General features: G+C 39.3%; 2 protein-coding genes across 3 annotated transcripts; one reads left to right on the forward strand and one right to left on the reverse strand.

Moving 5' to 3' along the window:
• Nucleotides 1-36,818: 36,818 nt before the first annotated feature.
• Nucleotides 36,819-97,471, forward strand: STX18 (syntaxin 18). Its single transcript, XM_034064756.1, has 11 exons — nt 36,819-37,270; nt 68,279-68,346; nt 76,488-76,603; nt 77,710-77,787; nt 77,891-77,957; nt 82,269-82,384; nt 87,359-87,447; nt 93,309-93,367; nt 94,122-94,191; nt 94,733-94,813; nt 96,078-97,471. Exons 1-11 carry the CDS (start codon nt 37,109-37,111, stop codon nt 96,171-96,173), a joined length of 1,002 nt encoding a protein of 333 aa, XP_033920647.1. The 5' UTR covers nt 36,819-37,108; the 3' UTR covers nt 96,174-97,471.
• Nucleotides 96,575-120,462, reverse strand: NSG1 (neuronal vesicle trafficking associated 1). Of its 2 annotated transcripts, none has more exons than XM_034064757.1 (5): nt 120,254-120,462; nt 119,582-119,732; nt 116,004-116,120; nt 104,512-104,622; nt 96,575-99,212 (listed from the first exon to the last, which is right to left on the reverse strand). In XM_034064757.1, exons 2-5 carry the CDS (start codon nt 119,708-119,710, stop codon nt 99,012-99,014), a joined length of 558 nt encoding a protein of 185 aa, XP_033920648.1. In that variant the 5' UTR covers nt 119,711-119,732; nt 120,254-120,462; the 3' UTR covers nt 96,575-99,011. The 2 variants fall into 2 exon arrangements, with proteins under 2 accessions (XP_033920648.1, XP_033920649.1); XM_034064758.1 differs by having other exon boundaries at nt 119,582-119,813.
• Between the last annotated feature and the right edge of the window lie 1,434 nt (nt 120,463-121,896).

A 121,896-nucleotide genomic window follows, 5' to 3' on the forward strand; every position in this document is an offset into this window, starting at 1 on the left:
TCTGAGTTCTTTTTGGTATATTAAAATCCAGGTATATCAGTTCCCTAATCTAAATCATTGGGTAGTTGTCTGTTGTTATAGTTGGCACAGGAAGAAATTTCAAGGTATGAGCAGGGACTAAGAAAGGATCAGTACATCCCCTTTGGTAGTTCATTCCTAAATCATGTTAAAGCAACCACAAGCCATGACACTACACCCAGACTACAGAGAATACTGGGGTTAGACCTAAAACACATAGAAAAAGGATAAAATACCATCTGTGTTGTAATTGTGTTACATCCTTTTACGCACATTACCTGTTATATGCTTTTAAGGTTCATATTCTATGCAGAAGTAATTACAACAGTTATTGTTCTAAGCTCATTTTGAGCATTTTCTCTTTCTATGCTGCCATAGTCATTATGTTGGACATATACAAATAATACCCACCATTCTGAAGATAATTTCTGGCTTTGATCTGTTGATTCAAATAAAATGCATCTCTAATTAGCTTCTGAAAGGAAGTATTATAAGTGTTGGGTAAGAAAGTCCCCCTTTTTTTTCTGTTCTGCTTCTAGAAGATGTGCATAAATCCAAAGTATAATATAAATAGTCACATTCTGTACATGGATTGTGGATTAGAGGCTGACAGTTCAATGATGTATTTTTGTAAGGTGTGTAACCAATTTTTACACCATGTATTTCTTCCTTCTTTCCATTAAACATGAGGCATATGTAAGTGATCCTGTTAGTGTAAAAGTTTTATTTCTCTTATTTCACACCTTCTCAGGACTTTTCTCCTATGTCATCTGTGATATTTCTTGCAACTTCAACTTTTCAGGGCTTGCAGCTAAAACACATCTTTAATTTTCAGCCAAACACCTGCTTTGCAAAATCTGTAAATTAAGTCCATCTACTGGATATGATGACCACCCTCAGGCATTTTAAAGGGTGATCCTTGTATGCTGTTCTTTTGATACTTCTTACCTTTTGGTTCCTGTGACCGCATGAATAGGTAGATGCCAGTACTGAAAACAACCTCATTTTTTAAAAATAAAAATAATGCTTTCAAAGGGTGAAGGTACTAAATACAGTGGCTCTCTCATTTTATAATTGTTCATAAAATGGAATAGGAAATCAGTAACCTGTGAACAAAAAACTACAGCATGGAAATGTCTTTGGGAAAAAATTAAGAAGATGAAATCCTGACTCTTTGAGTCAATTTCCCATTGATTCCTACCAGGCCCAGATTTTACCTCTAACATTTACGCTAATTACACTTACTATTAACTCTTCCATCCACCATGAGAGAGTAAACTGTCATTTTCTCTTTTCCTTCTTAAAAATATTTGGGGATGCACAGCATTTACTCCTATAGGTTTCAACAGCCTGCAAGCCAGGGATCAGGATCTTGTAAGCAATATGACCACATTTCATCACAATTTGCTCCTTGCATTCTCTATGGCAACTGGAGGGAGGGTTAAATAAGAGTCGATAGTTGGAGCTTAACTGCAGATTCTCTGTTGTACAAGCCCCAGAAAAGTACTTGATGCAATAAGCTAATTTTAGCTCCAAGCATCTGAGCTCCTTCCCATTTTTCACATATGAAACAATAATGTTGTGAAGCCTTTCATCTTTACAACCTTTCATGGTGTTCATTGCGAAACAGTTCTGAAGAAACCTGGAACTTGAAAGTGCTTAATGAGGTTGCCATGCTGCTATTAATTTAATGGAGAAGCGCAGAGAGGACTGTCCATAGTCACCACAGAAAGGATGCAAGTTAGTACCTGGCCTTTTTCATCTCCTGAGAGCACACCCTAAAATAGCTATAAAATATGAATAGTGTAGAAAAATTAGGAACAAGTGAAGTATCCATAAGTTTTGATCTGCAGTGCAATATAATACCCAGGTGTTTGATGTTGTATTTCTTAATTTTTAAATAGTTAACTAAGCTATTGTCAGCTGACTCTGCTGAATCCACAGAGTACAGACAAATATGTAAGTATGCATTTATTTTACAATGAAAACTACAGAACTGTATCTGTGTTTGTGAATCAAACACAGGCCCAGGCTGCAGAATATGAACTACCATGATGTTAAATTACTAACATAATCCCTGGGACAGTTTTGGCCTGTGCCAAAAAAAGCCAATCTCCCAAACTACTTCTGGGGCAATGACCATTGTCAACAGATAGTTTGGATTTGGCCTTCTGATTCCAAGAAAATTCAACCATAAGGATGTAAGTTGTGTCATACCACTTAACCATCAGGCCAAAAAACAATTTGTGGCCTGTCTTATTTACTGATACAGATACACTTTAAGTGTGTCAAAAAAGAGAATATATATTTTCCAGTGCGGCATAAGAAGCCAAAAATAGTCATGCTTTCATATTCTTATGAATGGCAGCTACAGTTACACACACAGAGACCCTGGCTCACAAACACACAGTCTTCCATAAAAATTGAGTTGTATAAAATACACTTTAATGTAATGTTTACAATTTTGTTTGGATTATTTTCTATGTTTCTGACTCAAATTAATTTTTTTCTTTTTTCAGTAAAAAAAAATATATTCTAGCAATTTATTTTTGTTTAAAAGCTAAATAGTATTATCTTCTAACTTGCATCATAAATATAGTCTTGCCCAGTCTTTTTCCATCACATTCCTCAAAAATGGAAATATGGAATTTGTAAATATGTTTGTGATTAGGAAAGCTGGACTTTAAAGCAGCTTCTATATCTGTATCCACCCATTTTTACACGCCTTCAATTCCAGATAAAAAGAACAGAACAGTCAAAGGAAGCAAGGTCTTTCTCTTGAGCAACATCAGCTGCCTACTTCAATGGACAAAAGTATCTGTAGAGTTCAGAAAGAGAACAAACCAGGGGCCTCTGGCAGTCACATCACCTATCATTAGGTATAGTGCAAAAGTTGCACATTATTCCAGTATTGAAGTAGAGAGGAAAAAAAAAAGCTATAAATCAGACGATTTTTAACATTAAAGAGAATTCAAAGCAATTACCAGATAACATGTGTTTTACATTAATTCAGGTGTGTTAAAACTGATGTAATTTGCTTTTGCAAATACAGAATAACATCCAAGCATATGTTTATTTCTCTTTCAGAAAGATAAGTGTTCCATCTGCCATTATCTACTGCCTATAAGGCTGTGTTTTTACCTTATTGTGTATTTTCCACATCTAGCAATCAACAGTGATGTTTCCCATGTGGAACTGCTCTGGCATTCTGACTTCATCTTATCTTTATTTAGCTACAACTGCACTTTAACATACAATTCATAAAAACCAAAGTTAGGTTGCCACTGTCTGGGTCTTAGCAATCAGGTTTGTGATGTCTGCTTTCCTGCACTAATGGTTTGTATAAATCAGTGTAATTTAATGCCAGTAATCACCTGTCCATTTCCCTCTTCCTACCCCTCGGCACTTATGATGGTGCAAATTACTACTGTCTTCTTCAGTACGGAAGGTGAGAAAAACCTGACAGCAAGTTTATGCTCCTATAATGTTGTTCAATCTTCAAACACTGATGTATGATATGCATATGTGATAAAATTTCTGAGAAGAAATACGATCAGACAAATCAGTACGCAGGCTGTGGTTTCACTTAACCTTTTTAGTCCGTGAACATATTTGATGTTTTCTTACAGCAAATTTAATAAATTCCAACATCCCTAGACTTCCTGGCCACCACTGTCCTTTACTGGTATGTAGATCATTGGAACTTGAATAGCTGGAGGTAACTTATACAGTCTGTTCATGCTACCTTTGCTACTTACACTCTAATCCAGTATAAAGCAAATAAACTTTCATCTTCTAGACACTTAAGCTAATTACATTTAGCCAGAATCTCAAGTACTGGAATCAGTTCTATATACAGCCATTACAAAGACAAGCATCATAAAATCCAGATGCAGAAAACATGGCAACTTAGCCTAACAAATTTTCTCTGGCGTGAAACATAAACAAAACCATATCAACCACTGTAGCACTTCAGATGTCAAACTGTTAATCAGTGGTTTAAAATAAAAACTGATTTTACTATGATGGTTATATACATGGACATTAGTATGAAAATGCACTTTGATTCAACTACTAGAAGTCGTTAGTCTAGCTAGTATATGGAATCTTTGAAAGTATTTTCCCAGAATAGTAATCATAACCCATAAAGTCAATTTTAGTTTCATATGATACTCTCTATTATTTTTTCCATTGAAGGGCTTTTCTGTATTTTCATTTTCATGCCACAAATATTGGGGTAATCACTGCTTTTTCAAAAACTACTAGTAGAGATCATAATTATAAAGAGTCTTTTTCAAATCAATCTAGTTTGTAACACTTGAGTTACTCCTACAAATATCTTTCCAAGTCGTCCTAAACAGATGATAAAATAAAACTAAAAGAAAAAGGACACAGAAAAGAATGGGACATAATCTAGCTGTCTCATTTTTGGCAAAATATTTCATATATGTGCCAAGCCTCCTGTCTCAGTGCATTAGCATGCTCATTTGGAACCACATTACTCCATTCTGCACAGTGAAAACTGCTTTTAATATTCCTTTGCTATATGTAATCCTGTAACAATAGAAATTAGTTTAAGGTCCAGAAAAGATCATTTTGGCTTTAGAAAGCTTTACAGTGCTTGATACTTCTCTTACATTGCTAGTGTAAAACTGTTCCAGCCTCAGAGTTCTAATTCCCAAACCCACTTTCTGGTTCGTAGTTCTGCTCACCACCTTAAGTTTGTAAGGGTATTTACATACAAGTAAGCCTTAATTATTGTATGGATTTGATAGGATCCACAGTACACCTCACTTTGGCAGTAAAAACACCATTTAAGACTGCCCTGCTTTCAGCTGGGATAAAGTTATTTTTCTTCATAGCAGCTAGTACAGTGCTGTGTTTTGGATTTAGTAAGAGAATAATGTTGATAACACAGGGATGTTTTAGTTACTACTGAGCAGTGCTTACACAGAGGTGAGGCCTTTTTTGCTCCTCACACCACCCCACCAGTGAGCAGGCTGGGGGTACACAAGATACTGGGAGGGGACACAGCCAAGACAGCTGACCCCAACAACCCTATCCCACACCCTATGGTGTCATGCTCGGCATATAAAACTGGAGAAGGAAATGAAAGAGAGATATTTGGCATGATGGCGTTTGTCTTCCCAAGTAACTGTTATTCGTGATGGAGACGTGCTTTGCTGAAGATGGCTGAACACCTGCCTGACCATGGGAAGTTGGAATTAATTCCTTGTTTTGCTTTGCTTGTGTGCATGGCTTTTGCTTTACCTGTTAAACTGTGTTTAACTCAACCCAAGAGTTTTCCCACTTTTACCCTCCAATTCTCTCCCCTATCCTGCCACAAGGGTAGAAGGTAAGTGGCTGAATGGGGCTTGATTCCTGGCTGGGGTTAAACCACAACATTTGGGAGCTTTATATCTTATTAATTTATTGTAACTTGTTTACTACTGGCTTCATTTAGGAAAAAGGTGCACCAAGAATGAGTGTGGAGTTTGTTATTAGAAAAGTAATTTGAAAAATGATCGTCTGGCAGCTCCTAGAGGCAGTCAGTGAGTTCATCTGCTCTTGAATCCTTAGCACCTGTGAAGCAAATGTGACACCTAGAGCTCAGCAGGGATTTCCTGTCATGTCATTCTCAATCAATGTCAGTCAAAATCAAAACTTCTCAGTGGGATATTTGCACGAGTTCTAATAAAGGAGGAGCTCTTGTTCAAAATGTAACCCACATTAGACTAAGCAGTATCTGGGATATGAGATAATAAGATTCAGGATTTAGATCTAGCATTTATTTATGTCTTTATTTATTTAAACAGATTTAAAGAGCTCCTATAAAAAAAGACTAAGAAGATCCACCTCAGAAGAAGCAGATGGTGGAGTCATTCACATGGGATTTTGAAGCCTGAGGCAGGACATGGGTATTGTGGCACAAACTGAAAATGCTCGTACTCATTTTTTGGCTGTGGACTGTTGCCCCAGAGCTCTGCTGGAGGAAAAATACATGTTCATGCTGGCTCAGGAAAATCCGGTTAAGGTAAATTAAGTTGTCAGTGTAGGTGTTTTGGTATTATCTGATACAGGCTAGAGAGTACTTCTGTAATTCTTCCTCCATCTTCCTGCTGGCAGAGAAGGGTGATTACATATAGTAGGTGTTGTTTGAGCTGGAGGACACTGTCTCCACTGATGTGGGTTTTCTCAAAACACAGGTTTAGATCTTAACTTCTCATTGTTTCTTCTTTTTCTTCTGTGAGATAGGAAATGTCTTTTCTTATCACTCTACATGGTGAGTATTATGCCACAAAAACTGGCAGTGAAAGCATTGAAGAGCAGAAAGATGAGCTATTCCAGGATTCAACTTTGCTGCTGCCACGCAAAATACTTGTTAGCCAAAATACGGCTACAAGCTGCCTAGGCAAAACTTGTATGGGGATTCCATGATTCCAGCAACAAACACCAAATTAAACAAGCCTAACAAGCAGTCCCCTAAGCTCAGTAAACTTCTGAAGTATACAAAATTAGCTTTCACTGTAACACATTTATTTAAACCTTAAAAAAGGAACCGACAACAATTTTTTGTTGCTGTTGTATTACTGATAGCATTCCCTGAAACATGTTTATTTCAAGGACAAAAAACAAAACAAGACCTAACCCATCTGTCCTGGACTCAGCAGTAGCAGTCATTTTTCTCCTTCTTAGTAGCTGGTGCAGTGCTGTGGTTTTGACTTTCAGCCTGGGAACAGCGCTGATAACACAGATGGTTTTAGTTACTGCTCAAATGTTTATGCTGACAGAGGACTTTCTGAGTCTCATGCTCTGCCAGGGAGGAGGGGAAGCTGGGAGGAAGCAGAGACAGGACACCTGACCCAAACTGACCAAAGAAGTATTCCATACCACAGTACATCATGCCCAATATATAAACTGGAGGCAGTTACCCGGAAGGGCTAGATCACTGCTTGGGTCTGGTTGCGTATCAGTCGGTGGGTAGTGAGTGGTTATATTCTTTTCCTTTGTTATTTCACTTATCGTTATTATTACTGTTGGTAGCAACAGTGGTTTGTGTTATACCTTAGTTACTGGACTGCTCTTATCTCAACCAGTGGGAGTTACATTCTTTCGATTTTCCTCTCCATCTCTCCAGGAGCTGGGGGGAGGAAGGCAGGAAGTGAGCAAGCGGCTGCGTGGTTCTGAGTTACTGACTGGACTTAAACCACGACACCATCAAAAGGAGAGTAATAATAAGAGCATTTTGAAAGGAGCCAATGCCACATAGGTAAAACAACTTCTTCATAAGGGATTGCCAAATCTCTTTTAGTGCTTAGGGGGATTTCTTCTTCCACCTAAGTAAGCAATAAACCAGCAACACAAAGTTTATAATAACAACTTGTGTTATTTCTTTCCCTATGAATGCTACAGGTTGTGAGGAATCTTCCTGTGATATTAAATTCAGATATTTTGCCTAGGGAAAAGCTAAATATGCTTTATTAGCACTCTGTCCTGTTAGCACATCTCACACACTAGTATATACTGAATCTAAATCTTTAAGTTTTGGCTCTCCTTATGCTCAAATTTGTGCTACAGGGCCTTAAGAGTAGTTGTACTCACAGGAATGCTGTCCATATTATCCACATCAGAGTAAGCATGACTTAGAAACTTTAGACATATCACCTACATGTATTTGAGGAAATATGAACATAAGTGAATTGAAGTATAATATATCTTACCTACATAAGAAATCTACTAAGTCAACAACAGTTAGATGACTAATTTCCACTGTCATCCATTCCTGTGCAATTTATTTTTCATAGTCATTATATTTCTAAATTAAACATCCATTTTAAAGCAAAATGAAAGTATTCTTCTTTCACATACTGCTCATAAATCTACAGCTTGGTTTCTTCCATGGAGAAAGGTTTTCTTCTGTAAGAAAATATAGGGTCTGTGACCACTGTGCAATCACTGTAGAATTAAGAGTCTGGTTTAATCTAAGTATCTGATTATACCCAAAGTATGATAAATCATGCAGTGCCTTTATATGAAATGATGCTGTGACAGTATTCAGACACCTAGGTGCTCTCTTCTAGCCATACATTTGATGTTTGTCTATGTTTGCCATAATGCTTCATTACAGTTAAAATTCAGAAGTCTTATTCTGTTCTGACATCAGGGTTCCCCAGTGTAGCAAAGTCACATCTTCCTTCTGGTTCACTGGGCAAGGTACCACAGGAACAGTGTGATACAGGGTATTCAAGGACATTTGTATTGGAAGTTCAGCCAGTAAGGGAGAATCAGGTTCGACTCACTCAAGCTACAATTCCTATGAGGCAGTGTGGCAGCTGAAAGATACACATGGCTGCAGGCCAAGGCTAGCCATTCAGGCATGTATGTGTGAAAATGTCTACGCTTTAATTTTCTTGGCATTAGTGACATTGCATTCCTAAGGAAGGCCTATTTCTTCAGATGTCTGCCCTAATAAATGAGGTATTTGAAAATATAATTTCTAATACAAAGACAAAGAGTGCAACCTTTAATGTACTATTGAGCCAGACATGTGCTTTGCTTCTTTAACCAGAATGACAGAAAAAGTATCTGTAAGCATTTTCTTTGACACTTACACATTCAGCTTTTCCAAATGACATGGCTATCTCATTGCAATATATGAACTGTGTTAAGAACAGCAGTTTCTTCTAAGAACAGGAGTTTCCTAACTGTTCTTTTTCTTTGTTGCTCCCCAAAAATGCATAGTTTTAGTGAGGGTCCAATGGTCCGTTAAGGACTGTCTTTATTTTGGCTTTCCTTTTGACTGAGCCTTTTATAAGAGATGATGTGTGGTTTCCCTTTAGAAGAAGAGGAGTTTTCTGAGTAGTTAAGGGCAAAAAATTGAATTTGTTAGTGGTGCATTCCACACTTTTATGACTAAGCCCATAGCACATGTCTATGTAACTGGTACATAACATGATACTAAATCAGCCTGCATAACTAAATTGCAACATACCATTGATTTAGTCACTAATAAAACACATACACGTGTTTCAAGTGGTTTTAATTATATGTTTATTATTAAAGTGTGTTTTCTCTGCTGTATTTCTATAAAGTTTTGATGTAAGAAAGAATTTGCTTCCAAATTTAACCTTAACTGTATTACTTGAGACATTTTTGGACCAGGCAAACAGTTACAAATGGCCATTTACCAAACTATTGTTCTTTAACCTTGACCTCTTAGAGGTGTTACAGAAATCATGCCTGAGAGCTGGTATTCAGGGAAAAATAATTAACAGTCTGACTGATTACATGTTAGGACTAAGTGGTTAGCTTCACAGAAATGAACCACTTCTTGAGCTGAGGCCAGAACAATCTGTAAGCCTGACTAGCAAACTCTCAGGAAACAGGATCTCTGCTTCACACTCTGTTCCCTTCCCTAGCTTATCTGATAATTCCTGCCTCTGTGATTCCCTGTCCTCTGCTCTTTATTTGGTTTTTACCCCTTCTCTGGCAGCAGAACTCTAACTCACTCCCGTTATACTCCTTTCCTCTTTCCCTGGTCCTGCACAGCACAGTATGACTTGTGGCCTACATGACTTTCTGCACAATAGATGTGTTTTCTTCTCCAGTTTTGCCATTTCCACACGTAACATTCTTCAGAGCAAATCTACTTAATCCTGGTAATTTTTTCCACATCTCTGACTCACGCTTTCAGCTTTCCACCCTCCTGTATTCACTTCTCTCTACTCAAATTGCATTTCACTGACATCTTTAGAAAGGAAATCAGCAAAGACTTCTGCTCCGTTTTGTTTTCTCCTCCCCAGCTTTCTCCTCTTTGCCGTTAAGGCAGAGATGCTACTGTGCCTCTTTCCTCTTAAAGCTCCACTTTTTTTGGCAGCCTCATCCCATTCCTTGATCATCCTCTTCCACTTCATACTTTACTTTTCCTACAGGCAGCATGAATTTCAGCTTTTATAGATGCAAATATACCTGTAAACTTACAGGAATGAAAACACCCCCTTCCATCCCACCCAGTATGACTGAGGATTAACAACACACCTAAAAATAACAGTTTTCCCAGATACACAAATTTGTAATTATAATTTTGTGGTAGATATTATTATCAGAGGGATGGAGCACCTATCCTATGCAAACAGACTGAGAGAGTTGGAATTGTTAAGCCTGGAGAAGAGAAGGCTTAGGGGAGACCTTACAGCAGCTTCCAGAGCCTAAAGGGGGCCTACAAGAAGTCTTGAAAGGGACTTCTTACAAGAGCATGTAGGGATAAGACAAAGGGGGATGGCTTCAAACTGAATCTGTTCCTTTGTCTTATCTTCAGATGATTTTTGAAGCAAGACTGTGGTTTTTATCCATTCTTCATAGAACTCTTCCCACAGTGGGGTCTCAGCCATGACTAAGCACCATTTCAGTAATAATAGCCGTACCTTAAAGGCTTAACTGAATTTCAAGTGTATCTAAATGTACATAATTGTTAATAAACCGGACTCTTATTTTTATTGGAATTGTTTAAATTTTAGGCCATTTTCAGTAATTTACTCTTCTTTGTAATTAACTATAGTGAGAAACATATGGTACTCCTTTTGATCTGAGCAACTAGCTATATTTTGAGATCTCATAGGCTATTCCCATTGGATGGAGAAATTGATGGGGTAAATTTTCTTTGATGTTTACCCCTGTTTTTTTCTGAGAAAGTTTATTTCCAAGAAAGAAATTCCTGCTTTCTTGAAACGTCCAGGATTCGAGCTAATAGAAGCAATATATCCTCTCATCAGTGCCCAACCAATAATTCAATATGCTCTGTAGACTTCTCCTAAGGCATATACTAGCATTGGTCCTTTTTATGTCTTTAAGCTGTTTCTGAGCTTTACTTCACTTCTCAATCTGAAGTCTCTTCTACACACACGTATCCATGAATGTGCAAGCTAAGAAATATGAATTCACCACTTTTATTTGGATTAGTGTTTTGAGTCTGAGGACTGGTGCTTGCCTACATGGAGGAGTTGAAAGATCTCTTACAACTATTACAAAGAGCAAGTTTATCCCTGTCCCAGTAATGTGTTTATTAAACTGAAATTTCTTTTAAGAACCGCATGCAAATGTATTTAGTATGAATTTTGTGACCTGATGTGATCACTGGAAATGCAAAATTTACATTGAGACATCTCAATTTTAAAGGTGTAAAAAAAATGTTACAAAATAGGGAAATTTTGCAAGAAGCCTTTACTAACACATACTCTGTTTCAGATCCTATTGGCTGGGGGAAACCCAGCCAGTACCTTTGCAGCTAGTTACTTGCAGGCTTTGCTGTATGTGTGCATTTGGAACACTTGGTTGTGGCTATATGGTTACTTCATGTGATTTTGTGGTGAAATGAACAAAAGGCACATCACAGACTTTATTATAATCTGCATATATCTGTATATCTACTAATATGCAGTACAGGCCTTGTTAAAGCAAATGAAAGAGCTGTGTTAGTTTTATCTACACATTCTATAGCTAGTATTTTGCTGACACTTCTTATTAGCACATTATAACTACCAGATATTGTTTAAGTATAATATATGATGATACGTTAAAGAATGCACAATGTATCTCCATCAGAAAAAGTACTTTTCACTTGCCTTCTTTTTTTTTTTTTTGCACTTCCAATTCTAAATTTTTAAACAGTGCTCCCTAAAGCAATTATGTAATCCTGGGTTGTTCATGAGTTGTACCTACGAAGCTCATAACTGTTTGTGCATAATCAAGGTTAAGATACTGCATTTTAAATACTACATTCTTCACTCGACAGTGTTCAGATCACTACTGCATTGTCTTCATTCAGCCTTAGATTAGGGCAGATACAGCAAGATGAGTGGAAGATACCTGCTACAGCTGTACAGATGCATCCTCCAATGATGTGTGCAAATTTCTGTAGCCCCATGAAAACAGAAGTTCTTTTTCAGTGCCATTTATAGTATAACAAAGTAGTTGTTATAAACTGTAACCTTTCAACGCTGATCCTGATGAATATGCAACAAAAAGATAAGGTTTTTGAGAAAAGCAATTGCAATGTTCTAACCATTATAATACCTAGCTCTTGTACAGTCCTTTTCATCAGCTGATCTCAGAGCACTTTAGAAAGGAGATCAGTATCATTACCTCCATTTTACTCATTGGCTTCATTTTCTTACAGTGCATTGTCTTGATTTGCAAAATGTATACAAAACTCTTTATATTCATCTTTCAGTTCCAATATGAAATGAGAGTTACACTTGCTCTTGCATGAGAGGGTGCTTTTTGCCTTTCACATCCTCCAACCCCTATACACACAGACCCTTCTATTTTTTCTGACTGAGTGGTTTTGCAGAGCAGAGATCAAAAGGAAATTTATCAGTATCTGTCTCCCTTCAGACCATTGAAGCCAGACTTCTGACAAGTGTGTAGCAGCCTTAAAGCTGAAAGAGGCATCAAGAACAGAGGAAGAAAAGAGAGAAAAAGAACAGTGTAGTCCCATGGCTACACTATCTGTCAGACTGTGGAGGAGGAAATTGCAGTGTGAGAGTACCCACAGATGCTTTGAAGGTAGAGTGGCTTGAGCTGGCTACTGTGGCCTCGTTTAATTGTTGGTTTGTCCAACCCAAAAGACTCCAGTGTCCCCAGTCCCTAAAGACCCTTGAACCCTGAAGTTGAAACAGCATCCTCATGTGTTACACAGCTGTGAATAAAGGTGACCTGAAGTGTTTCAAACACATATAGCTCTTTAAAATGTTGGATCACTACCAGAACATATATCTACAACCAGAAATTACAAATACTTCACTGCAAACACAATTTAAGGTGTGTCATTTAAACATATTCCTTCTATCATCTAACTACTAAAAATGGGGCAATAGAGTTCAGAATCTCCTCTATTAGCAAAGCTCTTCTGTAAAAATGCTGAAACGTGAAGCAAAAAGTTAAGAGTTACTGGTCTGAACTTTTCAAGACTCCAAGGGATTCAGGCTAGGGATTATCTGAAGTCCCTTGCTTAAATACCCAGCCAAGACTACCGAGGTGATATTAAAAAGCACAGACTGTTCAGCTAAACCAGAGGAAAAGAGTCAGGGGATGCTTTTGTCAGATGTGCTCAGTACTCCTTCAACAGAAACTTCTACCTACTGTATTGCAAGAGACCACTAAAAGTGCTGGGGAGAGCTCTGCTTCTGCATTGCTTTAAGTAATCATGTTAGTAATGTGATTCACTGATAAAAGAGGAGCAGATAAATCCCTGAGCTATGAACTTGGAAAGCAGAAAGAAATGATGGATGAACCTTTTGCACTGGCAATTCAATTGGGTTCAGATAATGAATCAAATGTTTAGCTGCTTATCTCGACCCTACCTGCCAAAAATTCTCCAAACAGTTATACCTGATAGTAGGACTTCATCAAGCTCCCCTTGAAATCAATTAACAGACTCTCACTGACTTCAGCAGGGAAGACATCAGGCCCTAGGGCTCAAATAGGTTTGCTCTTGTGTGACTTGCAAATTTCTTTTGCATTTTGGCTGAGATGGGGACAAGGCTGACACAACACTTGTCTTATGATAAATATCCAGCCAGGGAAAATTGGGACAAGTGAAAATGCCAAGGAATTTAAAACTCCTCTAAGAAAACCTCTGGTGGCATACCATTATTTTGTATTTATTTTCTTAAGAAATAGTTTGGGCTTTCTAGAAAAAAAAATCAGATTTATTCTTATTGTGACCATAGTGGCTCACCTGCATCAGCACAATGCATTACATTTCATTGTCAAGAGATAATCATTTTGAATTTGATGTCTGAAAGAATGTTTTTGAAAAACATTCGGATCTACCTTTGAGGTATACATAGAAAATTCTCCACCCATGGTCAGGGAAGATTTTAGGGGTTCCATATGGCAGCTGGCACCAAAGAACAGGAAGCTGGTCAAAGAATTTAACTATTTGGGACACATACTCTCAAAGTTTTGCACCATGTCATTACTACCCAGAGATATTCAACAGGATGTGGTTACATCTCGTCTTCTTGGCATTTCAGAAATGTATGGGACTGCATTGCTGAGCCCTTTCAGATTTAAGAGCTGTCAGTCCCAATACTTCTGTGTGACAGCATAAATAATAAAAGGATATATATTTATAGGAAGGCTATCAGCATAGCTTCATGTATTTACGGGGGGAAGGAGGGTGTGGGGGTGGTGGAAAAGGGGAGATCTACATTTCTACCTAGAAAGATTTTATTTTTCAGGGAACATTAGGTGTTGGTATTTTTCTATACAGAAAATTTAAAACATTTATAACTGAAATGTGAAAAATTGGTTTTATGTTGGACTTAGGTATATTTTTATCCTATTTTTCTAGTAAAAAACTTTCAATCAACTGTTTCCTCATGAAAATGAGACCAGACATACTCTGGTCAACTAAATTACACTTTCTGATAGGAAGAAACTGTGGTAAGAAAAGGAGCCAGTTCTATTAATAAGTCCTTGGTTCTTCATAACTACTTGGGAGATATTTATGGACTTCATGTTTTTCTTTCCAAATTAACCTTGTTAATGTGAAGGGGAGAAAAGAACACAGATGTTTCTGTCTCTGAGCAGTAGTTGAGGCACAGTTGCAGACCCTTTTTATCAACCTATTGGTCTCTAGTCACCCAAAAAAGAGTAAAAAAGCTTTGAAGAGATGAAACCACAGCTCTTAGTGGGGTGGCTCCACTTTAGTCAGTCTCTGTCAGAGCACTGAGCTCATCAGGCACATCAGACAAGAGCAGCTATAAGGATAACCATCTACCTAGTGTGGCCAGGCACTTCTCCAGGAGCACGAATCACTCAGTATAAAAAGACTACACAGAACTGTGACAAACAAGACCATACACACCCGAAGTGCATATTTCTGGTCCTTAGTCTGCAGTATGAAAATTGTTTCATGGATTTCTGTGGGGTGATTGATATCTCTAAAGATTCTGGGGAAGGTACAATTTAGTACACGTCTGTACAAGGAGGCATAAATGCCTGACAGAGTTGGGTCCAAAACATTTTTTAACCCAATTTTCTTATTATTACCTTCATCTTGAGTAAAGTGCAAATGGAAAACAGAGTAGTCCATGTTTCTTGTTTTTATAGCTGTTTTCTGGCTAGGTTCATAGTCTGGTTCTCAGGCACTCCTAGAGCATTAACTGGACTCACAACATTGAAAGGGAATGTTTAAATGCAAAACATTTCCCCTTATAATGAGCACAGATCATGGCAATATTTCCATTCCTACTGTCTTTTCAAAAACCAGCTTCGTGAAACCTAATTTGAGGCCCTAAAACACACGGCACAGCCCTTGTAATGGTAAAAATCCCATCTGAAACAAAATGTTCTTTTACCTACTTAGTTACTATTTCTGAAAGGTGTTACATATTTTTAATTTCCAACCAGTTGAGGGTGGTTGGGGTGAAAGTTGTTTTCTTGAGGAAAAAGGCAGACCTTGTATTGGTTCTACTGACAAATAATGCTTTAACTTCACTGTATCTTATGTGACAAAAAAAAAGATTGGGATTTGAAGTACGTTTCCTTCTGGGGATCTTCTTTTGTCTCCTCTGAAAGTAATCTAATATTGCTCTTATCAGTAGCAGGTTACCTCTCATGTCTGGATCTGTTACTTGTGGTACAATGTACACAGTGCTTGAGAAGACAAAGCATGCCTGACATGCCACATCAAAACCACAGGAATGTCATCAGACATTTTCCTTAGTCTACATATATCTGTGAAGGAATTGGCCATAAATCCCTGTGCCTTGAGTGTGCCTATCCAAATGTGATCCCTGCACGTTGCGGTTTGGCAGATTCTGCATCATACTGGTGTCCATCACATTGCTTGTTCTGGAAACATCTCCCAAAAGTGGGCATAAAGATTAGATGGTTTCTTCAGAGAGCTTAATAATGGAGAACAGGTAAAGGAAACATAATCCACAGGAATGGCTAATGGGGTTGTTTGCACTCTGACTACAAGACATTAGAACTTGAGGCACAGGAGATAACCAACAGTTATAACCACAGAAGATAAACAACAGTTTATTATGAACATCCAAATTCTACAAAAATCACCAAAACAATCCCCATTCTCTAATGGTGTTTGTCACAACATAATGGATCGCTCTTTCAGACTGTTCTGGACAACAGATGCTTGCAGAAAACCATTTTGTGTGTAGGTAACATCACAAGAGAATGTATTCTTCCATTTAATTTAGAATGTATTGGAAAAAGCAGCTTTGGATTCACATCAGCATACTGGAGAACAGATATAGCTCATGGATGGAAAATCTTATACGTTTGTGCAGGTATTTTGGGAAGACTGTGCTGATGTTGCAGTTTCAAGCCTGATGTCACCATTTATCAAAGACATGAACTCTTTTTTGTCTAATATGTTCATATGAACCAATGCCAGTGCAGTTTTGCAGAAGTTAGTGCTTCTGAACTGCTCTCACATGTATGTCAGAAGAAATCAAAATCCGGCACAGAAATGTATGTTATTTACAGTCATTAATTAGTTTAAAAAAAATAATGTTTTTTCAATAGTGTAGCTACAACCACTGGGGCATTTCTCTGGCCTGAAATGTCTCAGATGATATAATTCTTAATAGTCAGGTCAAATGACACACTGAAAGTCCCTGGAAAGGCATCCTAGAGCACAACTGTGACTGAATAGTGATTAAATTAAAAACTGGAAAACCAAAACCATCATACTGGATAGTAGAATGGCAAAATTATATATCAGGCCCCTTATTTTGTTGTCTTTGGCAGGCCATATGCTTAAGTCCTTATTCAATTCTTACTACCCTTTCTAAGCAAAAGCATCATTCAAGTTAAAAAGTAATAGTTGCATGATAAGTCAACATAGGAAGTGGATTTGAGGATGGGGAGATATTGTGCTGAGGTTGGTGTTTTCAGTATTGTATGCATGAAAAAAAGCCACATTTTGTAAGTACCTAACAAAGCAACCCAATTTCAAGGGAAATAGAATCCACTCAGCGAATGTTCTTCTCTTGCTTGGAAAATTCCCTTTTTTGCTTATTTTCTCCAGAACTCACTCCCCCTTTCTTCTTTAGCCTTCTTTACTTGTGGCTTTACCCATCACAATTATACTGCATTTGGAGAAAGAGAATGTGTTGATAAACCACCTCACTTTATTATGGACCCAAAACACAATTACAGCAATTGCATATAATAGTGGCAATATATTTTTTAAAGCTTCCCTGAGACAGCTCTTTTGAAACAATAATGGGCATCCATGGTTTAAATCACTTATGACTGAGATTAGCTCTTTTGCCTTATTTATGTTCCCCTATTTCTGAGAAATGTTTCTGGAAAATATTTAAGGCATAGACTTACCATTGAAGTTTTGTGGTAACACATGCAAGAAGCAGACTTGAAAACAGAGATTACAGTCACTTACTGAATTGCTCTAATTGCTTAATTACTTATTCCCACATGTGGAATTGAGGTCCTTAGGAATTGTTTTAGGAAGGCATGAAGTCTTTTTGTACCAAAAGAAGTGGTTGGTCTTCAAAGAGTTGAGCACTGCTTGACAGAAGAAAATCCCTCCCCATAAGCTCTACCCTGGGATCCACTGTATCCCAAGCAATTTTGAAATGTAAATCTCACCTACCTGTCTAGGTGGGTGCTGAGCTTTTCCAAAACTCTGATCTTCTGACATTGCAGTGATAAATGATCTAGAAAAATGTAAGTTACAAATGTCTGTTTCTTGTGTTTTAGACTGCAAAATACTGCCAGGACTAATTCTAGGTTTATCCACTAAAAATACATTTGCTGTTAACTTGAGCTAAAGAACTATTTACCAACTCATTATAAATGTCTATCAATCAAGGCTGTTCTTGTCTTCTTCATTCTACATCAATTGATGAATACTTTTATCAGGCATACTTTTCTGCAGAGAGGAAGCATACAATCAGCACATAGCCACAGAGTCTCTGTTCTTTCTCTGGCCCCACAACATATGACTCACTATCATTTTAGATATCATCATCTCATATTTTTAGACATTTTATAATTAGTACTTTACAATGACTGGAGACTTACGGAAAACTTGGATGGTATCACAATCACGATCCTTCGAACTTTGACCATCCTTTATTTTGCACAACCAGATGTCCTTGCAGTAGGCATGTGCATTAGATATGTATTTATTTGTGCATGTTTACAATGAGTGTTGTATATGCTGGTGGTGTTGGTTTTCCATAAATAAGGACTTATACTGCTCAAGTGGTACTTAGGTAGGACTAGAGACTCTGTCTCAATCATTCCCAACCTGTAATCATCAGTTAATAAACTACATCTTTCTTCCCCTGTCATTGCATTTGTTCTGTTAAACCCCATTCTAAGTAATTTAACTTTTGAATTGTATGGGAATCTTCACAGCATTCAGTTCTTCATTTCAAAGGGCAGATGACAAAATACTAGCTATAGCACTATTTAGTATATAACTACAGGTCTTCTGAGATACAGCTCCTGAAGTATTGTAAAGGAAGCCCTCAGAAGCAGAGCAGGTGAAGAAAGACATAATAAACCAGTAAAATTGGATAGTAATGTTTAAATAGCAAAATTTTAGCCATGAAAAGTACATTAACATGCAACAAATTATTTATATTCCCATGCAACTCAAATGCGTTTGGAGATCATGAGGAGAGCATTTGAGGTCAGTTGGGAAGCATTAGGTATCCTGCAAGATTAGACCCATATGAGATTGTCCTTAGAACTGCCTCTTTTGCTCATCACTAATCACTTCAACCTATTTTATTTCTGAGTCACTTTATTTATTTCAAGGGGTCTGATAGGGCCCTTAAGGCAGTCCCATAATGATACTAATTAATTAATAATTGTTAGCAATTTGGGTGTGTGGAAGAGCTGACCTCAGATAATTCATGCATTGTGACATGATGTACTTGACAGTGCCAGAAGCAGAAACAGCAGGAGAGCCATCCTCCAGCTGCCAGAACTAATTATAAGTAGTTTGTCTTTTCCCTCAATGGCGGATTCTGTTTGTTTCACAACAGCCAATTTAAAAGTCACTTTTAATATCATCATCAACAAAAGAATACCTGGAAAAAATGCGCTCACTTTTGACAGACAAACTGCAGAATGAGTTGGATTTTCATGGTTGCTTTTGTTAATTCAAACAGTGAACAGAAGGCAAAAAGCAGATGGAAAGTCTCTCACAGGAAAATGTAAAAATTGCTATTGCTTCTGCACAACTGATGTGGTGCTGATAATTTAGTTAACACAGCAACTTCAAACATAAAGTCCCTTCTTTATAGATCATATATTACATGATCAAGCTTATGACAAAGGACAGCAGGCTACATTCTTTATGAAAACTAATTCTGTGTAAGTCTTAGCAGCGACAAGGTGCAGAGAAAATCATGTAATCTTATAGAATGATCCCAGTATTTGTTGAAGTAAAAGGTAACTCGCTGTTATTAATTCCCATCTCTCCTATTGCTCAGTACACTCACAGCATTAAAATCCCTTCTTAAAATTTCATCCTTCCTCTATAGTAAGGTGAAAAGGTTAATTCCCAAGGGACTAATCCTGTGAGGTGCTGGGCTCTCTCAGCTCCCACTGACTTCAAAGCTAAATATTTGGTTCACATGAAAGCCTCTTTAATTCCCCATTACTGTAAGGTATACTTGTATACAACAGTGGGAGCAGTTGTCATTATAAATCAGACAGTTTATCAGGGGAGCTATTCTCCAGGGCAGAGCAGATTCTAACACACCACGACATACTTTATTTGTTAGCCTCAATTCCACAGGAATTTTATTCAGGCAGACACCTCAAGGCATGCATCTTTTCAAAGTGTTTAGGCAGGAAGCGAAATTCAAATTAGATACACTTACGATGCAAATGCATTATTATTTAGCTCAAAACGACTGAGGCTCGGGGGTCGTAAATCCTGCCATAAAGAGATCTTTCAATTACCTTCTGTTCATTGAATCAGAGAAGAGGAACCCTTTCCCTGGCTTTTTCATGCAGAACAAATTTGACTCCCAAACAAATATCAATCACCATAATACTCTATATTTTGGCCTCCATATAGATCTAACTCCAAGTTGGTTTATATGGGGCTTTCTTTTAAGATGGTGTCAAACCAAAACCTTGCATCTTTAATGTGGCTGAATCTGAACCCAGTCTTGAATGACTCCTCCCTTTGTGAGCTGAGCCAAAACTCCAGAGTAGAGGAGTGTGAAACCTGGAGCCAGATCTAGATCTAGGAATTTTTTACTTTGAAGTTTTATTTCTTCCTCAACTTATCCCTGTCCTTCATTCCAAACACCAAAACTACAGCTAAAATGTATTACCACTTTCTCCCTAATGTTTCCACAGCATGGCTCACATTTCCCTCCACTTCTTTGCCTGATTTTTAGCTCTTCTACCATTAAGTTGTTTCTCCTTCTCCTCCTTCCCTGTCCCCAGCTCTGCCTGTCTGTTGTACATTCAAACTGCCCATTCAAAACACTGCTGTTATGGTCACTATCCACCATATTGACCATGGTATCCATCACAGGCACTTTGAATCCTTTCATTAGTCAGTCTCATTTCACTGCATCACATTCACACCCTATTCTTCTCAGGATGCCCTGAACTTCTCCTTTCCCTCACCTCTATATTTTTGTGTTATATTAATCAGTTGCACCAATCTGCTCCCCAGCAGTCAAATTATCATCCTTGAGTTTTGTTGCACAAAACATTGGGAAATTTTTATGTCTGCTTCTGCTTTGATCTTCTGAACAGGTATAAGAGTGGACAAGCACAACATCTCTTTTCATAGTTCTTTAAAATGCATGTGAACACCTGAGTCCATGGACAGTGCCTTGGCTGAGACAGTCACAGGAATGGTGAAGTGTTTGCAGTCAGCATAAAGCTTCCATCAATCCAGTTCCTAGCATGTGTGTCCACTATTCAGATTGTAGGAAATTTCAGTTTTCTCATTGCACAGTGATGATTGCCTGATTGGTGGTTTAATGCTTCTGTATGACACAAACTAAAGGAAAGAAATTTTACCTCAGATACACAAAGCCATCCCAACAAAAATTCACAAAAAGTTTATTGCTCTGACATGGAGAAACTGTAGGCTCAAGTTCTAAGTTCCTTATGTTTTAAATATCCTTAGGTGCGTATTTAAATATCATTTGTGGCCATATTTATAACAGTGCACACATTCCATCACATTTTATGCAAGTATATATTGTGTATATGTCCAACAGCAACACATTTAAATATAACTTCTCAGCAAAACTTGTTAGTAAAGTTCACATTCCTCAAATTAAATATTTGGTTCGTTCATCAAATTGTATATTTAGTTGCATTGTAATTGTACACACAGATTTTCTCACAGAATAAATGAATTGCTAAAGTCTTCAGTGCATTTTAAATGGGAGTGTGCTTTTCAAAAAGACTGGGGTGGCTGCAGTGCTCGTGAAATGTGCCAAATAAATACCTTCAGAGACTGCAATTTTCTATGGATTTCATCTAGAGACTATTACTTTACATCAACCGTTATAGAAGTATAGGTCCTGTGGTTAGGGAGCAGAGAGTGTATGAAGCTGTCAGGTTTTGATTCCCCACCCTCCTGGACCTGCTGCTTCACTTCAGGCCAGTCACCTGGTTGCTTTGTAACTCAGCTTGCCCATCCATGTGGAGAGTTTAATCTCTCCTACCTACTCTGCAGGGAAGCTGTGAGGCTTATTCTGCTAATGTTTATAAAGTGATTTGAAATATTTGCATTGGAAGCAAAGCATGTCCTTTATGGTGGTGCTTTTATCTGTAGAACAGATACTACATTTATAGTTACAGTATCAGATCTCCAACACCACTAATAAAATCAAGTCCTAGTGAAGAGTGACTCCCACATTGCAACTTTTCTGTTTCCTCTTTTCCTGTCAATTTGGGTAAATAATTTTTTTCTGCTTTGCCATTTCCAGAATAAACCCTTAAAGGTTCAAAAGCAAATAATACATTTTTCAGATTACTTCTCTCAATTTCAACCAAAAGAAGAAAAGGTTGGATTATGCACATTGAAAATTATTTGTAAATTAGCCTTTATTATTATGTATGGCAAGCAAATACAATGGAAGCAACCACAGTGCCATAGTTTAAAAGATAATATCAGTGGTTCTTGAGTTTGTGCAGGCCTGCTTAGGTCTTTATCTGTGATTCCACTATCTAAACAAAAGCTTATCTTTCTTTTGCTGTCCTTATCTTGTTCGTCAGTTGATTGTTTGCTAAGTATCTCAGTGAACAAGTCCTAAATGAAAATGACTGCTCATGTACAATTTGTTTGGATCAGATTAAATTGGAAAGAAGGTAAAAGTGAGAGACAGGGAAAGTAGAATGCTCCTTACAAATTAGTAGTGGAGGTTTTGTTTGGACTTCAGCTTCTTTTAGATAAATCAAATAGATTAGGGTTTTTAGCCTTTCACATAGATCTTTATAACTCTTTTCTGTGCAACTTTTACCTTGTCAGTGTTTTCATGTGGGAGAATGTGTATCCAAACTTGGTACAATATTCTGCTTCTGCAGCAGTTTCAGGAAGACCATATACAGTTGCAATATTTTCCTTGTGTTTGGTTAGTCCTCTGCTGAAATACCTAGACATCTTCCAGCCTTACCGTATTCAAATCATTATTTACCACGATGACTAAAAGTAGATAACCTGTACATGCCTCAGATGTCTATCCACACAGTCTTGCCAGTCTCTCACTGCCACAAGATACTGATATTGCTTGAAGATTCAATCACCCCTCCTCCCTCAAGTTACCTTCTGTCCCATGCCTAACCTCACAGCTCCTTATGTCATCCTAATTTTTCCCTTGTTTAAGCCTTTGCTGAACACCGCAAACTTCACAGATCATTTTCATCCCTCTTGTGAGTGTGTCCAACAAGATGTGGCTTGTGCTAGCAGTAGGGAAATTACATCAGCGACCACCCAAAATGAGGAGTCCCAGCCATCATTTCTATGTGTCCCCAAAGACTTTCTCTGTTATATGAAAGACATCAATTGGAAGTCAACAGAAGAGAAGAGGACAGGAAAACACATAGCAGTGTCCTCTCAAGAAGCCACCTAGTCTACACTTACACACCAAATATGTGTGCACTATTTAAAACTTGCAGGGCTGACAGGCTTCCCTCTCTTCGTCCATCTCATGAGGACATTCTCTTGTTTAGTCTGCTATGCACTTTGAGATGCTCAGTTCACAAGGAAGCTTAAAGCATTTCTTCCTCATTGACAGTTTATACGAAATTTAAAAAGAAACCCCCACACACCCAGGGTGATGAAATCACAAGTAATATTAAACAGCCTCAGTCCACAAAATGCCACCCTAAAGACTCTGACAGGACCTCCTCTGAAAATCCATGGTAGTTAGTAGCCTGACATTTCCAACAGCACACCCTGATCATCTCTTTCAGACTTTAGTACCTACCAGAAGGCTCATTTCAGTAATAAGACTCCTTCTTTGTGATCTTTAAAAGTCAGTAACTCTCTCCTTAGCACCTTATGAGTATATCCTTTTCCAAAACAGTACAGTTCACACTGGAACAGGAATTTGACTTTTCCTTCCTTTTTTTTTTTTTACTGTGACTTTCATGCAGAAGAATTCAGAATGCTGTCAGGCTGGCTATTCCTACAGGGAATATTGCATCGTGGGAGAGTGTGTATGTGGAGAATAGCTTATCATGTTGCAGTGGAGGACCAGTAAGTGTGCTTCTGAAATACCTCAGTGTTGATCGACTTGTTCTGGCTGAAGGCTTGTGTCACTAAATAAAAAGGTATATTTATTACCGTGCTGGAAAAGGGAAGAGTTTGTTAGCAGGAGAACATTACACGTGAATAGCAGCCAGGATGGATCAAGTTTTGCCAATACATTTCTGGGTGCAGACCAGGCTGTAGGCCTTTGATGCAAGCAGCTCAGTCAGTTAATTTAACTCCTGGGCGCGCAGCCCCAGCACTGCAGAGCAGTGCCGAGAAGTGAGCATCACAGCAAAGCAGTGTAGAGCAGTGTAGTGCAGAGCAGAGGGGCAGCGGCCGGACAGGCCAGGGGAAGCTGTGGCACCAGCACCATAGAGCTGAACCGCAGGGCTTCCTCTGACCCTGAAACCGATCATTATTCACTTGAAAGCCAGACTTGCACAAACAAATATTTTGTGTAGCTGTTATGATTATTGTCAGTAACTGTCCCCATTGTTCAGGCGCAGGAATTCCTTTGGTCTCATAAATACTAAACCAAGTCCTCCCCTCCCCCCTTTAACTGTCAGATAATTACACAGTTGGCTTTAGAGTTTAACTTGTCAAAGGAGTTTCATTACTTTGTTCCTTTTGGGCAGCTTCCACTATTGTGCTTTCTGAACACTAAACAGAACCTATATTAACTGTCAGTTAATTACACACCGTTTTTCTTCAGTATTTACCAGTCAAAGGGGCAGGTAGGCTGCAATCCTATCATCTCAATCACTGTCTCTGCTCACAAAAGAATCAATAAAGATGAGTCACTTAGTGTCACCCAGTGTCTGATACTCAAAGCCACCCATTCCTAATTGCCTTTAGAGATGGATGATAATACAAACTTTGAAGTGATAATCAGCCTAATGAGTGGCCTTGCTGAGAGGGTAGATCATGTGTCAGAACAGTTTGCAGATGCTTACAGGCAAACAAAGCCAGCTTTCCTTTTAGACCTGAGAGGACCATGGCAAGTCTGGTACCCAGAGCCCAGCACAATGGCAGAGACTGGAGCACAGCAGGACACTGTAGCCTGCTGATCACAACTGACTCCATCCATCTTGCTCTTTGCCTTTAATCAGCACAGTCAGAACAAGTCCTCCAGATCTCTGCATGTTTATGCTGAATGTTTAGGCAATAACTGTGTAAAAGATAAGTTCTCTGATTCTGAGTCATTGGATTTAAATAATAGCGATTGGACTTGATAGGTAATGGCCGGGGATCCCAGCTAAAACTACTGAGTAAATGTAATTAAATACAATCGGGTGCAGTCAGCCAGGCAAAGGCAGAGACCATAAAAGGCTCATTCAGACAGCAATGAAAACAAACAACGTCAGCAACAAAAACAACACCAGTGTTTGGTTTGCTAATAAGAGCATGATCTGAGGCCTGATCTGCATTCAATTTTTGCACCCAACAATTTGACCAAATCAATAATTTGAAAAAAAACCCCAGAACCCAGCAACAAACAAACAAAAAGACAAATTAAATTGTTATAATCCCTGAGTCTGGATCCACTTATATTATCATAAAGACATTTGCTTTCCAAAATAGTTAAGCTGTCATAAATCCAGTCAAGTGTGAACAAATAGACTGACCATGTTTGTGCTAATATGACTGTCTCAATATAAAAGGGTTGTTTTGATTTAACAATTCTTTACCAATTTAGCTACAGTTTGACAAGGCTGCGGACATGGATTCAAAATCATCTCACATGAAGACTGAGAACGTGTAATATTGCACCAGGTTGATTTCAAAGTATAAATATAATATATGAATGTGTATAAATGCTAACATGTTTAGCAACTTGGACATAACAATTTACAACTCTTTCAGGGACAAATGCTGAAATCTGTATTCACTTTCTTAGCGCTAGTTTTCAGTGATTCACTGTGAGTCAGGAAGAGAAAGGTAATGAAAAAGCTGAACAAGTGGTTTCAAGATTTGATACTGTTTTAATAAGAAGCTGACATTTTGTAATCAACTATTTTGCTTGTAAAACATAATAAGGAATTATCACAATAAACCAAATGAGAAACAGAAATTGTCATAAACAGAAAATAACATTTTGAAATGAAAAGCAAGAGTATTGCTGCCCTTAAAAAAACTATGGAATGACACCTTTCAGATAAATCAAATCACATTTACATATTTTTACCAGCTCTACATCTGCCTTGGTTCGTATCTTCAAGTCAGTAAGAAAGTGCAATCCTTAGGATATGAATGACAAAAAAAAAAAGAGAGCCTATTTGTAGTTTCTGTATTAATATAACAGAAGCGCCAGTGGAAAAGTTTCAGAGCTGTCTGATTGTACTGCAGTTTCTCTAACGAGTGATGCCTAGTAATATTTTCTGCATGTTCATACAGAAATGTATGTCCTCAAAATCTCTGCTATGATGAGTATCAGTAATTGGCCCAACCTAACACATCTGAAACTGAATTCACAATAAAGAAATTGGCTTAGTTCATTTGTTAAAAAAAAAAAAAAAAAGAGGGAAAAAATCCTTTATGGAATTCATAAGTGGGCTCCAGAGACACATGTTCAGCAGTGGTTATAGGCTGCCAGTGGTCACACAGATACCTAATGTCCATGATTTCACAAAGCTGAAAATACATATGACTGTCTACCAGCACTGTGTGCTCAATCTTGTGGTAGACTTCTCTATCAATGCTATCACATAACTTTGGGAAGTGGTTTTGAGCTGTGGAAACACTTCATCTTCCTTCTTACCTGGGAAATCAGTTGTGAAAGGTCACCCCTGCCATACTAATGTAATATTCTTCTCCAAGGCAAATTTTAACCCACAGTTACGTTTCTCCTACAGATAATACTCCTTTCAAATCTTCTTGACTTACACATTTATATCCCATATAATTCAAGTTAATTTTAAAGTAATAAAGTTACTAAACATTTTTTAAAATCACTGAATAACCCTATATATATATATATACTGGACTGTAAGCACATGATAGGTTCCTACTAATATAGTTAAACACAAATGTATTTACCAGCATGCAAGTCTAAAAGGGCCCTTTCAGGCACAAAATACTGCTATCATTACATATCTTATCACTCATAACCATATTCAAAATCTCCATCTGAGCTCTAAAGTGTTTTGGACAAAAGGAAAACTTACCTGTGGTCAGACCTATGGAACTGAAGTTGATAATTTGTGGTTAGTTAATGGAAATGTGTTGACATATGAATTATGACTGCAAGTTTAAGCATGTATGTTACAGGCAATTGTTGGTTGGATGAAAGAGGACAATGAATTGAATAAATGGTTTTGGTGGTGCCTGTTAACTGATACCCACTCAAGTAATCTTGATTCAGAATTTGGATTGCAGGTAGAGATGTTAAAATCCATATGATAGGATACACTGCAAGGAATTTATGAATATTTTCTTTTTCAAACAAACCAAACAAGACTTTTAATATATCTTTTAAATCCACACAGTTGATACAGACCTTAGTATATTGATTTACTGTTATTTTGATATCTCCTATTTGTATTGTTGCATCTCATAATCATAAAGAAGGGCATTTTGATGTTCAAATATGTAAAGCTGACAACCAAATACTCCACATCTGAAAGGTTTTCCTAGATATACAGCTATGAGAATTACAGCTGTGATTTTCAGAAATGGTTCTTTTTTTGGATGAACTCAATTTGAGCACCTTAAAGGGATCTGGTTATCAAAACATTTAAATTTCACACATTCTAAACCTATCTTAAATTAGATACCCCAGAATAGAGGCAGCCATAATCATTAGTGACCACCAAAATCACCATTGTTTCTTCATCAGTTTGCTTCACTCTTACATGGGGTCATTGCTGAAAAAGGGCATCCTAAGCTCCAGTTGCCTATGGTTATGCATTCGCACTACATTAAATATGCTGGCATTTGTGATCTTGAGCAAGCCAATCTGATGGAAATATAAGCCTGCAGAAAATGCAAAGTGATGTGGTTGACCGGACAGCCACACAAGTGGTAATGACAGCAATGGGCACAGGCTGCCAGGCCCAGCAACAGGCAAGACAGGTCTTTCAGCACCAGCCTGAACTTATATTACCTTAAGAGACAGGTAACTGCACCCTGGGTCTGCATGCATTTCCTTCTTGGACTATGTAAGCAATCTGGTGGTGCTTTGCCAATAAGCAGATGAAGAAATGCAAACAATACAATAAATACTAAACTTTAATTAAAAAATATTGTATGTCACTGTGGGAGAAGAGCAGAAAAGAAAGGCTGGAAAGTTTACAAAAGAATACTAAGTATGCCTTTGCTTTAGGCTTTTGGCTTACATATTGAGATTTACAGTGATTATGAGTTTAAACCAGTGTTTCCAAGCTCTTTTTCAAACAAGTAACTCTAAGTGTCTCACAAATACCTACAAAGTTCCATAAATCTTTCCATGAGGCAGCAAAATGTTCCAGGAACTAGTCACCTGCCGGTGGAAGGCAAGTACATCTTGGGGAAAACAGAGGAGGAGTAGTAAAACCTAGTAACACTATAAATAATGGAAACCACAGGAAGAAATTCAGGTGGTTAAAAATAGCTACTGGAGGTGAAATCAGGCAAAGACATGATGGTGTATAATAATTTTCACAATCTTATTAAAAGTGTCATGAAAGTGACAGCACCAAGCAGAAATGGGAATCTCTTTTTGTCTCATGTGAGACATATCTCCAGAGTAAGAAGTCTCCTTTTAAAAAGGATAGGCCTGTATTTATTCCCTCTGAGCCAGTGTAAATTTTACCAATGACTTTAACTGGATCGTATCCTCAGTGTGTTACTGAATGACCAAACCCACTTCCTACTTTTCTTGGAAATGTCTCCATTTCCTGTATTGATCTAGTCCAGCTCTTCCCTGCATTGCAACTCTGTTGAGTCTTACAAACTACTACTACTGCAACCGTGGAACTCTTCAGCATATTTTGAACATTTACTTCAACATATGCTGTAAAGCAGTATAATTTCAAGCAGATAAACTGTCAAAAGTCACACTCAGAAAATCAAATGTGGTTTTTGCCAAGTCCTTTCCTATACTAAACACAGTATATGATTGTCGTTATATTAAAATGCAGCCTAATCCAGCACAGGGCTGTATTGCCTTCCCTCCCATTGACTTAAAAATGAATAAGCTCAGCCTGGGTATTTGAGAATTCATTGCTGCTAAGACATATTCTGGCAGGTCAACACAAGCATTATTCATAGGCCTCAATTCAGTCTGTCATCTGAAATGAAAGAGAGCCTTTCTTTAAAAAGCTAAAATCCATCTTTAATTTGTTATCCCAGTAACTGTATCAAAAACTGTTCTAAAATAAATATGAAAAACGAAAAAAGCTGATCAGCAATTGAAACCCAGTAAAATAGATCTGGAAGTGACTGCAGGGCCACCATGACCATGCTCCAGCTATTGCAGGCAACCAGCTCATATAATCTTCTTCATAAATATATCAAGCTATGTCTTAAAAGCAGCTAGTTTTATTTCTTCAGTTACTGTTGTTGTATAGTTCTTTGTATTTTTTCCACTTTGAGTTACACATTCATAGATTATATGCCAGAGGGGACCTCTGTGATCATCAAGTTTGACCTCCTGTATAACTTAATCTGTAGGATTGCCCTGAATTCATTTAAGCAGCCAGTGATTTTGCAGCCATGAATTTACTGGGGAAAGGGCTCAGTGTTAGACAGATGGGATTAATCAGTTCATGTTAACACACTGATTATCATATAGTAAAGGGAAATGTTTCAAAAGAATACTCCAGTCTGAAATATAAAGTGAAATCATTTGGACTTCCAGAGAGTTCATGGTTGGAATATCACAAAACTCTCTTTACTCAAAGCAGATGCTTATTAAGATTAATTTAGTGTGAAAAGTGAACCAGAATGCATATAAAAGACAATGCCTCCTCAATTATGTAATAGGACACCTTCTCATTATATTGTGTTCACTGAAGATGATGGTATTTTCCTAGGGGACGTATAACTACAGTTTGCCAAAGTCCCTCTCCCTTGTTTTAGATTAAATATCAGACTGCAGAGCATGAAGCCAAGTGAACAGAAACAAGAGAACTCAAATAAACATCAATTTAAATGAAAAGGAAAAGGCCTGTTATGTATGTTTACTAAGTATACGTGTTTGAAATAGAAGGCTAAAATGATGCTAGGATACAAACACAAAGAAAAATTACTGGCATTTAACATAAGCAAAAATACATTTTTTTTCCTATATTTGTACATGAATTGAAATGAAAGTCAATTTGTAAGTGTAAATATTCATGTTAATTTTCACATAACTGCAACAACTTCTCTTTCCTGCCACCTTTTCTCTTTTTTCCTGTCTCTTTCTGTGAGCTCCCTCCAGTGTTCTCAAGGAAGTACTGAATCATTTCATTTTTGCATATTCCATTTTTATCACAGGAAGTACCATGATAAGATAGATTGCATTCATCTAACCTAAAATCATCTGCCTCAAAACTAACCTAAAAGCTTTCTAAGCTGAAAGTCTAAGCTAAATTGTGAAATATGCACTGCGAGTAGAAGATACATCCCACCCACCACAGATGTCCCTTCGAATGAATGGCAGACTTTGCTAAAAGGACTACTGGCTGTGGAGGTGGCTAGGGAATGAGTTGAGACTGTGTATCCACTTTGAGATTATGTAGAGTTAAGGAGTATCAATTCTTTCCCTCTTTTACCCGTAGGGACTAACAAGAAGAATTTCTGCTCTAAACTGGAGGTTCATCTGTTGGAAAAGACAGAGGACCAGGAAAGCCCAAACAGTGACTCTCAGTCATCAATATGAAAAGAGCAAGCTGGCTGTAAGACCCTAGCAGGTAAGGTACATTCTGTTTAGCAATAATAATGCCTTTGTACAAGTCTAAGCTGAAAGGCTAAGGGGATATGATTACACTCTGGCACAAAGCATTCAAGGCACTGAATCCACTAGCTGGGGACATGCTAGCCTGCTTGGAGCCAGCTCAGGGATCTCTATGCAGTGCTGCTATGCAGGCTGTAAACATGCCATAAGTGCTCTAACACCTGTTTACATGAAGTTTAACTCCTGCTTCTACGGTGATAAGTGAGAGCAGAGTCAGACACTATATTTTCTATGCATTTTCCCCTAGCTTGGTGGAGTTACTAAGTTGAGAAGATACAATTGACTATAAAATTATTCTCTGTAAGGCTAGTCTGCCTGGTTTATTTCTGCTAGTTTGTTTTTTTTTGGCCTGTCCACTGACAGAATAAATCAGTATAAGCTGATGCTGTTGTAATTCCTTTCTACCCTTTCTTCCCCAAGCTGTTTGTTCCCATCCCTTCCCTTGTACCCACACTAGTGCTTTATGCAACTGGCCCATGAAATGCTCAGGGAGCTTAGCTGTAATAAAAATAGGCAACTATCGTGAGAACATACATAAGGTTAAAGTCATAAGCAATATAACTAAAGATAATTTTGAGTATTGCAATGTCAATTAATTTGGTGTTTTACTGGTGTTTTGTTTATTGTGAAACCCACTATGACAAACCACTCTACTGCTAATCTGCATGATATTCAGCAGATAGTGAGCAATTGCCTAACCTCAGAAATGTCAGCATGGATCTATGGAATTACTCCAGTCCTTTGTGGGTTTGGCAAAGACTTTGTAGGATCTCTAGTGATGTATACTGGGCCTGATTCAAATCCCAAGAATGGGAATGCCTTTGATTTGGCTTATTGTTGTTTCTGACCCTATAAGTGTGGGGACCACTCAGGCATTAAGAAAGATATTGTTTCCCTGACATATCAGTTGGTCATTGCAGTTAACATCAAATAAACCAGAATGGAAATCCCAGTTTGATATTTCCTCTTATGCTATTACAGCACTCATAATAACATAAATTTAATGCCTGTTCAACCATCATGGTTTGTTATGTACACACCAGGTTTTGAGTTTCTTATGGGAAAATTGAACAAAAATGGCCCATATTTCACAATTCCCTTTCTTATACCACTGTCTGTAAATGGTTTAAGAGGAGCTCTTCGCTTTTCCTCTCCTCTTCGCCTTTAAAATAATTATCCAAACAGGTTCTATGTACATTTTAATTTTCCTACCCATTTTGCATTTTTGTTCCACCCATTCTTTTGTAAGGCCCACTTCACCATCACTTCTGCATGTTGTTAACATGGAATCAATAAAAGATCATATTTAAATACAGTTCTTCTTTAATACAAGACATTAGTGTGCTCTGTGCTGTGCTCTGTGACTAAAGGTCATCTTAGTATTTTCTAAGAGGATTTTCCTTCTCCATTTTTATTCAGTGCTTGGAATTTTAGAGAGTGGCTACATTGGTTTCACTCCTAAACCCATGAATTTTGAGAAATAAATTGGATTTGCAATATGCTAGAGGGAACTGCTGTGTCTGTGCTGCTTTTCAGCCTCCATAGTAGTATGGTTCCTGAAAAGAATTTCTTGTCAGCCTCTCTCCTACTCTTTCCACAGTGGGCATGTCAAGATTATTTTACTTGGCAAATGTCTAAAGGATCTCTTGCATATATACTCTTAGCTCTGCTCACTGCTAGTAACTCAGAGCCTGTGGGACAATGCAAGCATCCCACGTACATGGCATTTATTTCATATGTATTTTCAAGCCAAATCCTCTTGCATCCAACACAGTGGGGAGACGTGCAAAATCCAGGCCTGTCCAGTCTGTGCCTATTTTTATCTCATTTCTAAGGCCCTATAGGCTGGCATATATGGATAGTGATTTTAAGTACCTGTATTAAATTATACTTGCAAGAACTCTGCATTGAGATTTCTTTGTGTTGACTGCTGCTCAATTTATAAGGCTTTGTCTCCTGGTCTTATTTGTTCTAATTATGACAGTCAAAATGATGGTATTTAGGTGGCCGATCTCAGGGCAGAGTGAGCAACAGCTGCTTGCTCAGAGTTAGGGAGCTTGTTGCAAAACCACAGCCAGAAGAGCAGGATCTGGACAGTACAGCCTGTCCTACTGCCCCAGTGTGAGGGGAGCTGTGCAGCCAGGGCATTGGGCATCTCCTTCACATCAGTCCACATGGTGGTCATGAGTGTTTCCATTTATGAGAGGAAGAGTTAGCACTTCTGAGAAATATTCTTACCTGCCAGATCTTTAACATTCTTATAGATCAAGCTGAATTGCACTGAACACACACTTCTTTGATGATGTAAATTAGATTGCATATATCATGTTAGGATATACATTACAACTAAAGAATGGTTTTATATGTAACATCTCTAAGAATTAAATATGCTTTTTGAACAACTGGAAAACCAACATCACTTTTTTCCTTGAATTTCTATTGTTAGACATTGTATATACAGATATATTTTTAGGCAAAAATATATTTCACGTGATTTTTTTATATCTATGATATATAAAATAATATATTTACATCTATTTTTTAAATTATTTTTAGTTATGCATTACGGTTTCATGGTCTAGTTTCAAGGGGAACAACAGAACCATGATGTTACTGCAAATTAAACTGATTTCTAGCAGTGAATATTTGTTGACTCAGACAGTACAAACTGCTTGTAGCTCTGCGGTTCATATCCATTCTTTCCACAAAACTGTGTTTCAATGTACACAGTGACACTGCTTCCTTTGTACAGTGTGTACTGTCTTCTAATCCTACTTTAAACACCAAAGGAGATTCCTTTATACATCCATAAACTTGTTGTGTTTGCTTTGATTTTCAGCCAATGAGCATACATGCTATTAGCTTAAAAGTTTAAACAGTCATCAAATACAGCTTCTTCCCTTTTGATCTATGTTGATTACAGATGTGCTGTAAGTAAATTGCTTTCCTTTTGATAAATTTGTTCAGTTTGCAACACTGCCATTGCATAAAGAAAGCTACAGGGTTTGTGCCAGAAAAAAAAACCCCAAAATATATAAAATCGACCTCATGTAGTTTTCTATTGTCTATGCCAGATTAGGACCTTTGTAGCTGGAGTGCATTGGAAGGGAAGATGTTCAAGAGCTTTATCCTTTTTGTTTACCTCTCACACAAAAGGCAATTACAATTGAGGAGTTACCTGTCTCTGAGTGGAGATGAACCAACTGGCCCCTGTTTAACGGTCCCATTGATTGATAACCACAGGGAAACACTGACTCCCTTTCCCTGGCAGGTTTGCCTGGGTTAAGCAAGTTGACCAAGACCTGATGATCACCATGCTGTCCTCACACAGTGCACAAAACTGCAGTTTGTAAGCTCCTAATTCCTCCTCTTCCAGGCATGCTCCTGCTTAGGCATGACTGAGTGCACAGTGCATGCATTATTACAGATTTACCTGCATTGCTTGTGGTGGGACTGTAGGCCTTTGTGTGTGTTTTGGAATTTTACTCCAACCTTAAAATCTTAAATTTCAAGGTTAGTCTTTTTAGCAGTTACAGGAAGCTCCAGCATGTCTTATTGAAACCTATCTGCTCCAAAGTAAGCTTTAAACTTTCAAAACAAGGTGGCTGTGGAAGTGGAAATAAGTACTGAGTAGATGCAGTTACTGTATACAGGAAGCTAGGATCAAGTTCAAATAAAAGCTCCGGGCACCAGTTCTTAGCAATTGATTTTAAAGCATTTGTAATCTTCAAAGGTATCCATTTATCTCTACAGTAGAGGCCCTGGGTATTATGTACATAATGAGTTAGACTATTTGAGCAATCTTCTTTTACATTAAAAAGGTCGTTTAACTTTTCCTTTGCCAGATTAACTGTTCACTCCATTTCTGACAGATGAGATCAGCTATATGGGATTTTAATAATGCATTTCTTTTAAACTGTGTCTCTGTTTACTTTCTTGCATCTGAATGGGAGTTTTAAGACTGTTGAGGTTCAAAATTGGTTGTACAATATTACTATTACTGTTTTGGAGTGTTTTTCAGTAACTGCTGGTCACATACACAAATCATGTGACCAATATACGTAAAAATAAATAAATAAGTTAAAGTGGAACTAAAGACACAGTCTTGTTTCCAAAGAATTTCCATTTAAGGTCCTTATTGTGCTTGGAATTGCCCTGACCCAGGTGTAAGAACTTGCACTTGCCCTTGTTGAATCTCATGAGTTCACCTCTCAAGTGTGTCAAGGTCCTTGTGGATGGCATCCGTTCCCTCCAGAGTGTCAACTGTACCACTCAAGAGTGATCAAGACACTCCTAGAATTTTATTAAGCATGCTTACTCTGGTTTTGGTAATTCAAAGAAAAGGAAGACAATCAGTATTAGAAAACATACCTGAAAGTACTTGATACACTATGTGTAAATTCCACATGGCTTTATTAAATATGTCACAGAATCATAGAATAGTTAGGGTTGGAAAGGACCTTAAGATCATCCAGTTCCAACCCCCCTGCCATGGGCAGGGACACCTCACACTAAACCATGTCACCCAAGGTTCTGTCCAACCTGGCCTTAAACACTGCCAGGGATGGAGCATTCACTACCTCCCTGGGCAACCCATTCCAGTACCTCACCACCCTAACAGTAAAGAATTTCTTCCTTATATCCAGTCTAAACCTCTGCTGTTTAAGTTTTAACCTGTTAGCCCTTGTCCTATCACTACAGATCCCAAAGAGTCCCTCCCCAGCATCCCTATAGGCCCCCTTCTGATACTGGAAGGCTGCTATGGGGTCTCCACGCAGCCTTCTCTTCTCCAGACTGAACAGCCCCAACTTTCTCAGCCTGTCTTCATATGGGAGGTGCTCCAGTCCCCTGATCATCCTCATGGCCTCCTCTGGACTTGTTCCAACAGTTCCATGTCCTTATGTTGAGGACACCAGAACTGCACACAATACTCCAAGTGAGGTCTCATGAGAGCAGAGGAGAGGGGCAGGATCACCTCCTTTGACCTGCTGGTCATGCTCCTTTTGATACAGCCCAGGATATGGTTGGCTTTCTATCCTTTGCTAAAGTATTTTTATACTGAATTTCTTAATCTTGAAAGAGCAAAGGCTCAAAGTTCAGTAAACTACTGCTGTCATTCCTGGAATTAAAAATGAAATCTCCTCTGTTGTCCACTTTTTTAATACCTTAAATATATATTCATGGTAAATCCAGCACTGAGGACAGGGACTTGAAACAGCCTATTCCTCTAATCAGAAATACACATCTGTGCCACAACAAAACCTCCATTTAAAATAGAGCTATAATAACAAAGTGTGAATGAATAGTATTATAATAGATCTACAAGGAAACAGCTAATCTATAGCTAAGGCTGAACTGATGAGAATTGAACTGAAAGTAGAGTAGTAATCAGCATAGGAAGAAAGCCTGATACTCTGGAGTAAATAGGAAAAATAGTTGTGGTTGATTAAGTTCCAGTCCATGAGGGAGAGGCAGGAGTTTGAAACTGTGTTCTTTGGAGACTGTCTCAGGGAACGTGCTTCTGGTCAGTGAGAGCACAGTTAAAAACTACATCGCATCTGCTGGACCCCAGAGCATTATAAGGTATCAATGTAATAAAACATAAGATCACTACTAGTTATTTGGTCACATATTTTCTTGTCTTTGACACAGCTGGTCTACTGCACAGAACCTGGTAATAAAGTTGCCTCAACAACAAAGGTTGTTTCACAAAGCTTTCTTTAGGATCAGTCAGATCTCAGAGATCTGCCCTGTAACTGTGTGATACACCTTCCAGGTACCACTGTGATACTGTCCCAGTGCTGGATGGCAGCAGATCGAGGTCAGATTCCCAGGAGAGAAGAAACCATCGCTGGGTGTGGGTTCTCCACCTGTACCGCTCACAGGTACACAACCAGGGCACGCACACCAGCGGCCACCCCAGACCCCAGGGCAGCTCTGCTGATATGCACTGATCAGCCCTAATTAACCCGTGTGGCCACAACTTTCAGTTGCCAAGCCAAGATCTCGGCAGACCGCGTCTAACAGCACCACCTGGTGACACCTGCCGCGGAGCCATCGCGACATGGTCCGGACGCCGAAGTTGTGTGGAGCACAGTTTTATTCCACAGGGCAGCTGTTACACCAGAGCTGGACAGAGATAGCCCCGCTCCGGCCGTCCCGCTTAGGAGCTGGCTCCCGCTGGGCTGTGCGGGCGGGAGTGGGCCCGCTCTCAGGGCTCCGTGCCCGGTACGGCACACTCCGCTGTAGCCCAGGCGGGCTCCGAGAGGCCGGAGGAGCATGGCCCCGTAGCAGCGAGCGGAGCCAGGAGCCCTGGGACCGGACCGGCCTGGGACGGGACCGGCCTGGCCCGGAACGCGCAGAGCGGAGCTACGTTGCGCGGGGAAGGGTGCGCAGCGGCACCGGCGCCGGTTGAGGGGCGGGCCGCCATGGCGGTGGACATCACCTTGCTCTTCAAGGCCAGCGTGAAGACGGTGAAGACCCGCAACAAGGCGCTGGGGGTGGCGGTGGGGGACAGCGCCAGGGACGAGCTGCTCAAGCGGAGCGCCTCTCGCTCCAAGAGCGACTTCACCGGCAGGGCCCGGGAAGTGGTGAGTGGGGCTACGGGCGGGTGGGGGGCCCCGCGGGGAGGGCGAGCGGCAGCCGGGCCCGCCGCGGGCAGCCAGCCCCCTTCAGCCCGCCGCGGAGCGGGCCTCCACGTCCGGCCCTCCCTGAGGACCGGGGAGAACGAGCGGGCCCCAGAGTCGCCCGCAGACCGGCCCGGGGCGGCTGTTTCCCCCACGGATGTGGGTCGGGAGGGTGGGAATGCAGCGTGAGAGCCGGGCCCGGCAGGGGAAGGCTCAGAGCCCGCCTGCCGCCCGCCTTTCCCCGGGGGGCTCTGCCGGCCGCGGCCCCTTCCGGGCGGGCTGTGGCTCCTGGTGTGGGCCGCGGCCGTGCGTGCATTGATACGAGTATTTCCTCATGCTACTTGCCACGTAAGAGAACGCTCCTGTAAGCAGATGGGAACATAGGCGCATGTAATGTTGCACCGTATATTCCGTGTTCAGTTTTGCTTTCGGTTTGTCACACCGTATGGCCCTGAAGTGCCAGTTCTGTACAAATCACAAAATGTACAAATTAAATTGCAAATATACAAAGGCAACTATAACATTTTAAACTTTGAAAAGACAAGCACTGAGAAGTTAAGGAATTACAGAGCTGAAGGCTGACCAGCACTATTAACAGTCCTCAGTCCAGTCATGCTGTAAACCAAATTTGTTGCAGGTTGTTTTGCTCAATACGGAGTAAAAGACAGGGAGAAAAGTCTGTTACCAAAGCAGGGTTTGAATAACACATGTTTAATAAGGTACTGGACTGTATTTTCTAAAACTCAGAGAAAAGGACTTTCTGAGGAGACAGGCTTACGGAGCACAAATACAAGTTTAGGACTAAACAGCACACAGTAAGCTTGTTCTGTCATTTTCTAAGTTATTAATAATTTAGTTTTCAAGCATAGATATTAATGTCACATTTTGTGCTCATTGTACTTTTTCCAGTTCTGAGAGAGTACTAAAAAAACAATGTAAACTGTAACACTTGATGTTTGATGTTCAGTAGCTCGGTGATTGCTTAGAGGCCTAAGCAGAGGGCACCAAGTTGGGTACCTGTTAAATGAATATAAAGCAATTTTTTTGTTATAATTAATAAGTGACTTGTTCACTGTGAGTGGTAGGGATCTATCTGCAGTGATCAGACCAGTCCATAAAACTACAGTCAAGATCTTTTCCTGCGAGATCTACCTTTTTTCCACCACTGCATCTCCTGATGCAGATATTCCATATTCTGCAGTGTTAGAGAGAACGGGCTCCTTCAGTTTTACCACAGGGCAGTCTTTTTAATTTTTAATACTATTTGTGTGTGTAAATTCCTAGAATTCAATAAATGATTGGCTGTCAGAGGGCATCATACTGACATTTGTCTCCATCATCATCACAGCTGCAATTTTTAAAACTTCCATTCAGAACTCCAGCACTTGGGCGGGTGCTGAGGGCAGGTTGTTTCTCTATAAATGTTTAGCCCTAGACAGTGTCTGGATGCTTTGTGAAAGTGTTTCACAGTTATTTGTGGTATCAAGAGGAAATAAGGGATTTTTAGGTTCCATTCTAGATACTCTTATAGCTATAGACTTCTGATCCATTCCCTCGGAAGTGTTTTACCTTCTGTCCAGTTGCCTCCACTATTGCCTGCACTTCACAATCAAGGAATGGTTTGGGTTGGAGGGGACCTTATAATTATATAAATTATATAAAATCATTGTGGTGTTAGCAGCAGATGCTGCTGTTGCTGATCATTAGCATTTATTAAACTGTGACAAAACTGTTGTTTGCCTATGGATGCTCTTCTAAACCAAAGATGGATGTTATGCCTATGAAAGGATTTTCTTTGCCCTGGTGTTGACCCATCACTGTTTATTTTGTTTGGGTCGTTTTGGTCTATCAGCTGCACTGTACAAGGTTGGGTTGGCTGATACGTGATGAAAGGTGACTAATGCTGCACATATGGTGAATGTTTCTGGCATCTCGCCACCTGCTCACCAGTTACATATTGACTAGGACCAGATAAGAAATGATCGTTGAGGGATTCCCTACAAGAAATCTGCAATAACAGTGACAGACTTTCCATTGCTTGCAACTCAAAAATACTGTTAGAATTCTTTATGTATATGGTAGTGCTTTTTGGTCAATAAAAACAAAACCAGCACTTTTTCTGTTAGACTTTTACAGTAACCCAGCTATTTGAAATGTAGTGTATACTTTTACAGGCTTATGTAGTTAATATTGGGTTGACCCTAGCTGGATACCAGGTGCCCACCAAAGCTGTTTTGTCACTCCCTTCCTCAGCTGCACAGGGGTGAGGAAAGAGAGGAAGCATCATGGACTGAGATTAGCGCAGGGACAGATCACTTACCAGTTACTGTCATGGGCAAAACAGACTCAACTTGCGGGAAAAAGTCAGTTTGATTTACTACCGATCAAATCAGAGTAGGATAATGAGAAATAAAAACTAAATATTAAAACACCTACCCTCCACCCCTCCCTTCTTCCCAGTTTTCTCCACTTCCTCCCCTCAGTGGTACAGGGGCACATGGAATGGGGGTTGTGGTAAGTTCATCACAGATTGTCTCTGCTGCTTCTTTCTCCTCAGGGGAGGACTCATGCCTTTCCCCTGCTCCACCATGGGGTCCCTCCCACAGCAGACAGTCCTTCATGAACCTCTCCAACATGAGACCTTCCCACAGGCTGCAGTTCTTCCTGAACTGCTCCAGCATGGGTCCCTTCACTGGGTGCATCCTTCAGGAATGGACTGTTCCAGACTGCATCCCCCCTGGGGTCATAACTCAGCAGACTTGCACCACTGTGGGCTCATCTCTTCATGGGGCCACAGATCCTGACAGGGGCCTGCTCCAGCATGGGCTTCCTACAGGGTCACAGTTTCCTTTGGGCATGTCCCTGCTCCAGCCTTGAAGTACGTGCCTGGGGACAAACATGAGCAATTCAGGTATAGCATAGGCCCAGTATATGTGGCACTTGTACACGACATTACCACGGTCTTAAACCTGCAGATTTTGATATTTTACAAGGTTGTCAGCTTTGGAAGGTGTTTGGCACTTGAACTTCTGTCTTAAGACAATCTTAGGAAACTTGACTGTTGAAGCTTTTCTTGTTACTTTTTTAAGGCAAGGATGAGCTATTGGGAATACCACCTGCCAAATATGCTTCTTTCTTAGATACCTGAGTGTATTGAAGGAATGCACTTTTTATCGTTGATGACTGTTCAGTATGTGTTGGAGAAATGGAATCGGGGCTGATACAGCCTATTACAGAAATAAATATCCATTAATGGTCAAACAGAATTTCATGGTGGGCTTGATTGCAGCCATGAATGAAATTTTGTGTATCGCTAGGGAGATTCTCTTCTTTAAGGTTTTGCAGAAAGCTAAAAAATGAAGTGTTGGAGCATGAATCCTTCAAAAGCAATACCAGGCCTATCTGAAAACATATCCTTGAGAATGGAAAATTTGAAAGGTTAAATGTTTCTTAGTCTTTAAATGTAGAATTTCAGAATGATCAAATGTCTGTGTTTGAAACTGTTGAATGCATAAGGATGCCAGGTTCATGAGGCTGCAACATCTGTTATTCATATAACTTCTGTGTATGGATTCTGTAGGATGATTAACTGATTCTTCAAAAAAAAATTGGTATGATAGGCCAATATTCACATCAAAAATATGTTCAGCTGCTCTGTACAAATATGTAATGAGTAGGAAAAATCCCCACATAAAACTTGCCTCCAAAACTGGTTCTTATGAAAGCCAAACCAAATGACATTGAATATAAATTTTGAGAAACCTTTTGATTTCAAGGCCACCTGACTTAATTTTTAGCTTTTAGGTTTTATTTTACATCCTATGAGTAAAACAGCCTTTAATGCATACCTGTGTACTTACAGCAAATTGGACAAAGCCCACTGGATGATTCAAAGTAGCTTCCAATTGCTATTGGAAGAGATGGAGAGCTGATGTTTTTGTTCTTGATCCCAAACATGGCCCATATTTGTGCAATTTGGTATTTAGAGCATTCTTGTAAGAGAAGAAAAAGGCTGGGGTGTTTGTATGTAGTGTTTACAGTGCCTTAATCTTTGTCACTGTATTAATAAAGCCTAAAAAAGTATGAGAAATGCCCAAAACAGTAGCTGGTCCCCCAAATTGACCATATAGGACCACCTTGAATAGCATGACATAATTATTGATATAGCACCATTAAAAGTGTTTTTAACCATACTACTTTCTGATCCCTTTCAGGATTGTTTGAAGAGGTACCAAGAATAAAATTCAGACATTAAAAATGTGCAGTGGGTCTGGTTACAGTAAATAATCTGTAGCTAGTACATTGCACTAATAGAGAAGGACAAGTCTGCATGCTCACTGGAAAATTTCTAGGGATTTACTGATCAAAACCAGTTTGAAAAACAGTAGTAGATGATTAGATCGAGATTTCAAACAAAGGATTCTTCTTGCTTAATACAATTTTAGTATTGGAAGAAAAAAGAGTTGGCTTGTAGATTGGGAGGTTCATGGGCTTTTTCACTGCCTGCTTTTGGATATGTAATAGCTTTGGTGATAGGCAGGTACCACTCTGTTGATGCAGGGAGTAACATCATTACTGTTTTAAAAGTGAAGGTAAATGAAAATCAAAATGCCAAGTATTAAATGTTTTATTGAAATATGACAATAATTATTATGCTGCTGGCTCAGAGTCAAGTTCAGGTTCGTGTCTCCAGAATGCATCAGATTATATCGAAGCTGTTTAAACAAGAAATATCCTAATTAATGAAAAGGCCATCTTGCTACATTAACTTTTGTAGGATGGGGCATGTATTTGCCATGTTTAGAATAGACCTAAATAGGGGGGGGGGGGTTAAAGTTCATGGCAGAACACAGGCAATGCATCAAAGACTGCATGGTCATGTAGTGAGCTCCTTCTGTTGTAGTTGAATAGCTGACACTAACCAGTGCTTTGAGGGAAATGGCCAAAAATGGTTAAAATGCTGTGCTTTAATGTTTTTGGTTTTATACTAAAAAAAAATCTAACCTGATGTAATAAGGTTAGTTTATACCATCACTTTGACTTTAATGATTACATAAGTCCCATGAAAGAATATTTGGATGCAAGGAAATATATACTACTTATGGTATAGCCAATTATAGTCTTTATTAGAAATTAATGACTGTGCCAGATTTTAGGCAGCAAGTGATATTTCAGTTCATTTAACTTTTAATGAGAGGTAAGTTCTAATAAATTGGGCCCACAGCTGAGGTCATTAGGATTAATTCTGACTTCTCCCATGTACAGTTATAAAGTCACTTTTTTCCTCTAAGTTCACTGCTGGTGCTGTATTTTGTACTCTTTTGCATGCACATGGGTTTCCCTCCCACATTTTCTAGGCAGAAAATACAATTCTAAGTGACACTTTTCAAGTGGGGCGTTACAGTGTAGGGTTTTCTAAGATTTCAGATTTATCTCTTCTCTGCAAATTGTGCGTAATGTTAGGTTTTTGTTACGAACATTTCTTGGTTTTACTTCTCATTTCCTCCATCCTTGTTAGAGAAGAAATTTAGCCTGAGAGATGGAGGGGAAAGGACTTGATAATTTTAATTAGTAGAGGAGAAACAGCCAGAAAGGAAATAGCAGAGGATAGATGTTTTTTTAAGATTTTTGGAGACAAATGCAATGCTGACCTTGTTTAATGCAACAGGATTAACTGCCAATTTACTAATGTTCCCCTTGTGATGCTTCTGGTTTTGGCAAAACTCACATCAGTAACAGTGGTGAGGGTATAGACTGGCCGTGGGGGAAGAGTTACATTTTGGGAAATGTCAGTGCAAATGTCTGTCCTTGTCCCCCACTGCTTTGTTTGTTTGTTTTGAAGTACATTCTTAACTCCATGGGAATTATTTTGTGACTGCAACTGAACAGCAGGATTGAAAGTTGGCTTGGGAGACAACTTTCCTTGGTCGTCTATTAGTTTTGTTTTGACTAACTGGACCTCATGTGGTGCTGAGGAGTCCAAAAGTATCTGAGGCCGCAGTTCCCATTTTGAGGACATTGTCTTTGTCCTCGCCTCCAGTTTGGTTGTGGGAGGTTCTTTACTGACTTCGTTGTTGGAGGAAATGTTATATTGTGTAGCTAGTCACTACGAACTTTTTTCTGGCTATGGCTGTCCATTAAACTGACACCTCCTGTGAGTTCTTGATTTATGATCTTGCCACAAATAAGGATAAAATTTATGGACATTCGTAGTACATGAAGCTTATCATCTATAGTTTCCAACACAGGTTACATGAGAACGACATCTGAAGAAGGAGAAAGGTGGGCTAGGGACAGGGTGGTGGCTTCTGTGGCATTTGAAAATCTGGAGTGATTCAATAGAAGACAACAGAAAGTGAGTAGGCATAGCTGGAAGAAAATAAAATTATGTATGTTGGAGAAGAGACAGTCTAACATGAGAGATAGAAATATGGGTAAAGAAAAAGAATGAACAGCAGGAAAGCATGTGGAGGTTATAATAGGATACATCTAAATAGGAAAGAAAGGAAGGGAAGTGCGAGAATGCAACTTACAGGTTAGTTGATTTAAGGGATGCATTTATGCTTTTTACTGTTTCTCCGAGTTTTGTATCAAAGATCTTGGAGCAAGAACAGCTTGTTATTTTGGGTACTTTGACACACTGCCATCACTAGAAGCTTTGGGCTCTGTATGTTTATGAAAATCTCTTGTTTGGGACAGAAATGAACTTAAAAATAAGCAGACTTAATATTAGTGTGACTTGTTAGAGATTTAACTATTGGGATTTATTTTTCCAGGCATTATCAATGAGGCCAAAATAAAACTAATTTATCTTGAAGTTAGTAACTGGTTCTTTAGGTTCTGATTTTTCTCCTCCTCTTTTGAAAATAGGACAAGTCTGGTGAATATAGCCCAGAGTAGAATTTAGCCATGACTCTTCCTGGCATCCTGCACTTCTCATTTCTGTGTGCATGGTGTATCCTGCTTATGAAGTTGGGTAGAGAGAGGTCTTCTTGGACATTTGAGAAGTACTACTTGTGTTGCTTCTGCTAAATCTAGACTTGGACTAAGGAGTATTCTCTGTGGCAATTAGCAGGCAGAATTCCTGAGTCCTCACACATCAATTGCTTTGAAATCTGGAGTGTATTGAATATTAGCAAGGTGGGGAGATACGTAATTTAGGATGCTGTGCTTCACACATGATCAGCAAAAAGGGTTTTAACCTATATCTCAGCGAGCAGCTATTTCAAAGCATAAAGATGTTGCAGCTTCTCACAAAAATCGGTTACAAATCATTGCTTTCAACAAGTTCAACTAACACATGTGTTTTTGCTAATTGGGCTGGTTTTGGTCATCAGGATTAGTTATTGCTGTAATGCTGAGCTGATTCCTCGTGATTTTTGGTAATGAGTGGATTAAGGTTTTCTGTGCTTTGCCATAGACAAAAGGATGTAATTTTTTAGTGAAAGATTATGTAATTATATGCTCTGTCTATGAAACTTCAGACCACTGTGTTTGAAAATATGTGTCAGGCTGGCAAATACTAAAACCTGGTGCGATAGCTTCAGCAGTGACAGCGATTAAAGGGTGAAAATTGGAGCTTTGAATTGTTTCCAGCAATTCTGAGAAAATGTGTTGAAAATATTACAGTGTGATCTAATTGCCTAGAATTTTAAATGATGGGTACTTGCTTGAAAATGTCGGTTTCCTGTCTTCAGGGTGGCGTGTCACAGCTTTCTGTCTGCCCCAAAATGACATTTTGTAGTGATCAGGTACCAGCCCTGAGGTTTTTGTTGTCCCTTTTTACCCTTTGATTCTGACTCTGCCTTCCTTTTTGATGGAAGGTGGTGAGAGCAATAGAGAAGCGGATGTACTACATCTGCTTAAATTTCAATCTATTCCATTTCCGTAGGTATTGTCCAGCATTTGGAAACCAAACAAAACAAAAACCAGATACAGTTAAATGTAATCCAACTTCCTTTCAATCTTTGCTTTCCTACTATTAATAATAGATTGCTTGAAGTTTCCCACTGGATATTTGATTGATTTCTAAAAGGTTTTGAATGTGGATTTAATCTCACTATTCTAAATTGAATATTTAATTTCTGTAGTACAAGATGCAACAGACTGGTGTTTCTCACCTCTCCATGTCCCAGTTGGATAGCAAGTATGAAAGGGGGTTCTTGTGAATGTTGGTAGAGGTTCTGTGAGGATTATTCTAAACGTTATGTTGGTCCGTGGTTGAAAGGGTCTTGGATTGCATCATAAATTTATTAGATGTCTCATATGGAGTAATATTCTAATCAGAATTCTTATGTGGTCATTCAGTGTTTTATTTTTTTTTAATGGAAAGTAAAGTAAGTCCTCAAATGTTTAGTCCAGGTGAAAGTAAAATACCACTACATTTAGAAGACTAAAAATAATCTTGCTGCAGGACTCGTAGGGGTTTCTGGAATGAAATGGACACCAGAGGCCTGGCAGGTAAAAGAAGAGTGGAGAACAGAGCCCTGGGTTGTACAGCAGCCCACCATGAGTGTGGTGGGACTCCTTACCCTGACCCTGTGGCAGCAGCTGCTGGGGAGTGCAGGTTAGCTAGACTCCTCAGTCTTCAGAGAAGGGAGAATATTGTTAAAGGGGCAGGAAGACAGGGGAGATGGTCAGCAATGTGTTGAAACGAAGGTGTTCTACAGAGTATTGGTATTCTGGGGAGGAAAACATACTTTTGGAATTCTGACTTGTTCTAGAAATCTTGTATTGTCTGGTTTTCAGATTGACATGTGTGAAACATGTAATTGCATCATGGATTGGTTTTTTTTTTCTTGCATGTTTTCAGGTGGTTTGGATGTTTTGGCAGATTAGAAACAATTTTGAATTCTCAGGCTTTTTGAGATTTCTCTTTTTTTAAAGAAATTCCATCCTTCCTTTGAGAGTTTTTGGCTGAAATAATGGTTTCGTTTCACACACACACTCCCTCCTTATCTCCAGTTTAGCAGTTAGTTTGGGTGTTTTTTTTCTTGCTCTTTCCTGGAAAAGAAGCAAAACATTGTGTGAGCTGCAGAGGAACCTACTGCTTACTCTTATGGCACTTCATGTATAACATAAGATGTTATACATTATATCTGTCTTCTTTATAGCTAGTTCACTTGTGTTAAAAATAAATGGTGATAGCAAACTGACATGTGAAAGACAAACATGTAATGGTGATGAAAACCATTTAATGATTATTAAGGCAACAAATATTTCTTGAAAATAAAAACCATGTCTAAAGGCTCTAATGCTGACTTTTGGAAACACTGCCATGTTGTGGTATTTGCAATGCCGTATGTCCTGTGCAGTAGATAGTGTTTAAAATTTCTTGGGAACTGGAGCTTGCAATTGTGAGCTTGGAATGTCCTGCAGATAATTAAGTTGTGGTCAGGCTTTAGAAAAATAAAAAGTTCTCGAACTATGATTTTATAAACATGCTACAATAACATTTCTTTATATTTAACAGTTTCTTATAGAAAGCTGATACTCTCACAAGGCATTGACTAAAGGTACAACATCAAGAGAGAAAAAATACTAAATTAAAACTTCACTTCGGATGTTGACAGTTGGCTTGTAATATTAAACAGATGTGTGTGTTCATGGGATATTCTTCTTTCAGAACCTTGTTGCATACCCATTTTCTAGTGACAGCTACAAATTTTTGATTAATTCAAAATTTCCTTTCTTCCGTTGTCTTTGTAATGTATTATTTACTATAGGAAAATGTTCCTTTATGTAGGTGTAAATTAAGCCATGGCTTCTTCAACTATATAGAAAAATTATTACATCTATGCAAAGATTCTTGGGTGTGATATTACCTCTGCATGTGTAAGCAGGGCATTTATTGATTGTGGTTGTGGGTATGGTAGGCCATAATTTGTCCTCTTCAGCTCCTAGTAAATACTGACAGGAGTCAGTACTTAAATAAAGAAACTTCAGTTTTAAACAGATGCAAGTTGAGTGAAAGTTGAATGAAACAGGGATCAGATTATCAGTTGAAGCGAGAGCATATAGTGCTAGAAAATGAAAAAATGTTGCATCCAGTTGTGATGTCCACCTTTTCCAGAAATGTGGTGGTGGAGGGAGTGGTGTTTTGCTTTTTTAGAAAAGAGCTGTGAAAATGAGCTGATGTCTGAAAAATCTGCTTAGTGGTGAGAAGCTTTTTCATCCTATTTTGTTAGGGGACACGATCACAAAACAAAAAAGTCTCCAATTTTTTCATGGATCTAATGAAAAAGCAAAAAATAAGATACAGTGCTGAGAAAAGTCATTATTATTTGTAGTGGTGTTCAGCTTATCCTTGATTTGGTAGATTCTGCATCACTTGAAATTTCTTAAATCAAGTGCATGTATTCCAAAATACATACAATACTCAACAAGTATTGCAGGAGTTAATGCGTGTAGGGATGGCTCAAGAATTCCTTTTTACATATGGGACGCTGCTTTGTACCAAAGCAAAGAATTGGATACTGGTTTTCTAAATCCCAGACTACTGCTCAGGTGACCTATGACTGATCAGCCTGACCCTACGCTGTGTGAATGTATGAATGTTCTGTCTTCATTTTTAATAATAAATGAACTTACAGGAAACAACGTGTTAAAGCATTTCTAAAATGAAACAGCCGTATTAGACTTCACAGGGTGCTTATTTTCTACCACAGGAGTTACTGCAAAGTAAGCAACCACTTTTTAATGTTTGGGAGGTTTTGTCTGATACCTTCCTTACAAATTTCAGAGGATGAATGGATGTACAAAGACAGGTAAATGATTTTTGTAAAAACTGAAGGAATCAATAATCAGTGTGATGTATTCATTAACTAAGTAACACTACATTGCTGTAGTCTGCACACTGACTCAGTTTCATGTATATAAGTGGATATCTCCTTTGTTTTTTAGAGTTGTGTAAAGATACAGTCATGCACCATAAGGTGAAACTAGTTTACTGTATTACTGTAGGAGCACACTTTATTTCTCTTAATGATGTTATTTCCAGTTCCTAAAAGTTTCAGCTTGCTTTAGAACCCCTTAAAGAATAGATGGGAAATACTTAAGAGAGCTCACATACTGTTTCATATGGTTTTGAATACAATGTAAAGAAGCCTACGGCAAATACAGGAAAATACTTCTTAGAGATAATTAAAATGTGGAGGAGAATTAAAAAAGGAAAAATATCAAAGAGTGAATTAATTGGTCTAAAATGTGACCTAGTATAACTTCTTGTATTGATTTCCTTCTGTGTTATGGCATACAGAATGCATGGTGCTGTGGTCTGGCTATTACATTACCATTTCTTCACAATTTATTGTCTGAAAAATTATAGTCGTTTCAGGAGTGGTTTGTGGGTTCACACAATACACTTGAAATACTTAATATAATTTCATTTTGCAGAGAAAATAAGGCATGAACATCTTTTGTAGGAAACTTTTGTTTGCAGTGAATGAAAAGAAGCCTTTTCTATATAGCTCTTAAATAAAAATTGAGTCTTTATTTAATTAAACCTATGCACCCTGTGTGAATTCTAATCTCAATATTATTCCAGTTTTGAATGAATATCTTTAAAAGCATCCATTAGGGATATAGAAGGGACAGTAATGCAATATTACATGGATTTTGTCTTGTGAGTAAGTTTGCGTGGCTTGTTTTTGACTCTAATAAGAATCAGAAGTTTACTCCAAAGACTTTTTCTTTTTTTTTTTTTTTTTAATTTTATACGAGGTTGTTACTGATTCTTTTATGTTTACAAAAAACCCTACTATTACAGAAGTTTCTTTGCAACCATTTTCTGGATTGAACCATTTTGAACAAACCGATTCTTTCAACCGGTTCTTCAAATATAGCAGAAGTTGTTTCTTTCAGTGAGATTTGTAAATTGTTGTGGGAATTCTGCACAGCCTGATGATGATAGGGTGTGATTTTCTGTCAGAACAGGCATACCAATAACTCTTATTATCGTGTATCTTCCAGCTGGGGCTTTGTGATGGTTGGTTTTCACTTCAGGTTTTGCTCCTTACGTGGAGGATTTTGGAATAGTGTGAGTAAATTGTTAATCACTGAAATTACATGAGATGGCTTGCTATGCTTTGAGCCTTTTTCTTTAGTACACTTGGAATTAGGGAGATTATGTTAACACATTTCATAGAATCATAGAACAGTTTGGGTTATAAGTGACTTTAAAGATCATTTAGTCCCAACCCCCTGCTATGGGCAGGGAATTTTCTATTATCCTTATTACTGTTGTTTAAATACGAAATCTCTGGCAGAACAACTCTATATGTGTCTCATCCTACAAAGACAACTTTTTGACTGAGGCTGTTGCCAGTGAGATATTGTTGTTAATTAAACACAAATGTATGTTGTAACAAAAAAAAGCCCACTTTCTTATTGGAATTTTCTAAGCAAGAAGATTTGTTGTAATGCAAATAAACTGAAACTCATGAATAGCGAGTTGTTTGGAATTAAGTTTCCTACGTATTTTAAGTCTATGAACCAAACTATTACATTGCATTCTGATTGCATGATGTTTTTTCTGCTTTAGATTGCTGTTACAGTAGCTCTGAGAGTCCCTAACTGAGAGCAGAGCTAGATATCCTTTGTGGAACATTTGAGCTTTTAACTAAGCAAGATATTTAAAGATGCAAGATAAAATCCTGTTTGTAATAGGCTGAAGCGTTCTGGTTGATTTAACTGAAGAAAAGAGTTTGCAGAAAGTTCTTAGTAGCGTGAAAGTTTAATGCTCATTGTTTGTTCCACATTTTATCTTCTGAATGAGAGTGAGGATGAAGGCTCACAGAAGACTGAAAGAGAAATCTTCCCAAATGCTTTTTTAGGACTTTTTATTAAGGTACATTTCTCTTACTTTTTTGGTTGTAAGAAATGAACTGAATTTGTTTGGACTGTTCATCCTTTGTGTTGAGTTGGGTGCTAAGACAGTGTTCTCAGGAGCTTCTGACAAACAGGAAGGAATTACGAGTGAGGACATTTCTAATATTCTGTCCCCTAAAACAAAATAATTCTACAGATATTTATGCATAACAGTTGTTGGGTAAAGCCTTGGAATTTTTCACAAAAGTGTAGTTTTGAAAATATGTCTGAGTTGTAGCAATTAACCTACATGCACAGTTATAATTCTAGAAAATGGACAGCGTATTACATTCAAAGACTGGATCTGATAGACCCAAATTGCTTAAAACATCAGTTATTGAAGATGTCCCCCTGGGACTTTGAGAAACCATTTAACAGATGAAAGTACATTTTGAAAAGTTTGACCTTACAGGCAATCATAAAATGAATCAAAACAGTTCTTTCCTCCCCTGAAATGTACAGAGCCCATCTGTATCTAATCCAGTAATTATAGACTGAGTTCAATTACCTTTTCAAGCTTGGAGCAGACTGGAGACTGGGCAGTGAACAAACATAGGGTTTTGTCTAGACCTCAATTGACCACAGTCTAAAACTTGAATTTATATCTCATTTTGTTTTTAACTTTGTTTGATAGCAAAATAAATCCGTTAAAAACAATCTCGTTGCTAGATCATGAAAGTTTTTACTTCTTGATGCAGCATTTAGCTACATTTTTATCCTAGTGAAGTTAATAAAATGACACCAAGTCATAAAGAGTTTATCAGGTAAATCATTTAAAATGTAACAGAAGCAGGTTAACCAGTTCTTTTGAGTCTTTAATATTTCTACAATGAAATTATGAAAGCATCAGCACATAATTATGTAATTTATTCTCTGTGCTTATATTCATATGTTTATATTTATATGGATATGAATATATGGATATTTTTATCTGTATCTTTATATTTATTTATAAATATATGCTTAATATTCTATTAAATTTTAATGTATATTTAATGTTCAGGTTAAGGAAAAAAGCCTTTGTTTTCTTCTCGTTTAGAAAAGTGAACCCCAAACCTACATGACTGCAGTATTGCCAGTACCTAACCCAGTTTAGAAACTATGCTGAAAATATGTTTTTCTACAACTTTATTAATTTATTTCAGTTTGAGCAAACAGACTCTCCATGCAGCCATAAAGACAGTGTGAAAGAATACGTACACAGCTACAAATTACAGCAGCAAGTGTAGGTTATCCCTTTGACCACGAAGTTGAAACCCAGGCATTTTTTGATATTATCCCACAAATGAAACAAACCACATAATATATGTCTTGCTGAGAAGTATCCTGAGCTGCATTCACTGTGTAACCTAACAACATCACCCACATGATGTTCTCATTCCTTACACAATGGTTTATGTGCAACTTTCACTTGTAAAGCATTCTTTGCAATGAAGATGTATGTAGTTTGCAGAAGCCAACTGCAGCGTGCAAGACTTCTGTTGTTACAGTAGTACATTTCCTATCTCTTGGGTAGCGGTGGAGGAACAATGATTAAGGACAGGATAAACACCATGTCTTTAACTTTTAATTGTGCAGTGTGCCTTTGGTGGAATGGCGTCTCTTGGCAAGTGAAGGTTATGATAATTGCCATGTTTAGCTGAACTCACTGATTCTTAATAGTAATCAGTATTTTGTACCAGTTGCTGTAATTAGTTAAGAATGTGGTTCATGATGACTTCCAAGTCAACACGCATTTGGCGAATAAAGCAGTCTGTTTCTATGAGTAGTAAATTTGATGTGACAAGCAGGAATCTTTTGATGTTTAATTGGTTTTCCTTGTGACACTTGAGAAAAAACGGGTCTAATGAAATGTTGTATTAAATGTAAAGCTGAGAGGCTCATTGATTATTCTGAATGTATTTTGTCTCCATATTTTATAAGCAAAAGTTCTCCAGTATTCGTTTTCTGTGCTTATTTTAATGTATAGTAGTTTTCTGGATGAGTGATAGTGTTCTGAAAAGGTAGTATGGAAATGTGTCAAATTATATTCATAATCATAATTTTAAAGAATTTGTAATAGTATATGATGAGAAAACATAGTAATTTTTGGTATATAACATCGGTTTGGTTCTTTTTCTTTCAGAAAAGGGCTGTCAGGCACTCAGAAGTCAGGAAATCCAGTCTTCAATTTCAGTCCTTCATCAGAACTTATTTATAAAATCACTGAGAACATCTTATTTCTTCCATGTCTTAACTCCACATCAGGAGTTAAGAACTTTCATCCGTTGCTAATGGCCAATGTCATAATCTGATGTACAATCATATTTATATTATTAGCTTTATCATAGGAGATAGCACCATACACTGTCTAACAATACTGAGTACTTAAGTAAGACCCCAGCATTTTTTTTTTTTGTCCTCTTTGCCATAATGGTCACAAGAAATAAACAGTTCACCTGGAAATTCTAGTATCATTGATGCCGCAGTTCAGCGTACCTCCAGGCTTTGTAATTAAAAATAAAGGATTGTTGATGCACATTTCTGAAATCTGAATTTATGTAATGAAACTGTATTATAGCTTCATAGGAAAAGGCAATTACATCCAGGATGCTGGATCTGTTACTTGCACTCTGTTTTATTTTATAGAGCTTCAGTGTTGCACAGAGCTTCAGAAATGAAAGCATTTTAGACCAACAGCTAAAATGCGTATGCTCTGAGAGTAAACTACTAAGGCAGCGCCTTTAATCTGTGGGTTACCTCAAATGAGAAGTCTAGATTTTGTATTGTTTACTTTGATCTACATAATTTTCATCCTAAGGCGTAGTGACACTCTTCCTCCCCTCACCCCAAATGCAAAGGCTGCTGACAGTAACTGTTAGGAGAGTAATGTTCTGCTACAACAGGCAAAAATTGCGTTACAATAAAAATGAAGAAGTGACTGTTTCATGGCCTCTCTCAAGATTTTTCATAACCTTATCCACTCTCTTTGTCCCATGTAGGAGTTGATTGGTATGGTTCCACCTCTTTGCTCATTAGCAAATGGACTTCGTTTTGTGACTGTCTCAAGAAACTACCCAATTTTGGTTAGTTACATTCAACTAACAGTACACAGCAGATTTTCTGCTGCGTGCATTGCATACGCTTTAGATTTGTAATGTAAGAGGAAAACAGTATTATTTGTTTGTTTATTTTTAATGGTGTTTTCAGTTTAATAAGGGATTTTTTTAATGTGAAAGTATTTGTCGTTTGTACTTCAATGGATGTTTTTGTGTGGACTGTTTTCAAACCAGATTTCTTAAATCAGCTCTTGCAACTATACATATGTCCTCTGCCTTGGATCACACTCTTTGAACCAGGCAGACAGCACAGATCTTTTAGCTGCCTCCATTCAAGTAAATGCATTTAATTTTCCTTGTTGGATAATTTTTAAATCTGAAGGGAATATTAACTATATTATCATCCCTTGGACTTGGCTTTGGCAAAAACTAGTGCTCTTCAGGAGTCTGGCTCTGTCTGTTGCATTTCATCATAGCTCTCTGTTGACATCTCACTCCTGCAGTTTGAGCATCACTGATTTCTTATTTTTGGTATTTTCTTTATTTGCACTCCATTTGATTCCTTTATTACTGTGTTTGGTTTCTGATTTTTTACTAGTACATAGTACAGAATTCATAGTTGCTTGTTTATTTAAATGGTAAGAAAACTTTAACTGCAGGAAGGATAAATTGTTTGCCACAAATACCCAGTCAGTTAGTTTACTTTCTTTCTGCAGCAGAAGCCAGGCTTAGTCTTTTTGTTGTTGCTTAATTTGTCTTATAAGACAAAGAATAAAAAGCAAATGTCCTTGTGAAACTGAAATCTATGGAATCAATTTTTCTTTTGTTTCTTTTTCATGTCTTGTCCAGCTCTTGCTTTTTGGTCTTTTTCTTTTCATGTCATTAATTAGTATTAATAATGGCTACTAATTAAGCAGTAAAAAGATGCATGCAGTCATTAAAGCTACACTTTTTTAATTTCGGAAATGCAGATTCCTCAAACAATTTAGATAAAAATCATGTTCAGTTACTTAAACTTCATTAAAAGTCACAGTTCAGCTAGCGATGCAGTGCAACTAAATATAGCTAAACAAAGTTACATTAGTAAAACTTTCTACTTAGACAATGGGTTTTGTTTTCCTTCACTGTTTTTCTATCACTAGTTATTTTTGTAAGTCTCTTCCATGCTCATTGATGCTGTATTTGTGTCAGACACTTGAGTTGCTTATTGCAGGAACAGCATTTGAATTGTTATAAAGGGGACTGAGGAATATATGAGATGAAAAAGAATTGTGATATTCAGTATCTGCATGGCTGCTCTGCAATTACACAGCTATACAGTGCAGCCAACAGCACATCTGCCATGGGTGTAACATTAGAGCTTCAGGCATTTGAAATTGTTGAGTGTTTCTGCAGGGGAGGGGAAGTTATAATTTTGGGATAGCCTGGTTCAAATGCTGATGAGGCAAGGAGTAAAACAGGCTATTAAAAACATGAGGTCACGACAAACCTCTCCTTGCTAACATGTATGTATGGAGCATACAGTGTTTTGTTTAGGCCATTTTGAACACTTTCAAGAAGAGTATTTTACATCCTAATATTTTTTAATTAAGGGTTGGGGGGGTTGTTTCTTCCCCCTGTTAATTTTTGTCTATTTGTTTGATTACCCTAAAGAAGGGTCTCATTCTTCCAAGTGCATACTAGCTCTTGTGTCTCTGGTGTCTGTCTCATATTTGCACTGAAAAACAATTACTGCTTTAGCCAGGATGTATTTTACAGCGTTTTGCATTTGTTCTTTACTTCAGACCATACCCTTATGCTGGTGTTTCTATGCTCTCTTCCATCTTCAGTTCTCCCTTTCCTTCACTTTCCAGTGTTGCACATATTTTTTCACCTCACTCAAGGCAGCTCCTGTTCCATTTACTCATACAGTCAGATACCTGCTTGGCATCTGCCATGTAATCTTGACCAGCCTTCTTATGGTAAGTTCTCTTCCCAGTATTAAACTTTCACATTTTCGTTCTGATTTCATAGCCTTAAAATGTTCATTCTTAAGCCAGTGAGATAGCTCCCCTTTGGGGAGGTACTTCACATTTATCTTTTTATCTTCCTAAGTACATCATGCCAGTGCATGGGCAGAATACTGATGGAATATATTTCAGTATTGCTGATTCATCTGCAGTAATGCAGAGCAGGACTGTGGAGCAGTGGTATGATAGCTATGACATCTATAAATCAAGTGCTTGTAACCCAAATAATATGAGAGGCTGTTGACAGAATGACATTTGTATACAAACCAGTGTCCACCTTACAAGAGATATTCCTATTTCTACATATGCGTATGTGCTGAAGCATAAGTATTTTCTATCCAGTTGTTTTGTAATTTCCTCGCAGGAATGCAGTAGCATTTAGCTAACACAGCCCAACTGCAGCAATCTAGTTCTTGCAGCAAAAGCCAGGGAGGTGACATTGATTCCCTCACTGTGTACAGGTTGGTGAGACACAGTGAAACTGCTTAATGGACAGCTAATCTTAACAAAAAGCTTCTTGGCAACTCTTTCTTGGTTAATCTCTAAACTCATAGACAATTTGTCTGTGTTTGTTTGTTGACATGGTTGTGTTTTAGTTACTTGATGGTTCTTTCTTGCCCTACACATTACAGCAATGCCCATATGTATATTAGCAAAGAATGCTGAAAAGTAAGGCTTTGAAACATCTTTGAAATGTTCAAACATCTTCATGAGCAAAAGCGTTCATGTACCCCAGGCAGTTAAAAACTGTGATGTTGCCTGTAAAATTACATCTGAAGAAAATCGTGGTGTGGGAAGGGAAGCAGTGCCTGTTTTGTTCTTTTTAGCTGATTTTTTTTCAAGTAAAATCAGAATTCAGATTAATTTTGCCAAACAATGTTTTAATAGATGTTTGTCTTCTGAAGCTCTTCTGATTCGTCAAAGTTTACAGAATAAGCACAGTCTCTCCTCCAGTGGTAGTCAACATGATTTTTATCTCCATGTACTTTAGGTGCTGGGTAACTGAAGTGTGCTGTCACTGTGAAGTGCTTGTGAACATGAATCTGTCAATAGATACAAGATGTGTCAGTGTGTGTTTCACCATCTCACTTGTTAAGATTGTCTCACAGGTGTGTGGGCACTCGGTTGTATTTATAGTCAGTCAGTTCGTAATTTCAGAATGGGGACTGTGTTGCTTTCCTGAGCAGCCGTCAAAATAACTCCTTAGTTACAGCCCTTTCTTCTTGGAGGCCCTTTGGAGTTGAATACTGGGTAAAATCTCAGACTTGATGTAGCAGTATATGGTGGTGGTAGGTCTCAGTGCAGATGCTGCTCCCTTTTATTTCAGCCAGCCCTTTTCTTTCCTGTTCTTGTGTTCTCTTAGGCTTTTTGGTTTGTTTATGTGTTCTCTCCCTATTTGCACATCATGTATTTTCCATTCTGTGGATGAATACCATCAAAAAGCTTCCCACTGCATTGTGGGTTCCTATGAATTTGAGGCTTTCTAGAGATTGACAAAATGCTTTCAGAATTGCGTGGTATGTTGCAGGGAGAGGTAATCTATTACAGTGAGCAGGTGACTTAGCTAGGAACCAGGAATGGACTGCTGTATTTTCAGGTGTCTTGTATAGCCTCACAAAGCTCAGTTCATTGAGTTTCTTCTTTCCCATTTGCACTCCACACTAAGCTTTCCTTTATCCATGTGAGCCTTGGGTTTGGGTGATGAGTCTTGTTCTCCTTTATGGACTGGAGTAAGAGGAGGAAACCAGAAACTTTCATCTCCTGAGGACTTAAGAGTTCTTACTCTGGCTTACAAGCAGTTACTGTCTTTTTAGAAACTTCTGGCTTTTGAAGCAGCTTAATATTCTTTTTCTCATCTTCAGTTACGTATCTGTCATTGTACAATAGATGGAATAATTTGATTTAGAGTATCAAGTTCAGAGTTTAGCTTTCTAGTTGTAAATAAGACTGATTTTATTTTTTCCCTTCCCTGATACAGTCTGATAATTTCCTGTTGATATGATTGAGGGAGGCTTGGATGGTGGCTTTATGTACAGATAATGTAACAGCCGGAAGTGCCATGTAATAGTTCATCATAATACAGATGGGAATTAGAGAAATGAGCTGTTAGGTTGTATTTCTTTTGATAAATATTCCTTCTACTATATGCTTGTATATTTCTCAGAACTTATGTTAAATTTATGTGTCTGTTATTGATATTCCCACAGGAAACTGTTTCAATCTATTGTGATGGAAAATATTTCCTAGGTTTTAGGCTATGATCCCTTGTTTTGATGTTATGTTGTGAAGTGTATCAGTGATTCCTCATGTGAACCTAAGGTTCTTTTCCTTGCTTTTTGAAAGCATAGTATATGCTGATACTCTTAGCTCTTACTTAGCTAAGCTGTAAATCTTGAATTATTTTAACCTTGAAGTTCCTTATGCATTGTCATTGGTTTTGAGGGTCTGCATGCTAGAAAGTTTCATGCTAGAATGTTTCATGCAGCCTTGTAAATACTCTGTCTGTAGGGAGCACTTTATTTTTCACTGAACATAGTGTCATTTTTTTTTAGCTGTGCTGACACACAAAAAAGGTTTCCCAGTTTGTGCTTTTTTCTTCTCTGCTATTCCCAAACTTTTTCTATGAAAATCTCAAACAGATTTTTGTGCTGTCATCTTGTGGGCCTCGCAATGTCACAGCAGTTTCTCATGGTTGCCCTTATCATTAAAAAAGTTTCTTACATTCAACTTCAGCTTCTCTAATCTAAAATCCTAACTTTCTTCTTACTGGCTGACATCTGTCTCAAGTAAAATTAAGATACTCATAAATGTGAATGCTTTGTTCACATCGTCTAAGTGACTATGATTAAGTTGTAAGAAGTAGCCCATCAAGTAAACTCTTACGATGGTTTACAAAGCTGTATGTTGAATTAAAAAAACAGAAACCCAACTTTCATTTGCAATAGCAGTGTTCTGATTTTCATGAAATTATGTTTTACTCTTCTTTAAACTCAAGATTAATTTCTATGGTTACAGTGGGTATAAATCTCTGGATTGCTTTTTAAAGGGACTGTTTATTCAGAACAGGGCTGACAGTCCTTAAGAGAAGCTATTACTTAATTTTCTTTTTCTAAGTTTAAATGCTTAAAAATATTTGTAATGATACCCCAAAGGCATCATAAAAATGTAAAAATAATTATACTCTAAAATTATCAAAATTGCAGGAAATGGACATTTAAAAAAATCTTACTGAGCTTCATGGCTGAGAAAAAGTGAGAAAGGAAAAGTGCCTTTACTTCACAATTTACATTTGTGTCAGGAGTTTCTGCTTTCCGTGATCAAAAATATGCTTTTGAATTGTCAGCATTACTCAGATGTGAAAATATAGCATCAATTTCCCTTTTAATTACAGCTACATCTTACTGCTCCCAAATCCTGCAAGAGCTTTCTCAGGAGATATTTCTACATGACTATCTACTGGAATATTTTCAAGTAGAAGTTATTCTCCCCTGTGGTTGGGGGGGGACCATATTTTTCATAAGCCAAACAAGTTGGCAAATACATCTGAGTAGATCAAAAGCACTACGAGTAGCATTTTGTGGTGAACAAATGCAGGGGTCCAGAGACACTTTTCATGCCATATTGTAAGTTATCTTGTAAAACTCGTGGTCATTTGGTAGTTAATAGAAATAAGGAAGAGTGATGTACTCTAAAGGAAGTGGTTTTGCTCAGACATTATGGCTGGACTTTGGTTATGTCAGGAGGTTCTAGAGTACACAGTAAGGTGCCTTGAATGAAGGTGCTTTTAGGCCAGTTTGTGATCTGATAAACTTCTGGCCCTTGCTGTAGAGTTGGGAACCTGTCCTGGTTTGCCTGTCTTATAAGACACTTCTATTTCTTAGCAAGGGGCAGGGTGGAGGGAACAGAATAGTATTAACAGACTGGATTTAGAATGACTCTGTTAGTATCCCTGTCTGGTCCAAGAGTTATAAAAGGATTATCCTTAGCAGCCAAGCAGCCCATTTGAAGTGGGGCAGCAGGGAAGAGAGCTATGTGCCTAGCTGAGGAAGTTCATCTAGATTTACGGAAGATGCGAATAGCCCCTATCAGTGCGTCACTCCACATCAGCCATGTAAGAACTTACAGTGACCAGGGCCCAATGAGTTCCTAAGATTTAGGGCTGATGAGCCAGGTCTTGGGGTGTCCTGTTACATGACGAGGAGGGAAAAAACCCAGGCCCTTTGTCTTAATTGTTCTGCCAATACTGTAAAGCACATAAATAAAAATCTTCATGTCTACAGAATTAGCTTCTTTCCAGTATATTGATTTATGTACAAATCAGGCTTTTGTACCTAATTTATACATGTTCATTACATTAGAGAAGGCATCATTAGGAAATCAGTTTCTCACTTCTGACTGGATGTTTTCTTGGTCCAGTCTAGTGTTTTAATGGGGGAGAAATTTACTGGGCATAAATGCTAGAGGAAGCACTAAAGTAGTGTTTCATCTGTGCAGCACAAAGGTGTTGAAAATTAGTGGAAGGATTTTTTGCACTGATAATATTGTACCAATAATGAAAATCCAGTAAAATACTTGGACACCGAAACAGCATGGTGCTTGTTCCCCTTATTCTTAGGAACAGAGTAAGTGTCAGTTCATGCTGCATCAGTATATAGGTGTATTAGTGTAAATACACTGAAAATGTAGAACTCTGACTGAAAAGGGCCTGGCTTAGGAGCGTGGGACTGCCGTTGTGTGCAAAGGAGGCTTCGGTCTGGCTGCAGCTTCAGCAGCGAGCATGTCGGCACAGCTGATGCCACAGGCTTAAGGGCTCTGTTGCCCTGTTACGGCTTCTGCTGGAGCAGCTGCAGTTTAGTCGTAAAGCGCAAACTGTCTGCAGAAATTTGGATTCTGAATTTCATAATGATGGTCATCAGCATAACCTTTTACTACTGTGTATCTGTTAAATGAGACTCGAAATCTCTTTTTATCATAAACCAGCTTGGAATCAAGAAAACAGCACTAGATGAGAATTCAGACTGTGAGAGCAAGGGACAAAAAAATTACCTCTTACAGAAAGAAGCAGAGTTGAATGCAGTTACTTAAAGGTTGTAAATGGAGTGTTTTGATCAGCAATGGTAACGGCCAATTATTGCAAATATGTATTTTGACCAATTTACTTTTATCTCTCAACCGAAACATTCCCCACAATTGTTGTGGGCTTTATATTTTAGTCAATGAGGTTTTGGATGATTGTGTAAAACTATAAATGTTAAAGAAAGTTATGATTAGAGTCGGACCATGAACAAGAAAAAGGGAAAGAGAAAGTTTTATTAAAATCAGATGTTGCCTTTTTTCATATTGAAACTATTTGTTGCCACAGGATAAATAACTAAATTACTAAAAACATTTAGCATGACGTTACATTGTAGAAAGCCTACTGTTAAGTTTTTCTGGAGGTCATCTTACCTTCTATCAACCATTTTCAGAATATTTAGGTGTGCTTCTGTAGATGCAGGTATTAAATCAGGGTGTTCCCACAAGACCTAAGAAAACCATGACAAAATTCACACCTCTTAACTTTTACATGTACTGCAGTTTTCTGGTTCAGACTTGAAATTCAGTGTTTGTAAGTAATCATCCTATAAACTAAGATTATTCTTTTTTCTTGTATTATAAACACCTGCATTTTTTAATGGTTTTAAGAATATATGATGTCTTCTAGGATAATTTTGACTTTAAAAAAACCAATGCCTTCACAATAATTTTTCTATACAGTAGGAGTTTCTGTAAGTACCATAAGCATTTTTAAACCATAGAGCAGCCCCAACTCCAAACAGCACTCTAGTAAAACCTTCATCCAGTGGTAGTACTGGGTACTTTCAGTCTTCATTGTGGTCAGTGGGGAACTGGAGCTTTCACACTCTTAGGACTTAATTTCATTTTACTCAGAAGAGTCTTGAATGAAAAACATTTTGCAGTTGTGTCACAAATTTCCCAAAATAATCTCTTAATCATATAGTTGACCAACTATTATACCAACTCTACATTGTTTTTAAGGATAGTAAAATGAAATGTGAGGCTTTCAGGCTGCCAGTGAGTTATTTACTACCAAATTTTCCACTTTGTATAACAAACAGTGAATAAAATATCAAAATAACCAAGTGCAGATCAGAGTGTGCTTTACAGGTTGCTTCAAATGTGAACTGAGAATAGCAAAACTCAATGAGTAAATTTTTGAACCATAGGCAGTATTTATAAATACATGCAGAAGAAAAGCAGGAATTAAACCCCCGGACTCTTTCCTTTAAAATTAACTGTTGTTTTTTTTTTTTTTTTTTATTTTGCAAGTCAATGCTTTTTTGCTTTCTATTCGTTGCCAGTTTCTTATTGGGCAAAAGGAAGCATTTTTCTGCTCCAGACCAGGTGCTAGGAAATTGGTTTTTCTTCTTACTCCACTTTAGAGGTTTCTTAATCTGTTTGTTAATGTTCACCAAAGGCTGCCTGTGGTATTCTGCAAAGAGGATTTATCTTCCCGCATCCCACAATGGCTAATGCACATTTTTGCAGTGATCCATTAAAATTTTACTCCAGTCTTATGGGGGGGGGGGGGGGGGGGGGAAGTGTTATTTTAAATAAGAAAAATAATATTGCACAGTTAAAAAACAACAAAAAGAAAGTTTTGTACTATCTTTACCTTTAAGACTGGGACATTTTGGCTCTTCATTTTCTTGGCTTTTAATTGAATTAATTCACTTTTGAATGTTCCTATCGCGTGTATCGCACATTTCGTTAATACAACACCCCTATTCTTGGTTGTGCTTGCTGTGAATGCAAGGCTACTACTAATAAAATGCGATTGAAACGTCCCTCTGCCCGTCGGTGCTGCTGTAACATATATGCTGATGTAAAGCAGGAACTGAACAAAGTCACAATTTCCCTGAGATTAGAGGTAGCCAGGCTGGCTGTCTCCTCTCCTGCCTGCCCGTACCCGCTTCCAGCGCCGGGCCACCCCCACGCCGCACTTTAGGTATTATTTGCTCTTCTGGGTTTCAGATTACGACAGCAATTGATCTGCGTGACCTGTTTTAGAAACTTTCACGTTTGCTGGGGAAACCTAAACCAAATGTATCCCCTCAAGAGACAAATCAGCTGAGAACTGGCCCGTTGACGTTTGAAGGCAGGCAGTGCTCCTCTACGGTGAATTCTGGTAGGACAGCACCACCTCATGGCCTGCTAATGAGTCACCATCCAAACCCCTTAAATAACAGTTTCCACACTATTAAATTCAAAGCTCCAGCTGTAAATTTGGTCTTTGGTTTAATCAGATTGGTTTAATCTTTGTTGTATGTCACTATATTGGGGAACTCTGTCATTTGTCTTTTGAAAGTCACAGTTTCTGAAATGTAGAACCCAGGTAATACTACTTTAAAACCAAATTCTTGTCTGTTCTTAGGCAACATCCTGCAGGATACTGTGTGAATTTAGTGGGCTGACATTGTCCTTAAATGTGCTTAAGATATAACCTAGAAGGAAGCTGTGTGGTACCTGGCTTTTCATACATTCTATCTAACCAACAGTAGTTGGAAAATTACCTTTCTGTTTTTTTCTCTTAATACAGTTTAGACATTGGAAACATTTTATTTTTTAATAGGAATAAGTTTATGTTCTTACACCAGTTACTGTATCTCCCCTCACACTGAGACTGTATGTTGCTTGGTCAGAAGCATGCAGTCCTGTGTATCACCTGATGTCTTATTGAAATCCTTAATTTCTTCTGAAATGAGCAGTGGTTATGTTTGGGATTGAAAACGTAAGTGTCTAGATATATTAATATTATGATCTGAATTTTTCTGCCCTTTGCAGAAGGGATTGTACAATGTAGTCACCTATTCCTGAATCTGTAGATGGAATCTGTTTAGGTGAGACATTTGAAGATCAGGCTTTTTGGATGTATTAAATGTAAAACTGTGTTTTTTATTTTTGTGGTTAATAAGACGCTTCCATCAGCAGTGCTTGTCAGTGCTGCTGAATCCACCCTAAATGCCGTGTCTCTTGCGACTTTTGCAAAAGCTTTTTTCTATTTTGTTTTAGTTTTAAGAATTTTTCAATTTTCTTTTAACAAAGCACATATTTTAAAAATTCAGAGGGGCAATATAGTGCAAAGTGGAGCAGTCAATTTTATATGGCAGTAAATAGTCGTGTGTTCTGGTGGAAGGGTAAACTTGATAAAACGCTGTGTTTGTTTAATGAAAATGACTGTTCAGTGCTGTTGAATTCTCTACAATATGTCACGGGAACCTACTCCAATCATTTTAATCGTAAACAATGCTGCTGCTTCTTGCAGTGGGTTAAACGTATGCAAATTGGAACCTACTGTTTCATGAGTGATCAATTCTTTGTTGAGTGTGGAAAGAAATGCTGTATATATTGCTAAGATACTGAAGGAAACATAGTCAGCGTCTTCCTTCTAAAGTATATGTATCTTTTGAAGATGCTGCTTTGGAGGGAATGCTTTCCTCTTCCTCCTCTTTTAAAAATGCAGCCTACTCTAAAATCATAAGAAAAATCTTTAAATAGAGGAACACCTACCATTTCTAGCAAAGGCCCCAAGTATAAATAGAGCTGTGCATGCCACCTGTGGTAGCAGATGGCAGCCATTCACAGCTTCCTTTTGTGCTGGACCTGCATTATATGCAATATTTGCTTTTATGTTTTAATAAGGGTTGTTTAAAAACTCTACAGTAGCAACAAGATACAGATTTATGCATGAAAGAGGTAATTTACAATGAAGATAATAAACTTTAATGTACAAACTGGAACAGAAAGTAACTTTAAGTTACGTTACAGGCTCTAATGTGAATTTATAGAGTGTTTTTGACTTGTGTGATGCTGATGCTTTTGTTGCCATCCAGCAGAAAACTGCTGCTGCTTCCCTGTAGAAAATCAATTGGGTTTTGACAATCCCAACTACACTTGGGAGTTTTTAAATAACACCTGGAGCTTACAGCTTTGGCACCTGAGCTTAGAAGATTCTTAAATTGTAATAAACGTATCTCCTTTCATGGCAGATCCTACTGATGCTATCCAGCTGCTGCCCTCTCTTGTGCTGATACAGGTATTTGTGGAGTTGAAATGAAAGAAACCAATTCTGCGGATTTGGTCTTTAAGCATTATTAACCCCCATTTCTAGAAGAGTAATTAAAGTCATTTCAGTATTTCGGTGTGTGGTATTGAAACTCAAGGGAGTGCCAGTGAGAATGGGAAGAAAAGGAAGAGAGCCTGCTGTTCCATAAGCAGTCTTCATTGTCAGAAAGAATGTAGCATGTTGTATTCTGGTAATGAACAGAAGCGCAAGAACATGTTTTTAGTATAAAAATACAACAGACTTTGGCAATATTGGGAGGAAAGGTGTTTTGTTTTATTTTTCCCCATGATTCTCAATAAATTGTCAGTTATACCTGGAAATTCAGCAGTCTTCTTCCCCATAAGATACATTAGTTTTAATGTAGTGCAGGAGTGCTGCAGCTACGAAAGGTGTTTCTCTAAGCCCTCCTATCCCTTCAGGGAAGAAAGGAAATAATTTCATTATTTCAGAGTTGAAGGAGGGGCTGCTTTCTCTACTCCAGACTTTCAGAGAAGAAAGAAGCCAATTTCCAGAGACAGAGAACAGGAACCATAACAAGAGGCAAATACTCATATTGCTCACAATGTGTTTGTTCTTCGTCTTCTAATTGCTTTCATCTACCCTTTGATCAGAGGGAAGTAAATTTAATGCCTATAATTAAGTCAGCAGAGGGAAACTGATAATGGCATCGGCAGGGCCTGACCCAGAAGTGGTTCGGGATTCCAAAAAGATTATAAGGGAAAAACATAAATAGAAGGCAAGATACAATGCAGTATAATTTGCTATCCTACTAAAAATAGGATGTGCTCAACCAACCTGAATCTGTAAGAAAATATGCTTTTTTCTTCATTAAGATGATCTAATATCTGGTTGTACAGTGTGTGATAAAGTGCTAATAAGAAGTCTGGAGGAGATTAGCAGAGAAAACGTTAACTGAATGAGGTAAGTAAGCACTGCTTCGTGCTTCTGTGTTGAAAGAAGTGTTGGGCAGAAGAGAGGTTAATAGTGGAATTATTTTTTGCATTCCCAAGATAAGAACAGTACTAACCAGGATGGGTTTTAAAAATAATCCCAGAGTAAGATGGATAAGTAAAACTTACTCATGTAAGTTGATGTAAGTTACTGATGAGTACTGAGGGAAAGGAGAGGGAGGGTATCTTACAGCAAGTACTGAATGAGTCTGGGGTCTGTGAGGAGAAGAAAGAAATTCAACAGTAGAGTATGTATACAGAAACTGAAATAAAGAGTAAGCTTTAAACTAATCAATGAAAATGGTGGAAGAAAAGGTATGTCCAGCTGAGTTGCAAGTAACTAACATCAGTGAATGTGCTTCTAAGTCATCAGCAAGGATGGATACAAACTGGAGCAATGCAAAGGAAGTTACAGGTTAAGCAACCTCAGCCCCATGTTGTGAGAAGAAACTAAAAAGTTGAGGTAATTTGTCTGGGGCTACGGAAGTTAGAGGGAAGTGGGTTTACTGATGCTAAACTCTAACACACATGCAGGGAAGCAGAGCTTTTATAGGAAAGGACTGTTTTGAAGCAGGAACAGATGGATAGAAGTTGGTAATCAGTAAACCTGGAAGTTGGATGGTTCTTACTCATAATACGAGCAGTAGGATTCTAATAAAGCCATTCAGTTGGAATAAGGAGATGCTTTTATTACCTTCAGGCTGGAGCATAACTTTGTAAAGAGTGCTTGGTATGCATCTGATAACCCCAGAATACTTGCAAGTTGACCCTGAAGATATCTTCAAGATTTATATTTGTGTAATAAGGGATATTTTGTGTCTGCAGATTAAACATACCTGACCCCCTTTTTTTTAGTTTTAAATAAAATTGGTATTTCCTTTCATGCTGATGAGACCTTCTTCTTCATGAAAATTGTTTAATTCTGTCGATAATGACAAATTGAATTCAAAATTGTGCCCGTAGTACACAGGGAATGAAGAAACAGCAGCAGCACAGGATCACAGAAGGTGCTGTTAGAATTTGAGGGAAAGTAGAACAAGAAGTCTCACTTCTGATGCAAATCTTGGGAACTAAGAGCTTGATGCAAGTATGGGCATAATGGTGTCATTCTAAATTCATGAAAATAGCTTTACAAATGAAGGAGAGGCAAAGTGAGGTCAGAGCAATTCAAACACATGATGACAATTTTAGCCTAAATAGAATGCTCTTTGTGACTAGATGAATTAATTACTGTAAGACAGTGTTCTTGCTTGTCATTCTGATTCTTTCTGCTTGTTAATCACTCCTAAATTGTAGCTATTGCAGTAATATTAAGATTTATTACTTATAAAATTTTGTCAGTTTCTCTTCTAGTTTAGTGATTGTTCAAATATTAATGGAAATGTTTGGAAATGTGTTTCTTATTTTACATTTCTCCTTTTTGTCCTCTGTAGTACTTTCTGCCTATTGAAGTATTATTGTTCTACTGAAACACTGTATGACTAGTTTAAGTGTTTTTCTTTCATAGTCAAGTTCAATTTATCTATTCAGCAAATTTCATGACATACCAAGTCTGAGCTGAAGAAGAGATTAAAGTAGGGAATTGCTCCAGTGGCAATGAGAAGGAACATCTGTAGAATGGTTTAGCTTAGTTTTTGTGCCTCATTGTCTTGTAGTAATTTCAGTATTTCCCTTTTTATTGTGCATAATGGTGCTAACACAGTTTAGGAAACCTTGGATCTACTGGAAGTACTAACAGAACTGAGCTTGCTATGAATGGGGTGAGATTTCCTGTGCTGTTAATCACATGGAGAACTTTAAACATGAAAAGTGGGAAAATTCTTATTCAGTACAATGAGTTGTAGTAAGAATGAAGCAGAGCAAATAATACTAGGGAAATGTATGCATATTTATTTGCACAAGGAAACACTTTTAGTTGTACAAATCACTGTGGTCTTACTGAGCACATTTTTTTCCTCTTTCTTCTTTCAAAGAGACCTTTTGAAAAAAATAATTGGGGGAATTAATCTTCTATTTATCCAAACTGTTCTGTGTTCTTTCTCTGTGGGTTTTTTTGTTTGTTTAATTACAAGGAGCATTTGCATGAGAATGGGATTTTAAGGCTTGAACAGCTTCTGATGCCTTTTCCCAGATACATGGAGTAAGCCACATTTGTTGTACTTGTAAACTAAACCAAGTATTGTTTTGTAAAATGCCTTGCATGCTTTTTTACACTGATTATTAATGAATATTTGTGGGTATGCTTTAGGAAGGCTCCCCCTGCATTCTCTTTGAAAATATATACCACTAATATATATAATTCTTCTCTTACACCCCCCCCATCATGTCGCCTTCAAGACCTGCTAAGGAACTCATAGTGGTAGTCATCACATTCTTTATCCAGTTAAACTAGATTTCTGTAGATCCTCTGTTCTCCAAAATAAGCAGCATCTTACACTGCACCAGGTATATTAAATCAGACTAAAGTTTGCAAAAGTTCTCTCAGATTTTTAAGAGGTTTTTTTTTCTGATCTTTTCAAAGGATTTTTGTAAAAACTTTCAGTAAAGAAAACTAAGTGGATTTATAGTAAAATGTATCCACAGTGATGTGGAAATACAGAAATGGAAATTTGATAGGGATATATGCTCTGTAAATTAGATTCTGGATTTTCAGTTTAGATAATGTTTTGTGTTACTATTATTATGTTTAATACTGTAGTTGTATTTAGTGTCCAGTAGTGTTTTGTTTATGCTTCTGGGATAGAAGACAGTTTTATTACTTTTCTCTGAGTTGTACTTTCATACAACAGATCCTTTTTTATTTGATTTTTACATGTTGACTGCTTGCAAAATGAAAATCATAAGAGAGTAAATCTTATGATTCTATTTAATTACAGAATAGTTTTACAAAACCACATCTGAAGTGTGAAATACTGCACTTTAAACATAAAAATAAAATCGGTTATCTGACTGCAGTTTAATTATGATTTCTGTTTCTTTAGATTTCTCATATTGGAAAGCTGAAGGATTTTCTTCTGCAACACAGAAAGGATTATATTAATGCATACAGGTAAGTGTGCATTCTGTTTAAATAGATCTACTTATTTTCTGATTTATAAAGTGAACTGCTTAGAAATCTACAGGCATAATGGCTAAAACCAAAACTAGACTGCTTATTAATTGGCTTACCATAAGCTACTTATGATGAATACTGCTGTCACAGCACCATTTGCTTCTTAAATAAAATGAGAGTCAGAATTTGAAGATTTCTGGCTCTCAGGAGTGAGTTCTGAAACAAACCAACCTGGCAGTCAGAGTCTGACACCTTCTAAGGATCTGCAGAGTAGGTTTCTGAAGTGGTTCATGTGACAGCAGAATAGTAGATGCAGTAAGCCAGGTTTTCCCTTTCACTCTGTGACGCTAAACCTACTATCACTAAGGATACTGTCAGTAGCATCAGCAGGACCTGGAGGAGAATGATGCAAACTTCATACTCTGGAATGTGAATTTCAGATGAGTAGGATTATTGAGAACACCACATCAGGGGACAGCACCACAGGATTTGCTTTTCTGAAACAAAACTGAAGGCTTCAGTTCTGGTAGTTACTGTTCTGTGGACAAAGTTTTAGTGCTCTTCAGCCATTAGGAAAAATTCAAAACTTATATCCAAATGAGACAGTGTAAGTAATTTTTCCCTTTTAAAGGATCTTCTAAAACCTCAGTTTTCAGTGTAACGTGATTGCAGTATTGCATGGGGGAGTCAGCCCTGGTGGCATTCTGATTCTGCCACAACCCTGACAAAAGCTAAGCTGTTGCTGCAGTCATGGTAGTGAAAATGTAGTCTAAAGTCATCTTTGGTTAAAGATGCTGAAGTCCCAAATCAGTTTAATGCCTTTCTTCAAAAGGCTTCACAGATACCAGATAGGAGAATTATCCAGACAGATATTCATGCCCTAGGAGAGGACAGTAGGAACAGATCCATCTTCTGCTCTTCCTTAAGCTCAGTCTATACTGCAGGAGCAGTCTGAGAAGCAACTTCTAGGCCTGAAAGGGTCTGTCACAGTAATAGCAATCAATACAATCGGTGATATGAAAATGTGTGCCAGAGTAAGTTGTCAGAAGACTTCTGGCACCCTTTTTTGTCTCCCTGAGATGGTTAGAAGCAGTATTTTGTTGTTTCACACAAACAAAAAATTTGGCATATTTTGTAAGTGTAAGGCCATGAGATCTATTCATAGTCAGTGCCAGTGAAAAATGAAGCTCTGGGTGGGTGTCAAATCTGTGTGCAACGTGTATGAGGAGCTGCTTTTCCAAGCAGCAAGCAGAAGTAGTGTACAGCTACATGTTTTGACTAGCTCTCTGCTGTTCAGTTCTGTTGGAATAGATCATGAGCAACACTAGATGGAGCTACCAATTTAGAACTGAAATTACTGTGTTTACTGTGTGACTTCATGTGATTGCATAGGCTGAGAAACTGCAAATAATTGCAGTAAGAACAGTCAGTGCAAGTTAATTTTTATGTACTATTTGTAATTTATTGACAGTAATGTGCATAAAATTGACATGATGAGTCAAAATTTGTCCAGGCTATTTCGGTTTCTAAAAGCTCTTAATGTTCTTCTTGTAAACTCTCTTTTAACCAGTCATCGTGGTAATTCTCAGTGATTTTTGCACACACACCCCCCTCAGGTATTAACTAAGGAGAATAAAAGTGTTATTTCTTTTATTAAACACTAAAATAATCCTCCACATCTCATCTGTCATTGCAGTTGATCCTGTCCATAATGGTCAAACTTAAAACAGATAGTACTTTCAAATTTCATACTGTTCCACTTGCTGGATGTAAAGAGGATCATAGCATCCATGCTGTCAGTCTTGCAGTCTTAGCAAATACCTCACTCATTCAAGACAGCTTTAATAACTTTTCAATACTCAAGCTGTGAGAAAAATTTTAAGGAATTTAATACTAAAAGGCTCTTTTGGAATTTATGTAGGAAGCTTAATTTTGTTCATGAAAGTTCACTCCTTTTTGTCAAATCTGCTGGGTTTTTTTTTTTCCAACTATAGCACAATGTGTTCATGAATTTTGGCTTTTGAGTTAAGAATGTATGCCTTTTAAACTTCTTCATAATGCATTACATCCAGCTTCTTGATTGTTTCTTTGACCTTAATTTTGCAGACTATAAACTCTTTAATAATAGAGTTTTTATTTTTGGCATACATAAAATATCCTGCTACAGGGGGAATGTATGTCTTTAATTCATTTTAGAGGGAGATTTTCAGCAACGGGAAAGACAATTGAAAAAAGGCTCTGACCCATTTGATCAAACTTTAACATAAAATACCTAAATTGAGTTAAAAAGCTTAAGAATTAGTAATTGCTTATTCACCTTCTTTCGTCTTGATTTGACTGTTAGTTGTAGAATATGTGAATGGCAAAATATGTGAAACTAATGATGCAGTGATCTAATCTTGCTGACTTATAGGCCATTGCACCTCTACCCTCTCCTGCTTATCAGGCTTCATTTGCTTCCTCTTACACCTTCTTTTTCAGCTTTCTGTGATAAGGAACTTTTCTGTTTTGTTCAGTTGATCTTGTTGTAGTTCTCTCCTCTGGATAGAACTTCTGAGAGCTTTGGCAGTACCAGAGACATGCTGTCATCTTCCACTGACAGCATGAGTTACCATGGAAAGAAACTTGAAACTGGCCTGTTAGAAAGAAGACTCTGATTTGCTGAGGGGCATGTACAGAAAGAAGCTTCTCTCCAAATGTATGGTTATTTCTTATCATTTGGCATAAAAATCGAGGGCAGTAATAGTGAAAACTTGGTCTTTCTCTGCAACACACATTTTAAGCAAAAATAATGAAGAATGAAAACACTGAATGAGTAGCAAAGACTATGAGTGGCTCATGTCACTCAGTAGCTCTGTATGTAGCATTACTTTTTATTTCACATTAGAGCCCTGTCTTAAAAATAACTTAAATAATTTTAATTCTTTTCTTGCTGGCTTCATAGACACATTTCAAACCTAACAAAGCCCTTTGGATATCATACTCATGATCAGTGAACATAATCAGTGGCAGGTCTTTTATCATAAACGTGTAGCTACATGGTGGGATGATGTAACATCACTGTTCCTGCTAATAGTAGCTGTCTCTGAGCTGTCACTTGTGATATTGTTAACTGAAGTCTCTTTCCAAGAATCTCTGTAAAGAAGTGAAACTCAACAGTCAATAAATGCTTTAGGACATCTCAGGGTATTTGAAAAGTAATTAGTTATAATACTCAAAACCAGCAATGGTAAACATATTTGGATGCTTGTTTGTATCTGGTTTATGATTTATCTCAAGGACTTCCCCACCAGCTTTTTCAAGTAGGATTATTAGCCTTCATAATGGTGTTTAGAAAGAACATACGGGGTGTAGTCCCCGAGGCAGAATAACCAAGGACTTTCCCTTTAAACAGAACTGATAAATTTTTCTTAGTTTACTAGATAATCAGAAAAGTAATTAAATTGATGAGTAAATACCAGACATTTATATATTAGAAAATTATCCCTGCTAAATTGTGATCTTTAAGGACTTGGCCAGCAATGTTACAATTTGGCTAATGCATATCTTTAGTGAATTAGTGATGAGCAATACCTTAAGAAGATACTAGCTTGGGTATTTCTGTGCTGCCTGTTCTGTAGCTAAAGCTTCCCCAAAGACTTCTAAAAAAATAATATCTTAAGTATGTTGTTGGGGAATGTGTTCTCATTTGCATTGATGAGTTTTTGCCTTGGAATTATGTCAAACAGCACTTGGATTGAAAAAAGCAGTAAATTCAACCACACAAAACGTAACAAACAATGTTTAAATTTAGTAGTTAAATAAGAAATAAAATAGTTAAAATATGCTAGGTGCCTAAAGGGAAAATGTTAAAAAATGTCTGCTGCATTTCCAGCCAAAGTTATACCTATATGTATGTATGTGCATACACCTACACAGTTACATGCATGTGTGTAGAGGAGTATTTATGTATATATTTGTAAGGCAATATCTGCAGGTGGTAAATTGAACATATCTCTGCTCAAATGGTACATGTCAGTATTTTATAACTGATTTATTTCAGTTTATTGCTTCACTCTCTTTTGTAATGCATTGTTGGAGGAAAATCAAGTTTTTCTGCTTGATTTAGTATCTTTATTGAATCAGTAAGCAAAAAATATTTTATGCACCAGCAGAAATAGTTACTATTTCCAAAAATTGGTGTAATGCCTCCATCAGCTCTGGTTCCTTGTGCTTTGCCAGCAAAGCAGGATCATAGAAATGATAGGTTTGGAAGGAGCATGGCTGACACATTCAAGAAGAGAATGATTAGGTCTTTCCACCACTGTGTTTTGCTTACTTTTAAATATTTATTTCAGTGGAGATTCCATATCAACCCTCTGCCTTTTCCTGTTTCCTTTTCTGTGCTAGTTTATTTTGGTTTCTCCTCAGTCTCTTCTAGAATCAACAATTACAGTATATTTGTGTTTTTGTCATTTGATTGTACTTTTCCTCTCCTTTGGATGCTCTCCCAATTGGTGTTGCAGTGAGGTGTTGAAGTGAAACAAATCTGAGGCCTTGCCCAAAGCTAAGGATGGCAGAAATAGTATCTTTGTTTGGAATGGATTATACTGCATTTATGCATCCTATTGTAATGACTGTTTATGCAACAGCATTGTTGTAATGTCTGTTTTTTGATCCAGTATGATCCCAGATGACTTTCTAACGAACTGTTCCCTAATCAGTTGTTCCCCATTCTCCGTGGATTCAGATAATTGTTCCTGCTGCAACAGAGCCTCTGACCGTTCCTTATTCAAATTCTTCGTGTCATTTCTCCAAGTTTGCAGTATTGTTTTGAACTGAAGTCTTGTTCTCTTGATACAGTTTTAATTTGCTTAGCTTTATGCCTCTGCAAATTTAATACGTGTATACTCTATTCTGCTGTCTGAGTTGTTAATGTGAGAGTGTTAAATGGCATCAGATTCAGGACAAAACCCTGTGGAACACAACTCAATGTGTCCTTCTGTTTGGGTATATAACTGCTCCAAGTTCAGCTTTTCAAGCAGTTTCACATCGATATGATGCTTATTTATTCCAATGTATTTATTCACTGGTAGCTTATGAGAATGTCATGAGAGATGGTATAACAAAAGCCACACTAAAGAGAAGATGTATAGCAATAATTGTTCGTCAGCCAACCGTAAGACTTGTTGCTGCATCCCAGAAGTAAATTACACTGTGTTTGTCTTACTCTTGCTATATCTTGGCTATTGGTTATCTTTTTATTCTTTCCTAAGCACTTAAAAATTATTTGATTGTTTGTGCCTGTCTTTTCCTAGGCTGGGTGATCTCTGATTCTCTGGTTTGTTTGGGGTTTTTTTCCCCTTAACCCTGTTTTTTAAAGATAGTTGTTATACTTCATCTTTTCATCAACCTAAGCACTCACTTAGCCTCCCCCAGTTCTTGGCAGTGGGGATGTATCCTTCCATTTGATGCATTTGCTATTTTATTCAAAGGCCTGGACTCCTGTCTCTGCACACTGTATGGATGTGCATACATCCTGGGCTTTCTTGGAAGCCAGTTAGCTCCCTTCTGAGCACGTCTTTGGCACACATATATGAGGGATATGTACTTCATAAAGTTTACCTTCACTCTTATCCCAGGAAGCACTGCCCCTTCAGGGTACGCTTGTGCCATGTCCTGGCTTGTTTAGCACTCTTTCTTAACACGCTCATTCACTCAAGATCCTGTTATAAATATATTGGCTGACACTTGCAATTCCTGATGAAAATATCAACAAATATTTATGATTCTTTTATTAACGGTGGAGATACTAAATTGAGGCCAAACGATTTAGAAGCAGTAAGCTAAAGGGAATAATAATTGCAGCTTACAAGTGACTTTAGTGATGAAAGTTAATGCAAAAAAAAAAAGACACTAAACATCTAGTATTTATTCATATACTGTGTGTAACTGTGTTTCTCTACCGAGCTAACAAACCAACACCACATTCTTAGGTGTTTCTCTAAGTAATATTTGTAGAGCAATCACTTACTATCATTGGCATCACTTGCTAGGTATCATCCAGCATTTGACCCTTTTCTGATTGAGTTCCTGCACACTGTGTTCCTTTAGACTTGTCAGTAGCAATCAGACCTAATTTGCACTTTCTTCTGCTTCTTGTGTTTGAGCTCGATGAAGAGCTCATGAAGTAGCTACACTGATCTCTTAGCGCATTGCCTATTCTTCCCTTTCATCAAGAGTGGAACTGCACATTATCATAAAGCAATTTCTACATGAAAACTACTAGCTTACAAGTTTTCTGTTCTGTTTTAGGTTTCCCTTTTCTATGCACTTTAACCACCTAACTTTTTTAGACTATGGAAGACTGCCTACTTGATAGCTACTGTCTTTATCTTACTCTTCACCCACTTTTCGTAAAAATCACAAATAACCCAAGTTGGCTTCCAGCCCAATTTCTCATTAAGCTTTCTCATATCGATTAGGATAAAAATCTGGAAGAATTTCCTTTTTTGCTTCCTCCCTTATCTGCATGCATTAGGCAGTGCATGTCTTGGCTAATTCTTCTGATTGCTTCTGAAAAACCTGATTGTTTGACCTTTTTTGATTTAGTGGAGATTTTTTTGCTTCATCAAGGGGCCATCATAAGGCTGTAACTCCATTCTCATTTTCCATCTGAATTGATGTGCCTTAACATCCTTGAGTAACTCTGTAGGCAGCGCTTGCTGAATGATGTTATTCATGAACCCATCCCCGATGATCATAATGGTTGCCTTCTGTCTGGGTGTGTGCAGAGATGGATGTAGAAATGGATTTTTCTGGCTTTACACATGTTGAGAACTTGCTGTACCACAGACTAGTAGTAAAAAGACCCATCTATATAAGCTGTGCAAAGGGAATGGGGGAGAGGTGTGTCCTGATATTTAACAATCTGAGTTGTTTTACACTGAATATGTAACTATCAATATGTCATCTTAAGCAGACTGTGGAAAGCTGCTCCATCAGATGTCTCTAAAACCAGACAATTTCAAATCTTTCATCATTCAGAAGCTGCTTTCTCAGAGAGTGCAAATTAAAGTTAAAGCTTACAAAACCACTGATTACAGCTGTCATGGGGATTTTGCCACACATTTATGAAACCAATCTATCCTGACCAAAGGAGAGCAGTTCAGCTAGTAAAATATAAATGGAAACACTTTATGTGTTTCTGTATGTTTTTCTGTAAGGTATAAAAAAATATAACATTTAAAGTAGTTTAATTTTTAGTGGGAGGAGGGAACAAGCTGTGGTATTTAGATGTCAAAGACATGGCAGCGTTGGAAACAAACAAATTTATTAAGTATTATCATATTACTTCCAATTAGTTTGTGTAACTCTTTGCTGGCTAATTTGTGTTTGTGTACTAGCTGGCCAGCATACAAGCAGAAACTAATTTTCAAGCCAGATGAACCATGTGCTACAGCTATATTTTACAGCCTTCATTTTTATTCATTTAGCAACAAAAAGATATATGTATCCTATTAGACATTATTAAATACATACTGAATCATCTAAACCAGAAATAAACAATGGGAACAGGTTCTAATAAATCTTATAATCCACATGATATTAAAAATGATTTCCTAGTGCATTTTCCAATGCATTCTTTTCCAGTGTTCTTTACTCTGGTTTGAATTCACATAATTCACAGCACATTCACTTTAAAAGTGAAGCTGGGCATTTAGGATACTGAAAGTAAAATAATATTATTATGTTTTTTCTTTATTTCTTTCAACATTTGAGCTATTCCTTTATCCTACTTGTTCTCATGTTTTCAGAATTGAAATATGCTTTGTTAGAATAACTACTGATGCTAATAATGTATTATTGTGTTGTATCTACTCCTTATCTGCTCAGTATTTTGTTGTGTATGGTTTAAAGGGTATATTGCTCTTTCTACATCTATTACTAGTAAAAAATGTGTTAAAACACCTTCTCAGCTTTATAGAAGTGGCATTTTTTATGAAGACTGGTTATTGTACATTTTAATTCTTTTTCCATGAAAATCAATGCTGCGGAAAAGCTTTTGTGAGTATAGTGAATGGGAGGAAGGTCTAAGGTATCTGCTTGTAGATTATATGTTGGGGATATCTTCAGTGACAGTTTGTCTTCTTTCTCAGCCATATTATGTCTGAGTATGTGAGGATGACAGACACAGAACGTGACCAGATAGATCAAGATGCTCAGGTATTTATGAGGACATGTGCCGATGCCATTCATCAGCTGAGAACAGAAGGTAAGCCGGGCAGCTCTTAAATGTGTTTTTGTTTTCCTTAGTTATTGATAAAGGCTGATACAATGCTGAATACTGCATGGTGAATCTGAAATGCTTCTTAAAGAGATTTGTGAAGTTTCATTGCCTTTCTGTTTGCATCTTTGTAATCCCATTCCCTAATTAGTACTGTACTTAATTTTCTAGCGTTAGTGGAAGAGAAGGCAGAGCATAAAATTCTATTTATTTCTTTAAATTCACTTATTAGCAAGTGTAAAAAAGATAGTCTTAAATATTTACTCCTTGAATAGGAATTTAGCACTGTGGCACAGAGGCCTGAACCAAAGCTCACTAAATTCAATGGTTGTTTCTTTCTACCTTGTCTACCCGTAAGGTATCATCTTTCCAAGTTTGGGATAATTAAATAATTTTAATAGAGTCCTTGTAAAATAACAGCCTTTTTGACAACCTGAGTATGGGATCATACCTTTACAACACCATTTCATGCAAGCTGTAGAGAGAACATCTGTTTTGCCATTTTCAAGTTGATTTCCCGTATGTGTGTGCTTTATCAATATACCAAAGATTTTCATCAGCTTTGAAATGCCATTGAAACATAGTTATAACATTATTCAGAATCACTGAAAGTCAGTCATGCATGAGAACTACATCGCATCAAAATGTGGAATATTCACATATGTGAACTAAAAGGATGCTTGATCCAATAAATCCCAAAGATTTCCATGTAATCTGTACACTAGAGAATGTGAAATGTTAGAGATTCAATGTTGTAAGCAAGTTAAATCTCTAGATCTGTTTTGCTATGCTTAGCTTGATGATATCTATACTTGTTCAGAAATCTAATTGACATAATATGACTCAGTGGCATACCTAAGAAATCAATAACATAAATATTGTAAGATACTAGTTGTTTTCAACTTTCAGTTTGTAATGATTTGCTGTTTCACAGAACCTATATTTAAATATAGCTGTGTTTAAAATAAATACTAAGATATATAATGTTAATAGGCTCTTGAATGTATAACTTGTGTATCAACTGTCAAGCCAAACTTTTGTGCAGTTCAGTAAAAGGTTAAAACATTGTGTTATATCTTCCTTTTGTATTTCAGCACACAAAGGTGTCCAGTCTGCTCAGGTAAAGGAGCACAGAACAGCTGTCTTGGACTTCATTGAAGACTACTTAAAAAGTACTTAATATTTATTGAATGGTTAAAAATGAATGATTGTATTTTCCAAGAAAGAAATGATGCTCTTCTAACCTGAAATTTTGTTTACTGCTGTCTTGACCAGGAGTGTGTAAGCTGTATTCTGAACAAAGAGCCATCCGAGTTAAGCGAGTGATAGATAAGAAGAGACTGTGAGTAGTGTCAAAAAATAATGAACTGTGCCTTTAGTTTGTAGGACATTCAACAAAACTATTACTCATGTTTGGATTCTAAGGGGATTGTTTTAATAGAAATCTATAGCTGGATGAGCAACTTCTGCTGTCAGTAGGTGTGTCCAGGCACTTCAGACATGCGAGGTTATATCTGTAAGTGGCAGAGTACCAGTTCTGGTGTGCTTCTCATTTATGTAAATGTTAAAGCACCAAACCAGTAAAATGTGGGTTTATAAACTTGTTGGATTTGTACAAACACAACAGAACGTTTTCCTGTATCCCATTAAGTAATATTCTGCACAAAATAATTTTAGAGTAATATCCTGCACATAGCTAATCTGTCTCAAAGAGGCTACTTAAGATACTGTCTGTTTGGGTACAAGAGATCTTCACTTCTTTCTCATGTTCTCTTCTTTGTTTAAGCTGCTGTCTTTCTGCTAAAGCAAGTGACTGTGTTGTGAATAAATGCTGCTTGACAGGGCAGGTCTTCACGGCAAGTAGGAACTTGAATATACCTTGTAGCTGAAACAAAATAGTTTCTGCTTCCTGTCATGGTGTATATTCAGGCTGCTATTTTAGAGGTGAAAATGTCTGGGAGAAGTTAAAGATGCTGTGCTTCCTGCGTTTCTGGTCTTTTTTTTTTACTTGATTTTGGGTATTTTTCAGTCAGGTATCAAACCCCACACTACTTTGGTTGCTTTTTCCGCACACTTCCAGGTGTAAGAATGACAAGGAAAATGAACAGGCTTGGAATTTAAAACATGAAGGGCTTTCCATGTCTTCTCAACCAGCATTATTTGAATTCTAACATTATGTTCCATTCTGTACATTTCAGTTTAAAACCAACACGTTCCAGAGCATACATATCAATAAATAAGTTCTTGAGTGTTTTTCCAGGACTTTATGCTGCTTATCAGTTTGGTGTTTGGCTCCATCAGCTATTTACATTGAAATTACAGAGATGTTTACAAAGTCCATAAGTACATCTTTTTCAGAGTGATTCAGCACGATTAAGTACAATTAGATTCACTCAAATATAACCTCCTGGGATGTAAATAGTAGCACAAGCCAAAACCAAGTAAGCAAAATACCCCAAACCAGTTCTGAAATTTGCTAAGAGAGAAAAGGCAGGCATTGGTATTTTTGTAGCTCGCATAACTTCTCAGAAAAAATATACAGAAACAAACTGTGTGATATTTTTCGTGTGTAAAAATACATAACCTTATCAGTACTCTTCACACTAAAGAACTTCAGAGAAAGATAGCTTGGTTCCTGCAGTTACAGAACTGGCTAACAAATGCCAGCTCTTCTGTTTGTTATACTCTTATATTCCTGTTTCTATGTGAAACACAAGATATCTCAAATGACTAAACAGAGAAAACTCAATTTGATAAACATGGAGCAATGAAAGAGCTATTTCAGAAGTTAGAACACTATTTAAGTAAAGAGCAATAAGGCATTAAAAATTAACCCAGAAGATGCAGTTCTTTTATGTAATATTGGAGGATACCTCTTTGCCTACCTTTATGGATCTAAGAGGTATAAAACAGATGTCGACCAGGTGGAGTCTGTATCATTGCAGATGTGATGTAATGGCTAAATTGTCATTTAAGTTAAAATTCAATTTAAATAAATTACAGGCATAAACCAATCTTTATGATGAAGAAAAAATGTCTCTCTTTTCATATGCCTTCAACTAGTTCATTTGTAATTTCCCCAAGGATTTCTGCAGACACTAATGTGATGATAAGAACATGTTCCATTGCTTAAAAACCTTAGGCATTCTTTAAATAGTGTATCCCAGGCATTTTGTTCATTTTAATTGAAAACTGTACATTAGCATATTGTGCAAAGTAAGAACAAGAAAGAATAAAGAATGCATTTCTTTAAAAGTAAATTAATCCTAGTGCAGATCTTTCTTTTTCCTGCAAATTAGTCAAAATACGTATCAAGACAATACTGAAAGGTTTGCAGTAGAAATCTACTTCATCATGTTTCCTTTTATACTGATGACCATCTTAAGCTCTTCAGCAAATTGCCTGAGTGTTACAATTTTCTTACATAAGTTGCCTTTATATTTTAGCTCGTATTTTTTGATTAAAAAGCTCTGCCTATTACATAGAACTAATTTCCAGGAATGAAAAGTTGAGAAGTAGAAACACCAGCAGCTCTTTCTGTACTGGTCCTTGGTTTCCAGTCTTTGTTTATTGGTATTCAAATTCATATCTCGTTTCAATTTGAAACTTCTTTTTCCATTAGAATATCTTGTGAATTATGTATGCAGTTATTCAAATCAAGCTGATATTTTTATTATCTGGGGACTTGATGTTTTATTAGTATCCAAACTATTCTTTGAACTACACGGACATCCAGATGAGTCTTTTTTTCCTCATTATTAGGCAGATTTGGAACTTTAAATGAGGAGATGAGTTCTTTTTGTAACATTACCAAAAGCCCAGTACTTGCAGAGGTTTTAGAACTCAGACAGGTTCCCACTTACATTTTTTCCTTGTTTAAATAACACAGTCACTCAGTGATGACTAATGCATTATATTCTGGTTTTCTGAGGATTTTCTAATTATGGGGTAGAATTTAGACACAATACAAAAGAGAGGAATGCAAAATTCAACACCTCCAGTTAAGCAGCAGGGAAAGATTGCAGATCAGAGTGAGATTAACTGTTGATTGTTTGAGAAGGGAGGAAGTGATGAAGGTGGCACAGAAGGTGATTCAGACCCACTGCTTTTTGGTTTTTTGTTCTTTAGCTTCTCTAACAGCATAATTGCCAAGCATTTAACAGTCTCCTGTGTGGCAGTTACAGCATTCATTGCAGACCACAGTAAACCACAGGAGTTTACCGGAAAAAATGTTGCTGCTAATTTAAAGCTTTTTTTGGTACTGCAGTGAAACATACTTGACAAGTACTTAATATAGAATCACTGAATATTCTTCTTACTTTTTGCATTGCCTTTGTATTAAAATTACATAGGAGAGACTTAGATGTAGTATATAGTTTATATAGTCCAGTTTTTCTTGCTTCTAAATAGTCCATTGTGTCTTTTAGCAGACAAGGATAACCCTCATCCTGGTTAAACTATTACAGAATCAATGAATCAACTAGGTTGGAATAGACCTTTAAGACCACGAAGTCCAACCATTACCCCAGGACTTCCAGGACCATCATTAAACCATGTCACTAAGGGCTTCATCTACATGTATTCTGAACACTTCCAGGGACGGTGATTCCACCACTGCTTTCCTGGGCAGCCTGTTCCAATGCCTGATCACCCTTTGGTGAAGAAATTTTTCCTCATACCCAATCTAAACCTCCCCTGGCACAAGTTGAGGCTGTTACCTCTTGTCCTATTGCTTGTTTCTTGGGAAAAGAGATGAACACCCCCCCAACCTCCTTTCAGGCAGCTGTAGAGAGCGATAAGGTCTCCCCTGAGCCTTCTCTTCTCCAGACTGATCAACCCCAGTTCCCTCAGCCATTCTCATCATGCTTGTGCTCCAGACCCTTCACCAGCTTTGTTGCTTTTCTTAGGACCTTCTTCAGCAGCTCAGTATCTCTCTTATAGTGAGGGACCGAGAACTGGGTGGAGCCTCACCAGTGCTCAGTACAGGGAGATGATCAGTGCCCTGGCCCTCCTGCGCACACTACTGCTGATACAGGCCAGGATGCCATTGGCCTTCTTGGGCGCAAGCTGCCTGATGTTCACTGGCCATCAATCAGCACCCTGAGGTCCTTTTCTGATGAGCTTTCCAGCCACTCTTCCCTAAGCTTGTAGTGTTACATGGGGTTATTGTGGCCCAAATGCAGGACCCAGCACTTTGCCTTGTTGAACCTCATACCAGTTGCTGCAGGTTATAATCAAATTTTCTTCATATAGTTTGAAACATATAGGCCTACCTCATATTGGTAACAGCAATGACTGCAACTCTGAGAAATTAAAAAGAAATTATGGTAGTAAGGAGGAAATTCATACCATGTTCATAGAATAATAGGATTCTTTAAAGCTAGTTAAATAAAAATACTTATTTCAGGAAAAAGCTAATTCTGTTTTATTTGCTTACTTTTCCTTCAATGATAATTGAAAATATGAAGTAAAATTGTAAATATTACTTGTAATAATATTGCAGTGAAAGTTGCTAAGTACAACTGAATACTTAACACAAAGTTTGCAACAGTTAAACAGTTAAAGTGTTAAATTTAATAATCTGTGGTGGTTCTCATTTCAGAGAAATTCAGCTGTATAAGATCAGTTAAATTACAGGCTCTTGTACTTCCAGATCCAGGCTTGAACCCGAGCCGAGCAGTGTGTCCAAATCACCTCTTTCCCCTGAAAAGTCTTCGCAGAATCCTTTAGATGATTCAGAAGAAAAGCTTTCTGCTGAGGAAAGCAAAGGTAAGAATAAAACCTAGTTATAGTTTACTTTTTGTGGTAAGGCCTGTTCTGGTCAATAGTACCTCCTTTAGATTACAAGGGCCTTTTTCTGTGACTTGCACTCTTCTATTTTCATCTTCCCGGAGTTGATCAGGCTTTGGTGAAGCACACTGTGAGACTGAGGAAGCAAAATCTTCAACTTTTGGCATGCTTTTCCAAATAGCATAAAAACATTGTATGCCTTGGTGGATCCTTCATCCTCTCAATAAACTCTGTATGAACTCTTCCCTTTTTATTTACTTTTATCAATATCCATCTACTTACATGTCTGCTGAGGTCTGTCTGATATTTCCACATTCCTTTCACTGATGGCAAGGAATTGGAAGGTAGCTCAGTTGTCCTGGTTTGAGCTGTAGCAGTAATTTTTTCTCCTTCTTGTGGCTGGTGCAGTGCTGTGTTTTGACTTCTGGGCTGGGAACAGTTGCTTGATAGCGAGCATGTTTTGAGTTACTGCTCAAATGTTTGGTTTGTCCAAGGCCTTTTCTGAGCTCATGCTCTGCCAGGGAGGAGGGGAGGCCATGAGGAAGCAGAGACAGGACACCTGACCCAGGCTAGCCAAAGAGGTTTTCCATACCATAGCACGTCATGCCCAGGATGTAACTGGGAGAGAGCCGGAAGGGCTGGAGCTCTGGGGGGGATGGAGGAGGTATCGGTCGGTGCTCAGCTGGGCAGGGTGGAGTGAGTTATGGGTCAGTGGCTGGTGAGATGTTGTATTCTCTTAACTTGTTATTGGCTTTATCATTATTATTTGTAGTAGTAGTAGTAGTGATTTATGTTATACCGTAGCAATTAAACCGTTCTTATCTCAATCCGTGGGGGCCACATTCTTTGGATTCTCCTTCCTAACTCTCAGGGAGTTGGGGGAGCAAGGGGGGAGTGAGTGAGTGAACTGTGCGGATTTGGTTTAAACCACGACATCAGTGACTTCCTGGGAGCATTGTCTAGTTTCAAAGCACAGAGACCTTGAGTTGGACACTTGTACAGTAGAAACTCAAAGGTAGAATATGCTTATAGAGAGGATGGTACTGGCTGGCCACATCCAAATGTTTTGGGGATATTCCTTTCTACAGCATTGAGTTTCACTGTAGGAAGGATCTCATCTTATCTTTTAGTGGGCAGGAGATAGCCAGAAGATCCATGCAGTCTTTCCTACCGCAGGGTCATTTCAGCTAGTGCTGGTCTTGAGAGAACATGTGAACATTGCTTCTGATTCCTTGGTGGCCTGCTTTTGAGGCTGGGGGATACAACTCTCTTCTCTTAGCTGTTTTGATCTGTCCTGGGATGTGTACAATGGCAGAACTTTGTTGCAGGGTGCCTTTCAAAGTTATCATCACTGTGCAGATAATTTCAGGTTTCATACCTAAAGAGAAGTCTTGTTTCTGTGATTCTGGATTTCCTTTTCCTGGCTTGAGTTCTCCTGCTTGTGCTGTCTAGAGGAGTCCAAGGTACACAGTGAAATACAGTATGAATTATATTTTTTTTGAGAGAAACTAACTGTATGAAATGTGCCATTAAATTAGGGAAACACTTCATCAGACAGAATAAATGCACTGGATGGGCACATTGTTCTGATAATCAGTTATTGTTTCTTGAGTGATTTTTGTTACAAGAGTAAAGTTCCTCTGGTTGGTGGTTTGAAGGTACTACAGAAGATGGATTCATGTGAAGTGGGTACTCCATTTCTGGATGAAGTCCCTAATACTGAATTACCTCTTAGTGTGCAAGTGGTTTCATTTTCTGATACGGCATTGCTTATCTTCCTAAACCAGTTTGTACTTCTGTAGCCCTATCAGTAGGCTTCTCCCCAGCTCCCCCCCCAGACACTAAATTTATTATAAGAAGTAAAGGTTTTGATTATGGGTTGTTTCTAGTGCTTGCAGCATTTTTATAGTGCATCTTAAGTGATGCAGCACACAGATGAGTTTCACCTTAACACGTTATCAGTGTTCCACAGCTGTGTGCTAGCATGAACAGAGACAGCAGTGTAGTAGCATCTTCCTTGCCCTGTGCTCTTCCCTTGGTACTGAGTGTCTCCATAACCTCAGGAAGTGTGCACTCCCACCACAGTGTCTGCACCATTTTTAGCTCCAAAAAATCTGTGCCACAGTGTGGAAAGCACTCTTCTTTGGTTGCCTTGGACACAGCAAACCACTGCAATAAGCAGAAACAAGGCTTTGTTTGTTGCACATTAATTTTGATTACTCCAATTGTCTCTTACTAGTTTATGCTTTAATTTCTTTATAAGAAAGTAGGATCCTGTCATGTAAGTGACAGTGCTAAGGCAGTGCTTAGGAAGGATTGCTGGCTAGTCTTTGAAATCTTGTACATCAAAATAAATCTGAAACAGTTTGTAAATGCACATGGCCTCTGATTCCTCACGTAAGTGTTGGTTGCTGCTGCTTATAGAAATGAGCCTCGTGACTTTGCTGGTAGGTGGTTGTCTAAGAATGGAAACAGCGTGAACAAGTTGACTAGGAAGCAAGCAACTCAATTTCAGTCTTACAGCCTTCCCCTCTGCCCCAAGTAACTTTTTAAATTTCAAAGCAGCTGGAGAAATGATCACTTTTAGAAATAAACTTTCATCCTCAGGATGATGGTAGTTTCGAGAATGGTGATCATTTGTATGTAGGAATTAGCTATCATCATCGGATCTCTTGCATTCAGTATCTCAGCTGTAAAGATGGTTCTGAGAGCAGCTTGTGGTCCTGTCCTTAAGGTGAACGTTACGATGAGCAGCTGAATATCCTACTTGGCATGCTGAAGCACAACTTGGGGTTTGTCTGGGTTTTTGGCAGAAACCAAAGCAAAATGTGGTTACTTTTGTTTTGAGGCAGAGTGCCCATTTACATTAGAATTATACTGGACGTGCCTCATGGTAGCAAAATAGTCTCTCTGGAGATTGCTTTTCTATGCTGACAGTATTTATTTGCATATTACTAATTTGACATTTAGTTTATGAAGTAAATGTAAATAATGAGTAGCTTTTGAACTGGTCCACAAGCTTAGCAGCTGTCTCCTTTCAGCGTGGGGAAGGGTTCAGAGGATTTGATCATGACTTTTGTATCTCTGTCATGCGTTAACTCCTTCTCTTTCTGCAAAAGAAATGTAGTTTTGCTTTTGCTGGGTGAATTATATAAAAGCATTAATGCCAGCTCCATGAAAGCTGCAGAAAGCCAGAAATGTACCGCAGTGACAGGAGGAACCCTGGGGAGGTACGTGTTTCTCGTTTACCTCTTACCATAAGTAACTTGCTTATTAACAATCACATTGGATACAGGTGCTGTTTTTTTAACAGTGCTGACAGTGTCTGAAAGTAATTGGTTCCTCTGGGATAAAATAGGAATATGTCTTCTTTCTTTTCTTGGCTTCATAAACTAATTATCTTATTTTCTTTGAACCCAGTAAATAATTCATTGATATAATGTAAATTACCCAAACAAGTGAAGTTTTGTGTTTCTGTGAAACAGACTTGAAATACTGAGGATACCCCATGGAAACATAGTTTTTTGGGTTGGGGTTGGTTTTTTTTTTTTAGTTTATTTTCTCTATTCCTTACTCACATCCCTCATTTGTAACCGTGTCATTATTTGTACATTGTGGCTTCGTTGCTGGGAAGCAAAATACACATTTATAAAGGAGACATAAACAACAATCCTCTCATAATATTCATGTTTTGAGAGTTTTCAAAATTATTATAATAAAGAATAAAGGAGAAAATTTATCTTTATAATCATTCTCATATGTTTATTTGTGGATAGGATTTCTCCTTTCAGAGCCTTCCCAAGACAAGTCATTATTTGAATGATGATGCATTAGTGCTGCTTATGCAATTGAAAAAAAAACAAAAGGGGTTTAGAAGGTTATAACGAAGACAAATACAGTCCTTGGAAATGCCTGAAAAAATGGACTGGGATAAAAGGAAGACTGAAATTATGAAAAAGTAAAAACTACACCTTCCTGTATTTTAATTTGCAGCCTGCATCTGATAACTGATAAGTAAGTTCAGATTTGATTCATTGTGGGGTGATGCAAATACCTCCTTTGGGGTTTGTAAAAATGCCACAGCCAGTGAGGAGGGGAGAGACCTTCTCAAGAGTGCAGTCTTATCGTTAGGATTTTAAACAGTAAGGCTCGAACAGCTTCAGAAACAGTACGTTCCTGCAGCACAGCGTCTTTTCTGTCTCGTTCCAACTTCATCTATAATCAAAAGTATATAATTAAGCCTAAAAATAAATCTTCCAGAAGGGAATATTCCAGAAATAGCTGTTCAAGTTCTTTTATGCCCAACTCCTGCTAAGATTTATTCAGCTGATTAGCGTTAATCAAAGGGGAAGTACTACTGAAATCAATGAAGCAGCTATGATGTGTAAGGGTTAGTTTGTGGGATCAGATCCGATTCCTGTTATACACAGGAAGACCCCTTGCACGGCGTGCAGCAGGATTGGCACTGCAGTATGCAGATGGAACAGCATGAGGAAATGGAGCTTGTCCTGTGAACTTTGCTCAGAATGTTGCTGAGATTCTGATTTTACTTCTTGGAATGAGGAGCTGGTGGTTTGGTCAAGTCTCATTGGAAGATAACAGTTTGCATACAGACTGTCATTTTGAAAATCATGCATTTTCTCCTGTTAAAAGACAAATGTTATGGTATTTTGTGCCTTAACAAGTCTTAGTGCAGTGTGAGTTGTTTCACATCCTTCACTGTCAATGTGCATCCTTGTAGTTCACAAAATTAAACATATGCATTGACTTTTGTCCCTGTTGGGATGTTAAAGGTTATTAGTGTAATTTTGCGCTGTAAGTGTAGGGTGAATCTCAGTGAATGACAAATGAGAGAAAACGATTTCATCAGCATTCTGAAATGGATGAAAAGTTATTTTCACTTTACTGTTCAGTGTCCTGCATTGTCTCAAGTGTTTGGTGATTCTTTTACAGACAGGAATCTGCCTGATGCCCAAAGTAACTTTGGATTATGGGGGGATGGCAAAGGTGAAGATGAGCTGTCACCTGAAGAAATACAAATGGTAAGTATCTCTCGTGTCATTTTGAACATGGCTCAGAATTCTTAGAGACCCCCCCCATTAGCACATGTTGCCTTCTTTTCTATAAAGAAAGAAAGCCTGATTTATAACTAGCCAGTAGATGTGCAATTTTCAAAATTGTGACTTCTACTAAAGCAAAGGGCTGCTGCAGCAAGAGCATGTGAAGCTTCCTTGGCAGTGATTAGAGATGTTCCCAAACACAGTATGCATCACTCTTCCCGTCAGCGATGAGTGAGTTGCACATAATTATGGTATGGTTTGTCAGAGAAAAGGTCCTTCAGAGGCTGCACTTTATGCTCTCATACTGTTCTTGAGTGCCAGGCTGAAATCTAAAGGTTTAGACCTGCTTTCCTTTTTCTTTTTAAAGAGAATTCTGTACATATTATCAGCAGTCCTGGCTGACCGGGGAGATCGCAGTTGACTGGAGGTTAGCAAATGTGATGCCCATGTGTAAGAAGGGCCAGAAGGAGGATCTGGGGAATTACAGGCCCATCAGCCTGACCCGGGTGCTGGGGAACATTATGGAGCAGATAATCTCAAGTGCCATCAAGCAGCATGTACAGGACAACCAGGTGATTAGGCCCAGTCAGCATGGGTTTATGAAAGGCAGGTCCTGCTTGACTGACCTGATCTCCTATGACAAGGTGACCTGCTCTGTGGAAGAGGGAAAGGCTGTGGATGTTGTCTACCTGAACGTTAGTAAAGTCTTTGACACAGTTTCCCATCGCGTTCTCCTGGAGAAACTGGCTGCTCATAGCTTGGATGGGTGTACTGCTTGCTGGATGAAAAAATGACTTCCTAAAGGACAGGAAAGCTCTACAAGAGGGATCAGAGCAGGCTGGATCGGTGGGATGAGGCCAATTGCTTGAGGCCTGGGGAAGAGTGGCTGGGAAGCTGCTCAGTGGAAAATACCTGGGAGTGCTGAACATGAGCTAGCATGTGCCCAGGCAGCCAGGAAAGGCCAGCGGCATCCTGGCCTTTATCAGCAATAACATAGCCAGCAGGGTCAGGGCAGTGACCGTCCCCCTGTGATCATCAGCACTGGTGAGGCTGCACCTCTCGAATCCTGTGTTCAGTTCTGGGCCCCTCACTACAACAGAGACATTGAGGTGCTGAAGCGGGTCCAGAGAAGGGCAATGGAGCTGGTGCAGGGCCTGGAGCACAAATGTGATGCGGAACGGCTGAGGGACCTGGGGGTGTTTAGTCTGGAGAAAAGGAGGGTCAGGGGGCACATTATTGCTCTCTACAACTGCCTGAAAGGAAGTTATCGTGAATGGGGATCAGTCTCTTCTTCCAAATGTCAAGTGATAGGATGAGAAGAAACTGCAGCAGGGGGTGGGGGGTGTGTGTAGGGGTGTGTGGTTAGACTGATGTTAGGAGACATTTCCTCCCTGAAGGGGTTGTCAAGCATTGCAACAGGCTGCCCAGGGAAGTGGTGGAGTCACCATCCCTGGTGGTATTTATAAGATGTTTAGATGTGGCACTTAGGGACAGTTTAATGGTGAACTTGGTAGTGTTAGGTTAATGGTTGGACTTGATGACTTAAAGGTCTTTTCCAACCTAAATGATTCTATGAAGAGGGCAGGTTACAGTGTAGAAACTGCTGTGTTGGTTTTAAATTTGAATGTATTGTGTCAGATCATTAACAATTCTCAATCATGATTCCGTGATCCCTCCTCTGGGTAAAATAGTGAATTAAAGCCCCATCATATTGCTACAGCAGCGATTTCTATCAGTATTTTAGCCACAGGAGAGAGCTTTACATTGTTCAAAGTGGTTGCAGGACTGTGGTATGATTTGCACAATAAATTTCACTTTATAACCCTGAGTACAGGTATATTAATGGCTCTTACAGTGAGCAGGTGTCTTGTGGTTGCATTGGGTGACAAAAAATCTGTCTCTGCTGTTTAAGTAGTGAAAATATCTAATTTTCCCTTTTATCTTTATTTGTTTGGTTGGCAGTACATGGAATAACTTACCTCATGGGATATCAAAATGGAAGTGTGGTTATTTCTTGTATGCATTAGACTTGCAGAGGTATTTTAAGCAGTTTGTCACGTTATGCCATACTTAGGTAACAATATTTCCCTGCCCTAAGGGACTCCTTTTACAATCATTGAGCTATTCTGATCACTGGAGTTTGGTTAATGTCCCTGTGGTGGAAATCTCTTTGTGACACACTGGTATGTGATGTGTTCTGTGCTCTAACGTTTTGTTCAGCTGACTGGCTTAGCATATCTTAACTGCTGTCTGTCTGCACCAAGGTCCATCAGCCCTGATTGCACATTGCAAAGATCACTTAGCAGTTTAAAAGGCAATCTGTGACAGTGAAGCGTTTTAAATATCAAAGGGACTTCCTAAAGAATGCTTTCTCAAGTGGATTTGTGCTATTTGTAAGGGATTAAAATCATTCACTGCTTCTTTATTGAAAATTTGCTTTCTAAATTAGTTATCTCAGTTTCACTAAGGCAGCAAAATAGGGAATTTATGGTGCTGAGTATTTGTGCAGAAATACTTTATCCTTACAGAAGTCAGAAAAACAACTACAGCTTGGTGGCCCTATTTAGTCACTCAAGGACCAGCCAATCTTCTCAGTGCTAAATCCTGTGGCTCTATCTCATCGCTCTGTTCTGAGGTGACTCCTCAGGTGACTCACTAAAACAGAGACATACAGTGAACATAAAGGAGTGCACTGATGAAACAGCTTTTACTGTCTGCCACTGTGAAGCAAATATCACTGTATTAGTCAATTATATTGATACATGTAATTATGTGTATCTGTAGAAGGAGTCACTACAGCCAGCAGTGACAATGACACTTGAATGTATTGCAACACTGACACTTCTATATTTAGCAAAACCACTGATGTTTAGGTGGCAGTCAGTGGGAGTGCAGGGAGCTGTGCAGTGTGTTCTCCTCCACTCATGGGCCCAGACTGCTGTACCCATAGTAAAGGTAACAGTGCCCAGTAGCTGCCCTCCTTATCTGTAAATTTGGACTCTCTGGAGCCCTTTAGCCAAGGAGAGGAAGCTGATCTTGCCAGTCAGGTAGACAGTGAACCTCTAGTACAAAAAGAAATCCATATTTTAAAAGAAATGAAAAATCATTTTTCATTCTTCATGACATAAATTACCTATGTCAGACTGTGAAGACTAAACCTTTTTCTATGAAATTCACTGTTTAAACTTACCTGTCATTTCACACTCACTTGTGCCAGATTAAACCTACAGATTCCTGGTTTTTAACCCAGTAGCCATTTCCCATAAGCCATGCAGGTTGACATTTAATTTGCTGTTAGCAGAGGGTCAGGTACTGTTCCTCTGAGGCCCTGATGAGCCTAAAGCAAGATGAAAACTGTTACAGCACAAAGTGGGGGGGAAGGAGGGCAGTGGTAATAGTGTGGGGCATAATAAGGAGGCAGTAAAGGTGAGGGTCAGAAAGGTAGCTTGCCTTCTCTCATTCTCTTGCTTTTCTGTGTTGCTGCAGCAGTGCAGTCTTGCTCAGCTCCTGCTCCCTAATATCCTTTAAGCCAGCAATATCATCTGGTCCTGTGGTGGGATTCAATTTATTAACCTACCAGAAAACTCAGGAGGAAAAGTGGTCAGTGAGCTAAGGTGTCATAGTGTGAAATCAGATGAGCAGCAGCACTCACTTAGGATTGTGCATTCAGGGAGGGAGAGGAGCAGTACAAATTCCTCAGTGGCTGCACTAGATCTTTTTCACTGCACCCTCAGCAGTGTGCACGTTACTTCTTCTCTGTTAGTGCTATGGAAGTACTTGATATGGCAGAAGTTTCAGGTGGAACATTCCTGATCATTTCCAGGGAACCACATGAGAAGCCACACAAGCTGTGTAAGGTAGATCTTCAAGACCTGGGGTAGAGATGCTGGTGGCACAGCCAGGACAGGGAGGGGGTCACAGTGGTGAGACAAAGGTGGCCACCAGACATGGCACTAAGTAATGTCAGATGTATGTACTGCTACAGACTGGTTCTGTGCAAGCAGCTGCGGGTCATGTGAACTGCATGTCATAGCCACTGACTTTCATGTTGCATCTTAATGATGAACTGTGGTGTTTAAGCTCCTTTGTAGCAGAGTGCTTCATTTCCAGCTATTTCAGTAGAGCTGCTGTAAAAGCAAAATGCCCATTTGCCTTTCACTGATATAACACAACTCTTGCTGTTCTCATAATCCGTAATTCTCTGTGATTCAGACCTTCTTTTCGCCCCTCCTCCATTTTGCTTTTGTCACAAGATGACTGTTCTAAATACTTAATATTTTCTCTGGGCAAACTCTCCTTTTTTGCCAGCTTAATTCAGGTGTTTGCTCAGATAGGGAGCAGTTCCTGTTGCAGTGACTGCAAACCAGTCAGACTGTGAGCAGTGTTGCTCTGCTGGTGTTCTTTTGGCAAGACACTGCTCTGTTAAAAAGGATGAGACCTTGCAAGGTGACCACAAGGACTGCTACACTTGTACTGCTAATGAAAGTGTAACGTGACTAGCTCATGCCAGGATCCCAGTGTGTTATGTAGGCTGGCTCCGAACAAGGAGACTAACTGACCTAGAACAGGGCTTGGTGTCCTGCACAGCTCCCTTGCCAAACTCTGCATTCTGAATCCTGTTTCCTGGTATTTGCACTGCTGCGTTTCCCACTCCGCTTTGCCAGAGGCAGGGAGCAGGTCCTGTTTCAGTGGAAACATGTATCCTCCGTCTGTTTCTGTGTAACCACATAGACAGGTCTTTGCCAGCTTTGTGAGGAAAGTGCAGAGACCTTGGTGGTTGTGGGTGTACTGCAAAGGTCCAGCTGTTACCGAGGCTTTGGTCATGTTGCATTGATTGGTAGAATACCTTGAATAATCCTTACCTCCCCCCTCCAGAGAGGAGCTTGTGGCCCCTCTGATACAAGGTGCTCCGCTGTCCCTGATGGCGGGGGCAGGCCACAGAGCTCCCTGAGCATGAGCTGCCTGCAGCCAAGTGGCCAAGCTGCCAGGCTGCGGGATGAACTCACTTAGCACCTCCAAAATCCCAGCTCAGGCTGTCCTAACTGGTTCTTTCTAAAACAGCCCTTATGGCACAGCTTCCAACAGGCTCCACTACACCAAGGGATACCTTTTTCAATTGTATTTTGTCTGTGCAGGTTTTGTTTCAGCAAACCATGTCATGGTACTTGCTGCATGATGGCTTGTTCTGTAATGAACCCAAATGGATCAAGCAGTCAAGTACATCTGAAAAGTCAAAGCTGATTTCCCTGTATAAAGTCTCTATGCTGTATTTGGAAAATGTAGTGCTAAAAGTTTACTAAGGTGATTCATTGATTACTCATGAGTTTTAAATTGAAGAGGTCTACTGGAATAACTAAAGCAAACATATTTGTGAAGTGTGAAGCATATATATCTAAATATTTTATATTGTAGCGGAATCTAAAAGCTGTTCATGCCATGGGCAGTACGTGAAGTAATGTGAAGGACAATGCAAAAGATGTTATGAAGAGCATCACATGCTTGAAGAGCATGACAAGCACTCAATAGTTTTCCCTACTCTATGATAAGGAACAGATTTCACTCACTGTATTGTTCCTTCCTGCAAAATAACGTGAGCAAGTTTAGATTTGGGGTTTGTTTCACTGAGGGGAGGAGAATGACAAGTGTTACAGGGACTGGTTACAAACAAGCAGATTCATATGGTTTATTTAGACTACTGTCAGTAATTCTTGAACATCTTTCCAGTTGGGATGTATTGTAAATAGGTTGCAAGAAAAGGTGGAGCTTGGTTGATCTGGGGTGGGTACTGAAGAGGGGTTTGCCAAGACCAAGTATGTGAGCTCATGTGTGTGATCTTCTTCCAGTTCGAACAGGAGAATCAGCGACTCGTTGGTGAAATGAACAACCTCTTTGATGAAGTCAGGTACCATTTCCTGTTACTTTTGCTGTGCCTGATAGTCCCACAACCTGGACAACCCCCCACAGGGTGCATTTGTGCAGGATGCCTGGCTGTGGGAATGGCAGTGCTGTGGCAGGGGAGGGATCCAGGATTCACACGTTGTGCTGTCCCACAGCTGGTTCTGAGTGGCACACAAAGTGTCCAAACAGCACCGGTTACATTTGGAAGGTTTACACTGACTCGGTTAAGTTTCAAAAGATGAAGTTTTCCATTTGTACCATGTTGTGCACTGCACACACAGAGGGAGGTGCAGTCACTGACCCCAGGCAGGGACCTGTCCCAGTGGTCAGGCTGTTTGCTCTCTGTGTGCTGTGCAGAAAACCTGAGTGGGTAACGTGGAAATGGATTTTGGATTATTAGTACAAGGCAAGGGGAATTCCACACTTCACAGTAGTACATAAAAAGGCTATGTCAGAATGAACCACTTCTGGTTCACCATGGATTTTATGTTAGATGAAAGATGGACCATAGGTGGAATCCTCATAGGGAAGGCCACTCTTTGGAGATTTCCAGGTGGAGCCTCTCCAGAGCGTCCAGGGGGCTGGTGTGTGCCAGCCATGCCCTGTCATAGTGCCCATTGCACACTGTTGCTGTCGAGCTGCCAGTGAACAAAATGGTGGTCTTCTGAGTAGCCCCATCCCAGGTTGGGAACCTGCATCTGCAGGAGCAAGCAATGTCAGCACTAGTGTCTAATGGGATGTTTCTGTTCTTTGCCCAGACAAATTGAAGGAAAAGTGGTGGAAATCTCCAGATTGCAGGAGATATTCACTGAAAAAGTCTTGCAACAGGTCAGTATAATACTACAGCAAATACAGCTGGGGGATTTTACTGGGAGGGGGTGTTTTGGTCTTGGTGACATGCAGGATGGAAGCTTAAGATTCATTAATCTGTGATGCAGATGTGAGGCAAAAGTGTTCTGATTTTCAAATGCAAAATCAAGACATTTACTGTTGTTACTTACTAGTCTGTACTGGGGATGGAAAATACAACATATGTATTAGAATGATCCTTCTGTCTGAGAACTAGTGTCCTGGTAAATGGGTTATAGCATCTCATCTGGAAATAGTGGCACCTCTTCCAAAAGAGCTGGCAAAAATTAGACAGATTAGATTTGGTTCTAGATAACTGGAAGACTTCCTGCTGGTCTGGGTGGTCTCCGTTCAGACTCATGAAATCACAGGTAAAGAAATTACAGGTTAATTGTCTGTACCTTTGCATCACTGAAACCAAGAAGTCCATCATACCAGGTTTTAGAATTCTGCTTGTTGCCCAAGTATTTGGAGGTGTGTTTTTCCCCTGATATTCATCACCATTTCTCATTTTTAACAGGAAACTGACATTGACAATATCCATCAATTAGTTGTGGGTGCAACAGAGAATATCAAAGAAGGCAATGAAGACATACGAGAGGTAATGTCTTGAAGTTGTGTTTTAAACTCATTTCTCTTCAGTGCTACTTTTAACAGCACCTGTGAGCTCACCCACAGCACTAAGCAATGTGTGCTGAGGTTTCAAGGCACAGTTTGGGACACTTGTACAGGCTGGGGGGGGGGCCTCTTGTGCTTGTCTCACTGACCACGACTGCAGGGCTCCACAGGCCAGCAGGAGCTGGACCATCTACCTGCCCTCACTGAACAGAATGACATGAGTTTAAGCACCTGTGGAGTTTGATGAAAAACCAAAAAGGGGTGTGGGGAAATTGCAGACTAGGAATAAAGGACAGTGCTGGAATTGCTGAAGCTGGAGTTAAATGCTGAGTGTCAGCAGAAGAGTCATCATGCTGAACCCATTTCCCATGCTCCTAGCAAGCTAATCTATCCCACTGTCTTACTAATTAGAATGAAATTATGTTTTCCTTCAGGAACTGGGATTTCAGTAAAAACAGACTTCCTGAATTAGGCTGCTGAGTAAATAGCTCAGTTGTTTGGTTTCCTCCTTCCTGAAAACTCATCCTTGACTCATATATTCTGTGTTATCTACTGCTCAGCTCTCCTGTGATGTGCATCAAATGTGGCATGAAGTTGTCTTTGCCTCGCTTTTCACAGCTGTAGGTGGAACTAAGTTTCCTAAACCACAGCAAGGAACAGTAGAGAAAGGTGACAAATACAAAACTTTGTCAATTACAGTAACGCCTGAACTGCATAAAAAAATCAATTCCATGTGTAAATCTGAAAAATGAAAGTCAGGTCCCTGGATTTGCTGGTCTCAATGTTAGGAGGGGGGATCCAAGAGAATACTTGTTCTGAGACTGAAATACATGACTGATGGTGCTAACCCAACTCCAGAAACAGTTGTTAGGTTTGGGGGTGGTTTTGGGTTTGGTGTTTCTAATCAGGCACTGTTCATTAGAATGGTGAAGGCCTGATTATTTCTCACCACAGAAGTTGACTTTCGGAACTTAAACTGCCCTTTATGTGTGTACATTTTGACACAGTTCTTAATGTTTTGAGTTCCACTTAAAATGACCTACTTTAAGTTTTTGAGAGGAAGTTCAGTGTGACAGATCTGAATGGGTACAGCCAACCTCACTTATGCAGCTGAAATTGATGGTGAGCTCTGTTCTTTCTCTTGTGAGTGAGAAGAGAGAAGCCACTAAGGGGCATCCTAGGTTGCCACTGCTGAAATGCCATTGTGTGTTTACTGGTGATGGTAACAGAGAACTTTTTCCTCACAGGCCATCAAAAACAATGCTGGATTTCGAGTATGGATTCTATTCTTCCTTGTGATGTGTTCATTTTCCTTGCTTTTCCTGGACTGGTATGATAATTAAAAATACAGTGCTGTCTCCATCCTTTACTTGTAGCACTTTGGACACTGGTTTCAGCAGAATGGGGTACATGGCACACCTGCCTTTTCTCCGAAGTTTTTCATACTGCTATGATGGGAATATCTTCCAGTAAATAAACATGTGTATATATCCATTAGTGCAGAGGCAGCTGATAGCATTCATTTTAAATCCCTTTATCGAACATTAAACCACACTTAATCCTGCAAAGAACAGGGAAACCTTTGAAGGAGCTGATAAGGAAGCTTCAAGCAGGAGCACAGCTAAGAGGAGAAAATAAACCGATGATGGTTTTATCATAATCACCCACACATCTGTGATGGTTGGAGTTCAGCTCCCTGTGAGCAGATCAGAGCAAGAGAAAACTGGTACCGGGCAAAAGCATCTACGCTGTCTCAGGCTTTTATTTAATCACACCACTGCAGTACATAGTGATCACTTTGCACATGTTATGACCTCAACTCCCCATCCTCTGAAACTACTTGAGTCAGAGAGCAGGCTGATTTAATAGTAATAATAATGGTTAAGAAGTCAACTAAAGAGCTTTACTTCTAGGTGAAAAGAGAAGAGTACAACACAAACAGATTCTGCAGTGAAACAGATGTGTTGGGGTGTTGGAACAAAGCCCAAGGAGCCAACTTTAAAGCAAAACAATTCAAAGTACTAAAATTGGCAGCAATTTGTTAACCAAGATTAAAAAAGTTCCAAAACCAACTGTAGACAAGAATCAATAAACTCCCTCCTGTTAAATCAAAGGGAAACTGGGTTAGACTTCACACAGCATAAGCAGTCTTTCTGTCCTAGATTCTAAAGCTGAGCCATTTTTAATGTTTATTGTTATCTGAGAGAGAAATAAGTTGTTTCTCATCAGTATTTACTTGTGCATTAAAGTTTTTATTGTACCAAATTTAAGGGGGGGAGGAGATGTCTCAATAATCACTTTGATGTAGGAGGGTGCTGGGAAACAGATCTTTCTATCCTGTAAAATCTCAATAGCCTCTGTAAATACACTGATATGAAATGTATGGTTTGCTATTTCTCTCCTGAAATGTCTGTTTCTAGATGTTGTATGCAACAAGCAGCAGCATCCTTATTCCTTACTCTGCAGAGTGAAAATGTCAGAAGTTACCCATGAATACATTTGATACAGCATCTGCCTGTTGCAAAATGCAGACACTGTGTGTTTTGAATTTCTTAACATAAGACTGAAGTTTTTAAATGTAAAGAAAAATTTGGCACATAATTTATTGCTTTTTATGACTTAATAAAAAGCCTTTTACACATCTGCTGTGTAATGCATGTTTCATGTCAAACCTAGAGAATGAAGTAAGAATGGTTATTTTAACTGTATGGGTAAGAAGGGTGGTTAACAAAGCAAATCTACTGGAGAAAGGTCAAAGTAGAGTTGACCAGATCTTGAGAAACAGCCCATACTGAGAGTTTTCCCTTCATTTTGATGTAGTCTCTACCAAAAAGAAACTTTTGACATTTCCCCTACCCCTTGTCCCATTTACATGACATGAACAGAAGGGTGACTGACTTGCCCAGATGCTTCACACACTTATTTTGTCTAACTCTTAAATTAATAAAATGGTTTTTTTTTGTAATACATATATAATATTTATAATAAAAATGAAAACATGGTTTCACACAAAGAATAGATAAGTCTGTAATTACAATGGAACTTCTGCGTGCATCCACAATACTATGTTCTTCTATGTCTTTTCCCTTCCCCATACATGAAAAGTTCTACTCTTCACTTTGTTTTATATGTAGCTTTAAAAGATCCACTTGTGGTACCCAGTCTGCTGGTTTCATGTGTGATGCTTTGTGGTTTAAAAAGTATCACACTGCACACCATGCATAAACTGAGAGCTCTTTCCAATTCATAAAAAGGGAAAATGTTAATGTAGTAAGAGAAAATTTAGACATGTTACTCCCTCACTTGCATCCAACAAATTACATGGCAGACTATATGTACTGTGCATAGGCTTTCTGCCTCTGAACTATGACCAAAAGATGTAATTTCTCATTAGGACATCCTGAACTGCCTATTTTTTTACACTATCCTCAACATCCGTCACTAAAACTGTCTGTGTTTTTCCATGACATCTACCTAGTTTGTGTTTCAGTGCACATCCGTACCAAGATGCTAAAGCCACAGTGGAAATGCAGTTAAATCCTGTTGACAGCAATAATAAAACATTGAGCATGCCTTGTTGCGGAAAACTTCATCATCACTTACAAAGAAACAACAGTAGAGAAAAATGTAAGAAAAATGCTACCTGACACTTTCTTTCTCCATACAAGTCATTACATTATGCCCTTGACATCAATGCTGACTCTCATTCTTGCTTGAGCCAAAAGTAAGTATTAGATACAGCTTTGAGCTGAACAAGAGATCACTCTGGTTATGGCTGGGGTGTTTCAGTTTGCAAAATGATAGAGAATAAAAAAAGTCATAAGGATCAATTCAGCAAACAGAACACGTGATTTATCTAAGGTCCAAGCCCCAAAAATCCAGTGACGAAATCTGTCAGTATCCAATGAACTGCAAGAACATACCTAACATTGGGGGTTTGTTAACATTGAAAATGGTGTCAAAGCTCTAAAGCGATGCTGATAGGCACCTTGTCTTACGCCCATGAATGTTCTGCAGCAAGTTTTTGGGTTTTTTTTTGCAAAGCAGTATCAGCAAACAGAAGCAATTGCACCATAAACATGAGTAACCTCTAAATTATCCATAGTTATAATTAATGAAAAATTCCTTAAAGTCCCTTAGTTACCTTCAAATGACATAGTGTTACTAATTAGCGGATCATACTAAGCCGATTTCTCTGCGGCTTCAGTCTCCTGTTCCGATAGTTTCTCTTCTGACAGTACTGTCATCCATGGGGACACCGAGCGTGTGATGGTTTGCTTGGCCAGATTGTAGTGGTTTATGACTGTGTAAAACTTCCCTCGAGCGCTGGAGTCTTGTTCAGAGTAGTAGTTTTCCAACCCAGCTGGAATGCATTGATTATTCTGAAAGGAAAATCCATCACTTAGATTACAGATACAGCCTCATTCACACACTGCAGGTGATTCAGTCAGGTTTGGTTTGTTTCTTCTTTCCCTTTTAGTCTAAGCCAGCACTTACTTTCTGTGAGTCAAGATGCAACATAAAGCAATTAACGACAGTGTTTTCCTACTGTGTTCAAAATGTTCTTCCCCACAATCCTTAAACTACTCGTATATTTGCCAGCAAGACCAATCCAGGTTTATGTGCCAGAACCATTAACACACAAGAAATATGCTTGCCTGAAATTATTTTTAAAAGTACTCAATCTCCGGTTCCATCACATTTTGGAATGGTTTTTCCTCCCCACCTAGTTTCCAAGTGTTTACCCTGCAGTTACAGCTGTCTGTATCCTACCCTTGGATTAGCTTCAGGCACTTTTATATGGTGTTTTCAGTCTGAGGGACAGAAATTAATACAGATATATTGGTGCCAAGGTACAAACAGTTTTATAGCCCAGTAAGAAAGACATACAGGGAAACCATAGTGAGTAGCCAAGCTTATGTGCAAGTGTGTACACACATACAGAATACTTCACTCTTGATTGTCAGAAAGACACAGCCAGCAGCAGGCTTTTAAAAAGCTATCTTTAGCCATGGGACTGCATTATTTAATTTCCCTTAAGAGCACTGAATAGAAACTGCTGGATGCTCAGAGCTTTTGAAAGAGAAATATGCGACTTAGAGAGTAGGATCCAAACTTGGCTGTCGTCTTCAGAACCAAAGGGAGTGCAGTGCACTAGTCAGCAGGTATCATCCAGCCCCTGTTCAGGGATGATGCAGTAAAAGCCAACGCAGCAGCTACTTGAACTGAAGGTAAAAAATTACTTGGGCATATCCTGTGACCCCCCAGGTCTTGCTGCAGAAGGTGACAGGTCTCTCTCTAGGTCCTCTGCCACATCTGCCAGTCGAGGCTGCCTGACCTGATAACTGTTCCCAAGCTAACCAAGTGCTGGGGCAGACCCCTGGGCAACCGAACGGACCTTCTATGATACAAACTAGGAGTAGCTGCAGCTTGAAGAAAAATAAGATTAATCGTTTCTACTCACTTTTAAAAAGAAATAGGCTTTTTGGTCTTTCTGCTTCCTGCACTGGCTAAAATTTATAATATCCCAGCACAGCAACTCTTAACTGCTGCTAGTCTCATAGAACTTGGCAAATGGAACTTAATACTGGAGACTGCTGAGGACAAACATACATGCAAAAATGCCATAGGATTTAGGACCAGGTGCTATCCATCTCAATGTGTCCACCTTTACTTTTGGGTTGACTCTTCTCCTTGTCAGAAAACCAAAAGAGCATAAACAAGCACCATTAGCAGCGGTTCCGAATGGTTTAAATCATAAAGCACAAAAACTGGGGGTCAGATCTAACAGACAGTCTTACCTTAATATAAATTCTGAGTCCCAGAGATGTTAGTGAAAAAAAGCATCAAAAGATATGAAAGAAAAAAGGAAGACTTGCCAAAACAAGAGGCCTGCAGGTAGCCCCATGAACCTGCCTGCCCTGAAGAGTACATGTGACTGCTGCAAGCAGAGTCGTTGCCATGGGACTAACAGCCCTCCCACGAGTTACACCTCCTCAGTGCCAACCTGCTCCTGTGATAGAAGCCTTGATGCATGTCAGACTTGCAACAGTGCTCCAAGTTACCATCACATCCACCCAGGTTCAGTTTATCTGGTATCATCTGTTACGGAAACACAAGGGCAAATTCTCCCGCAGTGTTTTGCTGGAAGTAGCACTACAAAGCAAGCAGGATTTCACCCTGGCTGAGCAGACACTTGTGCCTATTCAGCACTGTTTTAGTCCCTGTGGCCATAACCATTATATGTGCCAGCTGCCAGACTGGGACCTAGATTTAGAACATATAATCCAGAAATATGGACTAGAGTTACTTGAGATGAATGTTCTCCTACATCAACCTTGCCTTCTTCTGGAAGTATTATCCATGCTTTATCTGGGAGAGCTGACTCTACTTTTGATGTGATAAAATGACTAAGAAGTAGACAGACATGGCCATCTTTGTAGTAGTTATTTCACCCAGTTACGCGATGCAGTCACAATTGTAAATATTTAAAATCGAAAGTATTTAAAATGAGATCAATCCATTGGCCTAGTGAAATCTGTCCAAGGAAATTCAAACAAATATAATTAATGGTGCTGAAGACAAGCCAAGATTGCTGCCAGTCTAAAAGAATGCCACAGCATCTTGTGTTGCTTTTAGAATCGCTTTGCTTTGTAACAGGCAAAATGAGGGGGTTTTTTGTGTTCACAAACACACACATCTGACCCAAGAGCCTAAAGAAACACACAGCAGTTGCCATCCTGACTGCATTTTTGTTCCTGGGATTTCATGCTTTCTAGAAAAGATGGGAAAAAGCTCCCTTCTGCTCAGAGCTCCTTGTGTTCTGCTCAAGGACATCCCCTCTGCTTAGCTCCTAACAAGCCACACAGCACTGGGAGTGACTGAGCAATGACAACTGGGACCAATGCTCATCCTGCTGCTCACCTAATACCTTCATCTTACGTAGGACATCTCTCCATCCTTTTTGTTTCCATGGTTCCCAGGTAAGAGAAGTAGTAAGGAATGCCATGAGGAAAAACTGGAATGCTCCAGAGTGAGTTGACAGTCTCTTGTTTCTTTCATAACTCTTCTATTTCAAAAATTAGTTATGGGTTAAAGCCTTTGAGAAAACCCTGGTTGCCAGTCTATGGCTGTGTTATGATGACTCCTTTTGTTCCTTTGACATGAAGACTCCAGTGGTATTCACTTCTAAATAGTATCTTCTGTCACATTACCTTTGCTGGGTCAGTAATTCTGAACTTAATAGATGATGGTGTTGTCTTTAATGCACTGAACTGACTTTGCTGTACTGTCCATAAGTCTGACAGAACGCAGGTGCCCTGGCAATGAAAGCTAAAGGGTAACAGATATAGTCTGAGGCACACTGAAGTCCTGCAGAAATTCATCCAGGATGGAAGTACACTCAAGTCTTTGAGGAAAATGCAGGTGAGTCACCAAGAGCCAGTGAAAATCACATCAGAGGAGTGAGCTACCCAACATAAGTACCAGGGCTGTGTCAGAAAGCTTGAGCAAGCTCAGAGTTGAGGCTCGAGCAGTTTGACTTTGCTACACAAAGGAAGATGAGCAGCTTTCTAAGCATACCTTCAAGCCCTGGATGTGTAGGACAGCAGGAAGGTTGAGAACACTGAAACCTCTGGAACTGTTCCATGTATGAGAGCATCACGGCAGAGAAGAACAAGTCTGACTCAGAGCTATGGTACATCAGCCTTTATGCAGAGATTCCCAGGGTACCAGGCTTCCTGAGGCAGGGGACACCTTTGCCCTTACCCTGGAAATCACATCAGCATCCAAAGCCTAAGGATATCTAGGACAGAGAATGTTATTGAGCCCTCATCAAGCATAAAGCCAGTCCACTGAGACACACTGGTCACAAGGTGACAGATATGGTCTTCATGCCTCTTAGGACACTGTGGCAAGCTCTGACATGACATACTACAGACTCTCCCAGAAAAAAATGCAAAGGCAACAAATACAGATTAGTGTCTACAGTGGTAGTTTCAGGCTTTGGGTCATTTGCTAATGTGTTTATCCTGTAAAACTGCTACTGCTCAAACCAGGACAAACTCATATTCAAGAGTTACATGACCAAGGCTGCTGGCTCTCCTGGCGTTCTGCCATCAAGCAGCTAGGAATCAGCCTTCAAAACTCAAACACTGGGAGAGTAACAGTAGTGCAGGCCTGTGTATGTGCTGCACCTTAAACACAGAGCATGAGCTATGGGACCTTCTGCCTAACCTGTTTCAAACACAGGGCCCTAAGGAGAGAAACCCAACCCCACTTTCACAATGCAACTGAAATACAGCTAAGGAACTGTTCTCCCCTTAAACATGTTTAGGAAGAAAAGACAAAAGCCAGAAGGCTGCAACTCTAAAGGGAGGCACAACCTGGTATGAAAGGAACCAGAATCAGCAGGCTGTTAACTAGACTTACAGCAGGAATATGTAACCGGTCATTCCTGTCAAGTCAGGATCATATAAAGACAGGCTCAGTAGAAACACACAGTCTTTTGTATCCCAAATTGCTCAAAGAGAAATCTTAGGGGAAAAAAAGGCTATAGTCTCATGAGACATGAGCACAGGGGGGTTTCAGTGCTTGTCTGAGACAACAAAAGAAAACAACAGCAAAACCAAGCATTGCATCTCTTAAGTTACGTCCAGATATTCTCACCACAGTATCTTCTGCCCTTGAACCAAGGGAAAGCAGTATAACCGAAAACTGACTGCGTGGAGCTAAGTTAATAGAGCAGGGCATCACTGATTATAATTTTAGACTAGATTCTTGCAAGATATTTATATGCCTGAAGTGACAGAATCACAAATCCTAAACAGGATCATCAAGGAGTGCTGAGGCAGCCATTCCTATCAAGTCCTTCTGAAGACACTAGGTACCCATTTGATTCATTACGTGCCTAAGTATTCTTAACAAATTAAAGGGAAGGATGCCATCATCACTGCTACTTTTCTATCTAATTACAGCCAAGCTCAACCCTGCTGAATTTACAATGGAGAAATCAATGTTACCTTTCTGACTTTGAGCCCCGGTCACAGCTGAGGAGGCAGCACTAATATCTTGCACAAATGAAGTGCTCTGCAGCCTCACTTTCAGATAGAACCAGGGGTTTTCTCTGATAAATGTGTTTTCCCTTTTTTGGCATCACTTTTGGCCCGTGGCAGTAGGGCTCCAAGGTCACTGTTCTAGAACAAGTTCTTTCTACAGAAATAACCCTGAAGTCAGCCTGCTGCTCCTAATGAGAACATCACTCACTGGGTTTTTGACACATATTCCAAAGTGATTTTTTTTCCCCCTCCAAGTTTTATCATTCTCTTCTTTCCTAAGACACACAAATTTAGAGGAACAGCAAAATTAACCCATATGACCTAATAAATGAGGGCTTTGTCCAGACAACTGGAAGTGAAATAGGTTTGAAGGACACTAGTGCTGGGACTTTTGCTGTATTTTCAATATTAAGAGCATTAGCAAAATAACAATGTTAGGAAAATTATGCAATAATTCAACCTCAATTATAAATTAAGCAGAAAGAAACAGCAGGAAGCACAATAACCTCTGTAAATAAGCACAAGTTTCAATGCAATACAGCATGACTCAATCGAGGTTATACAGAAAACAACACAGAGAATACTACATGCTCTCCTATTTTTCTAGCATGTGAATGCAATTTACCTTGAAAACAAATCCTTCTGGACAGGTATGGTCATACTTGTAAACCTTGTAGACTACCAGAAATACAACACAGGTTAAGAACGCGAGGGCAAAAAGGACCAGCACAGTCACCTGTGAAGAAAAATAAAACATGCACGTTAGTAACGCACTGCTAATCGTACTGCTGCTTATCACTGTCGGCAGCAGAAGCCACCTCTGAGTGCACTTTACAGTAAAATCAAGCAAAGGATTAAAACAGCTGCTTAATTATTGAAGGAGAACAGGGAAGCAGCACCTAAGTGCTTCTATATCCCCCTTCTCTGAGAAGCAAGCAGTTTGTCTGGTCAGAGGCCCACTGCCTCTGTACTCCATGGTGGGTTTGGCTGTGCTTCTATTCAGTGCACATGAGGCCAGAAGGACACATGGAGGTAGCTTGAGTCTGCTACTGTTTGGATGATGCAAGTGTAAGTCTAGTTTATGTCAGCTGATAAGCGTGTTTGTTTTCCCTGTGCCTGTCCCAGAATGGAGTCAGGTGACAGTGCTTTAGTACAGGTGTCATCTGGATAATGCAAAGGTGACTGCAGCAGGGCATGGAGAAAGTAATGTCTGCCCTCTCTTGTTAGGAAGAGAGTTTGTTGCACCTGCTACGAACATATAGATAGTTACACCTTCAGTCTGCATGCTTGGTTGCTCAATCCTCCTGAATTTATGGGTTGAAACAGTACTTCTTTGCCATGTCACACAGAAACCATACAAGAGTAGCTCACTGCCAAATCCATAAGGGAGTATACCATGCTCAATACAGGATAGTGCTCACAGAGAATCCTGGAATGGTTTGGACTGGAAGGGACCAAAACGTTCACCTAATTCCAACCCCCCTGCCATAGGCAGGGACACCTTCCACCAGACCAGGTTGCTCAAAGCCCTGTCCAACATGGCCTTGAACACTACATTACAGAACCATTACAGACTGCATTACATGGCACTGACTTTCCACCATGTCCTTAAGCTCCTTTCTGGTCTGGAACTTGGGCTTGACGTTGAGTCTACAATCAGTGTTAGTATCAAGCTAACTCTTCCCAGGAATAAACCTAGAGCAAATGGAAACCAGGAGCCTTTTAGGTGAGACCTGAGACAGAACTAAGTCTAGAATGACCTTGCTTATGACAAGAAAAAGAACAAGATTTTGACCTAGCAGTTACACTGCAAAGCTCCTAATTCACCTCAGATGTGGGCTGAGCAAATAGCATTCTTTACCTGGGAGAGTGTCCAGAAGTGTGTTTTTATTATTCTAAACCTCATACTGACAGACAAATAAGTAGCTCAAGGAGATCACACAGTAAGAGTGGCTGAGCTTTTTGGGGTTTTGGCAAGTTAGAAAGAAGCCAGCATGTTCTACAGCATAAGAAACAGCAAAAAACAGAAACAAGCAAGATTATGTGATTAATTAAAGTATAATATAATCTAAATTTTAAAGGAAGACAAGTAAGCCAGTTGTATACATCCTCTGAAAAGAGAACTTAGGCACATGAGGGTCAATTATGAAAACAAGAATAATCTGGTATTTGAGAAAGCAGCAACAACAAGAAAAACTTGTAGCTTTGCCTCCTGGTAAAAACCACCACCACACGCTGTCCTTATGATAAACCCCAGAACTAACAGGATCTGCAGCACTGCAAACTGTGGGTGCTAGTGGGACTGAAGAACTGAGATGAAGTTTTAGGACTTCTCATGCTGGGTAGTGAACTCCATCATGGGCTGAAACAAGGCTGGGGTGTTTCATGTGCTGCTGAAGCCAAGGATTTTTGACAGACAGAAAATAAGTACAAAAGGAGGGCTGGAAAAGAGGCACGTAGAACTACAGGTCAGAAAGTAATTTAGCAGAAGAAACTCAGATATTAATGTAACAATGCCCACTGAAACAAGACAAGGAGCAAAGGACCTTTCTCGTTAACAGCATCATCTTCAGTTTCTCTGAACAGTCACTGGGTTACAAAAGACTCACACTGGTATCAATTTTCAAACCTAATTAGTGTTTCCCCAAGTTTGTTACTTAATTGCATACACAAAGGTTAACATGGATCACACTTGCCAACCTTCTATTTTCTGCTGATATGTTCCTTGTCTCAGTATGGCCAGGAACTCCAGAATCCAAGCAATAAAGGTACATTTTCCTTTCTGGTCATTCTCTGTGGCCCAGTTTAATAATGAACAACATACCCTCCACCTCCCCCCCATTCCTACCCAAGCTATGCCCTAGCTCAGTCTTTCTCATGTGTTTTTAATTAGGTCTCTCCCTTTTCTATTCCATGGTTTTTGGGGCCTCGTCCTGTATTTCCTCAGCTATTCCACCCACCGCCTGTACAAGGCCCTTCACACTCTAGCTTGGCCCAAACCTGGCATCCCACCTTCCACAATTTTGCCTTCCCTACAACTGTAACAAGCCGTATTCTTTTCTCTCCCCCAGAATTTTCCATGCACTCCAGGCTCTAGGAAAACTCACCCCTGAGCCTGCAGTTCCCACCTGGGGCTCCTTGTCCCACCTTGCTGCTGTCCCTAAGACCTGCTGTACTGTATGCAGGGCCCCAGTGCAGGTTCACAGCTCTGCTGGCCTGTGGAGTCATGGGCCCAAGGCCACCTTTCCCCACAAAGCAGTGTGGGAAGGTGAGGAAGCAGAAAGGAGCCAGAGGCTCCTCACCCAGTCACTCTACAACACACACAGTGCAGTCCAAGTTGCAGGGTTTGGGTCATTCACTTCCCACTGACTCAAAGTGCGTGTGTGCTATACTGTTCCTTTTGCTCTGACAGTCACTGCTCTTTCCCTGGGAGAAGAAATGAAAAAGGGACTAGAAACTGGGGAGAGAAAAGATAAAATCCAGATGGGATTATTGCTGAGGCTTCCCATGCCATACAAGATATATTCCACACAGCCACTGACAAAGGCTGCTCTCTCCAGAAGCACAGGCCTGCGATATGGGACACATTCACCAAGCAGAACAATTGCTATGTTACAGATGAATTCAGCTCACATCTGCCTCCTCCACTAATAGGAGTGAACAGTTTAGAATACTTTGAAAAATATTCTCGTATCTCAAAGTATTTTAACCATATTCCCTGGATATCCTACGAGCTAGGAATAATAGATTTATACCATTAGTTCCCAGTTGTAACCATTCTGACATACAGATGAAGCCTCAGGAATATACTATAAAGACAACAAGCTCATTTATAGTTGAGACCAACTATTAAACAACAGAAAAAGATCTGTATTTCCTCAATCACTGCAGGACCACTATCTCCAAAGCTCTGAAACTGTTTTGGGATGTTTTTTGATAGAGGTCAAAAGCCAACTGTTGTGCAGACTGCTGGAGCCTGGCAAGTTGCAGAGCTACAACCTCAGGGCTGATTTGCTGAGACATGGAGCATTTATCTATTCCACAGACGTACATGGAGCTGAGTTCTCACTGCTCACACAGGTCACTCCAGCATGGTTCCTCCATTGCCACACAGTAAACCACTGGAAAGCACTCTCAGGGCTCCTAGTTTGTAATTTTCATGGGTCTCTCCTGCTTACTGTATTTCTTAAAATTATTCACTTTGGAATTAACATGTACATTAAAAAAATATTAATTTTTGGTATTAACATGTAAATTGTTATTCTCATTATCTCCAATAATTTGCAATCACACTCAATTTGCAAATCCCTAATCAAGTAAGCTCTTGTATCCTTGCTATTAGAAGAGAAGCTCCCTTCTCTTACCATCCATCCTTCAGGATACAAGTAATATCCATCTAAGTAAAGGACAGTCACATGTGCAAATGACAAAGATGGAAAGAAATCCATCACTGGATTCCAAGGTGATTGCTACCACCTGTTAACCCAATCCACTTCTCTCTTATGAGCTGAAAATCCTTCTCTTCCTTTTAACAGCCATTTTCCTTTACTCATAACTCACCACTGATCGTCTACAACTGTCAGACTCTCAGGTTCACTGCTAACTTTGAGACAGTCAGCTTCTCTCCCCTACCAGTAACACAGTGCAAGCCCAGCTTCCCACCTCACCTTCTGAGCCCTCTCCTCCCAGATGCCTTCCAAAAATAAAAGCACGGGAAGTGGGAAGCCATCAAAGCTGCTCTTTAGATCACAAGCTCTACCAAAGCTGTCATTTTGTTGTTTTCTTCCACAGTAGCTTTGTATGCTCACTATGAAATAAAGGAAAGTTATTCTCCTCTTCATACCAAGGCACTAGGAGCAACCTGCCCTCTTCCTTTGTTCAAGGCAGGAGAGGATTCACTGCATGCGCAAGCACCACTCCCTCCCTTCTGGAAAGGATCTGGAATCTCTTTGCTTTGTGGTAGCCAGCTGGCGTAAGTGCAGAGCCCCACACAGTGGAAGCAGAAGCCTTCTGAATTACTATGATCATTCACTGCCATGTACATCCCGCCAAACTCCAAGGTGACTGTCACATCACACGAGTGATGGGCTTTTAAAATGCTTTCATAAAATAACTACAAGACAGTACAAACAATTCTTCCTTTGAACTAGGAACTCGAAGTGTGGTTTTATTCTGAGAGTGTCCTTTAAAGATGGTTTTAAGGGGTCTGGCAGCAAAACTAAGTGAACAGAAAAGACGACAAGGTATTATGTATGTGGCAGATTAATAGATCGTAAGTGAAGAGCAGAAGGACAACGTCTAGCCAGAAGCCATTACAGTAATCGAAATGAGAGATGACTAATGAATGAACTAAGTGCACTCATAGCAAAAAACCTGTCTTCAGTCTCTGTAAGCATTTTGCTGAACAAATTAAACTCACCAGATCTGACAACTCACTAACATGTAAACAGCCTGTGAGAGGCCTTGCCGTCAGAATCTGCTATGTCTTCCCAATCAGTCCATCCTACTTCGCCACAGCTGCAAAACACTGCACACTGCATTTTCTCTGCCTGGCTGCTGCAGTCTCCTCCTTCTTCACTTTGCTATAATATTTCTTGTACTGCCTTTTAAATCAAGCTGGAATATTAAAGCAAAATTCATCAACTGCACCAACCGTGCCTGCTTCTCTTCACACCCCTTCCTGGCTCTGGTCCCTTTCTGAGCAGATTAAAAATCATGTTTCAAGGCATGCACGAGTCTTCCCCTTTTGTTCCCCTTAGCTCTATCTCTTTCCATTTTGCCTGTATTCCACTAAAGCCTGGATGCAATGAATTTTTCCTCTGCCTTCACGTCCACCTTTCACATCATGCCTCTTCCTCTTGATCAACATCCCCATTAACACACTCTTGCTGTGCTGCTTTGCACTGCCTTCCTTCATGCCTTCTGTCATGCACCTTTCTGCACACAAACCCAACTATGAGCATTCCTGTTATTACAAGAAGTGGAACTAAAGTGGAACTAATAAGACATGCAGTAATTTTCGCTGCTCAATCACTGGCACTTGGTCACATCTCCTCTTACTCCACATTTATGCATTATCTATTTCAATTGCAGCCTCTTGGGAACACAACTTTCCTTTCCGATTTGCCTGTAAAGTACTAGGCACAGACTTGGTGCTAGCACTAAACAAAAAGGGTGAAGACATAAATTTATAGAGCACCTTTCATACGAAGTGATTTACAGCCAATTTATCCTCTGCTCACCAGTGAAATGCACAGCCCACTGGGATGAAATACAGCAACTCTATACAACCATTTAGGCCAGGAAATTAAGAATATTGCCATCCAATTTAAACTACAAGAGAATTTTGGGCAGGCAGACTGTAATTACAATAGATTGTGTCTGGCTACAGCCCACAGACTGAAATTCGTAAAACACCACACTGACTTCCCTGCAAATGGCCATGACCTCCATTTCACCTCTCTCCACTGAAATCCTGCATCTCCAGCTGCACAATGCCCTCTACCAACACATTGGAGAACACTGAAAACAGCTCTTCACTGCTAATATTCCTGCTTTTCCAAAATGATACTGTTTCTTATTACCTGTCACTAGAAGTCTACATGAAAAAGGTGTCTGAAACAATGCACTTAAGCATTAAGAACTGTTCAACTTGAAGTAAATGGCAACATGAAAGAAAAACAAAAAGGAACATTTGTATCTATGCATGCAACATTTGACTCATTTATTTATAGAGCAACCCATATTGTACAGAACAACTTGGTACAGCTTCCCATACTTGTTTGTCTCAGGAGCATATATACATATACAAGATGACCAGTGACTCAAAAGACAACCAAGTGTCTCATTTCAGAAGAGTATTTCTAACATGATGTCATGTTCAGCTATGCGACTGCTATCTACCTACTAAACTCAACTTTCTTCACCAGAACACTCACATCAAATCTTTGTGGTCAAAGAAGATGACAGTTCTGGTGTAAAGTGTACAGAAAAAGTAGAAGAAATGAAAAGACTTCTTCTCAAACACAAAAGACAAAGATGAAGAGGGAACTGGCTTGGATGCTCACCTGGAGATGACTGAGAGGAGCAGCAAGAAAGGCAGATAAATACATGAAGGACAATAACTGCAATGAAACTACAGACCTCATACTTATTAACAGTGACAGTACAAGACAACAGAACCAGTCTGCAGGGGAGCTGATTAACGAAACCCAAGGGAGATACTGTTAGACAAAAACAGGTTAACAAGGCAGTGGCCTTGAGATCTGACACAATGGGTTAACACAAACAGGTAACAAGACAGTGGCCTTGAGGGTCCACCACTGTGGATCAACACTGAATATTTCCTTCATTTTCCATCACATGGCATCATATATCAGTTTCTTAGCTACAGAGATCTGAAGAAGCAGTTCAAGAAACCCTGTGGCCCTGAGATAAGAACTTTGATACCTTCCAAAACAAAGAGAATATTACTGAGGCCAGCAGAAAGGCTGGAAAAGGTTACTTCAGGAGAGGAAAGGCTATAGAAGTGTTACATATGGAGAGGCCCAAAACATCACCTTTGTCACTAGCATCACTAGTTCTGCTCCAAGAAAAGGATTTCTAATGGATACAGTAGTAGAGTACACCTGACTTGGAGCAGGGGAGCTGCTGTTAGGCATCCACTTAAATCTTCCAGCTCTGACTGTAACAAAAATCCCTTTTAGCCAAAAATTTAGCATGAGGATTGTCAATGTCACATCAGAGACTTGTCTAACAGGTAAAGAAACGGAAGAACCACAGTTGCCATGCAGAGCCTTTACTTACATCAACTGATTTAAAACAGCAGTTACATTGAAAGAAGAATCTCCTTTATTTTTCTTGCTTGAATAACAGAAAGATTCAAATCCTGCCAAACGCTTATGCTTGTGAGTAACCTTAATCCTCTGAGTAGTGCTACTGAAGAAAACAGAACTATTCATGGCAGTAAGTGCCTGTCACTCTTCCAGCACTAAGTGACAGACACAGAACATACTTCAGGATGTGATATCCTGCACAGAAATCAGCTGACATCTCCTGCACCTAACAGACTTTTTCAGTAGGAACAAAAAGCTATTCAACACACAGAATATCACACAGAAACAAAGAGATTTTTCAGCAATAAGTTATTATTAGTTATATTGGTATTACTAAGAACAGGTTAAAAAGTCAAATATTTTTTAAACTATGCCACTTTTAAGACAGGTCAAAAATGAAGTATTTAAATATACATTGCATACATTTTTCCAGTCTTCAAAACAGTAGGTAAAACTTCAAGAACTGATTTAAAAAGGAAGTCTTGATGCCTCTTCCATAACCTCATACACATATTTCAACAACTGCTTGCTACTTGACAGTACATGGCTTGCGCCATATGGTCTTACCACGGAAATAAGCTTAAGGCTTTGGCTCTGCAGTTAAGATGTATGTAGAGATGTCAAGGATAAAATCTGAAGAACTGAACTGCCTTTGAATAGAACCAAATGGCTGAAGACATACCACAGCTTGGATTTATTTAAGGACTTGAAATCTATTGGGAAACATAAGTATGTGCTTTCAAAATACCTCTGTATGTTCCTTATTCAGGTTTCCCCCAAAGACAGAAAAAAAATCTCCTGCTTTGATACAACAAACATTTTTTAAATTAGTGTGTTTGTGCACAACTGTCAATTGCAGCCCAATTCAGTGGATGCCAAAACAGACATCCCACTGCAAAATCCAACTGGAGTTTGTAAAAATGCTGCTCTGACAACGGTGGGGCAAAGGTTTGGCCTTGCGTAAATGATACCATTAATTTTTGCCTGCAATAACTACCTCCTATGTCCTGATTCACAAGACTCCTTTGAAATGACATTTCCAGTCTTGTATTATTCTGTACAGTGGACAATCTACAGGAGACAAAAACCTGTCTCATTCAAAGTTGCTCTGCAGATATGAAGGACCAACTCCCCACATTAGCCTACACTGTTCAAAGAACACAAGCAAGACTTCTCTTTCTCAATAAAAAATAACCTCCAGTGGAAAAAAAAAAACAAAACAAAACACCTCTTCCTTGGTGTGGTTAGTGCCATAAAACTAAATGAAGACAATCGGGTTCTCAGAATTAGGAAGTCTTCATATTCTGACAGATTCTGATTTGAATTCAGAATGTGGCTTCAAACAGGAAAATTATACTTGCAGTTGTCTTTGTAAACATTCTCAGCTCTGTTGTAATAACTGTGGTAATATGGAGAATGCAGAAAATAAGTTTTGCAATTTCTTATTCACCCAGCTGCTGAAACACTAAATGATCTACATGACATATGCACGTGCTGGAGTTGCTCCCTTTGTTAGAATGTGTCACTTCTCAAGAACAGCTTTAGATGATCTGCACTGCTGAATCCCAAAAATGCAATCTGCTTTGTCCTTATTTAAGAAGTACACAGAACACACATGTGAATTATTTGTAAATATGACTGACTCTTTTATTTTTAGCACAACATTTGGGCTGGGTCTTGTGGCAAGCTTAGGCACTGGTGATGTACAATATTCAAGTCACTGAAACAGCATCTGAGGCTTTTTTCATGAACCCAAGCCAAAGTCAATATCCCATCAGTTAAATAATGCATCTCATAATTATAGCAAATATTTAATTTTCAAACAAATATCCTTTTGCTCTCTCAGAATCAACAGCAGTAGTTAACATGATGGTTCACAATTAATAAGGACCCAGGAGAAAACCTCACACAATCAGTACTTTTCATCTACATATTTATGAAATTTCATCAATTATTCATGTAATATTTACTACTGGGAGTGGTGAATACGACAATCATCCCTGCTGGAGAAGCAGTTGGTTCTCTTGAAAATGTTGCAAGCAGCATAATTCAATTCTAAAACTGTTACATAGAGATTAAGGGACATTTTTAGGACCTGGATGTTTTGTATAAAACTATTGTTTTCAATTAACTGAACCAGTTTTCTTAATTGATCAACCCCCACACTCTTCTTTAGCAGCCCAGACTTACAGCCACGGTGTGAATCACCCTGCAATTCCCAAGAGATACCAAATCTTACTGAAACCTCTCTCTGATGCAGTAGTTACCTAGCAGCAAAACCTAGCAACCCTGTAGTATGAGATTAATCCCAGAGTGATCATCATAAAAGAGTATCTAAAACCTATTTTATTTAAGTATGCCATCCAAAGGTATATAAAAATGCAACACAAAAATGCTCAGGCTTCTAACTGTTCAGCTATTCAAATTAGGAAAGACCATCCAATAGCACAACAAGCTATTTATTGTTCAGTAAGGTCTCATTTGCTCAGCTCTCCCAACAAAAACAGAAAGAGCCCAGATTATAAAGGGATGTGCAAAAAATTTAGATGAAATCAAGATGTTCAAAACCCTTCCTTATCTAGAATGTAATGTAGCAATGAAATCCCTTAGTCGCTACAGCTAGTAGATAAGTGCAGAATTCCTCAGGTATAGATTCTGCTCAGCTGCTTGGAACCAAAGTCTTAGCAGCATACTCAAACTAAATACTCTCTCTTCCCTTTTTTTTTTTGACAATGTAGTAAGCATTTTCAGATCACCATAGTGTGACCAGGACACACACAAAAAGACAGCCAGGCATAAGGTCTCTTTGTTCTCAGCTGTTCATCTGCATCTTACCCAACAATACAGTGTGCACAACCCTCACCTGAGAGGAAGGGGATTATTCTCAAGGACTGGTGCCAAGGAGGAGAGTGTCAGTCAGAATGTAGCATTTTCCCTGAGGGATAGGATGTCCTTGCTCCACACCAGGGAACAGAAAAACTGGAACTAGGTTTCTTAGTATATTTCTGCCACACTCCATATCTCTTATTAGCTATTTGGCATGGCTCCCCACACAGCTTACTGGGAACCTATAGGCTTCACTGTGTAGCTGAAGACTCCACCAGGTGATTTGCACTTAAAAACATTTGTCCTGGCAACACTCTGCAAAGTGCCTTTGCAAACGTAGCCTGAAGTGTCCAACCCCTCCTTGAACCTTGACTTTCTTCACTCAGCATGATCCACAGAGCAGCATATACACTTCTGAAGGCAGGCTTGGGCCTGGGCAGTTTTTAGAACCACAGGTCATGCACAACAGAACTACAGGCACTACAACTCCTATCATGCAAACTGAGGTTAGAAGTGTGCAATATAAAGAAAATCCACATCCTTACTGAAACTCTGTATTTTTCTCTCACAGTAAATGTTAGATTTTCCCAGTGTATTTGTACCTATGCACTGACCAGTGTCATTGTTTCCCGTTTAAAAACACTTTGGCAGCCCTGGGTAATATTCCAAATTAATAGCCCTGAAAAGCTGTAGTCTTCCTTTGTTAAGACAGTAAGTAGGAAAGCATGAGCTGAAGTGCCAACTTTCCTGCTTTGCAAGAAAACCTATCCTACAGTGAGAGGGGGAAATGGTAACTCAATCCTTGCACCAGTTAAGCTCTTGGCTTTCCTGTAGTAGTACTAAACGGAGTAATAGGGGTGTGGACACGAAAGAGTAAATCTGAGTCAGATTCTTGCTGAACTGCTGTCTGCCAGTAACAGTCATCACCAAGTTGTGAGATACAGGTGGACCAAGAAAACTGATAGCAAAGAACTCTGGTATACATTCTTGAGCTGCCAAGTCATAAATTTAACTATAAAAATATACATAATGGACTGTGACAGTGCTTTTAAGAGAATGGTTTGGCCACAGTGAAAAATAAGAAGCCAAAAGGAAAACGAATACTCTTGTGGTTCTTGTCCTTCAATACTAACAGTAGCTTTATCCATTCCATGAGAGCTACCTGCATGCAGCCCACATACACCCTGGCCAGCCACGTTCCAAAACCGACACACTGACACAAGTGCCTTCTGAATTAATCTGCCTGTGAGGGACTGCAAGCAATAACGCTGCAAGATTTGCTCTGCTTCTAATTGCTAAATACTGATCTATTATAGCATTTATCTTCCTCATGTCCTGCTATACCCACAACAGCCACTCTGTCAGTTCTAGACACTTCTGACACAATCAGCAACTGATTTTAAGCACTTCTCTGAACACAACCAAGTCATTAACATCTTCATATAGTATTACTTACCTTAAATCTTTCTGAAACCCCTTCAGTGATGCTGATTGTGAATTCAGCTATTTTAGGAGTACGGAACTTGCCCTTCTTGCGATCAGGTTCATATTCTGTTTTTGTTTTGACCACAACCTTTAAAAAAAAATATGAAACAAATTAAAAAGCTGTCACCTGAAATACAGACTCATAGAATGGTTTGGTTGCAAAGGACCTTAAGTAACCTAGTTCCAACCCCCCTGCCATGGGCAATGACACCTCCCAGTAGACCAGGTTGCTCAAAGCCCCATTCCACCTGACCTTGAACTGGCCATACAAATCTTACTTATTCATCAACTCTTCTTTTACCTGCTTACAAGCACATCTAGCACAGTACTTTTCCCCCCCCTACTTGTGTTTGGCAGCTGAAGGTTGTTAGTTCCTTTTCCCAATTATCCACCAAAGTGGTTCTGGTGAACCTACAGAAGACTTGCTATGCAACAGTTGCACATTCAATTCTCTCAGCTGTAGTGGTACTGTGCTGCTACACTAGGCAAGCACCTACTTACTTCAAAGCCAAATCATGAAACTTCCCACTTTACATAGTTTGAAAACAGCCACCTCCATTTGCTTCAGGAGATCCCACTAATGGAATTTCAAACTGGAGACTAGTAAGATGAGACAGTTATTGAGGAGTGCCCTTAGAAATCGAGCAGATGATGCCCCCAACAGTCATGTTCTTTGAAAGCACTAGTTGCTATTCATTATGGACTAGATTATAGGTCTTGGCACTCTTATTTTTAAGATCTAACTTTGGAATTGCCAGCTGTAAGCAGCAAGATGCCCACAAACCCTTGTTTTAATGAGATTTCTTGAATAATCCAAGGCTCTTCAATTTATTCCTTGTTATGAGTTACTGCCCCAAGCTACACCATTTAGCACCTTACCTGTATTCCTAAAATACTCATTACGTCACTCACAGCTCTAGTGCTCTCCAAGGCATTCTAATTGAACAAAATTCTCACCTAACCTATTTGCCTCATTTTGCCTTCTGCAGTTTTTCAGGATCTTTTTCAAAGTACCACTCCCAAGACAGGGTGCATCTTATTGTGCTAACAGTGCTAGTAAGATCTGGTCAGTTTTCTCTGTTGTTTCAAGTTAAAAATATGTAGACTCTCAGATTTTCAGAACCAGATTCTATCTATAGCTCTACCCATGGTCTCAATAGCAACTACATTATTCTGAAGTTAAGACTGTGACACTTACAGACAGCAGGCAGTGAAATTAAAGCTTTGGGTTACCTGAAATGGCTTCTAGAATGTATAACTGTACCTGGACTCAGTACCACACAGCTTACCAGACACACATTACACATATAAGTGCAGGACAAAAGGTTTAGAACTACTTTACCTATTTCTGGCTCTAATTGATAAGATAATAATTACTATTTAATTTTACAACTGCCAAACAGCATCATGGAAGTAAACTGTAGATTTCTGGAATGCTTTTTAACATTTTACTTCCCCCTTTATGTTGCATAACCTCAGGCAACTCAAGTCACCCTCAGCTGACACTGAACATAAAGTTCTATCTATGTGGTTATGTAATGTCTTCTTTTGTTTAATATATCAAAGTATGCATCTGGATCAGTTCATCCCTTTAATTTAGAAGCTGTCAAAATCAAGAAATTCTTAGTGCTGTAGTCACTGCTGTTCAAGAAGTCACTGCCATAGTGGAGCCTTCTCGTAGGTGAAAAATAAGCATAGATATATGATGTACTCCTATTCATTATACATTAATACCTTTGTACTTCAAAATTTGATCTGTGTGCTAATCTTGACTTAATACTGTTTCTTTTTTTTCCTCACATCAGTTGCATGGGTCAGTAGCAACCGGTAAAGTCACACTGACTTTGCTAACCAGTTACAGCCAGTAGGGCAAATAAATATAATGGTTTTATTCTTTCCCCTGTACGTTTGTGAAAGGAAGGAAAGCTAACATATAAATAGACAGTGGAAAGAGTAGAAGAGCCAACCTGATATTTCTTTATTTAAGCTTCTAACCTAGCTGTAAATTTGCTTTCATTCCAGACAAATGGCGTGAAGGAGGGAGGAGTTCTGCCCCATTTTAGTAAGAGCAATCTGGCTGGCAGAGAACCTCCTGGGCTCACTAAAGAGGCTCTGCTCAGGTTAAACCTATTACCATACAGATCCCCAGTTCAGACTCCTGCTTAGCAGTGCAGTAACATAACAAATTCCTTTGGACATTGGTCCTTGGTAATCGGTTATATCCAGTCACCAGTTGGCAGGCGTATCAGACACAGTAAGGCTTAACTTGTTTTAAAGCCTTAAGGTGCAATTTTGTCCTCAGTTACAAGATTTACACCCATGTAACCAAGGGCAGAAAATGGACCCTCAGGCTCTCTAACAGCTGTTATGGCTTATTGCATTTATGCCTGCCAACTGGTCACCACACACGACACAGAATGGTGTAGATAGCAATTAAAATGGAGGTCACAAATTTATCTGTATCGCCTACACGCAACGCTCTCCTGAGACAAATTTCACAAGGTAAAATTCTTTACTCCAGTATAAGATTATGTGACTTTTTCTGAGCTATGAGGAAGGTATAGGTATCAGTTTATCTAGAAACAGAACTGAGCTTGAAGACACAATGCCAAAAATAAAGGTATTATAATTTCCCAGTTAAACTTTCTATTTTTCAAAGACTACAAAGCATTTTTTTTTGCCAGATGCATAAGTGAGAAATGTTCAAGTATCCTACTAAAACAGGATACTAGGGTTTGAAATTTTTGAAAATTTGTCCTACTACTGTATGCCTTACCTATAGTAACACTTGCTGAATTCTTATTGTGAGAATAAATGTACTTACATGCTATCACATCACCTTCCTAAATCCTTAGTAATCAAGCCACGTAATGAGGTATGCAGGATGCACGCTTCCCTTCCAACCTGTAAGCAGCACCTTGGACTGTGCCCTTCCAGCTATGTAACATCTAAATCACTTATCTGGAGGGTTTTGAACCAAATCAGTCACCAAGGAGAAAATTCAATGGCCTGTTCTCATCTCATTATTTCAGCTTGTCAGGGTCTAGCATTAATTTTCTACTGAAGCACAGAGGGATCGTGGAAGTTTTTTCTCCCTGTGGCAAGTCTGCCCATGCACACCTCACGGAGAAATAAAGCAGTGCTTTATCCCCCCCATTAGCGGGGCATTTTCTGAACAGAAAATTCATATCATTCACAGAGAATACACAGTACCTTACAGACACTCAAAAAAAATTACAGAATAGAAAGGGCTGTGACAATACAGCATAGAGAAGCTTGCATTTTTATGTTTAGATATTTTATGCAGCAGCACTGAAATCTGTAGTTGCTTCTTGCTAATATTTCCCACTATTTCTTAATGCAAATTGCTACTACTGGATTTTCATCAGCTTAACTATTAATCCTTTTCCCCAGAGGGAACTAGCATGCCTTAAAACACCCTGTACTCCTTGACATTTCTAAGCTGCTCCTCACATGTAACCTATTCTTTTGTTGCTCGCCTGAGATTTGGGTGTGATTCTCCAGGGTGGAAACTAATGCCTACTGTACCTTATCAGGAGGCGGGAACTGGAGCTGATTGACATCCAGGGGTGTGATCAGGGGGATGGTGTCAAATCCATCCTCCAAAAGGGGTTGCTTTGTGCTCTTCTCGCTGAAATTATTCCCCAGTTTCACCATTCTTCCAGGCTAGAGGGATTTTCTGCTGACACACACGCACAGAAACGCAAAATGTCAGGAACTCGGGATGCACCAGACCTTTCCACAGCCCTCAGGGAAATGGCTTATAGGAAAAAAAAAGTAATAAATATTAAATGTTAACATTAAACAGCGTTGGTCGCTGTGACTCGGTTACATCTTGGCGTTTTGGGAAGTACGATAGCCAGCGCTTTTGTTGTCGTAGTTAAACAAAACACAAACCCCAAAGCACCCCAAAACGCCCGACACGTTAGCCTGATCCCAGCGCCGCCTCCCCGCCCGGCCCCGGTGCGGCATCGCCCCTCAGCCCACGGGATCGGGCAGGCTCCGGCGCCGACCCCCGCCCCGGATCCGGCCCCACCGCCGCACCCCCCGCCCAGCCCGGCTCCCCTCACCGCCGGCCCGTACCCGCAGGGCACCCGCCGCGCCCTGCCCCGCCGTCCCTGACCGCCCCTCACACGGGTAACGGCCACCCGCGGCTCCCGGCCGTTGGCCGAGGGGGGAGGCCGCGGCCCCGCCACTCACCGCCGCGGCTCCCGGCCCTTCCTCGGGGGGCGGCGAGGCGTCGTTCCGTTGAGCCGCGGCCCGCGCAGCAATGGCGGAACGGGGGTCGAGGCGGCAGCTGTCCCTCCGCGGGTGGCTCTGGGCGGCCGCAGCGCCTGAGCCGTGACGCAGCCGCCGCCTGGCTGAGGGCAGTTCTGGAGCAGCAGCAGCACAAAGGGTACCCGCGAGGATGAGGCGGGCGGCTCCCCACAGCCGGCTACTGGCGCAGCGGCAGCAGGTGGAGGAGGAGGCGGCAGCGGGGGGACGGGACGCGACGCGCCGCCCTCCGCGCCCCTCCCCTGGCGGAGCCGTACGAACGCTACGGAGGAGCACAGCAGCGGGGGAGCGGCTGCTGCCAGTGCTCGGTGTTAACAGCTTGGGGAGCTGCCGCCGTGCCTCTCACGGCAGCCCCATGTCCCTGAGGTAGGGGCCGCCCGGCCCCGGCGGGGTCATCAGCGGTACCTCGGGGGGGGAAGCCGCTGAATACGGTAGCGGAGGGGGCCCGGCCTCGCCTTTCCCCGGCGGTGCTGGGCGTGAGGCGGCGGGGGGGGGGGGGGGGGGGGGGGGGAGGGCAGTTTCACCGCGCGGTTATCTTCGTCCTTAGCGCGTCTGCGGGGAAAGGACGATGGTGCCCGTCAGGGTGGGGAGAGCGAGCTCCCTCCGCAAAGGGGGGCACGGCGAGTGCTGGACCCGGCACTCGCGTCACTCGAAGGTAAATGCGTATTGCAGATCTCTGCAGCCCCAGTGAGGGGAGGGGACGGGACATCCATCTTACGATCCCGTCTGTCCTGGGGGGAAACGAAAGTGGTTCGTGTTCACAGTCCGCTGTAACCCAAGGCAAGCGGCGTGCTCATTCTGCAGTCTCGCAGGTGAGCCGCATGTGGAGCAGAACCCGCTGTAGGTGATGCAACAAGTGACTGGGATGGTGGCAGCTCTTGAGACGAAGAGGCAGGCTGGCGCTTGGCTTTTATGCTGCAAACCAACCCAGTCTCACGGATGACAGCATGAGCAGCCCCTCACTGTGGTTTGTCCCAGTTGTCAGATGCAAACGCACTCCATCTCTCTTTTTCTGAGGTCAATGGTCTGTGATGTTAAGAGGCCCAGGTTCCCTTCCTGGCTGTGGCATAAGGAAAGTCACGTCTCTGCTATGGATCGTCTTGTCGATCTCATTTATTTCTCTCATCAGTGTTCTGTTCTGAGTAAATAAAGTGTAAAATAAGCGTGTCTGACTCGAGTAACATTTCATAAATCATACATGGATGTGTTAAGTAGGAAAAAATCTCATTTTATATAAAAAATTGCACATGTAAGGGGAGATACAGGGGTTTCTCAGAAAACAAGAAGTACTTTATTTAATTTTGGCAATACCCTTGTCTTTTACAAGCAAGTATTCTTGAGCAAACAGATGAATAATCCATGGATGGATGGATGTAATTCATTCATTTGTATGTGAAGCCAGAGTCATTCAGAATCCAAATGACATCAAAAGTCCAAGTGATGATCAGAAATATATTTGACAGAATACCACAGGGAGCCAAAATAACACAGCAAATGGTTTAACAAATTGACTGACGACATCCTTTCATCTCCAGCTTCTGTGCTTTTATATTTGAGCCCTTCTGTTG

This window comes from Melopsittacus undulatus, chromosome 7, assembly GCF_012275295.1.
Source record: "Melopsittacus undulatus isolate bMelUnd1 chromosome 7, bMelUnd1.mat.Z, whole genome shotgun sequence".
In the NCBI taxonomy this organism is placed as follows: Eukaryota; Metazoa; Chordata; class Aves; order Psittaciformes; family Psittaculidae; genus Melopsittacus; species Melopsittacus undulatus.

Excerpts from the sequence above, each read along its gene's own strand:
- STX18 (XM_034064756.1), top strand. The coding sequence starts at position 37,109 with ATGGCGGTGGACATCACCTTGCTCTTCAAGGCCAGCGTGAAGACGGTG. Across the intron at positions 82,385-87,358 it reads TTCTGCTGAGGAAAGCAAAG|ACAGGAATCTGCCTGATGCC; the intron begins GTAAGAATAAAA and ends ATTCTTTTACAG. Across the intron at positions 94,192-94,732 it reads CTGAAAAAGTCTTGCAACAG|GAAACTGACATTGACAATAT; the intron begins GTCAGTATAATA and ends CATTTTTAACAG.
- NSG1 (XM_034064757.1), bottom strand. The coding sequence starts at position 119,710 with ATGGTGAAACTGGGGAATAATTTCAGCGAGAAGAGCACAAAGCAACCC. Across the intron at positions 116,121-119,581 it reads AGTTCCCGCCTCCTGATAAG|GTTGTGGTCAAAACAAAAAC; the intron begins GTACAGTAGGCA and ends TTTTTTTTAAAG. Across the intron at positions 104,623-116,003 it reads GGGTTTCAGAAAGATTTAAG|GTGACTGTGCTGGTCCTTTT; the intron begins GTAAGTAATACT and ends TTTTCTTCACAG.